The sequence below is a fragment of the Manis javanica genome, chromosome 13 (assembly GCF_040802235.1).
Source record: "Manis javanica isolate MJ-LG chromosome 13, MJ_LKY, whole genome shotgun sequence".
Lineage (NCBI taxonomy): Eukaryota > Metazoa > Chordata > Mammalia > Pholidota > Manidae > Manis > Manis javanica.
In genome coordinates, this window is record NC_133168.1 from 32,885,354 (window position 1) to 33,029,532 (window position 144,179).

At 39.5% G+C, this 144,179-nt stretch overlaps 1 protein-coding gene and 1 long non-coding RNA gene across 3 annotated transcripts; both read right to left on the reverse strand.

Moving 5' to 3' along the window:
* Window positions 1-11,139: 11,139 nt before the first annotated feature.
* On the reverse strand, window positions 11,140-36,746 carry LOC140845364 (uncharacterized). Of its 2 annotated transcripts, XR_012124161.1 has the most exons (4): window positions 36,255-36,746; window positions 24,637-24,698; window positions 23,810-23,882; window positions 11,140-12,502 (listed from the first exon to the last, which is right to left on the reverse strand). It is a non-coding gene; the product is annotated as an uncharacterized lncRNA (long non-coding RNA). The 2 variants fall into 2 exon arrangements; XR_012124160.1 differs by lacking the exon at window positions 23,810-23,882.
* Window positions 36,747-42,790: 6,044 nt separating this feature from the next.
* On the reverse strand, window positions 42,791-76,318 carry HDAC2 (histone deacetylase 2). Its single transcript, XM_017677198.3, has 14 exons — window positions 76,043-76,318; window positions 65,348-65,460; window positions 64,386-64,503; window positions 62,148-62,222; window positions 61,495-61,633; window positions 59,353-59,494; window positions 56,514-56,606; window positions 56,324-56,432; window positions 48,088-48,228; window positions 47,741-47,849; window positions 47,031-47,161; window positions 46,099-46,254; window positions 43,810-43,867; window positions 42,791-43,156 (listed from the first exon to the last, which is right to left on the reverse strand). The coding sequence occupies exons 1-14, from the start codon at window positions 76,092-76,094 to the stop codon at window positions 43,126-43,128; spliced, it is 1,467 nt and encodes a 488-aa protein (XP_017532687.1). The 5' UTR covers window positions 76,095-76,318; the 3' UTR covers window positions 42,791-43,125.
* Between the last annotated feature and the right edge of the window lie 67,861 nt (window positions 76,319-144,179).

Here is a 144,179-nt window from a genome sequence, read left to right on the forward strand (position 1 = left end):
AGCAGGGAGCTAGAGCAAGGTCTCTGTTTCTTGCAGTCACACTTCCAAAAATGGGGCCTGGTTATAGCCCCAGAAAAAATCCAGAAGACTAGTGCCAAGAGTTATTTAGGAATGAGATTAGAAAGCACCCTGGCCAGACCCTTGAAAATAGTTATAAGGACAGATCACCTAAAAAATCTTAATGATTTCCAGAAACTGCTTGGTGATATAAATTGGGTGTGACCCTACCTAAAGCTTACTGATGAAGAGCTCCGACCTCTCTATGCTATACTGAGAGGTGACCCAGATCTAACATCACCCCGCTCACTCACTGATCAAGCAAGAAGGGCATTGGAACTCGTCCAATCCCGTTTAGAACTTGCTCAAGTGGATAGAATAAATTATCAGAAGCCTCTTTCCTTTATTACGCTTCCCAGCAATCATAGCCCCACTGGCGTGCTCTGGCAAGAGGGACCCCTTCTGTGGGTGTATTTAGCTCATTCACCAGGAAAAACGTTGATTTGGTACCCACAGTCTATAGCGGACTTAATCTTCAAGGGAATCAAGGTGGCAGTCAAAACCTTTGGAATAGAGCCCTCTATTATCATAACTCCATACTCAGCGACACAGTTAGAGTGCCTTGCCTCTTGTTGTGACACATGGGCCATTGTACACACCGTCTCTCAAGCCTCCTTTGACAATCATTACCCAAAGCATCCGTGGCTACAATTTTGCTTGTCTAACCCAGTTGTTTTCCTGAGAAACACCAGACATAAACCCATACCTAAAGTAAGAGTACTGTTCACTGATGGTTCTAAAACTGGCATTGGGGCCATAGTCACTGATGATGGCTCGTGGACCTTCAAGTTCACGACTACCTTGGCCCAACAGACAGAACTATTGGCAGTGATGCGAGCATTTGAGCTCTTTCCAAAGGAACCCTTTAACCTTCTATCAGACAGCCAGTATGTAGTGAATGCCGTCTCTGCAATAGAGTGCGCAGGTCACATTAACCCCTCCTCATCTGTCTTAAATATTCTTAGATGCCTACAGCAGATAATTTGGGACCGTTCAGACCCCTTTTTCATTGGACATATAAGAGCTCATACCTCCCTTCCGGGGCCCCTCGCCGAGGGAAACCATCGTGCAGATTCCCTGACTAGGGAATCTACTATGTTTGTGGTAACAGACCCTGTGGAACAGGCCAATCTGTTTCACAAGAAATTTCATGCTAATGCCACCACCCTCCACCTGAAGTTCCAGATCACTAGAGAACAGGCGAGAGCCATAGTGGTCACCTGCAAGTGGTGTGTATCGCTTCTTCCCCCTACCCCCATAGGGGTTAACCCAAAAGGATTGCTTCCCAACCACATTTGGCAAATGGATGTCACTCACATCCCCGAATTTGGCAGGATGAAATATGTTCATGTGTCTGTGGACACCTGCTCAGGTGTTATCTTTGCATCCTGCCACACGGGGGAGAAATCTCGGGATGTCATTTCCCATTGTTTGCAAGCATTTTTGGCCTGGGGAAAGCCCAAGCATCTGAAAATGGACAATGGGCCAGCGTATTCATCCAAACCATTCCTTACCTTTGTCAAAACTCTAGACATCAAACATACTACTGGCATTCCCTACAACCCTCAGGGTCAGGGTTTGGTGGAATGCACCCACCTCACCCTCAAGAATGCCTTATATAAACAAAAAGGGGGAATAGGAGAAGATTTTAGATCCCCCAGAGACAAATTAAACATCATATTATTCATTTTAAACTTTTTAACACTGGACAAAAATGGCCACAGTGCAGCAGAGTGGCACGGCCAACAATCCAATCCAAAACACATGCCTAAAGTTTTGTGGAAGGATGTGTTGGAAGGAACATAGAAAGGCCCAGACCCAGTGATAATCTGGACCCGAGGCTCAGTTTGTGTTTTTCCACAGGACCAGCAGAACCCCTTTTGAGTGCCTGAACATCTGATACGCAGAGTGGAAAACCCCGGAGCGGAGGTACAAGATGATCTCACTGCTTCTGCTCCTGCCGTGGATCCTACAGCAGATGACAGCGGAGCCGAGCTGCAGCTGCAGCCACCACCGCGCTATCACCATTCCTACGGCAGAGACGCTGAATGGTCTGTCCCAGGCCACTGCCTTGGCAATGACAACGCAGAACGTCATCAACGGCCATTTTAAGAATGGGATGGCCTTGGTCAACCAACGCATGAACCTTCTTCAAGAACAATTGGACCTCTTGGGGGAGGTTTTGTCTGTGGGCTGCGTCCATTCTTATACGGGGTTGTATTACTGGTATTCCTTTTCATAATTATTCTAAAGCTGCCAACTTGTCCAGACAGTTAGGCAAGATGTTAACCACAAATTGGTCCAGTGAGCTTGATGAGCTCACCACTCAGCTACTGTTAGAAATTTTGAATGTTAGCTCCAAGAAGGTAGAGATGCTCTCCGTAGCTCAAATAGCTGAAGCTGTGTTAAATGCCACCAAAGCCTGGTCAGGTGTAGGTGTCATAGGAATATTGCTAATTGTGGGCCTCCTCCTGCTTGGGAGGAAAGTAAGGTCCTGTTGCAGGCCATGGCAGCGCTAGAGGAAGGCATCTCCCCTAGAGTATGGCTTAATATGCTGGATCAGTAATCAAGGACGGGTAAGATCGGGAGCTGCGCTTATCAACCTAAGACAGGGTGCAGACCTAAGCTGTCTGTTGCCTGAGGATGAGTAAGAATGCCACAGACTCTGGACGACCTAAGACAGGCATGATCCCGACAGCCCTTTGTTTATAAAACAATAAAGGGGGAGATGTGGGGGCCCAGTCGAGCCCCACTCTAGCTGGACAATGCCCTAAAGATGGCTCCTGCTTCCTAGACACCACCCTTCCTGGCCCTACAGCTCAGCGCATAAGGAAGTCTCCATGATTGGCTTGTCCCCATTTCCGTGCTCGTGCTCATAGCATGCTTTTCACGTGCTTCCAATAAGACTGAACCTGGCACGTGATCAGTCAGCTGATTGGTTGGGATATGCTATATAAGCTGCTGCCCTGGAGGAAGTGGTTGTTGTTGTTTTTGCTTTTGCCTTTCGCTAGATTGATGCTCGGACGCCCATAATAAAGATTCCTAACGAACCAGGCCTTCAGTGATCATTCTCCTGCCATCACCCTAGGTGGCGGGACGCAATATCCCTTTGTTGGATGATTAAATGAATGAATTTTTCCTTATTTGTCCATAAATATTATGTAGGTTTGTGCATGTGTGTGTATTGATATTTACCTTTCTATATGCATTAAAAACTACAACAAAACAAGGAACTGAACATAGTGGTTATGATGATGGTAAGGGTGTACTGGGAGGCCAAAGCAGGAAAGAAAGTTTATATGTTTCTGTTTTTTTTAACCAGGTGAATGTATTATGTGCTATATCAAAGTATTAAGTAAAAAAGAAAAATGAAGTTCCAAATTTAGGACAGATATATATTAGAAATCAATAGGTAAATAATTTGCACATTTTATTCAGGAAGTAATTATTAATGATTCTGAGATAAAGAGAGAGAACCTTTGCACTTCGTTTCTTCAGAGTAGGGGATTTCTCTTGGGGCATTTTAAGACCCACATGTGACCCTGGACATGTACACAGGCCAAGGGCCAGTGGCTGTGGCTTTAGAATCCCCTCCTCATTCAGTGTATTGGTTTGAGTGTATGGTAAGCAGGCCTGTCTACCTGTGCACTCTTGGCCCCAGCAGGTGAAGCACCACTTATTGCTGAGCTTTAGGTTATTAACATAGAATTTATGCTTATATCTGATTGCTGCCCAGATTCACAGGAGGACAAATCACAACAGATTTTGAGAGTCCTCCATAGCCAGTGAGAACCCAAGGTATAACAGGCCTCACTGGCCTTAATGGGAGGACTGAGATGGATTTGGTTACTCATGAAATGACTACCCAAATGCTCTGTTAAATTCACAACTTGTAAATCTAATGGGGATATAGATGAGTGTGGACATAACATCAATAAGACATATCAGAGCTATTCATCACTCTAAAGTTTCAGTTGGCTGTAACAGAAACCACACACTCCCTTGTGACTGGTTATGTATCTTCCTGTGCTCCCAAGAAGACAGCTTCTCCTGATTTGAAAATGCAGGTAAGAGTGGCAATGTTTGGTCCTCTGCTTCTAGCTACCTGGCTGCCTGGAACATTGCATGCACCATCTGTCAGACTGGAGGTGACATGGTTCCCCAGAAAGCTGGATGCACAGGTAGATGATGCCATAGTCCGTACCAGTTACCCCATGAGATGTGCTAGGTAGGGTTGAGCTAAGGAGGAAATGGATCTCTAGGAGTGGGTCAAAGAAAGGTGGGTGTTATTTATTTAGAAGGTATGGATAGTGACATCATTATTAATGATTCTGAGAGAGAGAGAGAGAAGCCCTTGCAGGCACCCCACCCAGTACAACCCAGGGCCTACACTTTAGAGGGGTTACTGTGCATGTGCAATACATTTTGTCAATAGAAAACTAAACGCAAAAGTCCCACAGCAATTTCTTAAAAGTCTATCTCATCATAAGTTTAGAAAGATCTAGACATGGGCATAATAAACCCTACTGGCAGGCCTGGATTTTAGCTCCCTGCAGTGGTGGTCCTCTTCAAATAAGAAGCCTTGAGCAAACTTTTCCCCCTTAAGTATTTATAGTCATTATCTTATTATAAAGGTAATAGCTCACCCAGAGCAGCACAGAGCAGTGAAAGACAAATGCCCAATCGTAGTGCAGCGCAGTGCTTCAGAGCCTAGGATCTGGAAAAATCTCAGGTCTCTCATTTTCTATCCTTAAGTATATGATAAATACACTTTCTATTTGTTTCCTAGAAGCCTGATTCTAAAAACACAGCACTACTAAAAGCATTAAATAAAATAAAGAGCTAATATGTCTGCACTAATCTGTACTTCCTAAATTTACTGATAGAGGAGAAGAAAATAGGTTGGCATGTATTTTGTACAATTGCTGGATCACCCTAAAGTAAATTCAAACAGTGTGTTTAGATAAAAATATTGTCTCTTCCCACAAGGTTCCCAATTTTGCAGAAAAAAAAACCTCTAAGAAGTACATTATTTGACACAGTGCTGCCTTGCATTCTGGCAGAGAAATTATTCAAGAATGGCACCAGTACATTCTCCGAAAATCAAGATTCTCTGGCACTAAGTCACAGTCAAGGCAGGACTCCAAAACCACAGCACGGATGGCGCCAGCAGTGCAGTCAGCCTTTATGGGCTCACCCAGGTGGCTTCCTGCTGTGTCCGGGCCAGTGGAGATGGGGTGGCACAGGCAGGGAAGAAGCAAGACCCACAATTAACAGATGGCTGGCCAAAGCTCAGGTGAGAAAGTGACTACTCAGAAATTTTGCTGGAAATGTTTGCCTTGGAGGCTCTTACTCAGAAAGATGTTGAGGGTTGTTAAATACATTCCAAGTTAGGAAAATGAGAATTTTCTTTTTTCTTATAGAAAAAAAAGAAGAAAAGCAGAGCTTTTAAGAAGTACAGTTTATGAAAGTATAAAATATGTTTCTTTCCAACATTTACACTGAACTTTCTTCATGACCCCATATGCAACCTTGTGGACATAATGTGGTGAGTCCTTGGGATCACCTGTGCACATCCCTGTCTGCTCTCCCTGCTAGGCAGAAAGCCATTTGAAGCCACATCTGTAGTGCATAGGCTTGTATCACACACTTTGGAGGTAACTCAGTATATATTGATTGAATTCGTATTTTAAAACCATCAACTGTGCTGTTATCATTATCCTTATTTCAATTCACTCATTTTTACACCAAGGCCAAATAGATTATCATCTTTTACACTTTGTTAAAGGCTTATATATAAGGTTGGAAGAAATTCAAATATTACAGTGAACTAGAGTTAGTAATAGTCTACACATGTATTTTCATTTATTATTTATTTATTTTTAATTTTTTATTAAGGTATTATTGATATACACACTTATGAAGGTTCCACATGATAAAACAATGTGGTTACTACATTTACCCATATTATCAAGTCCCCGCCCATACCCCAGTTACTACACTAACTGCCTGTTAGTGTAGTAAGATGCCACAGATCCACTATGTGCCTTCTCCGTGCTACCCTGTTCTCTCCGTGATCCCCCACACCATGTGTACTAAGCATAATGCCCCTCAATCCCCTTCTCCCTCCCTTCCCACCCACCCTACCACACCCCTCCCCTTTGGTAACCACTAGTTCATTCTTGGAGTCTTCAAGACTGCTGCTATTTTGTTCCTTCAATTTTGCTTCATTGTTATACTCCACAAATGAGGGAAATCATTTGGCATTTGTCTTTCTCTGCCTGGCTCACTGAGCATGATGTCCTCCACCTCCATCCATGTTGTTGCAAATGGTAGGATTTGTTTCTTTCCTATGGCTGAATAGTATTCCATTGTGTATATGTACCACATATTTATCCATTCATCTACTGATGGACACTTAGGTTGCTTCCATATCCTGGCTATTGTAAAAAGTGCTGCAATAAACATAGGGGTACATATGTCTTTTTGAATCTGAGAAGTTGTATTCTTTGGGTAAATTCCAAGGAGTGGGACTCCCGGGTCAAATGGCATTGCTATTTTTAGTTTTTTGAGGAACCTCCATATTGCTTTCCACAATGGTTGAACTAGCTTACATTCCCATCAGCAGTGTAGGAGGGTTCCCCTTTCCCTGCATCCTGACCACCATTTGCCTTTGCTGTTCTTAGTCTTTTCGACACTGGCCATCATAAGTGGTGTGAGGTGGTATCTCATTGTGGTTTTAATTGGGATTTCCCTGATGATTAGTGATGTGGAGTAACTTTTCATGTGTCTGTTGGCCATCTGAATTTCTTCTTTGGAGAACTGTCTCTTCATATACTCTGTCATTTGTTAATCAGGTATTTGCTTTTTGGGTGTTGGAGCTGTGTAGCCAGTCAGGGAGCTGGAGCACCTGAAGTTCGTGAAAACTCCCAACCAGCAGGACAGAGTGCACCCTGACAATTTTGTCTTCCTGTCCTTTCTCCTGAGCAGTAAGCTCTGTGCAATCCTTGCCCCTTTAGCAGCCCTCTTGCTAAGGGCTTCCTTGTTAGGAAGTCTCTCAAACTGCCTGCCTTTCTTTTGTCCCAGAGCAGCCAGATATGCATCCCTGCTTTCCACAAGCGGCTGGAATCTCAGTCTCCCCAGGAATTCTGACTGTCTTAGCTTTCCAATCCCCTAATAATGAGCATATAATGAAAGCACCATGAAACGTAGGTTTGTGCTCCCAGAGCAGATCTCCGGAGTTAGGGATTCATCAGTCTCGGGCCTCCACTCCCTCCCTGTTCCATTTCCCTTCCTCCCACTGGCGAACTGTGGTGGGGGAAGGGCTTGGGTCCTGCTGGCCATAGGTTTGGTATGTTACCCTGTTCTGTGAGGTCTGCTCTTTTCTCCAGGTGTTTGCAGTCTGGCACAGTCCTCTTTCCTGTTGCTCTTTCAGGATTAGTTGTATTAATTAGATTTTCATATTTTATGTGGTTTTATGGGGGAAGCCTCTGTCTCACCTCTCAAACCACCATCTTTAATCCTCCTCATATTTTTATTTTTTCAACCCCTAAATCTCAGAGCATTTTAGGAAGAAATACTATTGTATCTTTTTATTTAATGGAAAAATAAATAATTTTAAAAGGAATGAACCTAAATAGTAGTCAGTAAGTAGTAAATAAAGTATGGTAATTGGCTAAAGGGTAAACTATGCAGTCATTACATATACGATGTACTTCTGTATTTGTTAACAGAACGCTATCCTTGGAAAGTTTATTTTAAAAAATAGCAGTTTAAAATAAGCATAATGTAATTCATATTTAAATAAAGGTATGTATTGATATGCATGTTTATATGTAGGAAAATAATTGGGAAGTATTTAACACTGGTTTTCAAACATGGATGAGTTGGAGGATGCATTATAACTGATATTTGTTTATATAACTGTATTTCTGTTTTATATAATGTAAAAGTATTATTTTACACTCAGAAAACAAAATAACCAGTTTAAAAGAACATGTAGGAACAATCTTAAAGAAAATATTTTGAAATTACTCAAAAGTTCATCATCAATAATTATTTAAATGTTTTTCATATTATTTGTATTGGTTAGCTAATGTTTTATAACAAAGCATTCCAAAATTTACTGCATTAAAATGTTAATTATTCTAGATGACGAATCTGTTGGACTCCTGAGGATTACCTGATCTAGGCTGATTGTGGATGATGTTATGGACTGAAATGTGTCCCCCTACTGTCAAATTCATAACAAAATCCCTAGTACCTCAGAACATGACTGTAACTGAAGAAAAGTCTCCTTAGAGAAATAATCAGGTTAAGATGAGGCCATTATGGTGGGACCTGATCCAATATGACTGGTGTTCTTACAAGAAAATCTGGACACAGACACACTTAGGGAGAGGAAACCACGTGAACAGGAAGAGGAGGAGGGCCTCAGAAGAACTGCCCCTAGCAAAACTTTGATCCCAGGCTTCTAGCCTCCATGACTGTGAGACAATAAATTCCTGGTGTTTGAGTCCCCCAGTCTGTGGCCGTCTGTTATGGCAGTGCTAGCAGACTAATGCAGCTGTCAAGGACTGGGCCCACTGGCTGCCTGGGAGCTCATTCTAGGCTGGCTTTGGCTTGGTTACGCTAGCTGGAACAACTCACCATCACATACATAAATTCCTTCTCCTGGCACCTAGGATGGCAGGAAAACAAGAGACAGTGGAAAACTGCAAAACCTCTTGAGGCCCAATCTTGGAGGTAGCACTCTATCACTTCTGCCTCATTCTATTAACAAAAGCAATTCACATGACTAAGCCCAAGATAGAGGATGAATGCAACACAGGTAACAGTCAATGAGACTTGTGCCTACTGTGGAGATCGCAAAGGGGCATAACAAATGAGTGTATATGAGAGGGACAGTGGATGGGGGATTGATGTAAATATGTGGTCTATCACAATATCTTAGATGTTCATGCTTCCACATGTTTCTATATCAGAATATATGTTTATATTGCAGCAGTATTAGAACACATCAATGTTTCTCATTTTACTTAACATTTAAACATTTTAACATTTTTGAATACAATTAGTAATTAAAAATTTTATTGGATGTATAATACACAATATTAAACCCACCTTTTTTTTTTAATTGGAACTACAGAGGAACAGAGTCAGTTGTACAGGTTAGTGAGGAACTAGAATAAAGAAAATTAAATTGAAAATTTGCTTTTAAAAATTAGTCAATAAAATACATAAATTAACCAATATAAAAGTTTAATTCAATGAAAGGCTCATAACAGCAGACTATAATTTTTTTTGTACATAGTGAGCACTCAATATTAATTTGTTGGAAAAATTCTGTGTAAATTTATTTTGAATGTGAGAACTATTGCTAAAATAACACACTCAAACTGTGAGAAATCTCATTTAATGAAACAAAACAACAAAAAATACATACAAAATAATGATGGGAGTATTAACTATAAAATGTTATAATTTGGTATCCACTATTAACTTTCCCATTAAAAACGTGGAAGCATTTTTTGGACTGGCTAAAACTTTTTGATTCACTTGGATGGAAGATTGGCTTAAATTTATTGATCCTGACAGCAATTATGTTTTAAATCATGATCTTATTTTTGCACTCCAAAAAACACTTTTATGTTTATGCAAAAGGAATGCCACAAATTATCAAGAGTTTCATTTTCTGAAGTGATAAGCCTCATTTTTCTAACGGGATCAAAAGATAAGAAAATTTTATTGAAGTTTGCTTTCTAAAAGAAAGAAAATCTTAGTTCCAAATTCATATTCCAAATCAGGAAGCAGAATATTTTTTTAGGAAAGCATTGAACTCAAGTAGTAGAAAAAAATGTGTTTCCACTGGTTATTTTTATAATTCGGTTCTAAAAACATTACCACTCTAAATTTTAAAAAAAGATTTTAGTGTCTTATGTAATCAGTAATGCAGTCACCTAAAAAGTATGTGGAAATTGAAGAGCTAAATAGCAGACATATATTTATTACATTTGGTACATGCCCACACTCTAGGCATAGCTAAATTTGTGTATAGCAGTGCTTTGTCTCCTTTAGAAACCACTCTAGAGCTCTGTTATGAATTATATTGTTTAAATATGACCATACTCAGTTTTGAGAGAGTTATTCCCAAGTCAGTTTCAAACTGAACACATGTTTTCTGTTTGTTTTCTGTTGTGAATACTGAATACTTGGCATTTTAATTGGAATATTTTTCTTTGGAATGAAATAATTTCAAACATTCCCTTAATCAAAACATCAGTTTCCATCATGGGTTGTTGGTAGGTTTCCCAGAGCTGGTCTTCTGAGCATCAGAGAGGGTCCCACCTCTCCTTGGTGTGTGGGATGGAACCGGGAGAGAGGAGGCAAGAGCCGACCATTAGCTCATCCCTTCTCTGCATCCTGCTCCTTTCTAGATTACGCCTGACTTGAGGGCTCACATTCTACTATGAAAGTCTGTCTCACCTTCTTCTGATGGTTTATAATCTTTTTTTCATTGAAAATTTTAATGGGAGCAGAAATTTCTTTCCCAAGGGTGAATTTCTGTGAAGGCACTGGACCCTCACAGTTCCCTCCCCAGCCAGAGTCAATCAAAAGTTTTTGGAGACCTCAATCTTTGGGACATATGTGTTTAAGAGAAATCAGCTTGGCAAAGGTGATGTAGGGGTGCAGGGTGGGTTAAAGCAGAAAGAGATTGGAAGGAAGGAAGATAAAACAAGGAGTCTGTTACAACATCCATGGGAAAAATGAGGATGGTCACTGCAGTAGAACTGAAGAAAACAGCATGTACTACTGAGAAAAGCATGCACTTCAAAGTCAGAAAGTATGGGGTGAAAATCAAAGCTCAATCATTTATGAACTCCTTGACCCCAAGCACAGGGTCTAAGCTCTCTCTAAACCTCAGTTTCTCTACTTAGAAAACAGATGTGAAATTAACATACATAATTGTTGTAAAGACTAAATGATAAAGTTTTAAAAACACCTAGTATATAATAGAAGTTCAGTGTTAATGCATGCTTTTAAGTGGAATATTTGAAACATTATGGAGGAGGAAACAAGTGCCCTTGGATTGAATATAGGAACTAAAGGAGAAAGAAAATCAAGCTGTACCACTGATACACATTTCTCTAATTTATTGACCACAGGACACTTCTTTCCCACAAAGCACATGAGAGGATACTAGAACACCATGATACCTCTCTTTAGGAGGTCACCAAGAACATCTGTATATGACGGTTGCTCTTGAAATATATTTGTCAATGTTTAATCTAATACTTCCCCAAACTGTTTGCACATGGAATGTTTTTCTTGTTTTATCAACTGTTAATATACCATGGAACTAGTGTCTGCCGAGCAGACTATGGGAGACACAGGTTTAAATGTTCATCCTGTACTTTGTTATGGATTTTTTGGCTTTTTCTAAATTTATTTTAGATTGCCTAACTTACAGAGCAGTCCCTGAAGACCTCTCTGGAGCCTCTCAAAGGGGCGGGCCAGGAATCTACTGCTCTCTCTGAATCTGTGGTGGTCTCCATCATGTCTGTTCAACAAGGGCCTTCAGCATGCTCCTTGGATTTCTTTAAGATTCTAGATGAAAATAACACACAGGGAATCCCAAAGTCTGTTTCTGAGTGGGAACTTTTTCACCTCCAGCTTTTCCTCCATTACCTGGAAGGTCCATTACCTCCATTACCTCATTGCAGTCAGTGAGTTAAGAAACTATTTTATTAAACTAATATATATTTTCAAGTTAAAAAATAGAAATAAACAGAAGAAATTAAAATTAATCACATCAGACAGAAAGAAATCAGTTAACATTTTGACTTTCATCCTTCCAGACTCTACATATGTGTATTTATTACCTGAACAAAAACATAATTGCATCATATATTTGTTATGTGACCTGCTTTTCTTCACAAATTAATATATATAAATATATTTCCAGGTCAAGAATATATATTTATATTAACATTTTTGTGGAATAATTAGTTTTCCATTGAATTAATAGATTGACCCTCTGGTTGCTATTGTAAACAAAAGTAAAATGAATATCTTAGAACTAATTTTGTATGTGTGCCAGCAATTTTTTAAAGTTAGGCTTAAAAACACTTAAAATGTACATTTCCAGACATTCTTCATATTTACAAACATCATGTTATTTTCTCTCAGAGAGCGTGAAACAAGGAGAATGGTCAGCTTCACACTTATAAACAGGGAAAAGGACATGGGTCTTTTCTGTCTCTTGGGCTCTGTATTTTCCAAGTGTATTTAAGGCACACTGGGGCCAATATCCTTGGGGAGGATGATATAGAACTGCTGAAAAGTCATCAAATCCCTGCAGGTTGCTTTCAAAAGATGTTCATATTCATATTCACTGACTCTGTCTTTTACTCCCATGTAAAGTTCTAGTTGTTTACTCTTGTACCTGTAAAGTGTTTGGAGACAAGTTTATTTTAACCTATGGCAAATTTCCAAATCATGATATATTCAATTTTCTAAAGTATATTCTAGCTACAATTCATCTCTACATTGATACAAAATTCAAAGATTTAGAATCCAGAGATAACAGATTAATTTCAACAGCCAAATTTTATTCTGATCTATAGAAATATTAATAAGTAACATAAAATAATAAGCATTTACAATAGACACTGCATTTTCTTATGTCATTTTCACAATAAACCTATGAAATCAGCACCATTATATCATTATCCCCATTTAACAGATTTGCTAACCAAGGAATAATGAGTTTACATAACTTGCCTTAAATAAGGCATGAATAGTGGCAGAGACAACACATTGTTCAATTCTGCTATTTTGCTCACCCATTTCCCCTCCATTTTTTCTTTCTGAAAAATTTGTTCCAAGGCAGGTAGGTGTGGAAACCTGGAGGAGACTTACAGTGGGTTATCACAGTCAGAGTGGATTGAAGGGGCGCCTTAGCACTTGAGGGAATGGCGTGACATTCAGAGTCCCAGCAGGGTGAAGGGCTGTCCTCAGAGCTAAGCTGGGCAGCTCCTCAGCTCCTCAAGAGGCCCTCTGAAGTCTCGGCTCCCACTGGAACACGGGTCTAGGTTCCACTAACTTGTCTGGTCCCTTGGGTGGAGTGGGGAGGGTGGCAGGAAGGCTGGGATCAGCTGGGACTATCAGCTGGAGTGTCTCCATGCACTGCTCCAGGAGGGTAGTTGCTGGGCAGTCAGAATCCCTACATGGCAGGTGGGTTCCCCTGAAGTGTGTGTCCCAAGAGCAAAAGTGAGAAGCTGGGTGGCCTTCTGATGTGGCCTTAAATCATGCTGTGTCAGGTCTATGTTCTTTTGGTTGAAGCAGCCACAAAGCCACCCAGATCTAAGCGGAGAGAACATACCACCTCTTGATGGGAGGAGTGTCAAGAATTTTTTAAGTGCTGCATCAAAACTGAAGGTACAAAACAGCAGCAGACTCACAGACTCCAAGAAGGGACTAGCGATTACCAAAGGGGAGGGGTGAGGGAGGGCGGGTGGGGAGGGAGGGAGAAAGGGATTGAGGGGTATTATAATTGGCACACATGGTGTGGGGGGGATTAGGGCAAAGAGTGTAACACAGAGAAGGCAAATAGTGACTCTGTGGCATCTTACTACACTGATGGGCAGTGACTGCAATGGGGTATGGGGGGGACACAATAACAGGGGTGAATGTAGCAACCACATTGTTGTTTCATGTGAAACCTTCATAAGAGTGTATATCAATAACACCTTAATGAAAGAAATAAAAAATAAAATAAAAGTACCGCATCACCCTAACCAAACATACTGCTTTCATTCCTGCCTCTCAACAATTTGTTCACCATACAGCAGCCAGAATAAATTTTAAACTATGGTCCATGTCATATTACCCTCCTGCTCCAACCTCCTCAAAGGCTTTCATTGTACCTCTGAAATCATTCAGCCATCCCTCTCTCCAGCTGCATATGAGGCCACTCTCTCGGGCCTTGCTCTGTGGGCTCCGGCGGTGCCACTCCTTCCCTCTTTGAGGTGGATCAAGCTCTTCTCTGCCTCAGAACACTGGGCATGCTGCTCCCTCTGTCTGGAGTATGTGATACCCAGCTCCTCACTAGGCTAGTTTCTACTCATTCATGAAATCCCCACTGTCATTTCCTCAGCTAGACCTTCCTGACACCCTCTCTTCTCCTTTCCCCCCACATCCCAATCTAACTTAATATCCTAACTATTCTTTTCATGCTACTACTTTTTTCTCTTTACATAGCACTCACCACAGTTATAAGTGCACGTTTATCTGCACGTTTGCATGTTTGATGTTTGTCTCTTTTATTAGATTAGAAGGAGATTAGGTTGTACTTTTGGCAAACACGTGACTATCACAATAAATACATCGTTTAGTCTCAACATAAACACAATTTTTTTTTAATTGGGGCAAAATTTAAATGACCATTTTAAAGTGAAAGATTCAGTGACATTTAGTACATTCAGAGTTGTACAACCACCACCACCATCTAGTTTCATGGCCCCAAAAGGAAATTTCATGCCTATTAAGCACTATTCCCCACTATTCTCTTCTGCCCTAGACCCTGGCAACCATCAAGTTGTACTGTTGTGCTAAGAATTTACATATTCTGGGTATAAATGAATCATGCAACATCTGACCTTTTGTGTCTTATTTCACTTAGTGTAATGTTTTCAAGGTTTGTCCACATTGTAGCATTTATCAGGACTTCATTCTATTTTATGGCTGAATAATGTATTTCTTTATATATATGTGAGATACTGGTCTATAGTTTTTTCTTGTGGTGCCTTCATCTGGTGTCAGTATCAGGGAAAGACTGGCCTCATTAGGAAGTATTTCTTCCTCCTCCACATTTTGGAAGAGTCTGGAAAGATTAGTGTTAGTTCTTTAAATATTCTGTAGCATTCACCAGTGAAACCATCTGGTCCTGGCTTTTTCTTTGTCCTTTTTGGGAGGTTTTTCATTACAGATATAATCCTTTTACTTGTTATAGGTCTACCAAGATTTTCTATTTCTTCTTGATTTGGTTTTGATAATTTGTGCATTTTTAGGAATTTCTCCATTTTATCTAGGTTATCAAACTGTTCACATACAATTCTTCATAGTGTTCTCATAATTTTATTTATTTCTGCAAGGTTGGTCATAATGTCTCCACCTCCATTGCTGATTTTTTTCTATTTATGTATTCTTTTCTGTCAGCCTAGGTGAAAGTTTGTCAGTTTTGTTGATGTTTTCAAGTAACTTCCCAAATCTGATGAAATATGAATCTACAAATACAAAAGCTCAACAAACTCCAAGAATCATAAACACAGAGATGATACTGAGGCAGGGCAGAAACTTACAGTTCAACATAAAGGCTTTCATTTTCTGTGTGTCACCACTCTTCTTGTGCCTCTGAACCCAAAGCCAATCTAGTTCAACTTTCAGAGGGAAAACCACTTCCACTGGGGTGGAGGAGAGGGGTGCCTACTAGGATTCTTAAGGTAGGGCAAGTTTTTAGAAATAACTTGTTCATATCTGTTTCTATTAAAAAAATTTTTTTCTCATTTTTTATCATTAATCTACAATTACATGGAGAACATTATGTTTACTAGACTCTCCCCTTCAGCAAGTCCCCCCCACAAAAACCATTACAGTTACTGTCCATCAGCATAGTAAGATGCTGTAGAATCACTACTTGTCTTCTCTGTGTTGCACATCCCTCCCTATGCACCCCCCCAAACATTATACATGCTAATTGTAAGGCCCCCTTTCTTTTCCTATGCCCTCATCCCTCCCTTTCCACCCATCCTCCCCAGTCCCTTTCCCTTTGGTAACTGTTAGTCCATTCTTAGGTTCTTTGATTCAGCTGCTGTTTTCTTCCTTCAGTTTTGCTTTGTTCTTATACTCCACATATGAGTGAAATCATTTGGTACTTGTCTTTCTCCACCTAGCTTATTTCACTGAGCATAATACCCTCTAGCTCCATTCATGTTGTTGCAAATGTAGGATTTGTTTTCTTCTTATGGCTGAATAATATTCCATTGTGTATATGTACCACATCTTCTTTATCCATTCATCTACTGATGGACACTCAGGTTGCTTCCATTTCTTGGCTATTGTAAATAGTGCTGCAATAAACATAGGAGTGCATCTGTCTTTTTCAAACTGGGCTGCTGCATTCTTAGGATAAATACCTAGAAATGAAATTCCTGGGTCAAATGGTATTTCCATTTTGAACTTTTTGAGGAACCTCCATATGGCCTTACACAATGGTTGAACTAATTTACATTCCCACCAGCAGTGTAGGAGGGCTCCCCTTTCTCGACAACCTCACCAACATTTGTTGTTGTTTGTCTTTTGGATGGTGGCAATCCTTACTGGTATGAGGTGATATCTCATTGTGGTTTTAATTTGCATTTCTCTGATGACTAGCGATGTGGAGCGTCTTTTCACGTATCTTTTGGCCATCTGAATTTCTTCTTTAGAGAACTGTCCTTTCAGCTCCTCTGCCCATTTTTTTATTGGATTATTTGCTTTTTGTTTGTTGAGTTGCATGAGCTCTTTATATATTTTGGATGTCAACCCTTTATTGGATCTGTTATTTATGAATCTATTCTTCCCATCTGTAGGGTAATTTTTTGTTCTATAGATGGTGTCCTTTGCTGTACAGAAGCTTTTCAGCTTGATATAGTCCCACTTTATCATTTTTGCTTTTGTTTCCCTTGCCCGGGGAGATATGTTCATGAAGAAGTCGCTCATGTTTATGTCCAAGAGATTTTTGCCTATGTTTTTTTCTAAGAGTTTTATGGTTTCATGACTTACATTAGGTCTTTGATCCATTGCAAATTTACTTTTGTGTATGGGGTTAGACAGTGATCCAGTTTCATTCTCTTACATGTAGCTGTCCAGTTTTGCCAGCCCCATCTGTTGAAGAGACTGTCCATGGTTCCTTTATCATATATTAATTGACCACATATGTTTGGATTAATCTCTGGAGTCTCTCTTCTGTTCCACTGGTCTGTGGCTCTGTTCTTGTGCCAGTACCAAATTGTCTTGATTACTGTGCCTTTGTAGTAGAGCTTGAAGTTGGGAGCGAGATGCCCCCCACTTTATTCTTCCTTCTCAGGATTGCTTTGGCTATTCGGGGTCTTTGGTGGTTCCATATGAATTTTTGAACTATTTGTTCCAGTTCATTGAAGAATGCTGCTGGTAATTTGATAGGGATTACATCGAATCTGTATATTGCTTTGGGCAGGATGGCCATTTTGATGATATTAATTCATCCTAGCCAGGAGCATGCAATGAGTTTCCATTTGTTAGTGTCCTCTTTAATTTCTCTTAAGAGTGTCTTATAGTTTTCAGGTTATAGGTCTTTCACTTCTTTGGTTAGGTTTATTCCTAGGTATTTTATTCTTTTTGATGCAATGGTGAATGGAATTGTTTTCCTGATTTCTCTTTCTATTGGTTCATTGTTAGTGTATAGGAAAGCCACAGATTTCTGTGTGTTAATTTTGTATCCTGCAACTTTGCTGTATTCAGATATCAATTCTAGTAGTTTTGGGGTGGAGTCTTTAGGGTTTTTTATGTACAATATCATGTCATCTGCAAATAGTGACAGCTTAACTTCTTCTTTACCAATCTGGATTCCTTGTATTTCTTTGTTTTGTCTGATTACTGAGGCTAGGACCTCCAGTACTATGTTAAATAACAGTGGGGAGAGTGGGCATTCTTATCTAGTTCCCGATCTCAGAGGAAAAGCTTTCAGCTTCTCGCTGTTCAGTATAATGTTGGCTGTGGGTTTATGATATATGACCTTTATTATGTTGAGGTACTTGCCCTCTATTCCCACTTTGTTGGGAGTTTTTATCATGAATGGATGTTGAATTTTGTCAAATGCATTTTCAGCATCTATGGAGATGACCATGTGGTTTTTGTCTTTCTTTTTGTTGATGTGGTGGATGATGTTGATGGATTTTAGAATGTTGTACCATCCTTGCATCCCTGGGATGAACCCCACTTGGTCATGGTGTATGATCCTTTTGATATGCTTTTGAATTCGGTTTGCTAATATTTTATTAAGTATTTTTGCATCTACATTCATCAGGGATATTGGTCTGTAATTTTCTTTTTTTGGTGGGGTCTTTGTTGGTATTAAGGTGATGTTGGCTTCATAGAATGAGTTTGGGAGTATTCCTTCCTCTTCTATTTTTTGGAACACTTTAAGGAGAATGGGTATTATGTCTTCTCTGTATGTCTGATAAAATTACGAGGTAAATCCATCTGGCCCAGCAGTTTTATTCTTGGGTAGTTTCTTGATTACCGCCTCAATTTCTTTGTTGGTAATTGGTTTATTTAGATTTTGTGTCTCTTCCTTGGTCGTTCTTGGAAGGTTGTATTTTTCTAGGAAGTTGTCCATTTCTAGGTTTTCCCGCTTGTTAGCATATAGGTTTTCATAGTATTCTCTAATAATTCTTTGTATTTCTGTGGGGTCCATTGTGATGTTTCCTTTGTCATTTCTGATTCTGTTGATGTGTGTTGATTCTCTTTTTCTCTTAGTAACTATGGCTAGAGGCTTATCTATTTTGTTCATTTTCTCAGAGAACCAGCTCTTGGTTTCATTGATTTTTTCTATTGTTTATTCTTCTCAGTTTTATTTATTTCTTCTCTGATCTTTATTATGTCCCTCCTTCTGCTTACTTAAGGCCTCACTTGTTCTTCTTTTTACAATTTCGATAATTCTGTCATTAGACTATTCATTTGAGTTTGTTCTTCCTTCTTTAAATAGGCCTGGATTACTATATACTTTCCTCTTAAGGCTGCTTTTGCTGTGTCTCACAGAAGTTGGGGCTTTGTGTTGTTGTCATTTGTTTCCATATATTGCTTGATCTCTATTTTAATTTGGTCTTTGATCCATTGATTAGTTAGGAGCGTGTTGTTAGGCCTTCATGTGTTTGTGGGCCTTTTTGCTTTCTTTGTACAATTTATTTCTAGTTTTATACCTTGTGGTCTGAAAAGTTGTTTGTTTGAATTTCAATCTTTTTGAATTTACTGAAGCTCTTTTTGTGGCCTAGTATGTGGTCTATTCTGGAGAATGGTCCATGTGCACTTGATAAGAATGTGTATCCTGTTGCTTTTGGATGTAGAGTTCTATAGATGTCTATTAGGTCCATCTGTTCTAGTGTGTTGTTCAGTGCCTCTGTGTCCTTACTTATTTTCTGTCTGGTGTATCTGTCCTTTGGAGTTAATGGTGTGTTGAAGTCACCTAAAATGAATGCATTGTGGTCTATTTCCTCCTTTAGTTCTGTTAGTATTTGTTTCACATATGCTGGTGTTCCTGTTTTGGGTGCATATATATTTAGAATGGTTATATCCTCTTGTTGGACTGAGCCCTTTATCATTATGTAATGTCCTTCTTTATTTCTTGTTACTTTCTTTGTTTTGAAGTCTATTTTGTCTGATACTAGTATTGCAACACCTGGTTTTTTCTCCCTGTTGTTTGCATGAAATATCTTTTTCCATCCCTTGACTTTTAGTCTGTGCATGTCTTTGGGTTTGAGGTGAGTCTCTTGTAAGCAGCATATAGATGGGTCTTTTTTTTTTTATCCTCTCAGTGACTCTATGTCTTTTGATTGGTGCATTCAGTCCATTTACATTTAGGGTGATTATCGATAGGTATGCACTTATTGCCGTTTCAGGCTTTAGATTCGTGGTTACCAAAGGTTCCAGGTTACTTTCCTTACTCCCTAAGAGTCTAACTTAACTCACTTAGTATGCTGTTACAAACACAATCTAAAGGTTCTTTTTTATTTCTCCTCCTTTTTCTTCCTCCTTCATTCTTTATATATTAGGTATCAAATTCTGTACTTTTTGTCTATCCTTTGATTGACTTTGGGGATATTTAATTTAATTTTGCATTTGCTTTATAATTAGCTGCTGTACTTTCTTTACTGTGGTTTTATTACCTCTGGTGACAGCTATTCAACCTTAGAAACACTTCCATCTATAACAGTACATCCAAAATAGACTTTAGAGATGGTTTGTGGGAGGTAAATTCTCTCAGCTTTTGCTTATCTGGAAATTGTCTAATCCCTCCTTCAAATTTAAATTATAATCTTGCCGGATAAAGTAATCTTGGTTCCAGTCCGTTCTGCTTCATTGCTTTAAATACATCATGCCATTCCCTTCTGGCCTGTAAGGTTTCTGCTGAGAAGTCTGATGTTAGCCTGATGGGCTTTCCTTTGTATGTGATCTTATTTCTGTCTCTGGCTGCTTGTAACAGTCTGTCCTTATCCTTGAACTTTCCCATTTTAATTACTATGTGTCTTAGTGTTGTCTTCCTTGGGTCCCTTGTGTTGGGGAATCTGTGGATCTCCGTGGCCTGAGAGACTATGTCCTTCCCCAGATTGGGGAAGTTTTCAGCAACTACCTCCTCAAAGACACTTTCCATCCTTTTCTCTCTCTCTCTTCTTCTTCTGGTATCCCTATAATGTGAATATTGTTCTGCTTGGATTTGTCACAGAGTTCTCTCAATATTCTTTCATTCTTAGAGATCCTTTTTTCTCTCTGTGCCTCAGCTTCTTTGTATTCCTCTTCTCTAGTTTCTATTTCGTTTATCATCTCCTCCACCATATCCAACCTGCTTTTAATACCCTCCATCGTGCTCTTCAACGATTGGATCTCTGACCTGAATTCATTCGTGAGTTCTTGGATGTCTTTCCGTACCTCCATTAGCATGTTGATGATTTTTATTTTGAACTCCCTTCAGGAAGAGTCATGAGGTCCATATCATTTAAATCTTTCTCGGGAGTTGTATTAGCAATTTTACTCTGGACAAGGTTCCTTTGGCATTTCATGTTTGTATATGGCACCCTCTAGTGTCCCGAAGCTCTAGTCTGGAGCTGCTCAGCCCATGAAGCAATCTCAGGGGTTGCAGGGGAGCAGTACTGGTGCCTGGGGGGAGGAAAGAGCTGTTCCCTGCCTCCCGGCTGCTGTGCCTGTCTCCACTGCCTGAGCCAGTGGGCCAAGCACACAAGTATAAATGTTTGTCCCAGAGCAGCTAGATATGGATCCCTGCTTTCCACAAGCAGCTGGAATCCCAGTCTCCCCAGGAACTCTGCCTGTATTATCTTTCCAACCCGGTAGTCATGCGAGTCTCATGGAAGCACCATGAAATGTAGGTTTGTGCTCCCAGAGCAGATCTCTGGAGCTAGGTATTCAGCAGTCCCAAGCCTTCTACTCTCTCCCTGCTCAGTTTCTCTTCCTCCCGCTGGTGAGCTGGGGTGGGGGAGGGGCTCAGGTCCCACGGAGCCACAGCTCTGGTACGTTACCCTGTTCAGTGAGTTCTGCTCTTCTGCTCTTTTCTTCAGGTTTATGCAGTCTGACGCTGTCCTCTTTCCTATTGCTCTCTCAGGATTAGTTGCGCCAACTATAGTTTCTAATTGTATCCAGTTTTAGGAGGAAGCCTTTGTCCCTCTTCTCATGCTGCCATATTTCTTGTTCCTATCTATTTTTATCACCAGCCATCTTCCCACTCTCACTGCCAATCAAACTGGGCTCTCATTGGTGCCTCTCAAACTCATTCATTCTGGGTTTCCAGCAAGGAGCTCACTGTTTCCTGGCTTTTGCCCTTGTTGGAGTAGGTTTCAGTCACCACTTTGTAACTTTTCAAAGTGATCGTTTCTCTTTTCTATTGTGGTGTCCTTTTCCATTCTCCTTTGGATTTATTTTTTTGGCCCTTTAAATATATTACAGCTTTGGGAAGGACCAAAACAACCCTGGATCTCATTTAATCTTTGTATCCATCTGATATTGTTATTATCCCTTTTTATAGATAGTTAAACTGAGGCTTGGAGAGGTTAGGAAACTTGTCCAAGGTCACAAAGACAGTAAGTGGTAGAGCCCAGTTGCAGAGGCCTTTATATTAACTTATACAGCTTCACTAAGCATGAGTAGACACACTTTGCTCCAATATCATCTGGTTTCAGAAATTGTTTTAAAACAAGTTTTGTTTTAGAAGTCCCTTATTTCCTAGGGTGTAAAGCAACAAGTTAATCTTCCTACTGCTCATACCCCAAGACTAACCAGGTTCATTACTTTAACCTTCACTTATACTCAGTGGTCCTAGAGACACAGGAATCCGTGTTAGACAATTATTAGCAAAGATTCAAAAGGCAGTAAAGAGGAAACTGGTGATGATATTGGCTGAGGTAGATGTATGTATTGGAGAGCTGTGCTGGGTGGAAGAGTGGATTTGCCTCTAGTGAATGGAGGGCAAAGCAAAAGTGATTCAAGTGAAGCCTACCTGAGCCCACAGAGAGAATAGTTGATGATCTTATTACTCTGTTGTACACACAGTTAATGCCAAAGAGTCTTTTGGAAAGAGGAACAGGCCAGTTATCAGTTTATTGTCTCTAGCTCAAAAGACATCCTTCATTGCCTGCACTGCAATATTAGAATTGGATCTTTTAAATATTTCTATTTTGTCAGCTGGCATAATATACTACTCTGTCGATAGAGTGTGCTACAGAAGGAGAGGGTTTCTTTTCTCTGGTTCTGGTGTGCTCTTCTTAGCAGGTCCTTACAGCATGCATGGCTTCTCTGATACCTGATGCCTGCAGCACATATAGTAGCTTCTTTAGTGCCTGGCTTCTGCATCACCAGTCAGTACTCTGGCACTTGGCCCCTGTCGGGTATGATGTTCAGCAGCACCCAGCAACAAATTGTTCTCCTGTAACCATTCAGGCTGTGTCATGGCACAAGACATCTTTCCATGAGTACCTTTCCCTAGTACCCTAGAAGAAGGATTTCCATCAAGTTCTAACAGTGCAATACACCAGTGACTTGTCTGCTATCCAGTGAGCTATGAATGTTCCCTCTCCAAAGTCTGGATCTGCCTTGGATGGGGGTGGTGGGCTCTTTTTGGGGCTCTCATTCTCAGCCCTAAGGATAGTGGCTGCTCTTTATATGTTATTCCTTTATATGTTATATGTTATATGTAATTTTTTTTTTAGTATTCTCCTTATTTTTACTAGGACACCCCTCATTGCTCCAATCCTGTTACAGTTAATGACCACATTAAATTTTTCATGTACAAATTACAGTGTGGTTTCTCTTCCCAGACTGGACTCCAACACAAGGAACCTCTGGTCTCTGTGACCTTTGTGATAGTTTTCCAATAACAATTCTTGGCCTGATGAACTGACTTAAAATTTTAAAAATGAATCTCTATGGGGAAATGTTTAGATATGAGGAAACAACTGATATTAAAAAAGAACTTCTGATTAAGTGTATTGTTTTCACCAACCAATAAATACATTGCATACCTATTATGCATAAAGACATAAAGGCACAATGTTGATTTTGGACTTTATAAAGATCTTGCAGCACAGGGATGGCATAAGCATTTCATCTTTAATGCCAACTCAGATTAATTGTAGCGGCTATCTGGGTTGAGAAGGATTTTCAGGCCAGAAAGCAATGATCAATTTGTGCTATTTATCACAGGTAAAAGAAGAAGTGGTGAGAAAGCATGGTTATTTGTCAGCTGTTACCTAGCAAGTTTTACAGATTAGTAAGCAAAGGCACAGAAATTTAAATGGCTTGGCCAAAATAAAACTATATAGTATAAAGCTGGGGCTAGCTCCATAGTTACAATTTCCAGTGCATTTCTTTACCTGTTACTACTCTAAGTGATGATGGTGTTCTGAGGTCAGGTAAGAAGTACAAACACATGTAAAATGAGTCCATTTACCTTTTGTAACTGTTAGGGTCCAGGGTACAAATGAAGGAAATCATATTTATTGCCACCAAAGTGAAGAACAGATCTGAAATGAAAAGAACTTACAGAATTTTCTGCCTCACTCCAGAAACAGAACAGTGGAAGCATCTTAGGAAAGCCCAGTGCTTTACCATTTACTTAATTTGACTTTCAGATCTCACAAAGGTACTCATCACCAAAGGCATGGGATATCATGGAAACTATGCTTAAGCCTATTATAGATACATATTAAACTATACAAATTAGGCATCTGAGAACAATAGTTACTTTTTTAATTCACCAAAAAGTTTTATTTGCACTTGGTTGATGGGGAGGATGATAGCTAATAATAGTTTGGACTTTGGACTGTAGAGAAAATCTTTTTCTGGAAAATATTGTATGTCCCATTTGGGTAGATCCTATGGAAATTAGGAATCCAGCCCATTTAAAGGTGTAACTTCTGAAATGCTGATGAGATAAGTCTTTCTCCCATTCTTCCACCTGCAGAGCTGTTACCCACCACCACTGGAGCACACAAGGGTGGCCTTAAATCCCTAGAATCTAGTCAAAGGCGATACAAGTCAGAACTTCCCAGTAGAAAAATGAGATTTTTGAAGTAGTTTTCTCACTTAAGGACATAGCATAGTGTGATTTTAAAAAGCAGGTGAAATTTTTGTCTCTTCAAATCAGACATTCAGTTTATTGGTTGTCAGGACATGATGACCTTTTTGATGGTATTTGTTTAACAGAAGCAATTTTGATGTTTTCTCTTTTAACTTAGGAACTGTTCTCTATACTAGCCTATTATTGAAACCTTTTACCTGTGCATCAGCCTATAAAGTACATGCCAACTGACTGGAGGCCACCCTTGAAATGTTGATTTCTGAAAAAACAAGAAAGGTAACTAGTTAGATGATACAGGAGAGAAACTGGAAGCTTCTGATTTATCAATAAAACTAGAAATTCACAACCCCAAAGAGATTAGTCTTAGATTTCAATCATAACTTTTTTCAACTCACCTCTAAACACACACCACCAGTTACAAGATGGACAAAAAGTTTGACCTATTCAGAATCCTATTAATTTTATTTTTAGAAATAATTTATACATATTTCCTCAACATTTAGAGTAAACATTCTTAAATTATCAATTAAAAAGAGCAACTAACAGAATCTAATCAAGGAATCTGATCTCCCTTAAAATTTATTGTACCAGAAAATAATTTATTAATAAGCCTAATCACAACTCTGTAAAGTATCATAATTTCAAAGATAAAAGAGGCTGGGTGTTTAGTTTAGTAACAGAATTTGTGGAATAAGAATTTAATGCCCCTGCATATTAACTTCTCTGTATTAAGCTACATTTCCTAGAAATAAATTTCAGTTCTCCTTTTCTATTATATATATTAAATAAGTTCATCCCAAGCCAAAATAGAAAACTATTCTGGGTCTCATATGCATTTCTATTTTACTTTTTACTAGAAAAGCCACAAGAACGATTTACTATCAGATATGCTGTTTTATGGATGTAAAGCTCAGGAATTAGTTTTAAAATTGTTCCACGTAAAGAAAAACTCAAATCAGTACACCATATTGCAGTTTAATTCAAATAGTATTGAATCCAATAGTGCACTCAAAAGAACCTGTTAATAAGTGCTACTCTGCTGTAAGTAGACCACCAGAGTACAAATGAAACTAGGAAAAAATTTAAAGAATGGAGTATCTGCCATCTTGTGGTGAGATGAGGAAATGCAGCAATTGTCGAGCAGCTTGTAAATACTGTAGCCCCTCCTAAATATTATTTCTTCACATTAACATTGCTACTCATGTGAAAAACCAATAACAATGCAATGTGCTTGGGTTTTTTTCCCGTGATTCACTTACAACCATTTTTCTTGACAGATTATCCTTTGGTAAATTGTTGGTGCCTTAAGATCCCCCTAAACTTGCCAAGTCTTACGAGTTTCCTAGCTAAAATCAGTTCTCAAATGGCTTGCTTCTCTATTCACCATGACCTAACGGTGTAATGTTAATAGCCATCATGCTGTAACAAAAAGTTCAGTACAACCCATCTGATGTCTAGAGAACATTTGAAGATTTAAGACTTCTCCCCTGAACTATTTTGCCCTACCTCTCTTTGCCTGATACTGTAACAATAGTTAACACTTACTGAGAATGAACTGTGTATAAACTCAATCCTTATGACAGCCCTGCAGCAAGGACTATTTTCATCTTCATTTTGCGGAAACCACTGAAGCTCAGAGAGTTCACTAACTTGCATGAAATTATGGTGAAAAGGGGATCATAAACTACTGAAACGCAACTTATGATAACACAAATCAGTTTTTATTTAAAACCTTGAAAACCCATGTTCCAGACACCAGAGAAGCTTCAGCAGTATTTCTACTGAAGCCATAAAAACCAAAAGATATAGGTAAATTACTTCAATGTAAGAACTTCAAAGAATCTATTAACAGAATGCTAGCGGAAGAGCAAAGATTAGTTATTATGTAACTACTTTATAATGCCAATGCTGATTGGGAGCAAGCATTCATTCATGCCACCAGGAAATGAGAAAAGTGAGAGAGAACAGGCTTTTGTTTTCCTGAGTTAAGGCCTTAAGGTGTCATTTTAAAAAAGTGAAAGGATGAGTTTGATAGCTACTTTACCTCGATCAGGACCACAATTCTTCCAGATGACTTTGTCTCCCCAGATGACTGGGGTTTTTAACCACATGGTGAATCTCCCTTCTCCTAGGAGGTGATGAAGCTATTAAAGTCACTAGTGTCGCAGCAACATTACACTAGTCTTTTAAAGTCCTTCCAAGAGGTGAGCAGAAAAATGGAAGCTGTAAGGTCGGGGAAACTTCATCCCTTTGACAAATTATCTGCTGACATTTTTAAGTGAAATTTTTATATCGTATTCGCATTAAGCAGCACTCAAAAAAGCAGCCATTTCAATGCTACGGTTTCACCATAATCTTAGATATTGTTTAACCAAGTCATTTTGCATGTTTTTTTATACAAAATGTAGTACATCATGTGACTCACAGCTTCATTGCCTTTTTTCAGTTAATGATAATCTTGAAGACATTTCCATATATAGTATGTAATTCTCATTCTTGCTATGGCTGTATAGTCTTATGATACCATTCAACTCATCATCAATCAAATACTTGGGTCATTTTAATCTTCTATTATAATTTTAAACAATGTTGCATAATGAAGATTTCTGAAAGTCATTTTGCACATCAGGTATTTTAATTTTCCAAAATGGATTTTGAATCAGATTTCTAGTTTTTATATAGAGTATCAAATTAAGCTTTAAGTGATGACTTACACACTATACCTCAATGTGTGACAGTTCTCTGTAACTCGTTTTTCTTTTTCAAAATTCTGAAAGCGTATTTTTATTAGCATAATATTCCACTTAAAGTACTCTACCATAGTTCCTTTTTTTCCCTTACTTTTTTTATTGAGGTATTATTGATATACACTCTCATGAAGATTTCACATGAAAAAATAATTCACCCATGTTGTTGTGTCCCACCATAACCCATTGCAGTCAATGCCCAACAAGATGGCAAAGAGTCACTATTTGCCTTCCTGTGCTACTGTCTTCCCCATGATCTCCCACACAACACGTGTGCCAATCATAAAACCACTCACTTACCTTCTCCCTCCCTCCCCACCTAGCCTCCCCACCCTTCCTCTTTGGTAACCACTAGTCCCTTCTTGCAGTCTGTGAGTCTGTTGCTGTTTTGTTCCTTCAGTTTTGCTTTGTTGTGATACTCCACAAATGACAGAAATCATTTGGTATTTGTCTTTCTCTGCCTGGCTTATTTCACTGAGCATAATGTCCTCCAGTTCCATCCATGTTGTTGCAAATGGTAGGATTTGTTTCTTTCTTATGGCTGAATAGTATTTCATTGTATTTATGTACCACCTATTTTTCATCCATTCGTCTACTGATGGACACTTAGGTTGCTTCCATATCTTAGCTATTGCAAATAGTGCTGCAATAAACATAGGGGTGCATATCTCTTTTTGAATCTGATAAATTATATTCTTCGGGTAAATTCCTAGGAGTGGAATTCCCAAGTCAAATGGTATTTCTATTTTCAGTTTTTTGAGGAACGTCTATATTGCTTTCCACAATGGTTGAAGTAGCTTACATTCCCACAAGCAGTGTCGGAGGGTTCCCCTTTCTCCACATCCTCACCAGCATTTGTTGTTCTTAATCTTTTCAATTCTGGCCATCCTAACTGATGTGAGGTGACATCTCATTATGGTTTTTATTTGCACTTCCCTGATAATTAGCAATGTGGATCATCTTATCATGTGCCTGTTGGTCATCTGAATTTCTTCTTTGGAGAATTGTCTGTTTATATCCTCTGCCGATTTTTTAATTGGGTTATTTGCTTTCTCGGTGTTGAGGTCTGTGACTGATTTATATATATTTTGGATGTTAACCCCTTGTCGGATATGTCATTTACAAATATATTATCCCATACTGTAGGATGCCTTTTTGTTCTGTTGATGGTGTCCTTTGCTGTACAGAAGCTATTAAGTTTGATGTAGCCCCATTTGTTCCTTTTTGCTTTTATTTCCCTTGCTCGAGGAGATGCATTCAGAAAACAGTTGCTCATGTTCATATTCAGGAGATTTTTGCCTATGTTGTCTTCTAAGAGTTTTATGGTTTCACGACATACATTCAGGTCTCTGACACATTTTGAGTTTACTTTTGTGTATGGGGTTAGACAATAATCCAGTTTCATTCTCTTGCATGTAGCTGTCCAGTTTTGCCAACACTAGCTGTTGAAGAGGTTGTCATTTCCCCATTATATGTCCATGGATCCTTTATCATGTATTAATTGACCATATATGCTTGGGTTTATATCTGGGCTCTCTAGTCTGTTCCATAGATCTATAGGTCTGTTCTCTGCCAGTACCAAACTGTCTTGATTACTGTGGATTTGTAGTAGGGCTTGAAGATGGGGAGCATAATCCCCCCAGCTTTATTCATCCTTCTCAGGATTGCTTTGGCTATTTGGGGTCTTTTGTGGTTCCATATGAATTTTAGACGATTTGCTCTAGTTCATTGAAGAATGCTGTAATTTGATAGGAATCACATTGAATCTCCAGATGGCTCTAGGCAGGATGGCCATTTTCACAATATTAATTCTTGCTATCCATGAGAATGGGATGTGTTTCCATTTATTGTTATCTTCTTTAATTTCTCTCATGACAGTCTTGTAGTTTTCAGAGTACAGGTCTTTCACTTCCTTGGTTAGGATTATTCCCAGGTATTTAATTCTTTTAGATGTAATTGTAAATGGAATTGTTTTCCTGATTTCTCTCTCTGCTAGTTCATTGTTAGTGTATAGGAATGCATCTGACAAAATTCTGTGTATTAATTTTGTATCCTGCAACTTTGCTGAATTCAGATATTAGATCTAGTAGTTTTGGAGTGGAGTCTTTAGGGTTTTGTATGTACAATTGCGCCATCCAGCAGCACGCAGGTTAGGACAAAAGGCAGGCTATGACTGATAGTTCACTCAAGCTCTTTATTTATTCAGCATTACAGCATAAGCAAGCAAGCAAGCTCTAATCTATCTCTAACTTTTCTCTGCCTCTACTTCTACCCTTCTCCCTCTCGCCTCTTCTCATACCGTTCTTACACCCCCAGTCTCTCCAGGGGTGAGATTCTAGCATCAAAGCCTAAGGAAGCTCTGTTAGGTGGATTCTGGGTACACTCTGACAACACAGGACTTTTCTGGGAACGGAGGAATGGCCTTGAGTGCGGTTGCAGCTTGTGAGAGGTCAGAGATGACTCACTGCTCTGGCTGGTTGGGTACGGCTCCCAACATCTCCCCCTTTTTTGTTTAATAAAACAACTAGTTTGACTCAGACTGGGTCAAGGTATGTGCCTGTCTTAGGTTGTATGGTTGAAGTAAATCCTTACCCGTCATGGGGCTATAGTCCTCTGTCGACTACTCCCTGTCTTAGGTTGGTATTTACAATTCAACCATATCTTACCTGTCATTGGCTATCATACTTGACTTTAGAACTTATGATTTACAAGTTGGGGGGCCGTCTGCAATTTCAAATAATGCAGGTCTCTTAAAGCTTGTTGGATGAGTTTCCACATGCTGCAAAGGACACAAGGCCCTAGTAACAGCAATAGAAGACATAAAATGCTTAGGGTTAAGAGAGGTGTGACAGCGTGCCAGAGACTATTCATATTCAGGAGTTCTTTGAATATGTCTTTTATCTGATTTAATATATCAGATGCAGTTGTGGCTGCAAATAAGATATTATGATTTAAAAGGGTGACCGGGGTGACCGGGGATGTAACTCCCCCTTTTTTGTGTTTTTGATTTTTTGTTTTTTCAATTGAGCTTTAAGGGTGCCATGGGCATGTTCTACAATGCTTTGGCCTTGTAGATTATATGGTATCTCAGTTTTGGGTGAAATTTGCATTACATGGCTGAGATCAAACATGTCGAAAGACAGACATAACTTGAATATATATATATAGGTTTTAACAAACTACTAGTTAAATTGCGTACACAGATTCACAGAATAGGAATACAGATACATAACAAAGGCAGACTTACAATTACTATATCTAATGAATATACCTAATGAAATCAAGAAAACTAGTTAGATAGCTTAGGCATTAGTAAAAACTTATTGACAATATGATGGACATCATCTAATTGATTTTGGGTAGTTTGAGAAAAATTAGACAAATTGAAACAGCACATTCTTGGGAACTGTTCACATCCTACATGGTCTTTTAACAGCATACAGTTCACAGCAGCGTGATTCTGAAGCACCACAGCTCACAATTCTCCCAGTTCTTGGTTGAGTTCAGATAATACAGAAGTAGTCAAATTTGTTGTTTTGCTATACACGCAGGCTAGCTTAGATATCTCTTTTAGGATTCCAACGACAAGTCCAGGAACTGGCAGGAGGAACGCAGCTGCAACTGCGACAGCAGCAGGCTCTGAAAGTTTCAAGTTTTCATGACAATCAGATGGCAGAGCTCGGAGAAGCCTCTTGCGCTTATATCCAGGTGGTCTATTAGAGCAGGAAGAATGCGTCTCACACTACTTAACTTTGATAGTGTGGAGAGAGGGCTTAATATGTTTTGTTATTACACAAAAATACTCAACTATTTGGAAGCCTATATCTAGAAGACCATTTTAAAATGATTGCACAATTGCAGTAAGAGGCTACATGAGTACAATTAATATATACACAATCAGCAATTACTATAATTACTAACAGGTAGATTTAATTGGGCATCTGGAGCAAGCACTTTAGGGGGAAGAATGATGTTTATGCCTGAGATATTAGTAAACACTGTAAGAGAAAGTCTTATGCCTATTAAATTCTTCAACAGTTCACTGATAGAGGAATTTCTTGCTACACAAAAAGATGACTTGTACAACTTTTGGCTCACAAGTTGTTGTAACTACAAGTTAGGTGAGGAAAAATTATCTTCTGGAATGAGTGATATATTTAAACACATATAATTACTCTTATGACAGGAGTTCTTTTTTGAAAATTTTCACAAGTATAACTGCCAATATCTTCTCGGGACAAGACTGCTTTATAAATATCATAATGATCACCATCTCTAACAGACCAATCAGCAATATCATTCCATCTAAGTTTTCCTCTATCATTTGTCTATATATTTCTTCTGTAGTATGTACATATGTAAGTGCCATTATTGGAAATAAAAAAGATACTAGTATTTAGTGGGCTTCAGTTTTCCGTGTCTGACGTACAGACTTTTGTTGAGGTTCTTTGGTGGTCACCTTCTGGAATGATTCTTCTAGAGGATGTTGATGTTGGAAGTTCTCCTTCATATTGTATCTGAATTCATTTTCTGGGTGGCTAGATCAAGCATTGATCCTCTGTAACAACACAAGCAAACCCTTTGCCCCACACCTTGATATGATTTTTATGCCATAGTGAAGAACCTATTGGAGACTACCACACAGGAACTGTTGTTGTTTCAGAAAAGGAAATATCAGAAAAATGTATTTCTACTGCTGATCGTCTATCACCTTTTAGAAGATCAAAATTAAGGATATGTAAAGCATGCATTGATCATCAATTTGCAATTAATTTTATCATATCGGGGAGTAATCCCCCCTCTTTGTATTAATAAATAATGTTTAAGAATAAGGTGACAATATTCAATGAGAGCTTGGCTTGTAGAATTGTATGAAATGCCTGTGTTATGAGTGATATTATATAGCTGAAAAAATGTATGTAACACAGAGGAGAGGTAAACTGGAGCGTTGTCGTCAGCTTAAGAGATAAAAAGCTTAAAACATTTTATCAGCAACACTTGAAACAAGAAGCTACAAAATCATTTTTCTTTAGTTTACTTAATTTTAAGTAACTAGTACTCATTTTGCTGAAATCTAGTTCTTTACTAGTTTAGTAGTAATTAAATAGTGATTATAAACAAGAAAAGATTTACAAATGACAATGGTTAAAGATTTGATGAGAACTTACTGTAAGATAGTTGATATATGGAAGTTTGGATATTTCTGTAACATAAAACACTCAGTAATAAAATCAAGCATTATTCCTTTTGACAGAACTTTTTAGGTAAGTATATATCAGGTAAATAAGCCAAATTAGTCAAACATTTTCTTTGATGAGGAGAAGAAATTCTACTGATATGTTCCAGGGCCCCTCTGAGAGGTAAAAATACCTTTTTAAATTTGGTCTTGGGAAGCTGTCAAAAGTTTTTAAGGCACTTGCCTAAAAAGAATTACAGTTATTAAATAACACTTATTATTTAACCAGAATGATAATAAAAAAGTTTAAAAGCAAATTCAGATGGTTACATAGTTAACAACACTTAGCTTACAGTCTTTTTAATATTAAGATCTCATTTTCTTAAATACTCAGGCAATTCATTGAGACTTTAAGCATAAGAAACTGTTTTGATAAAACAATTAGAAAACTTTTTGCAATCTTTCAATATTAAGAGCAGACTAACGGTTAAAGAAAACTTTGTCTTTTTAACTGAAAACAGAATTCTAATTTTGCTATGTACTTGATATCAAGACTCATTTGCTTTAATTTCACACAGCATGATTTTATCAATCTTTTATAAATTTTTTACAACTTTTATATTCAGTGTTTTCTTTCTTTGAACAAACAGCTGTACTTTTGAATAGTTATCTTCTTTTACCCTCAACAAAACATATTTCCATTCTTTATACTTTCTCTATTAAAACACACATCTTTAACATACTAAAATATTTTCCTTACTATATCAAGTGGTTTTCATTAGAACTTAAAACTATTTGATACTTTAACCTTCAGAGAACACTGAAAAATATACCATTGTAAACTGTTACACCAGCATTCTTCAGATTGATACATTTATGAACGTATTTTATCATTTTTGGAAATGTGCCTTACAGCACAATTTCTCATTAAGCACAAAATATGTCTATATAACTTAGCAAACTTTAAGAATTTTGTTTACCACAAAAATTCTCAGGCTGTTTGCAGATATATACACTGTTATACATTAATACAGTATTATTATTAAAAAGTTTATTTGCTACACTTGTTTACTTATTTTTAGCAACATGCCAGATTACTTATAAAACTTCTACCAAACATCAAAGTCAAGCTTTTCTTAAAGCATCTTCTTGAAAAATTTAACAGGTAACATCAACTTAAATGACTTTAAGTAAACTTTGGCAGTTGTTAACTATAAGGACATGTCCATTTCACGTAAACTTAAATTACCATTAATGCTTAATATTTTTTATTAGATTTTCTGGAAGTTTTAGAATGCCCAATTTTCACAAGCACTTGTTTTCAAATTAATTTTTATTAATACCCTCCGGAGGTAGAAAACATTTTTTTTTACACACTTAGACACACAAACATACAGACTGAGACATAATGACTACAGTTAGCAACACTTTTCATATAAAAACATAAACACAGACAAACTGACATAAAGATTTGAGTTTCTAATATTCAATTGCCTTCTTTCTTCTTAGTTTATTTGATTAAAAGTACTTAAGTTTTCAAGAATACACTCTAAGGGAAAGCAGTTTACATTACTGGGTTAAGGTTTAGACAGCCCCAGTCCAGGGGGCTGGAAATAAAATGCATGTACAATTCTAGCACGAGTTATTTAAAGCCAGGCTGTATTGCAAAAGATAAATTTCTTCTATCTCAGGGACTCGTTTAAAACTTCCCAATTTTCAGAAATGTGGGATTCACATATAAATCAAGTATAAAAATCAAACGAATATTCATATTTGACCTGATTGTTTATAGTTCATAATGAGTGATCAAAACCGAAAGTTTTTGTGATGACTACCCTTGTACTGTTCACCATGTAAGAACTTATTCACTATGTAAGAATTTGTTCACCAGTAAGAACTTGTTCGTTATGCTTCAGAAGATTGGAGACTGATGAGAATTAGGCTGGGGGTGGATTAATGATTGTACATTGAGCATTGACTCCCCTATACAGAATTAAATTGTTGTTAACAACCATTTGATCAATAAATATGAGAGATGCCCTCTCAAAAAAAAAATAAATAAATAAAATAATAAAATCAACAACAAAAAAACCTTCCCAATTTTCAAAGATAACGATGAACTTAGTAAGTAGAATAGATTTTCACTGAAAGAATTTAGAAAACTAGTTCCATATTGTAGTAGTTCACGGGACTTTTGACTATTTTCTTTGTGGCAAATATATTTAGCTGAATAACATTATATTGCATATCTCTCTCAGGGGCTAAGCCTCTCTAATCAGGAAGTTTGTATTGAGGCCAGGTTTGTGTGCAGAACATAAGACACTTCTTTGAGTTTAGGGACTGAATTACTCTCAGTTTTCCTAGTTTTTTCTGCCTGAGCTTTAGTCATTTCTTGAGAGCCCCTTGCCTGTCTGGTAAGTGCAGGGACTGTGTGACTTCTCACTGCTAGAGCCTTGATTCAGGTTACAAACTTGTTTCGCTTCCTTGGGGCTGCAGACAAGGAAATGCCTAGCTCTAGGACGACTGCCTCTAAGGAAAGGAGTTAATAGAATAGAGCTATTTACATGTTGATTTGAGGATGTGGCTTGATTATTTTGCAGGTTCTATTTACACAGTTAGCTGCAGGACTACCTCCTAAGCTGCGAAAAACAGCATCTTTTAAATGGGATACCTTCTTCGGGGAACCAAGGACATACTTGTTCTATAAATTCTAAAAATTTTGTTAGTTGTTGTCCTACTTTTGAGCCGGGTGTCCGCAGCATATACTTAAGTATCTGTGCAAATAGGACTCAGCTGTTTCTGGCTCCCATGTTACTCTACACCCTTTTCTGAGCAGATTAGTGAGTTGCTGGATCTGCTCCTGGGAGGCAATGACTTGAGCTTTTAAGGACTCAATTAAATCCTCTCGCGGATCAAAGGGCGGGCGCGGAGGGGAAAATCTGAGAGGTGTACCTAGGAGGAGGCATATTCTCCACAGGCCTTTCCTTAAATGATCTTTTCATAGGCTCATCACTATTTCTGAGTTTTTCTTGCTCACTTTCACTTTTCCCCGACTAGTTCTCTCAGGCCCTTCTGCATTATCGGAGCTTCCTGTATCTGAGTCTGTGGAGTGACAGGATGCCTTTTTCCTTCTTTTCTTGAACCCATCTCACTTTTTTATCTCCTCCTCCTTTGCTGCGTTCAGCGGGCCCCTTGCTGCCTTTTCTGTCTGTGATGAAGTCTCTACTAAATCGTCTCCAGCCTGTGATTCTTGTTCTTGAATTTCCCCTAATGTCTTAGCACAATCTTGTATGCGCTCTTGAATCACAACTTTGGGGGAGGAGAGGCAATCTTTAACTAAGGCCCAAAGGGAGAGGACATTAGGAGGGACTGAATCCTCTCCATTTTCCCTCATATATTTAGCAACGTCCAATTTGTGCCTCTCCCAGTCTTCTTTGTCAAAACTTCCCACTGTCAGTAACCAAGGACTTATCTCTCCTAAGGCATTAATATACTTCTTTGCTGTTTCATCTTTTATTCCAGTTCCTGCTGCTTTAAGCAGCTGTTTCAAGCTGTTTTTGGCCTGATGTTTAGACAGATCTGATCCCATCTTGTAACTTATGAAAAATAGAAAGCAGCTTAGCAATAATATATGACAAGAACAATTAGCAGAACAATAAGGCAAAGAAAGCCTGCTAGGATGAAAATCCTCTCAGAGCTTGCACAGATATAAATTGTCTGCGCACTGCCTCTTCTGAGGGAGATTTTCCCCAACAGCCCATGAATTTTGTGAGGCCTTTCTCAGAGCTTGAGTTCTACTATTTTTCCTCCCAATTTAATGGGTGACTCCTGCCCAGTTTAGTGGGTAATTCCTTCCCAGTTTAGTGGGTAATTCTCTATTTTCCTCGCTTACCTTTCACTTAGGCCGAAGCTTTTTCTCCCGGGGGTCCTCAGCTGATCCGCTGTTTTTGTCCTCAACGAAGGAGCGTCCTCCCTGTATGGGCCACCACTTGCACCGTCCAGCAGTGCGCGGGTTAGGACAAAAGGCAGGCTGGGACTGATAGTTCACTCAAGCTCTTTATTTATTCAGCATTACAGCATGAGCAAACAAACAAGCTCTAATCTATCTCTAACTTTTCTCTGCCTCTACTTCTACCCTTCTCCCTCTTGCCTCTTCTCATACCGTCCTTATACCCTCCAGTCTCTCCGGGAGCGAGATTCTACATCAAAGCATAAGGAAGCTCTGTTAGGTGGATTTTGGGTACACTCTGACAACACAGGACTTTTCTGGGAACGGAGGAACGGCGTTGAGTGAGGTTGCAGCTTGTGAGAGGTCAGAGATGACTCACTGCTCTGGCTGGTTGGGCACGGCTCCCAACATACAATATTATGTCATCTGCAAACAGTGACAGTTTGGCTTCTTCCTTGCCAATCTGGATGCCTTTTGTTTCTTTGCATTGTCTGATTGCCATGGCTAGGACCTCCAGTACTATGTTGAATAGAAGTGGGGAGAGTGGGCATCCTTGCCTTGTTCCTGATCATAAAGGAAAAGCTTTCAGCTTCTCGCTGTTAAGTATGATGTTGGTTGTGTGTTTTTCATATATGACCTTTATTATGTTGAGGTACTTGCCCTCCATACTCATTTTGTTAAGAGTTTTTATCATGAATGGATGATGAATTTTGTCAAATGCTTTTTCAGCATCTATGGATAATGATCATGTGGTTTTTGTCCTTTTTGTTGATGTGGTGGATGACGTTGATGGATTTTCGAATGTTGTACCATCCTTTACATCCCTGGAATGAATCCTATTTGATCATGATGGATAATCTTTTTGATGTATCTCTGTATTCTGTTTGCTAATATTTTGTTGAGTATTTTTGCATCTATGTTCATCAGGGATATTGGTAATTTTCTTGTTTATGGTGTGTTTGGTTTTGGTATTAGAGTGATGCTGGCCTCATAAAATGAGTTTGGAAGTATTCCCTCCTCTTCTACATTTTGGAAAATTTTAAAGAGAACTGGTATTAGGTCTTCACTAAATGTTTGATAAATTTCAGCGGTGAAGCCATCTGGTCCAGGGGTTTTGTTCTTTGGTAGTTTTTTGATTACCAATTCAATTTCATTGCTAGTAATTGGGCGGTTCAGATTTTCTGTTTTTCTGGGTCAGCCTTGGAAGGTTGTATTTTTCTAGAAAGTTGTCAATTTCTTCTAGGTTATCCAGTTTGTTAGCATTTTTTTGTATAAAAAATTGTAACAATTTTTTATAGTATTCTCTAATAATTATTTGTATTTCTGTGATGTCCGTAGTGAGTTTTCCTTTCTCATTTTTTATTCTGTTTGTGTGTAGACTGTCTTTTCCCTGATAAGTCTGATAAGGTGGTTATCTATTTTGTTTACTTTCTCGAAGAACGAGCTCTTGCTTTCATTGATTCTTTCTACTGTTTCATTCTTCTCGATTTTATTAATGCTCTAATCTTTATTATGTTCCTCCTTCTACTGACTTTGGGCCTCATTTTTCTTTTTTTTTTTTTCTATTTCATTAATTGTGAGTTTAGACTGTTCATATGGGATTATTCTTCTTTCCTGAGGTAAGCCTGTATTGCAATATACTTCCATCTTAGCACAGCCTTCACTGCATCCCAGATTTTGAGGTGTCGAATTATTATTGTTATTTGTCTCTATATATTGCTTGATATCTGTTTTTATGTGGTCATTTATCCATTGGTTATTTAGGAGCATGTTGTTAAGCCTCCATGTGTTGGTGGGCTTTTTCATTTTCTTTGTGTAATTTATTTCTAGTTTCATACCCTTGTGGTCTGAGAAGCTGGGTGGCACAATTTCAATCTTTTTGAATTTACTGAGGCTCTTTTTGTTGACTAGTATATGATCTATTTTTCAAATGTTCCATGTGCACTTGAGAAGAACATGTATGCTGCTGCTTTTGGATGGAGAGTTCTGTAGATGGCAGTTCTATTGTGTTGCTCAATGCCTCTGTCTCATTTTCTCTCTGGTTGAACTGTCCTTTGGAGTGAATGGTGTGTTGAAGTCTCCTAAAATGAATGCTTTGCATTCTGCTTCCCTTTTTAATGGTTAGTATGTTTCATATATGTAGGTGCTCCTGTGTTGAGTGCATAGATATTTATAATGGTTATATCCTCTTGTTGGATTGACACCTTTATCATTATGTAATGTCCTTGTCTCTGGTGACTTTCTTTGTTTTCAAGTCTTTTTGTCTCACTATTAGCTGCATGAAATATCTTTTTCCATCCCTTCACTTTTAGCCTGTGCATGTCTTTGGGTCTACAGTGAGTCTCTTTTAGGCAGCATATAGTTGGGTCTTGTATTTTTATCAATCCAGTGACTCCATGTATTTAGATTGGTGCATTCAGATCATTTACATTTAAGGTGATTATTAATAGGTGTGTACTTATTGCCATTGCAGTCTTTAGATTTTTGGTTACCAAAGGTTCAAGGGTAACTTCCTTACTATCTAAGAGTCTAATTTACCTCACTTAGTATGCTATTACAAACACATTTAAAGGTTCTATTTCTCCCCCTTTTCTTCCTCCTCCATTCTTTACATATTAGGTATTATATTCTGTAGTCTTTGTCTATCCCTTTTTACCTTTGGTGACAGCTATTTAACCTTATGAACACTTGCATCTATAGAAGTCCCTCCAAAATACCCTGTAGAGATGGTTTGTGGGAGGTAAATTGTCTTCAATTTTGCTTATCTGGAAATTGTTTAATCCCTCCTTCAAAATTACATGATAATCTTGACAGATAAAGTATTCTTGCTTTGAGGCCGTTCTGCTTCATTGCATTAAATATATCATGCCACTCCCTTCTGGCCTGTAAGGTTTCTGACAAGATGCCTGATGGGTTTTCCTTTGTATATGATCTTTTTTCTCTCTCTGGATGCTTTTAATAGTTTCTTAAATGGTTGAACTTTGCCATTTTAATTATCATGTCTTGGTGTTGTCTTCCTTGGGTCCCTTGTGTTGGGAGATGTGTGGATCTCCATGGCCTAAGAGACTATCTCCTTCCCCAGATTGGGGAAGTTTTCAGCAATTACTTCCTCAAAGTCACTTCCTATCACTTTTTCTCTCTCTTCTTTTTCTGGTACCCCTATAATGTGAATATTGTTCCATTTGGTCACACAGTTCTCAGTATTCTTTCATTCCTAGAGATCCTTTTTTCTCTCTGTGCCTCAGCTTCTTTTTACTCCTCTTCTCTAATTTCTATTCAATTTGTTTCCTCCACCATATCTAATCTGCTTTTAATACCCTCCATTGTGTTCCTCAATGATTGGATTCCTAAATTCATTCCTGAGTTCTTGAGTATTTTTCTGTACCTCCAGGGGAATGTTTATGATTTCCCTTTTTTGAAATCTCTTTCAGGAAGATTTATTAGTTCAGTCTCACTAGATCATTTTTCTGGTGGTATTTTGCTTTGAATCAGGTTCATTTGACATTTCATATTTGTATGTGGCACCCTCTAGTGCCCAGAAGTTCTACTCTCTGGAGCTGCTCAGCCCCTGGAGCGATGTGGGATGTTGCAGGGAGTGCTGCTGGTGCCTGGGGGGAGGAAAGAGGTGTTCCCTGCTTCCTGGCTGCTATGTCTGTCTCCATTGCCAGTACCAGTGGGCCGAACACACAGGTATAAGCCTCTATGCTTTGCATTTGTAGCTGCTGTAGGCGGGGCTTCCCTCTGGCTGGCCTGATGCCAGGGCAGGGTTTGCTAGTTTCTGAGCCAGGTGCAGGCTGCATATCACGGTGGGGGGCCTTGGAGCTCTGTAGCCAGACAGGGAGATGGGATGCCTGAAGACTATTAAAGTTCCCAACTTGCTGTTCCGCAGAGTGCACCTGGGCAATTTTGTCTAACTGTACTTTCTCCTGAGCAGTAAGCGCTGTGCAATCCTTGCTTGCCCTGTCGCTTTTAGGAAGTCTCTCGGACTGACCACCTAGATCAGCCAGAAATGGATCCGTTTTCCACAAGCTGCTGGAATTTGTCTCTCCAGGTATTCCACCTGTCTTAGCTTTCCAACCCCACTAATCACCAGGGCACCATGTAAATTCATGGTTGCCTAGCAGATCTCCAGGGCTAGGTCTTCAGCACTCCCCGGCCTCCACTTGCTCTTGCTTTCTCTTCTTCATGCAGGTGAGCTGGGGTAAGGGAAGGGCTTGGGTCCCATCAGGTCATGGCTTTGGTAAGTTACCCTGTTCTGTGAGGTCTGTTCTTCCCTCCAGGTGTATGTAGTCTTGACAGTCTTTCATGTTGCTCTTTCAGAATTAGTTGTATTAATTATATTTTCATATTATATGTGGTTTGGGGAGAAGGCCTCTGTCACCTCTCATGCCATCTTTAATCCCTTTTTAAACTTATGATCTAAAAGTTAAAAATTATCTAATTGCTTTTGATCTTCATTTCCTAAGGTTAAAGACCTTCTCATATTTAAGAACTATTTGTACCTTTCCCAGGTAATTGTTGACATCCTTTATGCATTAAAAAAGCCCTTCCTCAATTATCTTTAGATATTGAACTTTTGATCTATGACAAGTTCCAAATCCACACATATCATTTGTCCTTTTTACAACGTTTTTTGCTAGTGTATGGAATTCTTTAGTCAATTATATCAACTGCTTAGGTTTGATGTTAGACTTTCTCTAAGTATTTAAAAGTGTTTCTACTTAACATTTTTCCTTTCCACTTTAAACCTTAATGTTCTGGTGGAAGGCATAATACAACTTTCTTTTTCCATTTGGCTATCCATGATTCCAACACCAGCTAAGGAACAATTTCTTTCCTCAATGACTTGAAATACTTTTACCTAGTATTAACTTCCAAATGTATCAAGACATGTATTTTGACATCCTAGTGTTACACTGATCTCTCATACACTGGACCCATAGCTTCTTTGTATTTTTATTTCTGCATATTTTCACTATTACTATTGTAAATGGGTGTTCATTCTTCCAAGACATCTTCTGGTTGTTGCCTGAATATTAAAGGTACAGGCTTTCCAGTATTCATGTTATGCCAAGTCACCTAGTTGAATTTGGTTTAATTTTCTTGGTTTTAGTTTTATATAAATGCTCCTATTTGTAAGCAGGAAAACAAAATCTCAAGTGTGCCCAGGAGGTTCACTAGAGTACATTAGTTAATAATTTTAAGTATTTTCTTATACTGTAACAAATACATAGCAATTAAAATGGATGACATTTGTTCAACAGGCAAATCATAGTATGTAATGAAAGCAAGTTACATTAAGTGTTCATATGTGATACCCACTTGTGTTTCACAAATACCAAATACATTACTCTAATGAAGGACTAAATTCTTTAATTACTCTCATAAAGTTTTATATGCTGACAGATAATGCAACAAGAGAGTAAAATCATGGGATACCCACAGACTTCATTTTGGTTATTTTTGAAGAGGGAAGGAGGGGAATTAAATGGTAAAGTATATACAGGGTTTCAACTCCGGTATAATTTTAAAATATTTGAAGAAAATATAGCAAAAACAAAACATTTGTTAAACTTGGGTGACCTTGTGGCTTAATTACAGAAGTCTAGGTGCTCTTGTGAATGTTCGGTATTTGTTAGTACTGGGGCTTATTTATAAAACAGATTTTTGACTGATCAATCTTCTAGCACTCTGTAATTTTCATCTCAGAAGAATCAAGCAGGGGCTGGCAATAAGTTCCTAAGATGTTTTCCTCCTTTGCACATCTTAGTAGAAATCATTCCATTTGTCTGCTTTCTACCACTAGAATATAAGCTGTGGGACCAGCCATTCTTCCATTATGCTCAGTTGCATATACCCAAAGCATTAAACCAGGTAGACATACCATAAACCAAAAGATAAACTACTTCTTCATTTCTTTGGTTTAAAAACCTGGGTGTAATAGTGGAACCTGGATGCCATGTAAATGCAGTGAAAGAACCAGGTTTTGTCTAAATAGGTTTATTTTAGAAAGCCTTAATACAAGAAAGTTCTAGTTAAACACAGTAATACAACTCTTTGTTTACGTGGTACTTGGTAGAAGTTGGAAAAAAAATACATACAGCTGAAGATGGGAGCTACATTTACTTCTGGTTGTAGATTTCTTCTTTCAACTCAGAATTCCCATTTCTAATTTTTGGGAATCTTTGGTTCATCTCAAAGATAACCACTATATCTCAACTGCATAGCTTATATTTTAATTTCAGATATAACAAGATGCCAATCTTCACCAATTCTCAGTAGCTACCCTATAGAGGACAAGATGGTGTAATTCCTTCCCACTTCATAAAGAAATGGTCATTACACTACTCCTTCCTAAAGAAACAGTAAATGGATGTCCTTTAAGTTATAATCAGTATCCTTCACGACTCTAATTCTCCAGAGTCACACCATTAGCGTCTGAAAAAAAGATTTCATGTTGTAAAAAACAGACAAGACAATCCAAGTACAATTTTTTAATAAAGATAATTACAAAAGATGGAAAAGCTCAGAAAGGCCAATTACTTCTTCAACAGATCAGCTCTTTGACATAACTCACATCCAATTTTAAATACTATCACATAAAGCATGGTGGAGGAAAACAAATTTTGCTTCATAATTAGAAAACTCATAATAAAACTTGCCAAGAAAAACAAAAACAAAAAGCCATTTTGAAAATAAATACAGTTCATGCCAAAGTGGTATAAAATGAAGCCAGAAGTCTTCAAATAGAAAACACTTCTTCCCATTATTTTCTCACTTGTTTTATGGTTTCTGAAACTGGTGACTCTCAAATTCAAGGGTTGTTAATCTGTTCTGATTTGGCTCTGTTAAAAGAGGCAACATAAAATATTAAAAATGGCACGATCTCAGTTTAAACACATTGATTGACCTACTACTGATCACATCTTGTAGGCTCATACCAAGGAATATGTAAGCTGATGATGCTTGGAGTGCTCTGGCGTACTGATTGCCTTAATCTTTCTAGCGGTTTTGTGATCCAGCCAAGTTTTCCTATAAATGATATGTGTGGCTAAGCATTTATATGCTTTCTCACAACAAAATCTTGATTATGCTTTTACTTAAAATTTGTTATGCTAGTCTAGTGTTTTCTTAAAAGAAAAAAACCCATCTCAACACTATAAAAATCATGTATACAGAAATAAGTGCATCATGAAAGATCAGGAGAGCTTATGTAAAAGTTAATAACAAAAGGTTTCAGATATATTACGTGTAAGAATACAAACTGATTTACATTCAGTTAAGTCAAAAACATGACATATAAACAGATGGGTAAGAAATGGCCAATGCTGTATTATGTACCAATACAAACTAAAATTCAGAGCACCTCATTCCACCTACTGATGTTCTCAAGTTTATTGTAGTACTTCTGCAAAGAATACATACATACACACCCCAAGTAAATGTGTTTATTATTTTTATAGTATTTATAGATTTCTAGATAAGGAATTCAATTTACCCTTTGGTATCTGTTTTTTCACTATTATTATCCTTGGCTTTATCTTCTTCCTTAACATCTAAAAACAAAGATTGGGAAGAGATTAAAACCTATTTTGAAAGATAAGATGTATACATTTTATTTTAAAACATGCTTAAAATATAAAGATTTGTCATACACTATCTTTTTTATTCATTAATTCAGTAACTAAATAAGCTTTTGTGCTAGGTGCTGTGCTAAATGGCAGAGGTTCAGTGTCTGTTAACAAAACAGTCACTGGCCTTTTGCAAGTTTTGCTTCTTTGGGATCACTGACTGCAGCTGGGGTATGTGCTGCGAAGAAGTTCAGCTTGCAGACATAAGCACAGCCCTGCAGAAGATTGGGAAAGGCTACCACAAAGACCTGACACTTGAGAGGCATCCTGAAGAACAAATAGCTTCTATGTGGGGAAAGTGGAAGTATCTTGAAAGGAGGGACCACTTACAAGGACTCTGAGGCAAGAAGCAATCAGCAGGTTACAAGGAAGAATTAATTGAAAGTCAATTTTGGCTGAAATATTGGGAGAATTGGGGAGAATTACTAAGATGAACCCCACAGACATAGCAGATGATAAATCTCATTACTTAACACCATTAGTTTTTAACCTTAAATATGTAAGTATTGAAACTTTTACCATTTTAATAAAAATTAATGAACAGAAATAATAAAAGCTCAAGATCGCTAAATCTTATTAGCCCAAATGTGCTCAATTTTTTGTAATAAAAGCAAACAAACCCAAGTTGTAAGGCAATGATCTAATAATAAAGATACAGTGATTAGATAACACTGTTGTTAAGCATTCTACATGGAAATCTCAGGGCACTGGTCTGACCTATTAATACAAATACATGTGCTGAGAACAGGATATAATGACATTTGTTTTAACTTCTGGCTTAATTATGGATATGCAAACTTAATAACTCATAGTGTCAAAATGGGATCAGGAAAGGGAAGAAATGCAATGGCCTTAACTTTAGGTTTTAACCTATAAATTAAAGCAGGAAGTTTTCTATGGTAATATTTTATCTGTAGGCCAATGGAATTTACAATTGTAGCTGCAAGGCCCCATTAAGAGCCCCATCACCAGATAAAAAAGAAATTTTTTTTAAGTATTAGTATCAGCAACAAAAGTACTGAGGAATTAAATAAATACTAAGACATTAATCCACCACTCTGAATTTTGAGCAATATAGCAATGAAAGACAAGCACCCCTGCACACATACTTTACAACTGGGAAGAAAAAGCAAACAAAAGATAAAGATTTTTTAAATGGGAGGATGTATTAAAAAAAAGACAAGACATACTAACAGTGACAGAAAAGAAAAATACTAGAAAAATCCTACAGCTAAAGCTAAATCCTCCTTACCTCAATTACAGCTGGAATTCTGGATGTCCATCAGTCCACAAGAGCACACTGGAGTGTATCATTTTAATACATTGGGAAGTTAAAATTATAAAATGGCAGATAGCAAGTGGTGGCCTACAGAGTGAATCATGTGTAACAGAACAGGACTGGAAGTGTCAGATATGCTAAGGAGTCCTAACTCTATAGTGAAAAAAAAAGAACAAGTTCACTCATGTAACTTCACTTTGACAGAAACAGGAAAGGATGTTGACCGAATCTCAGAACTGTCTTCTACACGCTAATGGGGTCAACTAAAGCTAGACGTCATCACCACTACGTCATGCAGGTTTATCAGGTGTCCATCAGGAGATAGATACACCAAGTGCTGAGAATACATGTATTTGAGGTTATTGCTCCCAAATCCCTTTCTATTCATTCTTCAGTTTTTGCTTTCATCAAGTAATTTCTGAACAAATCCATTCTCTGAGCTTTTTTAAAATGGTGAAAATGGTCTAAGGATAAAAACTCTTGTTTTTGTGTTTTATTCACAAGTAAACTTTAGGTTGTTAAAAATTCTTAGAATTTTAGCTCTGCTTACAAACTACAAATGGATCTAAAACTACTTTGTTCTTTCTCTTACCCAATCTGTATCATAGTGTAATGTTCGTATTTTAAATCTGTCACAAAAGAAGGTAATCAGGTTCTCTGTATTATAAAAGCAAAAATAACTAATACAATTCAGAAAGCTCTAAATAAGGTATATTTAATAGCTAAGTCCTCTTTACACAAGGAAATAAAAAAGGCTACCTGGATCCCCCAACTGCCCCAACACTTGTGTGACTGACTTCACAACCTTATGAAAACTGCAGTGTAGCTCACTTTTTAAAACTAAACTAAAATACATTTACCAAAAACTGAATCTGACCTGCTTTTTTGTCCTCTGTTTCCTTCTTGTCTTCTTCGATTCTAGCTTTCTTTGCTCCTTTCTTATGATCAGCCACATTTCTACGACCTCCTTCTCCTTCGTCTTCAGAATCTGAGAATTCTTCATCACAAGCTATCCGTTTGTCTGATGCTCGAACTGATACATAAAGATTTCAGTAAAAGTTCTGACAAAAGCAGCCATAGGTTTATAACTGTGCCAGCACACTTTGTACAAATGTATTAATAGCTCACCACATTTAAAAGTATAGGATAACAGATGTTTACTGACTTAAAAATTAGAAGTGAATGTATGGTTTACTAAATACTTACACAGCTTTGAGCTAGGAAAAAAATAATTCAAAGAAACATGAAAAATGCTTGGGGATCTCAATTAAGAAAACTTTGGAGGAAAAAAATGTGTTTTTCTACCAGGAGGTAGAAATAATGTATTTATTTAAAAAGTAATTATTTACTAAGAGGGGATACAGACAAAACTTAAAATACAATGAATACCAAGCATGTTACAGTGACTAAACCATGACAGTATATCATTATGCTGTGTCTCTACCTCTCTTAAGTAGACAGAGAGGTTGTAGAATCAAAAAGAATGCACTTCATGTTACTCAACTAATTCTACTTTGGATAAAAAAGGTTATTTTCCACTTTATTCCCAAGTACACATAAATGGCTTATTTGTGGAAACTTTTGATCATATCTCCAAAGTCATATAAACCAAAATTGCTGACACTCAACTCAGGCTCTAAGACATAAAGAAGTCAAATCCATATAAGATTAAAAATGAGGGGGGCAATAAAGTATTCATGAAAATATGATCCACAGGAAGTTCTTCAGTCACTAAAACCTTCAATTTGTAGTGATGACTTAATAAACCAGAAAAATGTTAACAGAACACACATTAAGGTATTGTCTTACTAGAAATTCTTTTGTCTGGGTCTTCTCCATCTTCATCTCCACTGTCTTCATGAACAGCATCTTCTGGAATAGCTTGCATCTGGACGCCAGGTGCATGAGGTAACATGCGCAAATTTTCAAATAAACGCTGTCTAAATTATATAGGCAAAGTCATTAGACAAAATTCACTTTCAAGTTCCTCTTACATATAAACATGAAATGGTAAGAGTAAGCAATAATTTTTATCTTTTTATCTGGCTTCACTGAACAATTAACATTTACTGAGCTGTGATACTTTACAAAACACTATTAACCCATCCCATCCAATCCTCAAAATTTACAACGTGGGTATGGCAGTGGGAAGCCACAAATCATCAGGCCCATGTACTACAATGTCCTTCTAAACACTGTTCTTGGACATGAAACTTTATTAAAATGCTACAGGAAATAAAATTTTCATGTAAAGAAAGTGTAAAATTTCTGGTGCCATTTGAAATTTAAAAATCCATTTTAACTAACAGAAAATTGAAATATTTTTGTGCTATGAAGCCCATACCTTTCCATCTTAAAAAAATAAACCAAAATTCTTAAGAGTTTCAAATGCTTTGAAAAAGACAAAGGAAATATCTGATTCATATAAAAGTAAAATGATCTACTGCACTTTGCCCTTTAAAGGCTTCCAGAGCTATACCAAAATGAAATTTTATCAAATTAATTCAATGATGTCTTACTTTATCTTTTCCATATATTCTGGAGTGTTCTGGTTTGTCATGTTTGAAGGACTAATATGCAGTTTGAAGTCCGGTCCAAAATACTCAAAGTAATCATTATATGGCAATTCTATTCATAACAAGGAAATAGTTACGTGTTAAAAAGGCCAGTTTTTACACAAACCCATGCACAAATTCCAGATTCATGCTGTGAAATATTTCCATACAAAATGTTTAAACATGAACATAAAGTGAATTCATTTAGTCACTGCTCTCCTATTTACACATCATTTTGTAATCTCTTATACATCTATCAATTTATATATATTAACAGTTCATCCCATAAAAATACCACAATAACAACTTACCATTGGGAATTTCACAATCAAGGGCAACTGCAGTCTCATATGTCCAACATCGAGCAACATTTCGGATTGTGTATCCACCCCCTCCAAGCATCAGTAATGGTAAATTGAACGTTTTTACAACTTCTACACATTTAGCATGACCTAAGACAAAGAAGATTTGGGTAACAACAAATCTGCACACTACAGCAGCTTTAAAAATGAATTTTTAAAAGATAATGAATGCAAACAGAATTTTACTCAACCAAAAAGGCTTTTCTAAATACTTTAAAAACAAGTGTGTAAGAATTTCAAGAAATTTCTAGTCCAAGTTTTTATTAAATAACGTACACACAATGATATATAATATAACAAGGTATAATTTGCTATTTTAGCAGTCATCCCTAGTAAGTCAAATATACAACTATGCAAGATTAAAAATATAACATTTTTGTTGACACAGAAAAATGTTTTATGATATGCAGATGCTACTTTCATATGAGGTTATATGGCGGGGAAAAAGGTTATAATGAAACATGCATAATCTAAATGGATTTTTTTTTTAACAATTCCCCCTATGGACATTTTATAGAAAAACTACAGTTTAATTTTAAGTTTTCTTTAGGTGATGGTATTATGGATAATTTTTAAGATTATAAAATTAATACACACTACTATAAAAAAAAGTTCAACAAATTTCCATGTATAGAATTTGAGTAAACCTAACAAAAATAAAATATTTCCTTTGGGTAAATATAAGAGCTCAATAATCAATTACTAGTTACCAATAACTTGTTGTATATAATCATTAAGGTACACATATCAATCTTTAAAGAAAAAAAAAAGGAATTCATGGTTTTTGAAGAATATTTGGAAAAATCAAAAAAGAACAAAGATCATCCAAAAAATTTTAAATATTCCCTTCTAATTCCCAGTAATTTTATTGAGTTTAACTATATGCTTTCTTCATGTAATTGTATATTGTGAGCTTTTCATTAAGTATCCTTCAATTCTTGCATATGATTCACAACTCAATTTTTATTACTGCTACTAGAGAAACAAGGGTTTCTTAAAACAGATAAAAACTTGGTATTTTTAAAAGGCAAACAAACAAAAATTAACTTATACACTCCAAGTAAAGACAGATGGCTAAACAAAGTCATTTACTTTTCATTACAAAACCTAATAAAAACGCCTACAAAGGAATTTTTTTGAAGGCTAACATCCATAAAAATTAAGAATGGGAGAAAACTCAATGGTAGCAAGATAACTGAAGGTAAAAGGGAGATGGACAAGAAGTACAACTGACTTCAGCAAACCTGGGTAATCTGAATTGAAGCTGGCAGTGGAGAAAGTTTAGAATTTAATAGTTGGGATTGCACACATCTTTATATGTCTTACCCAACTGAAATAATGTCAGTTGAAGAATAATGTAGACTTATATAAGAGTAAAATTCTGCAGCTTATGATTTTGAAAGGGAAGCTATTAATCAGTACAAAAACAGAACTTTCAGACTTAAGACAGGAAAGCTGTTGAAGAGAACATTAGGTGATTCTGAAAAACATTGGTATAGAAAAAAGGCAAGGCAAAAACCTCCTCCCAAAATCACATAGAGCCTGAACACACAGCAAGTACAGCTAAACCTGAAAATGATCTGCAGACATGACTGCCTACACCTGGGGAAGAAGAGAAGACCTCACAGAGAAGGGTAAAGTGGCAAAGCCGTCATTCCGCTGGACCTTCACCCTCCCCCCAAACCCAGCCCACAGGCGGGAGGAAGAGGAACAGAGCTGGGAGGGAGTAGAAGCCCTGGACCACTTAACACCTGGCCCGGAGATCTGCTCCGGGAATGCGAGCCCATAGTACACGGTGTCCTGATGATCGGTGGGGCTGGACAAGAAAGACAGGAGGAACGCTCAGGGAGGCTGAAATCCCAGCAGCTTGTGGAAGACATGCTCTACCGGCCCAATGAGAAAAAAGCAAAGCAGACAGTTTGGTAGACTTCCCAGAAACCAGAGGGGCAAGGATTACACAATGCTCTCTGCTCAGGAGAATGGGCAGGGGGAACTATACCTCCCAGCCCGCCCTCAGCCCAACAGGTGGGGCTCCATCCCCATAGCTGACAACACAGCCCCGAGGCTCCTCCTTGTGGTGTGCAGCCTGCCAGCCAGCAGCGAAACCAGACTTTGCTCCTGGGTAGGAAGAGGGGTGTACCCCCAGCTTTTTCAGCCCTTTTTTGGGCCATCCGGGGAGCTGCAAGTGGGAGCCAGCTCCGGGAGTACCTTCCTCCCTGCACGCGCCCATCCTGCTCACCAGTGGCCCGATGGAGGGCACCTCCCAGGGCAGCTCCAGGGGCACAGCCCTGAGGCTCCTCCCTGGCAAGCACATGGCTCACCTGACCTGGCAGCGCAGGCAGGCGTCTCAACCGGGAAAACAGAGGGAGGCCCTTCTAGCTTCTTGGCCCTAATTTGGCCCAGTCATAGAAGTACTGTGGGAGCCTGTCCTGGGAGCTCTCCCCTCATAGCAGGCGCCAGTTCCACTCGCCTGCAGCCTCTGCCATTGCTGCAGACTGGCTGGGGATGGCTCTGTCCACAGCAACTCCAGACCCAAAGTTTGGAGTATCCTCCCCGTTCGCATGATCAGCCAAGGGCCCACACAGCCCATCTACAAACCAGAAAGAAATGTGCTGTGCCCATTGCACACCAGCAGCTGGGGCTCCTCCTTCATAAAGCTATTAATCCACAGGGAACACTGTAAAAATGAAGAGGAGGCAGAGAGAATTTGGTCCAGAGGGCTGAGTCAAACTGAAATCACCCATCTTCTTGATAATGACTTCAAAGTAAAAGTGATAAACATGCTCACAGATTACAGAAAAATATTCAAGATCTCAGGGAGGACCTCAAGAAAAAGTAACTCAGAATTGAAGAATACAGAACCTGAAATGAAAAACCCAATGGAGTGAAGTAATAGATTTACACAGGTTGAAGAAATTGTAGGTGATCTGGAAATTGGGGAGCAAGAAACAATGAAGCAGAAAAAAAAAAGGAAAAAAGGATCCCTAGGAATGAAAGAATAGTAAGAGATCTGTGTGACCAATCTAAACAGAACAATTACACGGGTATGAAAAGAGAGAGACAAAGGGTTTAGAAAGTCTATTTGAAGAAACAATTTTTGAAAATTTCTGCAATCTAGCAAAGGAAATAGACACTAAGGTCACAGGAGCACAGAGATTTCCTAACAAAAGGAACCCTAGGAAGACAACACCAAGACATACAAGAATTAAAGAAGCAAGATCAAGGACACAGAGAGAATACTGAAAACAGCAAGAGAGAGAATAAAGATCACTTATAAAGGAAACCCTATCAGGCTATCAGCAGACTTCTCAACAGAAACTTTACAGGCCTGAAAGGAATGACATGTATATATAATGTTATGAAACAGAAGGGGCTCCAACCAAAAATACTCTACCTGGCAAGATTATCACTTCAATTTGAAGAAGCAATTAAATAATTTTCAGATAAAAGTTGAAGGAATTCACCACAACTAAGCCGTCTCTACAGGATATATTAAAGGAATTGTTCTAGACGGCGATGTTCCTAAGGCTAAATAAATAGCTGTCGCCAGAGAAAATAAACTCACAGTAAAGGTAGTAGACCAATTTATTACCAAGCAAATACAAAATTAAATAAATCACTCACAGAATCAGCCAAGGGTACACAAAAAGTGCAGAATATGACACCTAATATATAAAGTGTGGAGGAGGAAGAGCAGGAAGAAGAGGGAAAATGGTACCTAAGAATGTGTTTGAAATAGATAATCAGTGATTTAAGAGAGACTGTTAAGATAGTAAGGAAGCTATCCTTGAACCTTTGGTAACCACAAATCTAAAGCCTACAATAGCAATAAGTATATAACTATGGATAATCACCTTAAATGTAAATGGATCAATCAATCAAAAGACACAAGAGTGGCAGAATGGATAAAAAAACAAGACTCATCCATATGCTACCTACAAGAGACTCCTTTCAGATCCAGAGACATAAACACAAACTAGAAGTGAGGGGATGGAAAAGATAATTCATGCAAATAACAGGAAGAAAAAAGCAGGAGCAGCACTACTTAGACAAACCGGGCTGAAAACAAAGTTAACAAGAGAGTAAGAAGGACATTACATAATGATAAAGGGGTTAGTCCAACAAGAGGATATAACCATTATAAATATGCACCCAACAGCGGAACACCTAAATATGTGAAACAAATACTAACACACTTAAAGGGGGATATAGAATGCAATGTATTCATTTAAGGAGACTTCAACACAGCACTCACTCCAAAGGACAGATCAACCAGACAGAAAATAAGAACACAGAGGCACTGAACAACACATTAGGAAAGATGGACCTAACACATCTACAGAACACTCCACCCAAAAACAGCAAGATACACATTCTTCTCAAGTGCACATGGAACATTTTCAAGAATAGATCACATACTAGGCCACAAAGAGTCTCAATGAATTTAAAAAGATTGAAATTGTACCAACCAGCTTCTCAGACCACAATGGGATGAAACTAGAAATAAATTACAAAAAGAAAATGAAAAGTTCCACAAACACACGGAGGCTTTACAACATTCTCCTAAATAACCAATGGAGCAATGACCAAATAAAAAAAGAGATCAAACAATATATGGAGACAAATGACAACAAAAATTCAACACCGCAAAATCTGTGGGATGCAGCCTAGGCTGTGATAAGAGGAAAGTATATTGCAATACAGGCCTAACTCAAGAAAGAAGAACAATCCCATAAAAGCAGTCTAAACTCACAATTAATCAAAGTAGAAAAAGAACAACCAACGACCGCTGAATTTTATCAAACATTTAGTGAAGACCTAATACCCATCCCCTCCTTAAAGTTTTCCAAAGAGTAGAAGAGGGAATACTTCTAAACTCATTTTATGAGGCCAGCATCACTCTAATACCAAACCAGGCAAAGACACCACAAACAAGAAAATTACAGACCAATATCCCTGATGAACATATATGCAAAAATATTCAACAGAATATTAGCAAATGGAATACAGAGATACACCAAAAAGACCATCTATCATGATCAAGTAGAATTCCAGGGATGTAAAAGATGGTACAACATTCGAAAATCCATCAACATCATCCACCACATCAACAAAAAGGACAAAAACCACATGATCATCTCCACAGATGCCGAAAAAGCATTTGACAAAATTCAACATCCACTCATGATGAAAACTCTCAACAAAATGGGTATAGTAGAGGGCAACTACCTCAACAGAATAAAGGCCATATGTGACAAACCCATAGCCAACATGATACTTAACAGCAAGAAGCTGAAATCTTTTAAGATTGGGAACAAGACAAGGATGCCCACTCTCCCCACTTCTATTCAACATAGTACTGGAGGTCCTAGCCATGGCAACCAGACAACACAAAGAAATCAAAGGCATCCAGATTGGCAAGGAAGAAGCCAAACTGTCACTGTTTGCAGATGACATGACATTGTACATAAAAAACTGTAAAGAATCCACTCTCAAACTACTAGATCTAATATCTGAATTCAGCAAAGTTGCAGGATACAAAATTAATACACAGAAATCTGTGGCATTCCTATACACTAACAATGAACTAGCAGAGAGAGAAATCAGGAAAACAATTCCATTCACAATTGCATCAAAAAGAACAAAATACCTAGGAATAAACCTAACTATGGAAGTGAGAGACCTGTACTCTAAAAACTACAAGACTCTCATGAGAGAAATTAAAGATACCAATAAATGGAAACTCATCCCATGCTCACGGATAGGAAGAATTAATATTGTGAAAATGGCCATCCTGCCTAAAGCAATCTAGATTCAATGCAATTGCTATCAAAATACCAAGAGGATTCTTCAACGAACTAGAGAAAATCATTCTAAAATTCATATGGAATGACAAAGACCTCGAATAGCCAAGGAAATTCTGAGAAGAAAGAATAAACCTGGGGGCATTATGCTCCTCAACTTCAAGCTCTACTACAAAGCCACAGTAATCAAGACAATTTGGTACTGGCAGAAGAAAAGAACCATAGACCAATGGAACAGACTAGAGAGCACAAATAGAAACCAAACCATATATGGTCAATTAGAATATGATAAAGGAGCCATGGACATACAATAGGGAAATGACAGCGTCTTCAAAAGCTGGTGTTGGCAAAACTAGACAGCTATATGCAAGAAAATGAAACTGGATTATTGTCTAACCCTATCTATATACAAAAGTAAAGTCGAAATGGATCAGAGACCTGCATGTAAGTCGTGAAACCATAAAACTCTTAGAAGACAACATAGGCAAACATCTCTTGAATATAAGCATTAGCAACTCCTTCCTGAACACATCTCCTCGAGCAAGGGAAACAAAAGCAAAAAGGAACAAATGGGACTACATCAAACTAAGAAGTTTCTGTATGGCAAAGGACACTATTAACAGAACAAAAAGGCATCCTACAGTATGGGAGAATATATTTGTAAACAATATATCTGACAAGGGATTAACACCCAAAATATACAAAGAACTTACATGCCTCAACACCCAAAAAGCAAATAACCCAAATAACAAATGGGCAGAGGATATGAAGAGACAGTTCTCCAAAGAAAAATTTCAGATGGCCAGCAGACACATGAAAAGAAGCTCATCACTAATCATCATGGAAATGCAAAGTAAAACCACAATGAGATATCACCTCACACTAGTAAGGATGGCCAGCATCGAAAAGATTAAGAACAAAAAATGCTGGCAAGGATGCAGAGAAAGGGGAATCCTCCTACACTGCTGGTGGGAATGTAAGCTAGTTCATCCATTGTGAAAAGCAATATGGAGGTTCCTCAAATAACTAGAACTAGAAATACCAGAATCCCACTCCTTGGAATTTACCCAAAGAATACAACTTCTCAGATTCAAAAAGACTTATGTACCCCTATGTTTATTGCAGCACTTTTTACAATAGCCAGGATATGGAAGCAACCTAAGTGTCCATCAGTAGATGAATGGATAAATATGTGGTACATATACACAATGGAATATTATTCAGCCATAGGAAAGAAACAAATCCTACCATTTGCAACAACATGGATGGAGGCGGAGGACATCATGCTCAGTGAGCCAGGCAGAGAAAGACAAATGCCAAATGATTTTCCTTATTTGTGGAGTATAACAATGAAGCAAAATTGAAGGAACAAAATAGCAACAGACTCAAAGACTCCAAGAATGAACTAGTGGTTACCAAAGGGGAGGGGTGTGGTAGGGTGGGTGGGAAGGGAGGGAGAAGGGGATTGAGGGGTATTATGTTTAGTACACATGGTGTGGGGGATCACGGGGAGAACAGTGTAGCACAGAGAAGGCACATAGTGGATCCGTGGCATCTTACTACACTAACAGGCAATGACTGCACTGGGGTATGGGTGGGGACTTGATAATATGGGTAAATGTAGTAATCACATTGGTTTTTCATGTGAAACCTTCATAAGAGTATATCAATCATAGCTTAATTTTTAAAAATAAGAAAAATAAATAAATAATAAATAGATGATGATAGATGATAGAGAGGGCAGGCGGGCAGGCAGGCAGGCTGGCAGGCAGGTAGATGAAGAAAATTGCACAGGAAAAAAGCTATGCGATAAAGAAACACTGGATAAGCTGAAAAGTGCTTTAATGTTGATAATGCTGTGAACACTCACTACCACAACCAAAATTCTGGTATAAGTATGGATTCAAATTGTAGAAAAATGAAGACATTGGAAGTGTGTGTGCCTGTGTTGGAAATAAAGTGGTGAATGAAAGCTAAATCCCTCTTCTTCCACAATGGGAAGTGAGTATGTATACAAGGCTAAAATTAAAAACATAAAAGTAACAAAGTTTGCACGTTATTTGGAGAAAGAAGATTAAAACAATCAACCAAAAATGTTAAAAATGGCTGCCTTGGTTGGTACTGTAACCAGCCTTATCAAATGATCCAGGTATGCATGCATACATAAATTAAATAAAATATGAAGACCTAATAGACTGAGACAAGATTATAGTTATGAAATCAATCCTAAATACATACATATGACAAACACCAATGAAAAACATAACATGGTTCTGTTACAATAGTATAGGTAAAATATTACAGTGACAACATTTATAGGAAATTCTTAGGAAGGAAAAACACCCTATTTTTATGGGAATATCACCTTTTAAGTTGCTCACCTTTGACTGTTAGATTGAAGCAGCCAAGTCTATCACCAGACAGCGAGTCTGCACCACACTGTAACACCACAGCACTAGGCTGGTACATCTCCATCACTTTTGAGATAATCTATGCATAAGATAACAAATGTTATCTCTAAATCTCTTAAACATTTAAAATTACCATTTTGAATCTGAAAATAATACTTACAGGCTTAAATATCTGCCCATATGACTCATCATCTATACCATCTCTCATTGGAAAATTGACAGCATAGTATTTGCCTTTTCCGGCACCAATATCCTAAAATATACAACAGAGAATATTTTGTTAATAAAATTTTGATGTATTTTGTTTATGGATTGCTTATAAAGTTGAGAAGACCAATTATAATTTATCTGTAATAATTGTTTTGGGGCTAAAAGAAGTTCAACAATACATTAAACAACTTTGAGGTAAAACTGTAGAAAATGTACATTCTAAGCCACAAAATTTTACAGCACAATTGTCTCTGAAATGCAAAATCCTTCTTGTGGCTCAAATCTGGTATGAGTTTACTTATAAAAGAAAAGCCCAGGTCTTCTTGAAGTTTTAACAGCTGCAGACTAAAGCAATGAAAGCTATTAAATGAGCGTGAAATACATTTTGTTTTTACTTGTTGAATAAATACCGCTCTAGACATTAATACTGCTCAAAAGAGGCAAAGGAGAGAAATTGAGAGCTAGGATCCAGCTACACACATATACTTAAAATATATATACATATATTTATTTAATGTTATACATGTATTTATGTATATATGTGTGCATATATGGATATACACACTCATATGTACACATTCCTAGACGAGATGGTGTAACAGAGACATTTCTACAAAGAACTACTTTTAACTACAGCACCAAAGGATTGGGGGTAACTGAATCTTATGTGCTTTAAATTATGCACCAAAGGATTGGGGGTAACTGAATCTTATGTGCTTTAAATAATGTCTTAGTATATGAGTCTTTTAGGACTAACAGTTGTACAAGTTCTTCTCTCATCTCTCATGGAATGATCTTAGCTTGAATCCATTTTTAAAAAAGTATAGTTCATTATTATGATCCAACTTTCAATGAAGAAAAAGCCAGTGGAATTAAACCCTACCCCCAATTTTTTCTTAAAGAGATCTACATTTTTATATTTTACTAAATACAAACTATACAAATGTGGATGAACTATTGTGAATCCCTAGACTCCTGCACTAAAAACACAGCTGAAATGCACTGTGACACCAAGATTTCAGAACACAGTGAGTTCGTCATCACTTGTCACTCTATGTTATGTAATGGCTGGCAACTCAGATGTGCTGCCCTTGTTGGATAAAGTTTCCTAGCTTTCATTTCTTATTCCATGTTGTTTCTTAAACACTTTTGTTTTTATGTTTTACCTAAACTGTAAATCTAATAAATACAAGCAGAGTTTAAATAATTATTTAAGCTCAGAGTGGCCTTTTGACTTAGAATAAATAGGTAGAAAAGAAAATGCTTATTTTATTCAATTAACATCTAAATATACAGAAGTTTCATCAAAGTCTAACTTTACACAATGATTATTTTAGTTTCCTTACCAAAATTTTGGAGATGCATTTATAATATCAAAGGAAAACTATTATGACATTTCATATAGTGTGTGTAAAATCTTAAGTGAGGAAAAGATGTTGAAAGTCATTCTAAAATCTTTTTAAAACATGCACTCTTCAATATTTTCCAACTGTAAGTAATCAAAAATACTGCCAGAAATTAAAATAGAGGCTTCCATTTGACATTTCTGAGATTAATTAGGATTATACTGCAAAGACACTAACTTTAAGTTTAAAGCAGGGAAGGCTTTTGATTATTTTCCACCGGGGTGCAATGGTTTTAAGCAAATTAATTCTATTGGTAAAAAACAGTCGTCCTTAAATTTTAGTGTGCAGAACCATCCAGAGTCTGGCGCCTGAGAATATGTGCTTCTAATAGGTTCCTGGGCGATTCTGATTCTACAAAGTTTAGGGCTCATACTGAGAACCACCAGTCAGACAAATTGGGGAAAGACATTTGAAGGAGCTAAATGGCAAGGAACTGAAAATATAAATTTGCCATTTTAAAAGTCACATAATTTAAACTTAAATAAATGTCCTCCTGCCCATTTATAAGTAGTTTCACAATCACAACTGTTACTGAAGAACACCACCTTGTGGTCAAATAGTCACACGTATGAAGAAACACATTAAGGCTACTCTAAACTTTGGTTCCTAAATAAACTAACTACTTATCACAGATATGTAAAATAACATTAATAAAATACTTTACAACTAATGCCAAATGCCACGCCAAGTGAAATTTCTTACATAATTAGGCTGAATTAAAAACAGCTATTTCAATTTCTGAATTAAACTTAACCATACATGTAGTTTGGTTAAAAAAACTTCAAAAAGCTTATAGAAACAGGTTTGATTGATAGTATTTACATTCATAAAATACAGGAGAATCAAATTGAAGAAAATAGCAAAAATATAATAGAAATAAATGCATTTAATGTAATAGGCAGAATATACCATGGTATTTTTTCTTTCCCCAAATGGTATACTACAAATTACAGAAGCCTAAGGAAAAAAAAGATTAAAATTAGACCCATCATTAGACCCCAAATCAAAACCACTCATAAAAGAAGTGTAATACAAGAACTTAAAAAAGTTGATTATTTTCCACCAATTTTATAATTGACAACGATGTAGACTACCATCAAACTGGTTTTGAAGATTCAAACTGAGTATCAAGAAAACTGTTTCATACTCCAGTCAATGTTCAAAAATATTTATTCAAAGAAAATAGCTGTGCAAAAGAAAGTCCTCTTAGTTATCATGTTTTTTGTTTACAGTCAGCAAAAATGAATGCTAGCAGATTCAACAGCATATAGAATGACTCAATTTTGCATACAAGCTTCAATTAGTGACTCAAGATTAGTTCAGATATAGGAATATTAGCTTCTTAGGTTATTTCTTATTTATCCAGACACAATTTAGTCTTACCCTCAAGTCTCCTGTTCCAGGAAAGTATTCCCCATATTTATGGAATGATACAGTCATTACACGATCTGTTGTATAAAAAGCTTCTTCAACACCATCACCGTGATGGATATCAATATCAATATATAAGACTCTCTGATGATACCTGAGAACAAAGCCGGTAAATCTTAGGAGGAACCACCACAGATGCAGAAACCTATTTTTAAGCTCTTACATTCCAGAATGTTTAATCCCCTTTGTACTTTACTTCCAGCCTAAACGACCCATATTCAAACATCTGAGGATCCAGTTTGAGACTGAGACCTTAAAGTCCTCCCTTTAGGCTCAATCTCGGTAAGAAAATGTATTTACTCTGTGAAATCTGTCCTACTCTAAGTGAGTTAAAAACATAGTACATTTCTATACATTAACAACTGAAGATTATATCATACTTAAGATTACTTTAACACATCTCTCTAGTAAATCTCCAGTATTATAAAATGGGTTGGCAATCTAAGGTTCACAGCCCAAATTTGGCTAATACCCTCTTTTTGTACAGCCTTTGAGATAAGACTTGTTCTTACATTTTTAAATGGCTGAAAAATAAAATCAAAACAAGAATGTTTTGTGATATATGACAAATGAAATTCAAATTTCAATGTCCATAAATAAAAGCATTACTGAAACATGGCCATGCTCATTTGTTTACATATTGTCTATGGCTTCTTTTGTGCTTCAACTGCAGAGATGAGTAGTTGTGATAGAAACTACGTATGATACTCTCTCTAATCTCCTCACAGTGCTATTGGAGCACTACACACTGCAGCAACACAGTTGTAACTAGAACACATTTTAAGAGTCACATGTATCACCATATTGTGACATCTTATTACTAGTGCATACCCATGTCAAAACAACAAAGGAAAGTGAACTTCCAATGTTATCCCTTTAAGGCCCAGTGAAGTGAGGATTATTTTGTTACTGAATTAGACAGCAGAGCATTGTATTTATGATACAATGATACCACAGTGGTGTTAAATAAATACGATATAAACTGACGTTACCAGATTAAACACTCAGAATATTCTCATCTCTCAGGATGGCAACATTCAGAAAACTTAGAAAGTAAAAAACAGTATGTCTCATCATAGCAGAACTTCACAGAAATAAAAAATAAAGCTGTGAGCAAAGGAAGTTTCTGAATGGCTCATGAACTGTTATCGTCAATTAAATCATGTTTGATTGCACCAGTTGAAATACATCTACAAAAATTAAACTTGCTTAACACTATTAGCATGTGGGCAAGAGATGCTCCTGAAAGATAAGATTCAGGAACCAACATCAATAGTGAATTAAACAGGAAGGCTAATCATTTCCAGTGGTTTTCCTTGGCCCTTGATGAGTCCAAGAAACACGGCTCAACTGTTTATTAGAGGAGTCAATACCAAATTATAGGTGACTGAAAAATTAGCCTCTATAAATAATAGTATGTATGGAATAATTACAGGCAAGAACATTTTCAAAGTTGAGAAAACACTAATTCACCACATTCTGAAGTGGACTCTGCTAAGATGCAGTTACAAATGATGACAGTAAAAGGAAAAAAATCTAACCTTATAAATCTCCAAATTCACAAAGTAACTATCTACAACAGGTAACTCAAACTGTAGTCAAAGATTAGTTTAAAACTAATGCCTTCAGTAACTAAGAGGCAATTATATCCATTAGTAGAGAACAAAGCCCCATTCTATGTGGAAGCAAGGCAATTAGCTAAACTCATTCAACAGGTAAATAAATTTCCTTTAATACAGGTTTCAACTTTTGCCTTCAAAAGTTAAAACTTACAAAATGTTATGAACTTCTAGGGTGACTATCATTTTTTAAAATTAGTTGAAACTAATTAAGATCTAAATACCAAACTACTTCTAATATTTTTTAAAAGGGTACTTACTGGTAGTTTTAGACATTTATATCCATTTCTCATTCTTGCTAATCCAAGGACTGGGCAAATTTTCTCTACTTTTACAATGGTTTGTGATGAATCTACAGAGACTCATCACTATTTTCAACCCACTATTTACTTATTTTTAAAAAGACTGTATTTTAAAAGGTGTTTTAATCAAAACACTTTTTTCTTGGGAAAACTATAAACATAAATTAACTTACTTTAGTAATTCAAGGATGGCAAGTACAATATCATTAACGTAACAGAATCCTGATGCTTCTGATTTCTTTGCATGATGTAATCCTCCAGCCCAGTTAACAGCCATATCAGTTTGTTGTCGATTCAACTTCACAGCCCCAGCTAAGAAATAAGACAGGGTAGACTTTTTAAATGTTTAAAATCAGAAATTATTACAAATACAAACAGACAGAAGTTTTATAGGAAGGAGTACGCCATGCATAAGCAAAAGTCTCTAAAATCACAGAAGGACCAGACCACTGTGCAGGGCATACAGCAGCTGCTCCTTGGCCTCCCTACAGCCGTGATGTGACTGAAAAAGAGTGTACACAGAAAGTGCTAGAGTGGTGGGGAGCAGGAGAGAAGTCTCTCAGTGAAAAGACAACTGAAGTAATAAACTAAAAAGTGAAAACAAAAACGAAAAAACCGACAACTATCCAAAAAAAAACCACACACAAAATACATTTTGACTCATGATCATAAATCATGGAGGGTTTCAAAGACAACTATATGATGAACAACCTACTTTATGCTATCAATTTCCACCACCATTAAAACTTTTGCTTTATACAAATAACTCAAAAGACACATACCAAATTAGATCAACCTTTAAATCTGACTGAATCAGAATACTTACCAACTGAGCCACCCGTTGAGAGTTGACAAAACTCAAATAGTCCATCAAATACTGGGCAATCCTCTCCAACATTAACTGTGGAAGATAGACTTATTAACTTTAACCCATTCTGTGAGTTAATAAAAGCTTTTTCTTACAAAAATTATTTCTTATGAATACTTTTTGATTCAATCATAAAACACACCATGTGGTAATCTAAAATTTACAATTATAAAAGTATAGTTTATCATTTTATCCAAGGTGATTAGTGTGATATGTGAAATACCACCACCACCAGATCTTAATAGAATTACTTGCAGAACATCTGACTCTATTAACAAGAAATCAATAGATATCAAAATAAAAAATGTATTTGCTTTTAATTAAAACATGACTTAAATTTTATAAGTATTTCTCCTCAAATATATGACAATAAATTAATCAATCCTAAAAAGTTTAAGTGACTTCAATTGCTTTAAGATTTACTTTCTTTAAAACTCCTTAGGTATACAGAACATCTACTACTTTGAGATCTATCTTAGTATTAAAAGCATTTAACAGCTGGTTACCTATGCAATCTTAAAAGATGGAATTAACTAGATTCATGATAGCCAAGCTATAGAAGGAAGGGATACTTAAGGCCAAAGAAACACACATACACAAGACACATCATGACATATTTATTGCTTTAGTACTAAGAGAATGAAAAGGACACATGTATATAACCTATCCTCAGTCTCTCTCCACCCTTCAAATTAGAAACCTCTTCAACTATAAGGGCCACTACTTTACATCGTTTTGAATACACTTAATTTATTAGCACTATAATGAATATATTTGTTTCTTACTAAAATTTTAAGATGTGATTATACATATTAAGATATCATAATCTAATACAGTTTAGTATTATATGTTTTTAATCAACCCTGTTAATTCATTTGACCTTGGGCTACCCATGATTTCTTAGTCTAAGCCTGAATCTCCATTGAAAAAACAAGGGTAAATAATATCTATTCTATATTATGCCATTTATTTAATCAACTAATCTATGGCAGGAATATATATTTATATATTAAGTTCTTTGAATATATGAGATGGTTAGAACTACAGTTAATTTAGTATTACAGAAATTCTTCTCTTTAAAAAATTATCACTAAGTCCATCAATAAAAACACTGGTAAGAATGAACTCCAGTAACAAGCTTTAAAAGACACTGTTACAATCATTTTAGGATGTTCTTTTGCATTCCCTCAATACACCCAATTTCTAATAATGAGATATTTAATTATCTATAAAAGAGAACACTATGAAGAAGAAATAGCTTCATTAACAATGACAGAAAAGGGAATTAACAGTTTATATGTATTACAAACCAGAATAAATAACCAAAGTATAGAAATAGAAGCCAACAGGTATATACAACAGACTAAAGTACAGCTGAGCCTTTGACAGCATGGGTTTAAACTGTGCTTGTCCACTTATATGCAGATTTCTTCAATAAATACACTGGGAAATATTTTTGGAGATTTATGATGATCTGAAACATTTTCTTTTCTTTAGCTTACTGTATCATAAAATAAACATAACATTTAAAATACATGTTAATTAACAGTATAGTATCAGAGTTTTGGTCAACAGTAGGCTACTAAGTAGGGAAGTTTTTGGGGAGTCAAAAGTTATACACAGATTTTCAACTGCACAAGGGTTGGCACTTCTAACTCCTTGCATTGTTCAAGAGTCAATGGTGTATATATATATATATATTTTTTTTTTTTTTCGTGTAATGATCCTTAGTTCTAAAGCTAAGGATGATTAAGTCTATTGAAATAATCTGAAAAAACATAAGGCTGGAAGTCAGAAGACACAGTTCCTGGCACTGGAGGTTTTGAATGAGCTTTGCGTCCTTCAGTGAAGCACTTGAATGTTGTTCAAGGGTCAAGTGTATAATTTTTTTTTTAAATTAAAGCAGGGGAATAAGGTCTCCCTAACAAAATCCATTATCAAAAGTTAACATAGGGCCAAAACAAAGAGCAAAGGATCATCCAAACAGCTTCAGCAATTTGGCAGACCTATAGGCTTCAAGGAAGCTGTCTTTTTAAAGGTAGCTTTAGTACGATTACACTGGTTTGCAAATCAATAATTACAGTAATATTTCACATCAGGAAAACACCTAAATTTGGATAACTCTAACTACAATCTTCTAAAAATACTCATTTGTACTTATCAGTGCTAGTATATACTTTTAACATAGAAACGTACATCTCTGCATCTGCTTACTATACTCAGACATGTTATCTGGTCTTATTGAACGTAGAAATTTGATGTACTCATCACTGTGGTATTTTGTCATTTCTTCAGCAGTGGCTTTATGGGGCCTCTGTGAAGAAAATGAAATGTCAGACTGTTGAATTACAACTGGTTACATCAATGTTATCAAATACAAAGTATACAATTTTCCAAACAGGCCTCTCAAAAGAACTAGGTCTGCCATAACAAAACAAATTCCAAAGCCAATTCATACTCCTTTTAAAAGCACATCAACTATGACTGAGCTTTTCCTTTGCCTATTTTAAGCATCCTTGTTCCAAAAAGGTCAGTTTTATTTGTGACACATTTCTTCCCCAAGGCTTCCTTAGTCTTAATTCAACTCTTCCTCTTCTCTAAATATCTGTATCTGAAAGAAAATAAGTCACGTATACTGCTCAACATTAACTGCTTCAAGTCTTTCTTTTCTCCCCAAATAGGTAAGAACTGTGTCTTGTATTTGTTTATATATACTTCTACCTTTATCTACAAAAACATTTACAGCAGTAGCTGTATCTTACATGTTATCTGTACTCAGCATGCTAACACAGTGTTTTGTATGCCAAAAGATACTTATAGGATTAATTTGCTGCACAATTCTTTTGTAAGAGTTCCAGGTCAACTCTTCAGCAGCAAAGACAGACCAACAATTATTTTAACAAAAACAGTAACTAACCAGATTTGTTTTTCAGAATGTGAAAATCTGGGGAAGGGAAAACTGTTTTCCGAAAAGAAGCTCCAGCTTCCACACACTCTGTTTTCTCTGAAGAATAAAACTAAAAAGGAGTTTTCTATTTTCTTCCAGACCTTTTCATCTGTTAAATGCCCTCCAAAGGGAATAAACGAAGTTTCAAAGCAGTTAATTCAAGAAAAACACAAAACATTAGTGCTCAATATTTACCAAAAGGTATACTCACGTATATTTCCATTTTTCTATATAAGCCATAATTTAGCAGCAAGTTATGAGTCATGCGGATTCTATGCGGTTTCATGGGATGACCCTGTCCATAATAATAATTTCCAATATCACCTAAACAATACAGACAAAAGAATCTTCATGAATGACCTAAGTTTATATATGTTCATTAGAAGGCATTTACTAATCTAATTAAGATTTATTTAAAACCTTAATGATTTTAGATTCTGCAGCTTTCACACTGTATTAGAAAACCATACTTCATACTTCAACATGTTGGCAACTCCATTAAATAAATTATTTGTTTATAGATTAAGACAAGCAAGCTTTTCTGACTTCCAGTTTATCAAAATTTCTTATTTAGGATTAGCCCACGTAAATTATTCTTTACTCGCAGAGGTAGTTTTTGTTCTTTACAGTGATACCTACTTTTAGAATTCACCAGAGAATTCAGATGTTTCAGGTAAATTCTGAGTTTCACTGGTATGATTTAAAAATTTGACAGCAAATATTACTTCTTGGATGATTTACTATCAATCACAGAAATCCTTCATAGGTGGTATTATAATATTCTATATCCACAGCAGTCTATTAAGGGAAATTTTGGTAACTTAAATTTCAATCCTAAATATGCTCTAATAAGACATACCCATGACATTTTTCACGGTAATGAGTATTATATTTTAGTTTCCACAATTAAAAAGTTGTAATCCTTAGCCTCTTTTTGTGACATCTTTATACTCAATGTCTTAAAACTTATTCATAGGACTTATTTGAAAATAAGTAACACCAAGATGAGATTTTCATCTGCCAAATTTCAACAGAATACTTTAAGGTAAAGATTTAGTTTTTCTATAATAAAAAGCGGTATTAAGAAAGTCTCTTAAACATATATATTTTTAATGTAACAGGCGCTTACTGTAACTGCCTTCATCGAACATGAAATTACTGGTAGTACTAATTCTAGTCTTAAGCAATTCCAAAATTTTGTTAGGATAGCCAAGTTGATTTTAATGGCCTGAAGTCAATCATTTCAATATGGGTTTATATAATAAAAGCCAGGGTTTACTAAAAAAAAAAAAAAAAAGTCTTTTAACCCATCTTCAAAATCAAAAGACCTTTCAAGATCCTGCCTAAACACATTATCTTTTTATGTTTAATGGAAACTGAGAACTTAAACTTTTGTTTGTCTCTTTCATATATTTGTTAATAGTCCAGGATGAACACCCACTTGTATAACATACCTGCTTCTAACTACTAGTACTTAATTTTGTTGGTATCATACCTCTAACTAAGGTAACTCTTCTTTTGTAACACAAGCTCTCTTGTGGAAACAATTCATTTATACACGGTCATTTAAAGGGAAAGCCATGTCTCCTAATGCAGATGCCAAAAACAAAGCTGACACAGACAAGGAGAAAAGCATGGGGATAGGAGACATTCCTCTGCATTTATCACAATGCAAGAGGCTATGAACACAGGAACAAACCGCCCTTGAAAGGAAGATCTGCTATAAGGCTCTGCCCTAAATGGTGGCAGTACATACAGTTCCTTGAAAGCAGCCTGGTATCAATGAATTCTTAGATATGGAAAGCCCACTAGTTACAAAAAACATCATGGCTCAAGGTAATGCAAGGAAAGTATTTCTAAGTTATCACTATTACCAAAGGAAATTGTGAGAATGAGAATAATCAAGATGAAATGTCTCTAGCATCTACTACATCTTAAGATCAAACACTCTAATTAGGGACCTGCTGAGAATCCAGAGGAAAGCCACCAATAGTCTAGTAACAGGAAAGACCTGAATAATCTACACAAGGGAGAGTGCAGTTCCAATTTTTCAGCTAGCATGTTTGAAATGATAATAGCGATAATTAACATTTATTGAATGCTCACTAAGAGGCACTATTCGAAGCACTTCACATGTATGACCTGTTAACCTCAACAACCCTATGATGTAGGTGCTATTATTATTGGTCCTATTTTATTATAGTGAGGAATGGTGAGATACAGACAAGTCAGGTAACATTGCCGAAGTAACATACATAGCTTGGAAGTAGAGGAGCTAGATTTAAACACAAGCAGGGCAAATCAGCCAATAACTGGCTTACTTCAGTAGTAACTACTAAGGTAGCACTTAGTCACTAGAAATAAATCGTAGAAGGAAGCTTGACAAGAAAAGGGCATAATATGGAATATAAATATTTTAATAAAGGCTTAGGGTCTTTGTTAGAGAAAATGAACATAAAGAACTACCTAACTAATCTATCAAAGTAACTTTTTTTTTCAAAAACAGGGTCCTCAAATTTTTATGAACATACACAGCTTTTTAACAAGTTTCTCCGCCACAACTTAGGGAGGGATCTCAGATCCACCAACAATACACACACTACACCTAAATGATACATGTCCACAAAGGCAGCCAAGCTATAGACAACTACTATTTGGTTTAGGTTTATCAAGAATTCTTCCATAATGTAAGAAGGTTATTAAAAAAAACATCTCCTACAGCATCTTACTACGCTGATGGACAGTGACTGTGAAGGGGTATGTGGGGGGGTCTTGGTGAAGGGGGTAGCCTAGTAAACAATGTCCTTCATGTTAATGTAGATTAATGATACAAAAAAAAAAACAAAAAAAAAACCATCTCCAACTTTTCCTGCTTAATCCATAATCTCAAAATTCTCTATAAGGCTGCTTTGTAGCCATCCACTTCTTAATAAACATAAAATGGTCTTTTCTTAGTGTTAAGAACCTGTGGATTTCATCTCATTTAAATTGGCGGTAATAAAATATGGGTATTTTTAATGTTATTCTTATTCTCATCAAAATAATAAAAATGCATTACCAATGAAGAAACACCTAGAAAAATTAGCTAAAGGTGGTTCCTTGAACACAACAAACTTTAACTGTCAATGTGAAAAAATTATCACAATATCTACAAAATTTCAGAAACTGCTCACTCTTTAAAAAGGTACCAAAATGAAGTGGCTACTCAGGCCTAACAATCTCTGGTCCAAAGTCCTTGGAACTCGATGTATTTCAGAATTTTTTCAGGTTTTGTAAATGTAGTATGATACATCTACCATATATTATGTGATATCCTGAAGTCTGGGCATCATTATATAACCAAACAGTATTTCTGCAACAAAAATATGTGAATATTCATTGTGAGTGGAATAAAGATCACAAATACTAATTCAAATTAAGCTTTTGATTCCAAGTGAGTAGTTAGAAAAAGTTTTTCAATTTCAGGACTGTGAAATGTACATTCAACCCTGGAGAAAAACTGACTATAAAAATGATTCAGGAAAACACAAAAGCAGCAATAAAAGCCACTGGATTATTTGTCTTCTACAAATTACCTAGTCCACTAGTAAGTGGCTTTAACATACTTCTTCCTTGAAACACTGGGGTCTTGGCTTCTGTAATATCACTTCCTGGATTTTACTCCTACCCCAAAGCCATTCCTCCACCAACCTTTAAATATTAGGAGTTTCTCAAGGTCATTCATTAATGTAATACATTAAAAGCCTGTCATATGCCAGGCACAGTTCAAGGTGCTTGGGTTAGTCTGTGAGGAAGACTGCTGCCCTACATCTCTCAGGAATGAGCCACCTGACTGCTCACAATTTAGAAACTAAGGAGTCATCCTTTATTCTGTACCACCATCACCCAACCCAATACCCAATCCAACAAATTGTTGGTTTTACTCCCCAAACCTCTTAAATGTGTCCATTTTTAAAATATTTTTTGTTGAACTATAGTTGACATGTAATACTGGTTTCAAGAATAAAAGTGATTTCACAGTTATGTTCATAATTAAATGCTTACCCCAACTAGTGCAGTTACTATCTGTCAATACAGACATTACTATTGACTATATTCTCAATGCTGTGCTTCCATTCCCATGACTAATTTATATTGTGATTGATATTTTGTGTTTCTTTATCCCCTTCACCTTATTTTACCCCCACATCCCAGTGGTAACTACCAGTCACTTCTCAATGTCTGAGTCTACTGCTGTTGTTTGTTTTGGTTTTAGATTTCACAAGTGATATAATATAGTTTGTCTTTGCCCGGCTTATGTCAGGCCTAATAGCATAAGAACCTCTAGGTCCATCCATGGCAGGATTTCTTTCTTTTTTATGGATGAATAACAATTTATTGTATATATGTACCACATCTTCATCCATTCATCTACTGATGGACACTGTGGTTGCTTCCTTATCTAGGCTATTGTAAATAATGAAGCTATAAATATAGGGGGGCACATCTTTCAAATAAGAGACTTTTATTTTCCTTGGGTGAATTCCTAGAACTGGAGTTACTGGGTCCTATGATACTGTATTTTTAGTTTTTTTGGGGAACTGCCATACCACTTTCCATAAATGGATGCACCAATTGACACTCCCACCAACAGTGTAGAGGGGTTCCCTTTTCTCCACATCCTCACCACACATTTCTTGTCCTATCGATAGTGGCCGTTCTGACTGGTATGAAGTGGTATCTCATTGTGGTTTTGACTTTCACTTCGCTGATGATCAGTGGTGTGGAACAATTTTTCATGTGCCTATTGGCCATCTGTATGTCTTCTCTGGAAAAATGTCTACTTGAGTCCTCTTCCCATTTTTTAATTGGCTTGTTTTTTTTGTTGTTGGGTCATTGAGTTTTGTATATATTTTGGATGTTAGCTCCTTATTGGGCGTATCATTTATGAATATATTTTCCCATACTGTAGGCTACTTTTTTGTTTTGTTGACAGTTTCCTTTGCTGTTAAGAAGCCTTCTAGTTTGATATAGTACCACTTGTTTTTGCTTTTGTTTCCCTTGCTTGGGGAAACCTATTTAGAAAAAAATTTACTAGTGCCAATGTCCAAGTGTTTACTGCCCATGCTTGCTTTCAGGAATTTTATGGTTTTAGGTCTTAAGTTTAGGTCTTTAATACATTTCAAGTTTACTTTGGGGTATGGTATAACACAATTATCCAGTTTCATTCTCTTGTACATTGTCCAGTTTTCCCAACACCATTTACTGAAGAGACTGTCTTTTCCCTACTGTATATTCTTGCCTCCTTTGTCATATTAACTAACCATACGTACATGGATTTATTTCTGGGCTCTCTATTCTGTTCCATTGTTCTATGTGTCTGTTCTTATGCCAGTAACATACTGCTTTGATTACTGTAGTTTTGTAGTACACCTTGAAGTCAGGGAGTATAATACCCACAGATCTGTTGTTCTTCCTCATAACTGCTTTGGCTATTTGGGGTATTCTGTGGTTCCATAGCAGTTTTAGGATTATTTGCTGTAGTTCATTGAACAACTGCTATTGGTATTTTAATAGGGACTGTACTGAATCTGTAAATTGCTTTAGTCAGGATGGCCATTTTGACAACATTAATTCCTCCTATCTATGAGCAGGGGATAGATTTCCATTTATTTGTTTCTTCTTCAATTTCTTTCATCAGCATCTTATAGTTTTCTATGTACAGGTCTTTAACCTCCTTGGTTAGGTTTATTTCTAGCTATTTTATTCTTTTTGATGCAACTATAAATGGATTTTTTTTCCCAATACCTCTTTCTGCTAGTTTGTTTAGTATACAGGAATGCAACACATTTCTGTTTACTAATTTTATATCCTGCAACTTTTGCTAAATCCAATTATTAGTTCTCATAGATTTTTGGTGGAGTCTTTAGGGTTTTCTACATACAGTATGTCATCTCCAAATAGTGTTTTACTTCTTCCTTATCAATTTGGATACCTCTTATTTCTTTATCTTGTCTGATTGTCATGGCTAGGACCTCCAGGACTATGCTGAATAAAAGTGGGGAGAGTGGGCATCCTTGTCTTGTTCCTCATCTGAGAGGAAGGGCTTTCAGCTTTTCACCACCGAGTATGATGTTAGCTGTGGGTCTGCGTTATATGGCCTTTATCATTTTGAGGTATGTTCCCTCTATGCACTTTATTATGAATGGATGTTGAATTTTGTGAAATGCTTTTTCAGCATCTATTGAGATAATTAGTTTTTATCTTTCCGTTTGATACTGTACATACATAAATCACACTGATTTATGAATATCATATTATCCTTGCAACCCTGTAATAAATTCCATTTGGTGGTGATCCTTTTTATGTATTTTTGAATAAATGTGTCCATTTCTATCAGCCACAACCATTACATTATATGTGGACCAATATGCATTTGATTTTTACTTCTAGTCTTATATTCTACCACTCTTTATCATCATTTTCCTGCTCAGAGAATTCTGTCTACTTAAAAGACTATGGTGGTTTTCCACTCCCTGAATAAAATCTGAATCTCTCACTACAAAGTCTTCTGTGGTCTGGCCCTTTACTGCCTAGACCGGCTTCCATCCCACAGTTCCCCCATGTCTTCCTCTTGGCTTCCTTTCTGCTCAGTGCTCCAATTTCTTTCTAACTACTGGACCTGAGCAGTTTGCAGTGTCTTATATATGAAAGCTCTCATAAGTCCAGCTCACTTTCTTTCCTCAGGCCTTTCTGATCACCCTACAAAGTCCCCCTCTCTTACCACCTAAGACACAGTCTTTTAATTCCTTCTTAGGACTCAATCTTCTGTCTACTTGGTACATAGTAGGGATTTTAGGCCCATTTGATATTTCTGAACCCAAAGTTGATTTCATAAATAAGTAAAAGTTAACTGCTATTAAAATAGGAACAAAAGTTATTAACCCTTACAAACATTTTTATACTTAATCTCATTTCATCCATGTTTGAATGCTGTAAACAATTCCTTAGAAATCTGCACCCCGTTCCCAACTCCAACTATTTTCTTGAAGGATTTGCCAACAGAAGCATTTAAAACTATTAAGGGAAAGACGTAACTACTTATACTTTTTGTAGCAGAGAAAACATTTTTTTTTAGCAGTATAAACACTCGTGTAACCTCTCTGTGGACAATATAACTAGAGTCAATATGGAAAAGGCTAACTGGTGGAGTCAAACAGGGATATGAATATTTTCATGTAAAGTAGACAAAATGCCACTCATTCTACCTGTTTGTAACTCAGTGATTATAATAGAATGTTATATGAAAGTGCTCTGTAAAAGTAAGGTATTATTCATTCATCAATATTTAAAGAACCCTTAAATTTTTTAATTTAGATGGTGGAGGTATAGACATAAGCAAAAGATGCTGTAATCATGAAGCTTACATTGTAGTGGGGATAAAGACAATAGTTAGTTGGTACAAGTAGTAGGGAGAAAAAAAGTAATGAGGACTAGGTAATAGGGGAAAGCCTCTCTGATAAAGTGAAATCTGAAGTGAGTGAGTGGCAGAGTGTATCTGGGGGAAGAGGATCCAAGTATAGGAAAACACTAGTCTTATTTAAAAATAATTACGTTCTACTAGGTTTAAATAATGATATGCAATTAAAAACATTGGTACTTACAAACTGCTGCTCTAATTCATTCAGATGTGCCCCCAAAGAATGATTATGCTTACCTATTTTACAGATAATAAAGATTTATACTACAGCTAAGAAACCATGTAGTTATATTAAAGATTATCTAGTCAGAGTTTGGCACCATTTTTATAAATCAAAGTCTAAGAAAATCTGTCAATAGTTGGCTGCCAAGCAGAATTCTTATAATCTACAAAACTAGGAGTATACTGGGAGACATGATCATGACAACTTTTATATACTATGTTTGTACAGTGCTGAGTGCTTTTCTCTGAAACACTTGTGTCCAAGCGTTTTGATGCACTCTATCAAACAAGGGAAAAAAACAGAACACAGAATGCGTATAATTACACACATACACAGACACACATGTATATATAAACTCTATTACATCCTATACACTGTAAAACAGGCACTTCATGGGATCTGCCTAAAGCTTAATTTAAAACAAGGTAGAGTTAACGTTTCTAGATAAAAGTACTAAAAATGTGAGTATGTAATCAGGGCCTAACACAGCTTGGTTTGCTAAATACATGTTAAGTACAGAAATCACATCATTTTAAAGCCAGAATGGATCTCAGTGGCTAACTGATGTATCATTTTTACAGATGATGATAATCCTGTATATATAAAATGACCAAGATGTGTAAGTTTTTGGAAACTTTAGGGGTATGAGTCAATAGCTACAGCAAGAGAAGAAAGAACATCTCTTACTATTCCTAAAAGGATTAAGGATACCTCCTCTATCAATGCTTGAGGGTTCACTTGGAACCAGCATTCCACTGATCTAAAGGATGTAATACTGAAGACTATGTAAAATACACAGAGAAAAATACAGGTCTGCTTAATGATCCCATTAAGTCTAAAGGTAGGATTACTATGGTTGAAGGATTTGCTACTTCACTCTTTCCTTTCTTCTCCAACTTCCTTTACCAACAAGTTAAAGCTAGCTAACTTAGGCCAAGATATTATACAGCCCCTATACTACTACTGGTACTACCCACTCCAAATCCAATCCATGTTGCACACTTGAGTCATGATTCTTTAGAACAGATGCTGCATTACTTGCATCCTCTTCCTTCACAATTAAAAAAAGAAAAAAACTACTGCTATTTTATAAGTGGACAAAACAGGGATTTTGGGAGGGAATAAAAAATATAAGCATTTGTAATTAATTATGCAAAGCTTAGTATACTATCACATACTAATAATTAGTGTAATGATGCCTACACAATTTATTAATCTCTGCAAATTTTATTAGCCTTCTCCCTGCAAACCTGAAGAATATTCCAAATATAAGCAAAAATTCCATTCTAAAAAGGAATCAAGTAAAAGCCATACACAAAAGAGGAATAACCTAACCAGAGATTTCCAAAGTTATACACCTATTGTTGGTCATCAGGTAAAGGAGCTGAAAGGTCTACAATACAGTATTGATTAAGCCACAATCACAAGAATTAAACATACGCATTCTTCCACTCTATCTATCAAGGCTACATCCTGCCCTTGGTATCAGTGCCTGCTCCCATTCCCTCGACAAAGGCTGGGTCATAAATGAGCCCTGGTACAAGCAGTTGTTCATAATTTGCTATCTGGTTCTACAGTTCAAGCCTGGAGACAATAAGTTACAAGAAGCTTCTACATCAGAGCCTATCACTGTCAACAACTAACAGCTCCAGGCAAATTTTAGAACCAGTTTCCCCAACCTTTTTAAGGCCCTTCTTTTTCATCCCAAGCCCTGATGAGAACTCTAAACCTTAGGAACAATATAGTTATAAAAACTAACTTCTACACATCCTTATTTACTTTCCAATTTAATCAGGGAATACCAGGGCAAGGGTTTTGCCAGTGAACCAAAATATCCATTAATTCTTAAAGAATAAATTTTAAGAAATGTAATGAATGTTTAAGTTAAGAATGTACTCCCATCTCCACTCCTCCAAGATGTCATAATTTCAAGTAAATTTGTATTACACATATATATGGTTTTCTCAAAAAATACTTTAAAAATATGGCTGTTACTATTCAGTACTAGCCAGCAACAATTTAGGTATCTTCTGTAAGATCTTAGGTTTTTCCACAAAAGACACAGGTGGTTATTTTAGATGAACAGGCATTAATGTAAGATTCATCCTTGCTAACCCAAGTGATATGGTTTAGCCTTGTTCAAATTAAAATTAGATTTATTCTAACGTAGTCCGCCAAGGTCTTTCCACCTCTCTTAAGATTTTGTGATGTTTAATATAAAGAATGTAAGAAACAGATTACAAAATGTGTGTTGCTTCAGTTAAGTCAGGGAGGACTTTCAGGCCATTGAGCCTACCTTCTTTGTTAAGTTTTCGAATTCCTTCTCTAGAGAGCAACCTGCTAAAAACTATTCATCCAGCTAAAGTCTTTGTGAAATCTGCATGCAAAATAGGTTACTACTCTAATATAATTTAGAATGGCACAAGAGAAGATTCAACAGATTTAATGTTACTGCTCAATCTCCAAATTAGAAAACCTCTAAAATTAAACTACCTACTTTTATAATTTATTGTAACTTGAGCTTCTCAAGCTTACCTGATTTAGTACTACTGCACTGCTCCTCAAAGTTTTCCTACACCAGGACTCCCACCACCTAGAAACAGCTTTCACAAGCAAAATGCCAATCAATGCTCTCCCCTAAACCTCCGAAGAGGGTCTATTTCCTGATGGAACAAAGAGCAACAAAGAGCTATGTGGTAACCACCTCTCGTAGACGCCGGCGGGGACCCATCGAGTCTGACCTACAACACAGACAGTAACAGCTCCAAGTCTCCCTAACGCCGTCACATTTCCCGAGAAGACGGACTACCTCATTCTCGAAAACGTTCATTTTTTTTTTTTGAGAGGTGAGGCCCTTCCATTTGAATCCTGAGAAAGTGGTACTCCAAGACCCCGGCAAACAAAGGAGAGGACGAAGCCCACGCGAAGGGCGCGCCAGTGCGCCGCAGACAGGCACAGGGCATGCCCTGGAGCTCCTCTCCAGCACGCACCGCGGCCCAGGGGTGCGCGGAGGCCGGGAGCCGCGGGCAGCGGCGCGAGAGAGAAGGAACTGGAGAGGCGGTACTCCCGCGGCCCGTAGGAGACGCGACCGCCCAAGGACGGGGCCGCACGGCGAGACCTGCGCCGAGGCAGGCCAGGGGACCGTCCGTGAGGCGCCGAACGCAGGGCGCGGGGTGGCGGCGGGTCGGCCCCCTCCCCTTCCTGCGCCCCGCGCGGCCTCTCACCGTCGTAGTAGTAGCACACTTTCTTCTTGCCGCTTCCCTGACTGTACGCCATGGGTCCCCGGCCGCGGGCTTCGGCTCGTCCTCCGGCTGCGGCCGCCTCGGTCGACGGAGGGAGAAGAGGACTGGGGCGCCGACGACGGTGGCGGCCCCGCGGGAAAAGGCGGGCTGCAGGGAGGGGGTTGGGGGGGCGCCGGCCGCGCTAGGTGCCGCAGGGCCGCGAGCGCGGAGAGGAGAGGTGGCGGCGCCGACTCGCGGCACTGCGGAGGGGGAGGGGAGCCAAGCCAAGACACCCCCGCTGGCCGCGGGGCCTGGGCGCGCCCACTGGGGCCTCCACGGGGGAGGTAAGGCCACGGCTAAAGAAAGAGGACTCTTCGGTCTTCGAATAGGAAGCCTTCCAGTAATGAACAACTTGCGGAGGAAGGCGCTAAATGCAGTCGTAAAAGGACAAAGGAGGGCGGACTTTCACTCCGCAATTAAATAAAGGACAGCGGAAGCCGGCGATCACTTCCCCCTGTGGATATCCGCACAGTGGTTGCGCCCACCCCGAGTCTGCGCGGTCGGCGCCGTCCCAACCGTGGCTGGGCCGCCGGACACCTCTGCGCCGTCCCTGCTCCACCCCTTACCCCCTACCCCCTCCCCCACCGCCGCGGGGCTCCCGCCGAAGGAGACCACGTGCCCCCGAGCCCAGCGGGGACGCACGCCCTCGCGTTCTTTCTGGTTTCCTGGAACTCGCCAGGGTGCCGCCCACGATCCCTGTGCTGAGTCGGGTTTTCTTGTTTGTTCATACTTTCTGCTTATAATTGCTGTGAGCTTTTGACCTGTAAAGGGACTTAGAGGCTGAAAAGTACAGTATTCTGCCTGAGTTTGAATGGGCGTTTATGGAATGCATTTATGTGTAAGCCACGGTTTTAAGCATTTGCATTTATAGTATGTTTCATTGATGCCTATTTATAATAGATACCTGTTAACTCATTTGAGACTCTTGAGAACTCTGGGATGTTACAGTATTTTGTCCCTTTTTAAATGGGAGCAGATTCAGGAACTTGGTCCTCCCAGTGAGATAGGTAGGAAAAAAAGGAGAGACCAGGAAAAAAAGGAGAGACCAGTCCAATGCCACATATCTAAGTCTTGACAAAATACCTGGTGACTGAAAGGAAAGGAGCGACACATAGCAACAATTCACCAGAGAGTTCCGCTTTATTAGGGAAAGGTGCTGGGTTATATAGGAAGGGGCATGAATTGATTGAGGTGTCACTTCTACGGGGCTGGTGGCTGTTGGCTAGGTGCTGGGATTGGGAGGGGGGCGAGAGGTGATTGGGCTTCAGGTGGCGCTGGCGGGAACTGAGGACCCCGAAGAGAAGCCGGAAGTTTGCCATCTTACTGGTGGGGACCCTTCATTCCCCCCTTTCTCCTCTATGGGTTTGTGGACGTTGCTTTCGCTCTGGCTGCTTCCTGCTGAACAGGGGCGGAGAAGGGAGTGAGGGCTTGAGGATTGGGAGGAAAGGGTTGATAGGACTCCCCGCAGTAAGGACGAGTAGATGTGGACTTTTTCACGTTTGGAAATCAATGAAGGTTCCCTGTAACTATACGTTGAGGACCTGTTGATTCCAATGGTGCCAAGAGGATATGGGTGTCAGGAGCCAGGCGTCTGCGGCCATTGTTTCCAGGAACAGTTTCCAGTGGAGAGAGGAGTCCATCTCAGCGTGTGGTGAGGAGATCACGTGAGGGTGAGGGATCTTCTGTGGCCAGAAGCTGGTAGTTCCTGAGTAAAAGCTGGTTGAAAGCTTGATTAGAGATTTTTCCGACTTGGGATTTGATAAACTTTATTATACAGGGTAAGAAGAGACAGGCGAGAAGAATGATTATTATGGGGCCTGCAATGGGCCAGAGCTAGGTGAGGGGGTTTGTTAGTATTGACGAGAATGGGTTGGAATTGGAAGCAGAGTGGAGGCTAGAGGCAAGGTCGGTGAGTTTGGTAATGTTAGTTTCTACAATGTCTGATTTGTTGATGTAATAGCAGCACTATTCCCAGAGGAAGACACAGGTGCCGCCCTTCTCAGCTGTAAGCAGATCTAGGGCCCACCGGTTTTGAAGGGTGACCTTAGCTAGCGAAGTGACCTGTCTTTGGAGAGAGGCTAGGGAATCGGCAGTGGATGTCAGGGCTCCCTCAAGTTTGGCGTTGAGATCTCTAACTGCCTATAGAGAGTGACCCAAGGCTTCTCCCGAAAACCCTGCCCCAATGCCTGAGGTGATCAAAGAGATACTGACCATGATGGGAAGGAAAGCAGCCCTTTTTGTGTGCGAGGGCAAGGGAGGTTGGAGCTCAAGGAATTCTGCCATGGTGTCAAGTGTAAGCTGTGGGATTAGGGTGACGAGAATGCAGGGTGTATCGGAGTTGAGAGGCACTGAGTTGAAAAGACTGTCATTACACTAAAAGAAGTGTCCCGGTTCGTAAAAGTCTTACAGCCGGAGGTACGGGTGTAGATAGAGAGGCAGTGAAGTGCGCTGGAGGGGGGTGGAGTTGGGCCTACACAGTGGTGGATGGTGAGATTATCTGGTATTCTGGTTCTCATAGGAGTATGTCTGCCAGGGGGCAGAGGGGTTGTTTTTCTGCATGGAAGGAGTAGTTGGAAATATTAAGGGGCATGGCGGCCAGCAGTGGGCGCTGTAGTGATGTGCACAAGAAACAATTGGCTGTGTTAAGGGTGTGGTTGAGAAAGATGGTGGTGTCCTGAATGAGCTGTAATGAAGAGTAGGAGAAATGGGAAGAGGGGCGGGGATAAGAAGATGAGGAGGCGCCGTCAAGAGTTTGGATAATGACTTTTTCGGAATGTTTGATATCTGATGCAACTTGAGAGATCTGGGAATGAGAGGGAACATACTTTTGAGAGATATGAAGGGTACCGTGGGGGTCGAGGACTCCCCCATAGTAAACTGAGGCTGTGACTCTGGCAGCTCATCGAGAGTCCCAGGGATCTGGGATTGATAAGGAGAATGAGCCGTTAGGATATTTTATGAAACGGTTGGAGGAGTAATACTGTGGGTACCGGGAGTTACTCATGTAGTGAATGGCACAAGACCAGTAAATAGGGACATCTCCTGTAGGTGTCTGGCTATCACCTGCAATAGGCTTGTTTTTGGTCATAGAGGAAGCAGAGGTAGGGAGAATAAGGGTAGCTGCTAGTGAACACTTCGGTGGAGGGAGGAAAGTGGAGGTATAAAGGCTCAGAGCAGCTTTTCAGAGGGCAGTCTGGTGTGGCAATGAGGGCAGTAACTTTTGTTTGATGCTGTGTGTAAGTCTCTCTGACTTTGAATCGCTATACAAAGGAGGCTGGGGTGGTGGGGAAGACGATAGGAATGAGGAAAAAAAGCAAGAGAGCAGTAAAGGATGAAAGTTATGATTTGGGTATGGATGGCAAAGGGGGTGAACGGGATTTTGGAGGAAAGAGGACAGTAAGGTCAGGAGTCTGGAGGGAGGGAGAATCTGTAAACTTTTGTAGGTTAAGAGATTTTTTAGGTGATGTGGGGACAGAATGGTAAGGGGCGCCCTGAATGTCAGTTTATGAGCTTCTTTCTGCAAGAGCTGTCTAGCAGCTAATGCTCGTAGGCAGGGGGCTCATCTCCAAACTGTGGGGTCTAATTGCTTGGAGAGATAAGCTACTGGGGCAAAGGATGGGCCATAATATTGGCTTAGGACTCTTAGAGCTTGACTGGACGTCTCATGAATGTATAATGAGAAGGGCTTCGACAAATCAGGAAGATGGAGAGCTGGGGCTTCTACAAGGGCTTGACGGAGCTTAATGAAGGAGTGTCGGGGTGAGGAGGATAATGGTTTTTTAGGGGGGCATTTGCTGAGGTCGTATAGGGGTCTTGCCAACAGGGAGCAGGGAGAAGTTAGGGATCTATGCTCTAAAATATCTGGCTAGGCTTAGAAAGGAAAGGATTTCTGTCTTGGCTTTGGGAATGGGCAGGTCAGAGAGGAGCTATTTTCTGTCTAAGGTAATGGACTTTCTTTGTTGAGATAGAAGGAATCTGAGGTAAGTGACAAAAGGGGAAGAGATTTGAGCTTTGACGGGGGATACTCGGTAACTTCTGGAAGCTAGAAGGTTAAGTAGGGAGGCAGTGTCAAGTTGAGACTGTTCTCACGAGAGACTGCAGAGTAGAAGATTGTCTATGTATTATAAGGTGGACTTGGAGTGATCATGATGAAACTGTTTGAGGTCCTGAGCTAGGACCTGTCTAAAAATATGGGGACTATCTCGGAAGCTTTGTGGCAAAACTGTCCAAGTGAGTTGTTCAGAATGTCTTGTGTATGGGTCCGTCTAGGTGCAGATGAAAAAATCTTGGGAGCAGGGGTCTAGAGGGATAGAAAAATGGGTCTTTGAGATCTAGGACTGAGAAGTGGGATGCTGAGGCTGTATGGATTTGGAACTAAGGGATGGATAGGGACAATGGCTATGTTGATGAGGCGAAGGTCTTGGACAAGGCGGAAAGATCCGTTGGTTTTTTAACAGCTAATATGGGGGTATTAAATGGGGAGTGAGTGGGTCTGAGGTAATTTTTGTTTAAGAGATCTTGAATGATGGGTTGGAGGCGTATGAGGGCTGAAGTGGTTAGGGGGTATTGGGCCTGACAGATATACTGAGAGGGGTCACGTAACTTGATAGAGGCAGGGGGACATAGGGCCACGGAGGGGCTTGTAATGTCCTAAACTTGGGGATTTACAGGGTGTATGAGGGCAGAACCGGAGCTTTCATTTGGTAGAGGGGGGTTGTTGGCTATGAGGGCCATCAGAAAGGGAGTACTGGGGGCTGTGGGAGTAGATATAGTTATGGAAACGTGGAGGAGGGAAAGGATGTCCCATTTTAGTAAAGGGATGGGACACTGGGGCATAACCAGGAAGGAGTGGGAGAAAGGTATGGGATTGTCTTGGATTGTGCAAAAAGGGGGGGAGGGGGTTTAATGGGAAAATCTGTTTACCTCTTACCCTGACTATAGGAGTAATGGCAGGCAGGGTAGGGCCCCGGTATTCTCGCAAGACTGAGAAGGTGGCTCCTGTGTCTAGGAGGAAGGAGATGGGGCGACCGTCTACTGTTAAAGTAACCCTGGGCTCCTGTTTGGTGATGGAAATGGTCGGGCGAGAAGCCCCCGGGCCCCATCAATTTTCTTCTGCCAGCCCCACTACGGCGGGCTTAGGATGGGGGTTGTTCATCCAGCCTCCTCTTCGGGTGGTTGGGCAATCAGACCCCCAGTGGCCCTTTTTGTGGCATCTGGGGCATGGGGTGGTAGGAGATCTGGGGGAGGGGCACGCCCTTGACCAATGTCCCTCTTTTCCACACTTGAAACAAGCTCCTGGGGGAGGGGGCCTTGTTTGTAGATGGGCGCCCAGGTTGTGGTTTTATCAGCTGGGCCAGCATTTGGAAATTGGCCTGATCAGCCTTTTGTTTACAGCGTTCTTTCTCCTCTTCCCACTCATGGAAGACTTTAAAGGCCACTGTTAGGATCTCAGTCTGTGGGGTAGCGGGGCCCTGTTCTAACTTTTTGAGTTTAGCTTTAATGTCGGGGTAGCCTTGAGCTAGGAAGTATGTCATAAGGACATGTCTTCCTTCAGGTGTTTCTGGGTCCAGGCTGGTATACTGTAATAGGGCTTGAGTGAGTCTGTCTAAGAACTTGGAGGGGGTTTCATCTCTCTTTTGAATTATGTCTTGGAGCTTTTGAAAATTGACTACTTTACAAGCTGCCTTTTTCAGACCTGCTATTAAGCAGGAGGCAAAAATATCTTGAGAGCTGAGACTCATGGCGGTGTTATAATCTCAGTGTGGGTCTTGTTTCGGGACAGCAGTGGGGCCAGGGGGATAGGTGGGGTCAGTCCTGTGGGTTTCGGTAGCGTGCGTTTGGGCGAAGTCCCAAACTCGTCTATGCTCTTCAGGGAGGAGGGTATTGGCTAGGAGCATGAAAATGTCATGATGTGTGAGGCTGTAAGACTGGAGGGTCCATTGAAACTCCCTGATGTATGTCGTGGGATCAGTGGAAAAGGAACTTAGGCATTTCTCTAGTTGTGCTAAATCTCTTAAGGAGAAAGGGATGTGAACGCGCACGATGCCTTCGGATCTTGCTACTTCTCAGAGGGGGGCGATAATTTTGGGAGGCCTTCGGGACTGAGTCTGAGGGGGACTGAAGGGTTCTGGCTCAGTCTGTGGGGGAGTGGCGCGGTCTAGCCGTGCCTAGTCGAGCAGGTCCTGAAGTGCAGAAGGGGGGCAAAGAAAATAAAGAAAGATAGAATCAGACCCACATGTTGCCAGCCTGCAGCCCAGCTGCTTGCCTCTGCTGTTCTAGTTGGGCTTGAACTCATGACTCTGAGGTTAAGAGTCCCATGCTCTACTAACTGAGCTACAGCAGGGCTCCGGTTAATTGCTTATGGAATACGTAAACAGAATGTTCTTTGTTCTCTATTCCTGCTACATCGGCAAGTGGGGGAAGGGCATACTTAGAAGCAGGGGCGGTGTTTCTACACATCTTCAAGGTCTCCCTATTTTCAGAGTGAGGAGTCTTGGCAAGATATGTTTGGGCAGATAACTTCTAAGGACTGCACCAGTTGTTCTCTAGCTTGTGCTTTCCCATGCTGCGTTCAGACATGGGGGAAGGTGCTTTAAAGGGGGGCTGAAAGGCTCAGGCTTAATCTGTGGGGGATGAAGGCGGAGGAGGTGAGATGGGGGAGGAGATGGTGGGGGAGGAAGGGAGAAGGGCTGTTGTAGGAGAAGAAGGGGAAGGTAGTGAAGGGGAGGCTTCTGCGGGGGCGGCGGCTTGCAGGCTAGGAGAACTTGGGAGGGGGCTGGGGGAGGAGGAGGCGGAAAGCTTCGATATAGGGAATCTCCTTCCATTTTTTCAGGTGCTGGCAGTAGTTAAAGAGATCGTGAGTGATGTTAGGATCAAGAGTTCCCCCTGTGGGCTATTGGTTGTTATTGTCTAGGGGGTATGTCGGCCAATCTTGGGAGCAGTATTTACGGAGAAGTTTTGGTTTTATATCAGGTGTCAGGGAGAGGGTAGCCAGATGCTTAAGCAGGCATTCAAGAGGTGAACCTTCAGGGAGGGATGAGGAGGCTCCCATGGCTAAAGGACAGAGAAGGAGACAAACAGGGGAAGACAAACAGAAATCCTCGGACTGGAGGCAGACAGCAAGGAGACAAAGGGCGTCCCCGATGATCCTTGGTGGTCTGCGGAAACTCCTATACAAGTCGGAATTTCTTGGAAAGTGTGGGTCGTCACGCAGACTTCCCTAAGAAGGCAGAGTGCCGGAGTCACGAGTTACCTAGCGCTAGGCGTTTTCGGCGGACAGAGCAGAAGGAGGAGGGGGGGAAAAGGGAGCGTTCTCATCCACAAAGGAGTCACCTCGTTTATGGCTGTTGGAGGGGGATGCCTGAGAGTCAGCTGCAGCCGTGAAGGCCTGAGGCGGGGATTTATGGCTGTTGGAGGACGGGCCTGAGGGTCTGCCGCAGCCGTGAAGGCCTGAGGCGGGGAGAGTTCCCTCCTCATCCCCAAGCGTCAGGGCCTTGCCGGACGATCACGGTCAATGGCACTGCGATAGCTCGGGGAAGAGTGGCCCACTCCGGGGAAATTTTGCTTAAAAACTTTCAGCACTGATGGAAGGGATGGTGAATGCGTTTATGACTGTTGGAGGAGTGGCCTGAGCATCCGCCGCAGCCGTAAAGGCTTGAGGCGGGGATTTATGGCTGTCGAGGAGGGGCCTGAGGGTCCGCCGCAGCCGTGGGGGCCTGAGGGTCCGCCGCAGCCGTGAAGGCCTGAGGCGGGGAGATTTCCCTCCTCATCCCCGAGCATCAGGGCCTTGCCGGATGATCACGGTCAATGGCACTGCGATAGCTCGGGGAAGAGTGGCCCACTCCGGGGGGAAAACTTACCTAAAGGTCAGAGAGGAGTGGTGAGTGTGAGGAGCTAGTGCTGGAAAAAGAGGACGAGGGCAAGCTGCTGCTGGTGTCGGGGGGAAGATGGTGCCCATTTGGGGTGTCCCGTCTCCCGGGTTTTGGCACCAATGAAAGGAAAGGAGCGACACATAGCAGCAATTCACCAGAGAGTTCCGCTTTATTAGGGAAAGGTGCTGGGTTTGAAGGGGCATGAATTGATTGAGGTGTCACTTCTATGGGGCTGTTGGCTGTTGGCTAGGTGCTGGGATTGGGAGGGGGGCGAGAGGTGATTGGGCTTCAGGTGGCGCCGGCAGGAACTGAGGACCCCGAAGAGAAGCCGGAAGTTTGCCATCTTACTGGTGGGGACCCTTCAGTGACTCACACCACTGGCTCTGTAAGGCTCCAATGTCTTGTTTTTCATGTCAACCTGTTGTTTTTAACAAGTTTTATAGCCACCATGTCCTAGGTATAGAGACCCCTTTGTCAGATAATCAAGGGACCAAAACACAAAACTTGTGTCTTGCACATAAGGTAAATTTGGCTTCCCAATAGTTGCCTTTTCCTCATTATAATACTAAATTTCCCACCCCTGGGTAGAGATTTTTATATGCTAATGCTACATGTGATGATGCTGCAGCATACCTGTATGTATGTAATCCAATTGCTCATGTGCTAATTCAAACTCTCCCTATTAATGCTAGGAGACCTATTAACTACTGAACAAATATTTTTGCCCCCTATAACAGGAGCTACCCTGATTCTTCTCAGTGCTCACTTGGTCTATCAAGGTGTTGCTGTTTACTCACCAAGTACACTACTTGCTTTCATAGTCTGAAGTCTTGGTGTTAAATTCTTTTAATACTCGAGCACAAGGATGGAGGACCCTGTTTTAGTGCCTGTGGGTAACACTAGCTGTTGATTGATCTGGAGTTTGAATTTAGTCTTCTCCAAGCTACTCTATTATGCTGCTGCTGGCTGGACACTGGAAGATGGTAGCAGAAAGTTAGAAAAAGGACTTTCAAAACTCACTGATGTTATGAGACAGGGACCATGGGCTTAGACAGAATAGGGTGAGGGCCTCTGGAAAAAGCAAAGCAGAATATTTGCAGTCAGAGCCATGTAACTACGTGCAAGGAAACCCCCTACCAAAACTCTGTGTTAAACATTAACCTCTAGGGTCATTCTTCAGTGAGATGAGTTAATATTCCCCAGATAAAGAAGAGTAGCACACGTTTTTATTATGCTAATCATTTGTATTCATGTGTAAGGTTACTTTAGCATGCTAAAAGGCCTAGGCCTCTGTGCTGTCTTTCCTCCTTCAGATCTGATGAGGTAATTTTGCAAACTGGGCAACTAATTTAGCATGCAGACCCAGATGTAAACAATATAGTAAAAGGCAGGAAGGATTCCACCTTAAAGATAAGATTGCATTTTAACACCCAGGAAGTTTAAGAAATAGGATTCTTGACTTACTCTTTAGCAAACAGACAATACCTCAGCCCACCTTGGGGCCTGGGCAGGCTGCCTTTTGATATGCTCCTAGACCAAGACACCAGTATCCGAGGGAGAAATCAGAGCAGTAAATTTCTTGTGTTAAGTTAATTTTTAATACTTAGGGACCACTTAACAAGTCCACATCCCTAAGCCTTTTAACTGGTTTCCCCAAATCCTCAACTGCCTGTAAAACCCCTTGACAACACACCACTACAGGCTCTCTTGTCCCCTCCTGGCATGAGCCAGGAACTCTGTCCTCTCACTCTCTCTCAATAAAAGTCTCCCTGGCAGGAACAACCTAAGACAGGCACAGTCGCAGGGGGGCCATCAGGTGAGAAATTGGGGATCAACAGAGGGGAGGCTTAGAACCTCACCCCCCCCCTCTTTTGAGATAAATCTTCTGCATTCGTGGATGTTTTGTTGCCCTTGTCTAGCTTGGATTAATGCTTAGTCTATAGGCACACACCTGATCATCTACATTTGCCCTCTTACAGCACTAAATTATGTTTTCTACCTTTATCTACCTACCACTTCAGCATTTTATTAATAATAATAATAATAATAATAAGGTGTTAGGGTCCTGGACTCCGAGGCCTCTCCAGAGAACAAACCACATGGGCACGGAGATGTAAATCCAAGCAAAGTCTTTATTCAGCCAGCTAGCTGGGGTTGACAGCACCTCCCCTGACACGCAGGCCGAGTCCGAGCTGCCGACCCCCAAGCAACTTTAGGTATAGTTTATATGGGATTTCTACAGTCATTGCACCGGAGCCTGCACATTACCCCAACCAATGAATTTGAAACACATTCTATACTTTGGCCAATAAAATTGAAACAGGGACACACCAGGTGCCTGACCTTTGCACAAGCATTCCTATGTGACTTATCACGCGTTTCGACCCCAGGGGGGTTGTTTACTTCTAGTTATCTAACTTAGGGTAGGGTCCAGGAATGTTAGCCTCAGGCAGTTTCTACGTAAACTGGGTGGTTTTGCTCTAGGGTGCAGTTAAACTTTATTCTGATATTTGATGTTCCCTGCATTCCTTTACAAAGGGAGAAATGTGGGATTCACATTTAAATCAAGTATAAAAATCAAACGAATAACCATATTTGACCTGATTGTTTATAGTTCATGATGCGTGATCAAAACCGAAAGTTTCTGTGATATGACTGCCCTTGCACTGTTCACCATGTAAGAATTTATTCACTATCTAAGAACTTGTTCACCATGTAAGAACTTGTTCGTTATGCTTCAGAAGATTGGAGACTGTTGAGAATTAGGCTTGGGATTGAGTAATGATTGTGCATTAAGTCCCCTATACAGAATTTTATTGTTGTTAACAACCATTTGATCAAATAATATGAGGGATGTCCTCTCAAAAAAAAGTCTCTCTGGCTCTCCTACCTTGGGTGTTTGCTAAGTTCATTCTTCAACTCCACAAACAAGAACCCCAGCATCAGTTATAAATACCTACGTCCAACAAGTCAACAAAGATTTATCAAGCACCTACCTCTCTCTATACCAGCCATCTTGCAGGTGTGAGGGTGGGGAACAGACAGTCTGCTATGTAGCATTCTTATCCCAACGATATCATTTATAATTTTCCCCAAATACACTCCCATTAAAAAAAACCTTATTGAAACAGGAACCATTTAGAGCCACTAACAAAACTATCTGCTTTGTTTTGTTATTTGATTTCAAAATTTCCAAAGTGTTCATACTTAAAGCAGCAATTTTCCTGGACCTCACCTCCAAGAAATTTAGGAAAAGTGAATCCAGGGTAACTCCCCTTTCCCCAAGACTATTTTTAACAAGCACTCCATATAATTATTGCAATTGGTATAGGAACCACAATGTGAGAAACAATGGCTCCAAAGTTAATTACATGGTATTGACTTTCAAAGTTTTACTTCTATCAAGGCAAAATCAACTTGGTAGATTCAGAGACTAGAATAAGTTAATTTAATAAAAACTAATGTTCTCAGAGCCAATATAGTGAAATCTGAAATGAAACTTCATTTATTTCAAGAAGACTTCCCTAACTCTACCCAATCCTTGCCACCTCCAAGTCTGTTTTCTGTGCCTCACGTGGTGGTTGTGACCTGTACCCCCTAGCTAAACACTTACCATATTATAGTTGCCTACAGTTTATCTGAACTTATTAAAATAGTTTCATGACAGACAGGACAGGCTGTCTTACACATATTTGTATCTCTATACCTGTGACTTGGGGAAGTTGCTTAAACTTTTTTTGGTCTGAATTGCCTTATCTGTAAGCTGAGACAATATTACTGGGAGAGTAATTACTTATATGAATATTTAGTATAAAATAAAATTAATCTGAAATCACTTTTAAATAATAAAAAATTATGTGATTAGAAGAGATTATTACAATTACTGTTATAATGTTACAGCAGGCACTAGAACAGGGTCCTCACTTGACCACAATTTAACATTATGCAAACAAGCAGGGAACTTTACTAGGTAAGTGAGAAAACAGAAACACTGTTTCAAGGTGGGCTGCTTCAGAGAGCCCTGAAAGAAATCTGGGTAGCTCCTGTTAGGAGGAGTGAAATGCTTATACGTTAGTTATTAGGTCTAGCGTGAACAGGGAGGTTTCAGTTAGCACATGAGCAATTGGATTACATACATGCATCAGCATCACATGTACCATTAGCATATAAAATCTACCCAGGGGTGGGAAATTAAGCATTACAATGAGGAAAAGGCAACTATTGTACACCAACTTTTCTTATGTGCCTGACACAAGTTGTTTTGTGTCTTGGTCCCTTGATTATCGACCGAGGGGTCTCTACACGGAGGACGTGGTGGTTATAAAACTTGTTAAAACAATAGGTTGACATGAAAAACAAGACATTGGAGCCTTATAGAGTCAGTGGTCTGAGTCACAAGACATTTTGTCAAGACTTAGATATGTGGGGTTGGACGGGTCTCTCCACTTTTTTCCTACCTATCTCATAAAATCCCCCCTGAAAGTCATGCATCCTATATATATATATATATATATATATATATATATTTGTGGATAATTATTTTTTATTGAAGGATAGTTGACACACATTATTACATTAGTTTCAGGTGTACAACACAGTGATTCAACATTTATATACATGATAATACTAGGTACCAGGTATCACCATACCAAGTTGTTACAATATTTTGACTATATTCCTTATGCTATATATAACATCCCGGTTACTTATTTATTTTACAATTGGAAGTGTGTACTTTTTTTTTTTTTTTTTTTTTTGTGAGGGCATCTCTCCTATTTATTGATCAAATGGTTGTTAACAACAATAAAATTCTGTATAGGGGAGTCAATGCTCAATGCACAAGCATTAATCCACCCCAAGCCCAATTTTCATCAGTCTCCAATCTTCTGAAGCATAACGAACAAGTTCTTACATGGAGAACAAATTCTTACATAGTGAATAAGTTACATGGTGAACAGTACAAGGGTAGTCATCACAGAAACTTTTGGTTTTGATCATGCATTATGAACAATAAACAATCAGTCCAAATATGAATATTCGTTTGATTTTTATACTTGATTTATATGTGGATACCACATTTCACTCTTTATTATTATTATTTTTAATGAAATGCTGAAGTGGTAGGTAGATGCAAGGTAAAGGTAGAAAACATAGTTTAGTGTTGTAAGAGAGCAAATGTAGATGATCAGGTGTGTGCCTGTAGACTATGTGTTAATCCAAGCTAGACAAGGGCAATAAAACATCCACGGATGCAGCAGATTTCTCTCAGAACAGGGGGGGAGAGGTTATAAGCCTCACCTCTGTTGATCCCCAATTTCTCACCTGATGGCCCCCGTGTGACTGTGCCTGTCTTAGGTTGTTACTCCTTTGAGGAATCTTACCCATCTCTGGCTAACCAGTCATCTTCCGGGGCCATACAGGAAAATGTAAAGTTGGTAAGTGAGACAGAAGCCTTATTGTTTGAAAAGGTTAGTTTTTTGCTTCTTTGCATATTTATGCCCTGTGGCTTCTATGCCCAGCATTTGTCTTGAGGTATCTTTACCACATGGAAGAATTATGATACACGGTAAATTCGGTATGAGGCACGAGTTCTATTTTAAGGGTTGTAATTAGGAAGGAAGAAGAAAAGCTATAGAAGTAGCAGGCGGAAGAAAACATGGGAAGATTGATTATTTCTTTGACATATCTTCTTGTAGAGTAACATAAGCATGTATAGGTTTTAAACTACTAATTAAATTGCACACACACATTAACATAATAGGAGTACAGTTACATAACCAAATCATACCTATAATTACCAGCCATCTCCAGTGAAACCAAGAAAACCACTTAGGCACCTTAGGCATTTGTGAAAACTTATCTATGATATGGTAGATATTATCCAACTGAACTTGAACAGTCTGAGAGAAATCAGACAAATTAAAACAGCCCATTCCTAGGGACTGTTCACATCCCATATGTTCTTTTAACAGTAGATAGTCTGTAGTTGTAAGATTTTGGAGTGCTACAATTTGCACTTCTCCTAATTCTTGGTTGAGTTCCAACAGTATAGATCCAGTCAAATTTGTTGTTTTACTGTATGCACAGGCCAGCTTAGATATCTCCTTCTTCATTCCCATGGCAAGTCCAGGAACCGGGAGGATGAGTGCATCTACACCTGTAGCAGTGCGTGGATCTTTGTTGGGGTTTTTGATAATCATCTTCTGGCATGAGTCTTCCAGAGAGTGCTGATGTTGGAAGTTCTTTTTCATATCGTATCTGAGTTCATTTTCAGGGTAGCCAACTTAGGCTTTGATCCTCTGTATAACCAGGTCCCCCCTATAAACCCCTTTACATTCACTGTCCATAAGCATAGCAAAATGTTGTAGAATCACTACTTGTCTTCTCTGTGTTGTACAGCCCTCCCTTTTCTCCCACCCCCCATGCATGCTAACCTTAATACCCCCCTTCTTATCCCCCCCCCTTATCCCTCCCTACCCATCCATCCTCCCCAGTCCCTTTCCCTTTGGTACCTGTTAGTCCATTCTTGAGTTCTGTGATTCTGCTACTGTTTTGTTCCTTCAGTTTTTCCTTTGTTCTTATACTCCACAGATGACTGAAATCATTTGGTATTTCTCTTTCTCCGCTTGGCTTATTTCACTGAGCATAATACCCTACAGCTCCATCCATGTTGCTGCAAATGGTAGGATTTGCCCTTTTCTTATGGCTGAGTAGTATTCCATTGTGTATATGTACCACATCTTCTTTATCCATTCATCTATTGATGGACATTTAGGTTGCTTCCAATTCTTGGCTATTGTAAATAGTGCTGCGATAAACATAGGGGTGCATCTGTCTTTCTCAAACTTGATTGCTGCGTTCTTAGGGTAAATTCCTAGGAGTGGAATTCCTGGGTCAAATGGTAAGTCTGTTTTGAGCATTTTGATGTACCTCCATACTGCTTTCCAAAATGGTTGGACTAATTTACATTCCCACCTGCAGTGTAGGAGGGTTACCCTTTCTCCACAGCCTTGCCACATTTGTTGTTGTTTGGCTTTTGGATGGCAGCCATCCTTACTGGTGTGAGGTGATACCTCATTGTAGTTTTAATTTGCATTTCTCTGATAATTAGCGACATGGAGCATCTTTTCATGTGTCTGTTGGCCATCTGTATTTCTCTTTTAGAGAACTGTCTGTTCAGTTCCTCTGCCCATTTTTTAATTGGGTTATTTGTGTTTTGTTTCTTGAGGCGTGTGAGCTCTTTATATATTCTGGATGTCAAGCCTTTATTGGATGTGTCATTTTCAAATATATTCTCTCATACTGTAGGGTTCCTTTTTGTTCTATTGATGGTGTCTTTTGCTGTACAGAAGCTTTTCAGCTTAATATAGTCCCACTTGTTCATTTTTGCTGTTGTTTTCCTTGCCCGGGGAGATATGTTCAAGAAGAGGTCACTCGTGTTTATGTCTAAGAGGTTTTTGCCTATGTTTTTTCCCAAGAGTTTAATGGTTTCATGACTTACATTCAGGTCTTTGATCCATTTTGAGTTTACCTTTGTATATGGGGTTAGACAATGGTCCAGTTTCATTCTCCTACATGTAGCTGTCCAGTTTTGCCAGCACCATCTGTTGAAGAGACTGTCATTTTGCCATTGTATGTCCATGGCTCCTTTATGAAATATTAATTGACCATATATGTCTGGGTTAATGTCTGGATTCTCTAGTCTGTTCCATTGGTCTGTGGCTCTGTTCTTGTGCCAGTACCAAATTGTCTTGATTACTATGGCTTTGTAGTAGAGCTTCAAGTTGGGGAGTGAGATCCCCCCTACTTTATTCTTCTTTCTCAGGATTGCTTTGGCTATTCGGGGTCATTGGTGTTTCCATACGAATTTTTCAATTATTTCTTCCAGTTCATTGAAGAATGTTGCTGGTAGTTTCATAGGGATTGCATCAAATCTGTGTATTGCTTTGGGCAGGATGGCCATTTTGACGATATTAATTCTTCCTAGCCACGAGCATGGAATGAGTTTCCATCTGTTAGCGTCCCCTTTAATTTCTCTTAAGAGTGACTTGTAGTTTTCAGAGTATAAGTCTTTCACTTCTTTGGTTAGGTTTATTCCTAGGTATTCTTTTTTTTTTTTTGATGCAATTGTGAATGGAGTTGTTTTCCTGATTTCTCTTTCTGTTGGTTCATTGTTAGTGTATAGGAAAGCCACAGATTTCTGTGTGTTGACTTTGTATCCTGCAACTTTGCTCTATTCCAATATCGGTTCTAGTAGTTTTGGAGTGGAGTCTTTAGGGTTTTTTATGTATAGTATCATGTCATCTGCAAATAGTGACAGTTTAACTTCTTCTTTACCAATCTGGATTCCTTGTATTTCTTTGTTTTTTCTGTTTGCCGTAGCTACGACCTCCAGTACTATGTTAAATAACAGTGGGGAGAGTGGGCATCCCTGTCTAGTTCCTGATCTCAGAGGAAAAGCTTTCAGCTTCTCGCTGTTCAATATAATGTTGGCTGTGGGTTTTTCATAGTTGGCCTTTATTATGTTGAGGTACTTGCCCTCTATTCCCATTTTGCTGAGAGTTTTTATCATGAATGGATGTTGAATTTTGTCAAATGCTATTTCAGCATCTATGGAGATGATCATGTGGTTTTTGTCTTTCTTTTTGTTGATGTGGTGGATGATGTTGATGGACTTTTGAATGTTGTACCATCGTTGTATCCCTGGGATGAATCCCACTTGGTCATGGTGTATGATCCTTTCGATGTATTTTTGACTTAGGTTTGCTAATATTTTGTATAGTATTTTTTTAAATCTACATTCATCAGGGATATTGGTCTGTAGTTTTATTTTTTGGTGGGGTCTTTGCCTGCTTTTGGTATTAGGGTGATGTTGGCTTCATAGAATGAGTTTGGGAGTATCCCCTCCTCTTCTATTTTTTGGAAAACTTTAAGGAAAATGGGTATTATGTCTTCCCTGTATGTCTGATAAAATTCCGAGGTGAATCCATCTGGCCCGCAGGTTTTGTTCTTTGGTAGTTTTTGATTACCGCTTCAGTTTCATTGCTGGTAATTGGTCTGTTTAGATTTTTTATTTCTTTCTGGGTCAGTCTTGGAAGGTTGTATTTTTCTAGGGAGTTGTCCATTTCTCCTAGGTTTCCCAGCTTGTTAGCATATAGGTTTTCATAGTACTCACTAATAATTCTTTGTATTTCTGTGGGGTCTGTTGAGATTTTTCCTTTCTCGTTTCTGATACTGTTGATTTGTGTTGACTTTCTTTTCCTCTTAATAAGTCTGGGTAGAGGCTTATCTATTTTGTTTATTTTCTCAAAGAACCAGCTCTTGGTTTCATTGATTTTTGATATTGTTTTGTTCTTCTCAATTTTATTTATTTCTTCTCTGATCTTTATTATGTCCCTCCTTCTGCTGACCTTAGGCCTCATTTGTTCTTCTTTTTCCAGTTTCGATAATTGTGACATTAGACCATTTATTTGCGATTGTTCTTCCTTTTTTAAATATGCCTGGATTGCTATATACTTTCCTCTTAAGACTGCTTTTGCTGTGTCCCACAGTAGTTGGGGCTTAGTGTTGTTGTTGTCGTTTGTTTCCATATATTGCTGGATCTCCATTTTGATTTGGTCATTGATCCATTGATTATTTAGGAGCGTGTTGCTAAGTCTCCATGTGTTTGTGAGCCTTTTTGCTTTCTTTGTACAGTTTATTTCTAGTTTTATGCCTTTGTGGTCTGAAAAGTTGATTGGTAGGATTTCAATCTTTTGGAATTTACTGAGGCTCTTTTTGTGGCCTAGTATGTGGTCTATTCTGGGGAATGTTCCATGTGCACTTGAGAAGAATGTGTATCCTGTTGCTTTTGGATGTAGAGTTCTATAGATGTCTATTAGGTCCATCTGTTCTAGTGTGTTGTTCAGTGCCTCTGTGTCCTTACTCATTTTCTGTCTGGTGGATCTGTCCTTTGGAGTGAGTGGTGTGTTGAAGTCTCTTAGAATGAATGCATTGCATTCTATTTCCTCCTTTAGTTCTGTTAGTATTTGTTTCAGGTATGTTGGTGCTCCTGTATTGGGTGCATATATATTTATAATGGTTATATCCTCTTGTTGGACTGAGCCCTTTATCATTATGTAATGTCCTTCTTTGTCTTTTGTTACTTTCTTTATTTTGAAGTCTGTTTTGTCTGATACCAGAATTGCAAAACCTGCTTTCTTCTCTCTGTTGTTTGCATGAAGTATCTTTTTCCATCCCTTGACTTTAAGTCTGTGCATGTCTTTGGGTTTGAGGTGTGTCTCCTGTAAGCAGCATATGGATGGATCTTGCTCTTTTATCCATTCTATTACTCTGTGTCTTTTGATTGGTGCATTCAGTCCATTTACATTTAGGGTGATTATTGAGACTTATGAACTTACTACCATTGCATATTTTAAGTTTGCGGTTACCAAAGGTTCAGGGTTCGCTTCTTTACTATCTTACTGTCTAACCTAACTGGCTTGTTGAGCTACTATAAGCGTGGTCTGATGATTCTTTATTTCTCTCCCTTCTTATTCCCCCTCCTCCCTTCTTCATATGTTGGGTGTTTTGTTCTGTGCTCTTTCTAGGAGTGCTCCCATCTAGAGCAGTCCCTGTAGGATGCCCTGTAGAGGTGGTTTGTGGGAGGCAAATTCCCTCAACTTTTGCTTGTCTGGGAATTGTTTAATCCCTCCTTCATATTTAAATGATATTCGTGCTTGATACAGTAGTCTTGGTTCGAGGCCCTTCTGTTTCATTGCATGAAGTGTATCATACCATTCTCTTCTGGCCTGTAGGGTTTCTGTTGAGAAGTCTGATGATAGCCTCATGGGTTTTCCTTTGTAGGTAACCATTTTTTTCTCCCTGGCTGCCTTTAATACTTTGTCCTTGTCTTTGATCTTTGCCATTTTAATTATTATGTGTCTTGGTGTTGCCCTCCTTGGATCCCTTGTCATGGGAGTTCTGTGTACCTCTGTGGTCTGAGAGGCCATTTCTTCCCCTAGTTTGGGGACGTTTTTGGCAATTATTTATTCAAAGACACTTTCTATCCCTTTTTCTCTCTTTTCTTCTTCTGGTATCCCTATTATGCGGATATTGTTCCGTTTCGTTGGTCACTCAGCTCTCTTAGCATTCTTTCATTCCTGGAGATACTTTTATCTCTCTCTGCATCAGCTTCTCTGCATTCCTGTTCTTTGTTTTCTAGTCCATTAATGGTCTCTTGCATCTCGTCCGTTCTGTTTTGAAGTCCTTTCAGAGCTTGTTTTATTTCTGTATTCTCCTTTCTTAGTTCTTGCATATTTCTCTGCAAGTCCATCAGCATGGTTATGAGTTTTGTTTTGAGTTCTTTTTCAGGAAGACTGGTTAAATCTATCTCCCCAGGTTCCTTCTCAGGGGAAGATGTAGCAGATGCCAAAGCTGTCTGGGTTAGTCTTGTCTGGATCATATTTTTTTGCCTTTTCATGTTGACAGGTGCTATTGACTGTCTGCTGGGAGTGCCAAACTTTTCACTTGCTACCGGCCTTTCTTTACTGGGACAACTGTGACTCCTAGTGGCTTGTGTTGGGTAACTGCGTGTAGACTGGGTCTTTGTGTCTTGCCCCGCCGATATGGAGGAATTTCCCTTTCTGTGTGTGTGGTCTGCCTTAGGCTGTTTCTCTGCTTTTGCAGTGCCCACAGGTGTAATGGACGCAGGGTGGGGGGGGGGCGCTGTTTGGCTGTTTACCTCCATGATGGGTCTCAGAGCTGTTGCCCAGGGGGTTAGTGCGCCCGGTTTTCCCTGTAATTTCCAGCCACTGGGCTGCTGTGACCTGTGTTGTATCTCTCCAGCTGTTATGTCCCTCTCCCTTTAAGACTTTCAAAAAGCACTCACTTTTCTTTGTCACAGGGGCATCAGCTTCGGAACCCACTCAGAGGTCTTGCTGCCCTATTACCCTAGTTTCCAGCCCTCCATGCATGCACTGTGTGCGCTCTAGTGCGGGTGGCTGGGGCTGGGTGTTTAGCAGTCCTGGGCTCCCTCTCCCTCCCGCTGGGAGCTGGGGGGAGGTGTGCTCGTGTCCCACCGGGCCAGGGGTTGTATCTTACCCCTTTCGCCAGGCACTGGGCTCTCGCACGTGTGGATGTAGTCTGGCTATTGTCCTGTGTCTTCTCGTCTCTCTTTTAGGATTAGTTTTATTTGTTGTATTTTCAAAAATATATATGTTTTTGGGAGGAGATTCCCACTGTCCTACTCATGCCACCATGTTGGCTCCACCCCTTTAAATCTTTATAAGGTTGATGAAGGACAACGTTCTGGCTTCTGAAGGTACTTCCTGCTGTTAGGGGTACACTGACACTACCTATTGGGTTCATGAAACCTTCAGCCTTTCTGATCTAAAGGTGAGAGACCTGTGAGTCTCACACCCTATTGATGGGACTGGAGAGAGTTTCCATAAGGCTATTATTTCCTTTAAAAATATCCCACACAGGTTCTTGTTCAGTATTTGTATTCCAGGGCCACAACAGCAATATAACAGCAAATCAGGGTCCCTATTAAATAATTAATACAAGAATGATTAACAGTTTTCTCCACTGAGAACTAATAGATGAAAACCAAGCAGGAAACCATTGATCAAGTGAGAGGTTTGGATCAAATAATCATTTCACCTGTTGTTTCATGTCTTCTAAGGCTAAGGAAACATTACCAGAATTGACAGATATATACACACAGCATTCATCCTTGATTATAGCACATGTTCTCTCTTGAGCAGCAGTTAGTACATCCAGGGACATCCTATTTTGAAGGACTGCCTTATGCATTGAAGTCATTTCAGTGTTTAGTAAAGATAATCCTCTAAATATATCACTTAGCGCCTTTTGGGTATAATTGGTTAAGGCTTCAACATGCCAGATCCTATCTTCTGTTCTTATTTTTGGGACAAAAATGGTTGCTAAATGATCATACCAGTGGAATACAGAACTTATCCAGTGCCCCTCAAATGAGGGAGATTTAAGGGATTGTCAGTGTTTTTTTTAATTCTTCTCCCTGGTGCCCATGTTAGGCCCAAGGTGCATTTGCCTACCTATCCCGGGAGTAACCATAGCCATAGGTTACTGCCACATAAGCATTGTGTTCCATTTGGGGAATACCAGTTAATTCCTGGTCTCCTTGTACAATATTTAACAAACCAATCCATACCTTTTAAAATCATGACATGCTCACATTGCTTAGAAAGGATCCAAACCATATGGCAAGTGTGGGTTCCCATGTATTGTAAATATGATTTTGTTGCTCCCAGCATAAGGGAGCCCTTTACTCAGATGTCCTCATGTTGTGGTAAGCCAGATAAACCCATCTCATGTTTGATAAAACCCTGATTCATATCTCTGGTTCTTAGGCCTAATTACAGGGATCCCAGTCATTGTTTCATTTAGCAGTGGCTCAGCAATGCAGTACACATTCTGGAGTAGAACTTAAAGAGAAAGGGTGTCAGTGTCTTTTTAATGAGATAATGTTATTAGTTGGTCATTTATTGGCTCTAACTTGGGTTATATCTCATAGCATATAACTTCACCTTTGGAAATCATTAATAATGATCTGTAGTAAAGTCCAGTCATGTCCCTGTAAGGGGGAAACCAACCAGGCCGACTAGAGGCACTTGAGAAGGGGAGCAACCTGCAAAACCCCACAAGAATCCTACTGAAGAGTGTCAGCATAGTCTTAGGCCCAATGCAAGAAAGGATTAGTGTCTACCAGTTGGAAATTTCATATCATTAGAATTAACATATGGGTTATTATAATGGATAAATAAAATGATTTATCTTTGTTCCTCTTGCTTTTGGAAAGCAGCTTAATATTTTCAATAGGCTCACAGGAATATGTCTCAGTCTGGGAGTCTTCTTTTTGTTCAGTTTCCTATAAAAACTCAGAAGGTACCCATTTTTTTTATTAAGGTATCACTGATATACACTCTTATGAAGGTTTCACAAGAAAAACAGTGTGGTTACTACATTCACCCTTATTATTGATTCCCCCCCATACCCCATTGCAGTCACTGTCCATCAGTGTAGTAAGATGCCACAGAGCCACTTACTTGCCTTCTCTGTGTTATACTGTCTTCCCTGTGACCCCACACACACCATGTGCACTACCCCACAATCCCCTTCTCCCTCCCTACCCACATGCCCCCCCCCACAAGCCTCCCCTTTGGTAAATCTCTAGTGCCTTCTTGGAGTCTGTGAGTTCTGCTGCTGTTTTGTTCCTTCCATTTTGCTTTGCTATACTCCACAAATGAGGGAAATCATTTGGCACTTGTCTTTCCCGTCATGGCTTATTTCACTGAGCATAGTACCCTCTAGCTCCATCCATGTTGTTTCAAATAGTAGGATTTGTTTCTTTCTTATGGCTGAATAATATTCCATTGTGTATATGTACCACCCCTTCTTTATCCATTCTTCTACTTATGGACACTTAAGTTGCTTCCATATCTTAGCTTTTGTAAATAGTGCTGCAATAAGCATAGGGGTGTATATGTCTTTTTGAATCTGAGATCTTGTTTCCTTTCAGTAAATTCCTAAGAGTGGAATTCCTGGGTCAAATGATATTTCTACTTTTAGTTTTTTGAGGATCCTCCATATTGCCTTCCACAATGGTTGAACTAATTTACATTCCCACCAGCAGTGTAGGAGGGTTCTCCTTTCTCTGCATCCTTGACAGCATTTGTTGTTCCTAGTCTTTTCAATGTTGGCCTAGCTGGTGTGAGGTGATATCTCATTTTGGTTTTAGTTTGCATTTCCCTGATAATCAGCAATGAGGAGGATCTTTTCATGTGTCTGTTGGCCATCTGAATTTCTTCTTTGGAGAATTGTGTTAAGATCCTCAGTCCATTTTTTAATCAAGTTATTTGCTTTTTGAGTGTTGAGGTATGTGAATTCTCTATATATTTTCAATGTTAACCCCTTGTCAGTTATGTAGTTTATGAATATATTCTCCCATACTGTAGGGTACCTCTTGGTTCTGTTGATGGTGTTCTTTGCTGTACCAAAGCTTTTTAGTTTGATATAGTCCCATTTGTTCCTTTTGCTTTTGTTTCCCTTCCTTGAGCAGATGTGTTCATAAAAAAAGTCACTCATGTTTATATTCAAGAGATTTTTGTTTGTGTTTTCTTCTAAGAGTTTTATGGTTTCGTGACTTAGATTCAGGTCTTTGATCCATTTTGAGCTTACTTTTGTGTATGGAGTTAGACAATAATCCAGTTTCATTGTGTTACATGTAGTTGTCCAGTTTTGTCAATACAAGTTGTTGAAGAGGCTATCATTTCCCCATTGTACATCCATGGGTCCTTTATCATATATTAATTGATCATGTATACTTGGGTTTATATCTGGGCTCTCCATTCTGTTCCATTTATCTATAGGTCTGTTCTTGTGTCAGTACCAAATTGTCTTAGTAACTGTGGCTTTGTAGTAGAGCTTGAAGTTGGGGAACATAATCCCCCTAGCTTTATTCTTCCTTCTCAGGATTGCTTTGACTTTTCACAGTCTTTTATAGTTCCATATGAATTTTAGAATTATTTTCTCTAGTTCATTGAACAATGCTGTTGGTATTTTGATTGCAATTGCATTGAATCTGTAGATAGCTTTAGGCAGGATATCTATTCTGATAATATTAATTCTTCCTCTCCATGATCATGGGATGTATTTCAACTTACTGGTATCTTCTTTAATTTCTCTCATGAATGTCTTGTAGTTTTCAGGGTATAGGTCTTTCACCTCCTTGGTTAGGTTTATTCCTAGGTAATTTATTCTTTTTTGATGCAATTGTGAATGTAATTCTTTTCATGATTTCTCTTTCTGCTGGTTCAATCTTAGTATATAGGAATGCAACAGATTTCTGTGTATTCATTTTGTATACTGCAACTTTGCTGAATTCAGATATTAGATTTAGTAGTTTTGGAGTGGATTCTTTAGGGTTTTTTTATATACAATATCATGTCATCTGCAAACAATGACAGTTTAACTTCTTCCTTACCTATCTGGATGACTTTTATTTATTTGTGTTGTCTGATTGCCATGGCTAGGACTTCCAATTCTATGTTGAATAAATGTGGGAAGAGTGGGCATCCTTGTCTTGTTCCCAATCTTAAAGGAAAAGTTTTCAGCTTCCCACTGTTAAGTGTGATGTTTCTGTGGGTTTGTCTATATGGCCTTTATTATGTTGAGGTACTTGCCCTCTATACCCATTTTGTTGAGAGTTTTTATCATGAATGGTTGTTGAATTTTGCTGAATGCTTTTTCAGCATCTATGGAGATGATCATGTGGTTTTTGTCCTTATTTTTGTTGATGTGGTGGATGATGTTGATGGATTTCAAATATTGTACCATCCTTGCATCCCTGGAATAAATCCTACTTGATCATGATAGATGATCTTTTTAGATGTATTTTTGAATTTGGTTTGCTAATATTTTGTTGAGTATTTTTGCATCTATGTTCATCAAGGATATTGGTCTATAATTTTCTTTTCTTGTGGTGTTTTTGCCTGGTTTTGGTATTAGAGTGATGCTGGCCTCACAGAATGAGTTTGGAAGTATTCCCTCCTCTTCTACTTTTTGGAAAACTTTAAGGAGGATGGGTATTTTGTCTTCACTAAAGGTTTGATAAAATTCAGCAGTGAAGCCATCTGGTACAGGGGTTTTGTTCTTAGGTAGTTTTTTGATTACCAATTCAATTTTGTTTAATTGGTCTGTTCAGATTTTCTTTTTCTTCTTGGGTCAGTCTTGGGAGGTTCTAGAAAGTTATCCATTTCTTATAGGTCATCCAATTTGTTAACATGTAATTTTTCATAGTATTCTCTAATAATTCTTTGTATTTCAGTGGTGTCCATAGTGATTTTTTCCTTTCTCATTTCTGATTCTGTTTATGTGTGTAGACTCTCTTTTTTTCTTGATAAAACTGGCCAGGGGTTTATCTATTTTGTTAATTTTCTTGAAGAACCAGCTCCTGATTTCATTGATTCTTTCTTTTGTTTTATCCATCTCAATTTTATTTATTTCTGCTCTGACCTTTATTATGTCTCTTATTCTACTGACTTTGAGCCTTACTTATTCTTCTTTATCTAGTTTAATTAATTGTGAGTTTAGACTGTTGATTTTGGATTTTTCTCTCCTGAGGTAGACCTGTATTGCATTATACTTCCCTCTTAGCACAGCTTTCGCAGAATGTACAAATTTTATTTGAGAGAAATATACCCAGGTGGAGAGTACATGTAACTTCACAGCAGTAGGAGTGCTTAGTAGCACTTGATATGGTCCCTTTAATTTGAGATGTAGTTGTTTTTCCTGGATTTTGGTTTTCCAGGTTTTTGCAGATACCAATCTCCAGGGAAGACCTGAGGCTTTATCACATCAGTCTGAGAAGGGAAGATTTTATTTCCATATTTCTGAAGAGGCTTCTTAATTTGTCCTAAATTTATAATATATTCAATGAAGGCTGTGGTTGGATTTAAATTTGTGGTTGCTTGAAGGGCAGTTCTAAGTCAGAGAAAAGCTATAAGTAGCAAGTATAACCAAGGCTCAGAGGTGTGTTGGCATAATTTGGCCAGCACCTGTTTTAAAGTCTGATTAGTTTTTCTACTTTCTCTGAGGGCTGAAGTCTCCAAGAGGAGTAGAGATGACAGTTAATTCTCATGGCCTGAGCAACCTGCTGGGTGATTTTAGATACACAAGATGGCCTGTTGGCACTCTGAAGACTTTGGGCAGTCCAAATATGGGAATAATTTCTTTTAACAACCTTAGCTACTTCTTGTGTCTTTTCTGTTCTAGTGGGGAACACTTCAACCCATCCCGTGAAAGTGTCTACAAAGCCAAGTGTGAATATTTGAATCCTCAACAAAAGGACAAACTGTGTGAAATCTAGTTTCCAATCTCTGAACAGGCTCGAGAAGGGAAGGAGAATTCTTTTCATGCCTGTGGTTATTTTGAGCATGGAAGTCACATGCTCTAACAACTTGTTTGATCATAGTAGGTAGACACTTTCCAATGAAAAATTTTTCTACAAGGGTAATCATAGCATCTCTTCCTAGGTGCCGGGAATTGTGCATCCCCCATATTATTTTCCATTAGTCAGCCTGTGAAAGAAGTAATTTCTTATCCATTGTCAATGATCCATCCCGTGCCCACATTCATAAAATAGGTGGTGGGTGTTATCAGGAATTGTTGGAATCCGGGCTGGTTCCATCCCCATTACAGGCTTTAAAGCTCCTTGTTTAGCCTCTCTGTCAGCTCAGCATTTCCCTGTGCAGTACACCCTAGTAGGGCCTTTTGATGTCCCTTTTAGTGGCTAACAGCCACTTGTTTAGGCAGCTTAATGGCCTCTAACAGTTGCAAAATTTCTTCACTGTACTTCAAGGGAAAATTTTTCATATTAAGTAATCTCTCCTTCCAAATGGCTGCATGAGCATGAAGTACAAGAAAAGCATGTTTAGTATTTTTGATATTAAGGATTTATATTGCCTAAAATCAAGGCCTGAGTCAGAGCAATTATTTTGGCTTTTTGGGCAGGTGTATTAGGAGGCAATGGACAGTTTTCTATTATCTGATGTAAACTATTGTGTAATCCACTTTTAGAACTCCTTCCTGCATAAAGCTGCATCAGTAAACCATTCCTTATCAGGGTTTTCTAAAAGCTCATCTTTCAAATCCAATCAGCTGGAAAAGACATGGTATATAGTTTCTGTATAAGGGTGGGTTACCTTCGTAGAAGTTCTGCTAGCATCAGGGTAGCCAGGTTAAGAGTATGGCATAAAGTCAATGTTATTTCAGGAGTATCTGAAAGTAGTGCCTGACATTTTGTGAGCCTGCTTCCCCTGAGCCAATGATGCCCTTTTATTTCTACGACTCCCTGAACTTGATGGGGGGATTGGACTTCTAAGACATGTCCAAGAGTCAGTTTGTTAGCTTCTAATGCCAATAGTGCAGTAGCTGCCACTGTACAAAGGCAACTAGGCCACCAGAGAACCACTGAGTGTAGCTGATTAGATAAGTATCCTAGTGGCTGGGTAATATATCCTAATTTCTGAGTTAGAACTCCCAAAGCCACTCCTGATCTTTCAGCTACATACAAAGTAAATAGCTTCTTCAGATCTGGGATTCCTAGGGCTGGAGCTCTTATAAGAGCTCATTTAATATTTGTAAATGCATTAGCCTATTCTTCAGTCCATAGAAAGAAGCTCAGTGTCTGGGCCTTTGGTAGCGTCATATAAGGGCTTAGCTATTATTCCAATTACAGTGTTCCAAATACTACAAAATCCAGCCACACTCAAAAAAACTATGAAGTTGTTTCTTAGTGGTGGGTTTAGAGATATTCATAATGTGCTTTTTTCTGTCCTTGGATAGTTGTCAATTTCCAGAGGTTAAGATACACAACCCAGATAGGTAACTCATTGCTATGTAATTTGAGCTTTCTTTTGAGACCTTATACCCATGGAAGCCCAGGAAGGTTAAGAGTTAAAATAATATTTAAGTTTGAAGATTTTTCTGTGGGGCTGCAGATGTTGGTGGAGAGCTCCTTGTGTTAATGTTAGGTCTTAGAAGTCTTTTTTCAGGACTTGTACAAATAAGTAAGGGCTATCCCTAAATCCTTGGGGCAAAACAGTCCAGGTCTATTGTTGATTAACTAGTGTTTGAATTTGTCCATTCAAAGGCAGAAAGATACTGAGAATCTTTATGGACAGGAATACAGAAGAATGCATCTTTTAAATCTAGGACAGTGAACCTTTTGGCATCCCCAGGAGCTTGAACCAATATATTATAAGGATTGACCACTAATGGATGAGGGGGGATTGTACCCACATTGATAATTCTTAAATCTTGAATCATTCTGTATTCTCCATTTGGTTTTATTATTGACAATATTGGAGTGTTGCAAGGAGATTGACAGGGCACTGAAAGGGCGTGCTGGGTGAATTAATCAATAATAGGCTGTAGGCCCTTCTTTGCCTTTGGCCTTAAAGAATATTACTTTTTGTTGGGATATTTAGTCTCATCTTTTAATTTAACAATGATTGTCTGGGCCATAATTGCTCTTCTGGGAATTCCATTATTCCATACCTGTGAGTCTACCTGTTGTAAAACATAGGCAGAGATAGTGGGTAGTTTTTCTTCTCTAATTATAGCCATTAAATTAGAACTCTTCCAAATTAAAGTGGCCCCCAAAACAGTAAGTAAACCTCTACTCAATAACAGGACTGGGCACTCTGGAATCAAAAGGAAGGAATAAGAGAAAAATTGTTCATCAAATTGACAAGGAAGAAGCCATGTAGATAGACATAATCAAGGCTTTCCATGTATTCCTATAATCTTCTTGCCCTTTAAATCAAAGGTCCAGTGTGGGAGTTTAAGGAAGAATAAGTGACCCCTGTATCAAATAAAAATTTAATTCTCTTACCTGCCACATCAACGATCACCCAGAGTTCCTCAGTAGAGATAGAGACACATTTATCCTCAGGGGCCAATGAGTTCCCTGGGCTTTCTCAATACAACATGGCTATCTCTGGGAGGAGAATCCCTTATTCCCTTATAGAGAGTGGGGACAGTTCCACTTCAAATGGTCCTCTTTGCAGAGTGGACAAGGGCCCAGGGTTAAGCAAGGACATTCTTGAGCCCAGTGGCCACCTGCTTACACTTTAAGCAGGTTCCTTTTTCCTTAGATGCAGGACAAGTTTCCTTTTGTGGTAGACCCTGAGATTGCAGAGTATTAGTAACTCTAACAGCTGTTAATTGGGCCTGGGCCTTAGTGCGTCTTTTGTCCTGTTGGAGTCTTTCCTGTTCTAGAGATTGATCTCTGCTGTTGAGGACCTAAAAGCCTACAGCTAACAATTGTGTCATTGGAGTTTGGGGCCCTACCTGCAATTTTTGCAATTTTATCCTTCTATCAGGGGCTGGTTGACTGGTAAAGTGTTACCGTAGAAGAGCTTGACGCTCTCTAGTGGCTGGGTCTAAGTTAGTATATTTTCTAAAGGCCTCCATTAACCTGCCTTGAAATAAAGCTGTATTTTCATCTTTCTCCTGTGTGTCTCTCTACCCTTTTCATAATTCATAGGGTTTCCTTTATACATTTTTTCATGCCAGCCAGGAGACAAAGGATGAGTCGGTGCCTGTTGTGCATTCCCGTTAGTATTATAATCCCATCCTGGCTCCTGTTTGGAATGTAGCCCACTGATCTGAGTGGGCTTGACTGGTGGTCCAAATCCTGGCGTTTTCCTCAGGTAGGCAACAAGTAGACAAAATCATTTGAACATCTCTCCAGGTTAAATCGAAAGCCACACTAAAAGCCTAAAATCCTACTGTAAATCTATCTGAATCCTCAGAAAAGTTCTCTAGTTTCTGTTTGCACTGTGTCAAGTCAGTTAAGGAAAAAGGGACCTGCATTTTCCATTGGTGACCTCCTGGAGGGGTAAAATACTTGTGAAAAAATGTTCTACTCTGGGTAGTCCCCATTGGGCTGGCAAAAGAACCTTTTCCTGGCAACAGGGGTACAATGGATTATAAGGCAGGGGAGAGTTTGTCTCCTTTAATTTTTGTTCTGATTCCCCTGTCTAGGAAGATAAATCAGGTATCAGGAGAGACAGAGCATGCATGCTCAGATTCAGGAGATCTGGAAATGTTTTCCCCTGAGAGTGGGTGGGAGAAGCCAGAGGGCATCATCCAAAATGTTTGGAATGTCCTCTGATTTATCTTTATATCCTAAACAGAGAGCTGGGTTTTGGTAAAGAACCATGAAGGCCTAGACAAATGGTATTTTTCAAGCCTTTAGCAGAATAAAACCAATTGGAAAATGGTATTATAATTCAAAGATCCTTCCTCAAGCCATTGCTTTCCATTTCTGAATTTATATTGTGATCAAGCATTGTTACAAAGGAACATCTAATTTAACCCATCTAATTTGAAGTAATTCCAGTTTTTAAAAATACATTCTAAGGGTGTCTCACTGAAGGATGAAGTAACGGTATCCACACTACAAGTCACCTAGAAGAAGACAAAAAGATTACCAAGAGATGTGTAGACATCCCCCAGATCATTATTCCTAAGTATTGCTGTGAGAATAAGTGAGGCATCTCAAGCCTTCTCATTGGATGTCTTTGACCTTGACTTTGTTGGTTCCCCTGGCCAGTGGGAATCCCTGAACTTGGTATAGCATATGTCCAATTATTAATTTTCCTGGGCTAGGGTATATGCCCTGGGACTTGGCATGTATATAATTAATATTAGACCCCTTGTCTATAAAAAAATGTTTTAATAATATCATTATTGCCAAAGAACTGCAACTGGGGTATGACAGAGGAAGGCTGAGATCTTAGCAATCCATTTGGTATCTCCAAGTTTGTAATTTAGAGTCAAAATCCCAAGCATCAGTGTTTTGCTTTAACCCTGGACATCCTCTTGAAGTGGATTCCATTATGACCAATTCACATAACTGATGAAAATTAGCACAACTTTTCCCTAATACATGATTGCAGAGATGGGAGAGGAACCCCAAAGCTGTATGATGCTTTCATACAGTCATGGTCCATGCAAGCAAGAGACAGCAAGGAACAACAGTAGTATCTGCCCAACTGACAAACACAAAGGAAAAGCTCAGCCAAGACATTCCTCAGGAAACCATAGAAAGAAGTGCATTCCCAGAGGAAGGGGCATCCTTACTAATTATGAGTCATACCACCAGAAAGATGTTACCAAGAGGCACTAGAATGTGATCCTCAGTTCTTGGAATTGAACACCAAGACTTAAGAATGTACAAGAAAGCAGTACACTTTATAAGAGAAGTGAGAAAGCATAAACACTTTGATAGGCCAAAGTGGATTGTTCCAGAGAGAGAGTCAGCCCTGAGAGCCATCAGGGAGCCTCCTGATATGGGGGAGTGAAAATGGTTCTTCATTCATTATTAGGTCACCAAGCATGAATAGGCAGGGTTTCAATTAGCACATGTACAGTTGGATTACATACACACAGGAGCATTAGCACATAAAAATCTCCACCCAGGGGTGGAAAATTTAGTATTATAATGAGGAAAAGGCAATTATTGGACACTAAATTTACCTTATGTGCATAAGTTGTCTCTTGGTCCCTTGATTATCTGACATGGTTCTTTACACCTAGGACATGGTGGCTATAAAACTTGTTAGAACAGTAGGTTGACATGAAAAACAAGACATACTGGACCTTACAGTGCCAGCAGTCCAAATCACAAGACATTTTGTCAAGACTTAGGTATGTACAGTTGGATTTGTCTCTCCATTCTTTTTCTTCCTATCTCAATAATACTAGCAGTTATTATTGTTTGCATATACTGAACCTAGCCTTGAACACATGAGAAGATCCTGGACATATATTTTGATTATTTGAGGAGCTTCTTCTATTATTTATTATTTAGTAATTTGAACATACAAGCAAATTATTTTACTTGTAGAAACTGGCATCAGAGAAATTTTATCCAGTGATAAAAGCTGGCTATGAGAACTGTGTACCTAAATGTCCATAATTAACTTTAGGTCATCAGAGATAAACCTAATATCAGTTACTGAAACCTACTGATAAGCTTCAAACTTCAGTTACAATATTCAAACTCATTTCCATCAAAGCTGTTTACCATTAGAAAAAAAGGACAACATACAGTAAAAGCAAACAAGTTGACAGCACTGTTAATTCATAGAATGAATAATTGAGAGTTGTCTTTCTTCTTAAACTATTTTTCTTTAGTTTTGGCCATTTGTATGGACTTATTTTTTCAATCTTGATGATGTTTAGTGCTTTGAGATTATTCAATGAAATCTGTTAAATATAAATGGAGATCACGGGAAGATGGTGGCATGAGTAGTTCAGTGTAAATCTCCTCCCAAAAACATATATATTTATGAAAATACAATAAATACAACTATTCCTAAAAGAGACACCAGTGGGCACAGTACAACAGCCAGGATACATCTACATCTGTGAGAACTCAGCATCACACAAAGGGGGTAAGATACAAGCCACGGCCAGGCGGGACCCTAATGCCCCCCCACCCCAGAATCCGGTGGGAAGAAAGGAATCGGAACAGGGAGGGAGTGAAAGCCCCAGACTGCTAAACAACCAGCTCTAGAAATCTGCACCCGGAGCACAGACACAAGGCGCATGGGGTGCTGGATATTAGAGAAATGGAAAAGAAAAACCTGCAGGCAGGTCCCCACAACCAGTGCCCCTGAGACAAAAGAAAAGCAAGTGCTTTTTGCAAGTATTAAAGAGACAGTGCCCCCACAGCTGGATGAAGTCGTTCTGGCACACTTAGCGAGCAGCTGGGCACCCTAAAACCCTGGGCGGCAGTGCAGCTCTGAAGCCCCTCATGGCACTAAGCAGCCTGCCAGTCATTCCCCCAACTGGCACAGACCCCGACACACCAGCCCAGTAGTGGGAGAGTAGCAGTGCCCGCTGGGGGCAGTGGCGCCAGAGGGGACCGGGAGTGGCCCGAGTGCACTGGTGGTGCCAGAGGGGACCAGGAGCAGCTCATGCGAGCCCACCGCGGCATTGACCGAACAGCCCTTGAGCAGCCACATGCACCAGAGGCAGTGACACCAGAGGAGCCCGGGAGAGGTCCATGTGGGAGAGGCTGGCGCACACCTACTGAGGTGCCAGAGGGAGCAGCCACACTCCCAGCAGCCGATCGGAATCCTAGCCCAACGCACAGCTGCCTGGGCCAGACCCAAAGGCCGCTGCTGGCACACAGCTGCCTGGCAGGGGCACCGCTATTGTGGAGGAGCGCACCTGGCATGCCTGTCACTCCCTGCAGGGCCCCCGCACTGCTCTGACGGAGACCTTGCCCACATCAGCTTAGGGGATTAACCCAGTTGGCTGCTCCAGGAGTGTGGGTAACCGACACAGGCAGCAGTTTAACGCTGAAAAGTGGTTCACCATGAAAAGGCAAAAAAATTTTGTCCAGTCCAAAATAGTTCAGACAACCCCTGAGAGAGCATCTGCAGAGACAGACCTAACCGGTCTCCCTGAAAAAGAATACAAAATAAGAATCATAAACATGCTGACAGAGCTGCCTAGAAATATACAAGAGCTAAGGGATGCATCCAGAGGGAGATTACAGAAATGAAACAATCTCTGGGAAGATTTATAAGCAGAATGGATAAGATGCAAGAGGCCATTGATGGAATAGAAACCAGAGAACAGGAATGCATAGAAGCTGATGCAGAGAGAGATAAAAGGAATTTCAGGAATGAAACAATATTAAGAGAACTATGTGACCAATCCAAAAGAAACAATATCCACATTATAGGGGTAGCAGAAGAAGAGAGAGAAAAAGAGATAGAAACTTGTTGGGACCTTTTGCCTATTTTAGGCCTGTGATGGCCGTAGACTGGAGGTTTCCATCCGCCCTTGTTACTTCCGTGGTGTTCGTGGCCTAACTAGCTTCCCGTGCCCGTGATCTTGGCCCTAACTTCGCCTCCCCACCTAACCCGAAACCTGCCTAAAGACCCTAGTGACAGATGAGATAATCAATTCCCATTGGTTTCTGATTGAATAAAGCTGAGTTTTGCTGCGCCTTTGAGGCTGACACATCTCCTGGCTTGGTGTGGTTTTGTTTTTCCCCAGATCTCAGAGGAGGGTGTCCAAGCCACCGACACTGCCCTCTCGCTCAGCCCCAGGGATAACAGGCTGGTCCTGCTTGTCCCCCTGCCTTCCTGTTGCTGAAGAGCAACAACTGGTGCCCCGTGTGAGGAACGAGGAACTTCGCTGATGAGCTAATCGGACTATGGGTAAGTGTAATCCCATATAATATGGGACATTCTTCTTCCAAGCCTGATCCCTCTCTTGAATCCCTTAGGGTCCTCCTCCTAAGTAGAGGCATAGAGCTCTCTGACAGCCAAGCTCTCAAAACCTGGAGACCTTAGTTAAGGTCACCCCGTGGCTGCCTGTAAGTAATTTGTTTGACTGGGAAACTTGGGACAGGGTGGAGCAACTTGTACACAAAGCCCAAGTTAATTGGGGGTGATATCCCCCCTCTGGGGACCTTCCCCACTTTAGCAGCCCTTAAGAGTTGCTTCCCTACTCAGCCATCGAAGCCAGCTGCCAAGAACTTAATAGACAGGGAAACCACCGGCTTGGGAGCCTCTTCCTGGGGAGATTCTGATACCCTTCCTCAGGCTGAGTCCATGCCGGCAGGACAAGAAAGCCATTAAGAGCTGGATGACAATCACTGCAATGGTGGCCTCCACCCTTTTGATGCCGCCCCCTGGCCTCCCAAATCCACAGCTCCCTTGTACCTACCACTTCCTGGTGCTAGTTCCACTTCTAACCCTTTCAAATCACCATCAGCTCCCCCTCCCCCATACCAATAGGCAGGGGTTTCAGCTCCTTTCCCATATAAGGACTCATGCTTTCCCATTGGCTGCCAACCCCAAGAGGATCCATTGTTCCACCCACAACCTAACCCAGGGCCATGTCAGCTATTTCCTGTCAATGTTAATCCTGGAGGTAACTGCCCTGCCCCCTGGTACCATTGGGAGCCAGGTGATCTCAAGGAGTTAAAGAAGGCCATTCTTGAGGATGGCCCCAATGCTCCTTGGACTGAGACCATCCTCCAGGGACTTGCTCACCATCCATGCACCGCCACAGATTGGAGGGCTCTTGCCCGGGCAGTTCTCCCTGGCCCCCTTTATATTAAGTGGTGTGCTTTGTATAAAGAGGAATGCCAGCAACAAGCTGAGAGGAATCTGACATACTCTTTTACATATATATGGATGATATTATCTTGGGGGCCACTTGCTCCCACAAATTAGCCTCTTTAAAAGGTGCCTTTCCCTGCTCAAAAACTACAACTTTCAAATTGCCCCAGATAAAGTTCAACAGATAGCCCCTTTTAAAATTTTGGAGACTACTTTAACATTAGATGTTGATGTCTGTCCTGTTAAGCCCCAGTTATGTATTCAAGACACATATACGCTACCACCGCTCCAGAAACTGCTGGGGGAAATCAATTGGATGAGGCCCTGGATTCCTATAACCACAGCTGATCTTATCCCTCTTTTTGACCTATTAAAAGACCTTAACCTAGCTTCAACAGTGACTTTAACCCCTATACATAGAGAGACATTAAGAAAAGTTCAACATGCTGCCTTAAAAAATGATCCAAACTTGCTGCTGGTCCTCTATATTATGGCAGGAGAGACCCTCCTCACTGCCCTTTTGGCTCAAGACAGAGATCCTGTACATTGGATACATCTATCTGTGGGAGGGGTACCCCAAGTGTACTCTATAGTGGATCAAATGGCTGACTGCATTGTCAAAGGATGAGATCTTTCTGTCCGTCTTTTTGGGTGTGAACCTTACTCTTTGATCATCCCTTTTCAGGTCAATGATTTCTCATGGCTACAGAGAAATAATTCCAGATTGGCAATGGCCTTGGAAAGCTTTCCGGGGATAGTGGACTGTCCTTATGGTCCCTATAAGTGGATGAGTTCTTTTAGCCAGTTGGCGTGGCAGCCGCCAAAAATGTTCTTCACTGAGGCAGACCCCTCTTTCCTCTGTTTTTACTGATGGGGGTAAACGGGGAGCCTCTATGGTAATGTTCCCCCCAGGCACAAGTGAGTGCCCTCTAGCCGTAACCCTCTTTCATGAGGTACAGGGTTCTGCCCAGTTTAAAGAGCTTTATGCTGTTGTTTTAGCTCTATCTGAGATCCAAGGCCCTCTTAATCTGTTTTCAGATAGCCTTTACATTGTCAATCTACTGCCCAACCTTGTGGGCGCTCACATCAGACTTGACGATAATCCCATCACTCCTTTGATGATTCAAGCTCACAACTTGTTAAAACAGAGACTAGTTCCCCTTTTTGTACAACATTTAAGGGGACATCAAGACTTGCCAAGCTTTTTGTCAAGAGGCAATGCTGTTGCCGACTGACTAGCTTCAGCCTACACAGTACAGGAAGCCACCTCTTTTCATCAACTTACACATGCTAATTGGAGGGGACTACACCATCAGTTCCCTCAAGTCCCCGTCAAAGACTTAAAAAAGATCATTAGGACATGTAAGTCATGCCAGCCTTTTCTACAAGTTCCTCCACTTCAAAAGGGCGGAGTGAACCCTCGAAGCCTGACGCCCAATAACCTTTGGCAGACTGATGTCACACATTTTGCCCCTTTTGGGAAGCTTAAATACACATTTCTAACAGTTGATACCTTCTCCCATGCTTGTTGGGCTACAGCCCATATGGGAGAAAAATCTAAACATGCCATAAGCCATTTTCTCCAGTGCTTTGCCATTCTTGGCCTGCCAGATCAAATCAAAACCGATAATCGTCCCTGCTTTATTAGTAAATCATTCACTGAATTCTTGAGTAAATGGCAAATTTCCCATACCACTGGAATTCCTCATAACCCTAAAGGACAAGCAATTGTGGAAAAACACAATCGTACCCTCAAATGTCAAATAATAAAACAAAAAGGGGGAACACTCCCCCCCCATGATCAACTAAAGATGGCATTATTTACTCTAAATATTTTAAATTTTGCCAAAGGCGAATACTTCTCACCCTTCCAAAAGCACTGGACAACAACTGTTACTTATTGGATGATTAGAGCCCAATGGAAGGACCCCCTTACTGGAGAATGGAGGAGCCCAGACCCCCTCATTAGAGCTGGAAGGGGATTTGGCTGTGTCTTTCCGAACAATGAAAAAAGGCCAATCTGGGTCCCCGCAAGGGATCTTAAGTATTACCCCCCTAAGGAGGGGGAGTTCACTGATGTCAATGATGACCCAGAAGGCCCCCTGCCTCCTGAGGAATCTCTCTTCTTTCTCTCTTTCAGGGTCTGCAATGAACCCAATGGTGCTGGCAATAAATCTCCCATTAGCTAGGACAGGATTTGGAGATTCTGGTCAAGCAAGAGCCATACTACGAAAAACCATCGGAGACCCCTACACAGCCTGCCCTCACTCCAAGGCCCCTCCCCCCACACACTGTTATACTTCTACCAAAACCTGCCTTAATGGGCAACAGGCAGCTTCCCCTCCTAAAGGGAGAGAAAATGGATGCCCTGGAAGGGTTCTCGATCACAAATGTTGGCAAGGCCCCAAAGTATCCTCACCCACCCCAGGGAAACCCCCCTCTAATTGTCCTTGCACCACTTTTTAAGCCTCCATTCATGCTACATGCTATCAGGAGGTTAGCCCCTGCATTCACCATAACAAAACATACTGGTATGTGATTCTGACAAAAGGCAAGGCTGAATATGCTGACTGTCAAAAGAATAGGGGACAGCAAGTCTGTTGGAATACATATGCCCCTATAGGCATCTCTGATGGGGGCAGAGTCCAAGATCAGGCTCAACAGTACCAAAATTAAAAAACTGGTAGACAGGCTGATTGAAGACCAAAATCCCCTGATTTACCACCCTCTTAGCCTCCTGGAGATCAGGGGAGAATTGCTTCTTGATCCTGAGACACAGTCAATCATACAGGCTGCTTTTACCTTACTCAATAGAACCTATCCCGATTTAGCGAAGGATTGCTGGCTGTGCCTGAAGCCGGGACATTACGGGCCAATGCTCTTCTTGTTAACCTGTCACAGGCTGAGCCCCAGTGCCAGCTGTTACCCCCAAGTTCTAGAGTCTATGTAGACCCTCTTTCCCCTAAAGGCCGATGCTTCAAAGCTGACCCCCATCTGATAATACTAGTAGGATAGATGTAGGTTGAATCCACTATTCTTTTTGCCAACAAAATATTACTGTGAACAATACCTTTCTCTGTCCCCCTAATGGAACAGTCTTCATTTGTGGGGAAGACGCATTTGGCTTTCTCCTGACAGACTGGACGGGGCTTTGTGCTCCAGCTGTAATTTTCCCTGACACTGGAGTGGTCCCTAATAATCAGAGCCTCCCTATTCCTGCTTTAGACCACGTTGGAGGTAGATCAAAAAGGGCCATCCAAGTTATCCCCCTGCTTATAAGCCTTGAGGTGGCCACCGGAGCTGCCACTGGGGCAGCAGGATTGGGGACCTCTCTGCATTATAATAAAGCTCTTTCTCAACAGATGATCGATGATATACAAGCTGTAGCCAGCACAATTCTTGACCTCCAAGCACAATTGGATTCCCTCGCGACAGTAATCCTACAGAACCGTAGGGGGCTTGATCTCCTCACAGCTGAAAAGGGAGGCTTATGTCTCTTTACAGGAAGAGTGCTGTTTTTATGCGAACTGCTCCTGCATAGTCAAAAATAAGGTCAAGGAACTTCGAGAAGACCTCGAGAGATGCCAAAAAGAATTACAAGCCAATTTTCTTTGGACTGAGTTACATAGGTGGTCACCCTATCTTCTGCCTTTCCTTGGTCCTATCCTTCTTTTGCTCCTATTTTTCACTTTTGGGCCCTGCATTGTTAACAATATTATCCAGTTTGTCCAAAAAAGAATTGAATCAATTCAGTTGATGTGCATGCAGGTACATTACCAGAGAGTTGCCACAGAAGCCAGTGACCCCTACGATTGCTGTGAACCTTATGATGAGGCGGTGTCCATTAATTCCCCCTAACTATCTCACCGCGCACCCATGATGGGTAAGATCTCCTAGGTGGAGACAACCTAAGACAGGCCACGGAGGATGAGTAAGCTTGGTGTCCCAACCTGCAGGACTATCAACGGGGGTCGATGACCTGGGGGAGAGAATTGAAAAAAAAAAAAGAATGGGGCAAGGGACACAAAGAATGACCAGCAAGACAGGATGTCTGATCAAGCTGGCACAGTTTATTCTTTGCAGGCTCAATTTATACAGGTTAGCAAGTAAGGGGTGGGTCAGGAGATAATTTGACCTTAGGTGGTGCTGGCGGGGAGGTGTAGAGGGGTGATTGGGTCTTGGTTGGCGCCGGCGGGAATGGAGGACCCGGAAGAGAAGCGGGGAGTTTGCCATTTTGGGGGTGGGGGCCCTTGGGAGGGAGGTTTTAAGGGAGGAGCTTTCCCCTGGGGCAGAGGGTGTTTCTTGATTAACAAAGGACAGAAAAAACACATGTTGTGAGGTAACCTAGCCACTAGCTCTAACCTAGGAGTTCACTAAATGCGTTTCTTAGTAATAAGGGAAAACTTGTTTCTAACGCGTGGATGGATTCATTGTTGCTGACTTTACAGGAAAGACTTTACTCAAACGTTGCTGTTGTCTTAAGGCTTTTGTGACCGAGTCTGCATAAAGGCCCACAGGTTTGCTCCCAGCACTTGGGACAACCAAAGAGCTGCAAGGTACCCAGTGACGGGTAAGATCCCCAGAACGGGACAACCTAAGACAGGGGCCTTGCCTGCCGGGACATTGCAGAGCATTTATAAAACAAAAAGGGGGAATTGTTGGGACCTTTTGCCTCTTTTAGGCCTGTGATGGCCGCAGACTGGAGGTTTCCATCCTCCCTTGTTACTTCCGTGTTCGTGGCCTAACTAGCTTCCTGTGCACGCAATCTTGGCCCTAACTCTGCCTCCCTAACTAACCTGAAACCTGCCTAAAGACCCTAGTGACAGATGAGATCATCAATTCCCATTGGTTTCTGATTGAATAAAGCTGAGTTTTGCTGCACCTTTGAGGCTGACACATCTCCCGGCTTGGTGTGGTTTTGTTTTTCCCCGGATCTCAGGGGAGGGTGTCCAAGCCGCCGACACTTGCCCTCTCGCTCAGCCCCAGGGATAACAGGCTGGTTCTGCTTGACCCCCACCTTCCTGTTGCTGAAGAGCAACAGAAACTGTCTTTGAAGAAATAATTGGTGAGAACTTCCCCAAACTGGGGGAGGAAATAGTTGCTCAGACTACGGAAACACACAGAACTCCCAACAGAAGGGACACAAAGAGGACAACACCAAGACATAGTAATTAAAATGGCAAAGATCAAGGACAAGGACAGACTATTAAAGGCAGCCAGAGAGAGAAAAAAGGTCACCTACAAAGGAAAACCCATCAGGCTATCAGACTTCTCAACAGAAACCTTACAGGCCAGAAGAGAATGGCATGACATATTTAATGCAATGAAACAGAAGGGCCATGAACCAAGGATACTGTATCCAGCACGATTAACATTTAAATATGAAGGAGTGATTAAACAATTCACAGACAAGCAAAAGTTGAGGGAATTTGCCTCCCACAAACCACCTCTACAGGGTATTTTACAGGGACTGCTCTAGATGGGAGCACTCTTAAAAAGAGCACAGAACAAAACACCCAACATATGAAGAATGGAGGAGGAGGAATAATAAGGGAGAGAAAAATCATCAGACTGTGTTTATAATAGCTCAATAAGTGAGTTAAGTTAGACAGTAAGGTAGTAAAGAAGCTAAACTTGAACCTTTGGTAACCATGAATCTAAAGCCTGCAATGCCAATAAGTACATATCTTTCAATAATCACCCTAGATGTAAATGGACTGAATGCACCAATCAAAAGACACAGCGTAATAGAATGGATAAAAAAGCAAGACCCATCTATATGCTGCTTACAAGAAACTCACCTTAAACCAAAGACAAGCATAGACTAAAAGCCAAGGGATGGAAAAAGACAGGGAGTAAAAAGCAGGTGTGGCAATACTAGTATCAGACAAAATAGACTTCAAAACAAAGAAAGTAACAAGAGATAAAGAAGGAGATCACATAATGATAAAGGGCTCAGTCCAAAAAGAGGATATAACCATTATAAACATATATGCACCCAATACAGGAGCACCAGTATATGGGAAACAAACACTAACAGAATTAAAGGAGAAAACAGAATGCAATGCATTCATTTTGGGAGACTTTAACACACCACTCGCTCCAAAGGACAGATCCACCAAACAGAAAATAAGTAAGGACACAGAAGCACTGAACAACACACTAGAACAGATGGACCTAATAGACATCTATAGAAGTCTACACCCAAAAGCAGCAGGATACACGTTCTTCTCAAGTGTACATGGAACATTCTCCAGAATAGACCACATACTAGGCCACAAAAAGAGCCTCAGTAAATTCCAAAAGATTGAAATCCTACCAACCAACCAACTTTTCAGAACACAAAGGTATAAAACTAGAAATAAATTGTACAAAGAAAGCAAAAGGCTCACAAACACATGGAGGCTTAACAACATGCTTCTAAATAATCAATGGATCAATGACCAAATTAAAATGGAGATCAAGCCATATATGGAAACAAATGACAACAACAACACAAAGCCCCAACTTCTGTGGGAAGCAGTGAAAGCAGTCTTAAGAGGAAAGTATATAGCAATCCAGGCATATTTAAAGAAGGAAGAACAATCCCAAATGAATAGTCTAATGTCACAAATATTGAAATTGGGAAAAGAATAACAAATGAGGCCTAAGGTCAGCAGACAAAGGGACATAATAAAGATCAGAGAAGAAATAAAATTGAGAAGAATAAAACAATAGAAAAAATTAATGAAACCAAAAGCTGGTTCTTCGAGAAAAAAAATAAAATAGATACGCTTCTAACCAGACTTATTAAGAGAAAAAGAAAGTCAACACACACCAACAGAATCAGAAACGAGAAAGGAAAAATCACAACGGACCCTACAGAAATGCAAAGAATTATTAGAAACTACTATGAAAACCTATATGCTAACAAGCTGGAACACCTAGGAGAAATGGAGAACTTCCTAAGAAAATACAACCTTCGAAGACTAACCGAGGAAGAGATACAAAGTCTAAACAAACCAATTACCAACAAAGAAATTGAAGCAGTAATCAAAAAGTTACCCAAGAACAAAACCCCAGGCCAGATGGATTTTCCTCAGAATTTTATCAGACATACAGAGAAAATATAACACCCATTCTCCTTAAAGTTTTCCAAAAAATAGAAGAGGAAGGAATACTCCCAAACTCATTCTATGAAGCCAACATCACCCTAATACCAAAACCAGGCAAAGACCCCACCAAAGAAAGAAAATTACAGACCAATATTCCTGATGAATGTAGATGCAATAATAGTCAACAAAATATCAGCAAACTGAATTCAAAAATACATCAAGAGGATCATACACCATTACCAAGTGTGATTCATCCCAGGGATGCAAGGATAGTACAACATTCTAAAATCCATCAACATCATCCAACACATAAACAAAAAGAAGGACAAAAACCACATGATCATCTCCATATATGCTGAAAAAGCATTCGACAAAATTCAACATCCATTCATGATAAAACTCTCAACAAAATGGGCATAGAGGGCAAGTACCTCAACATAATAAAGGCTATATATGAGAAACCCACAGCTAACATCATACTGAACAGCAAGAGGCTGAAAGCTTTTCCTCTGAGATCGGGAACAAGACAGGGATGCCCACTCTCCCCACTGTTATTCAACATAGTAAATGGAGGTCCTAGCCATGGCAATTAGACAAAACAAAGAAATACAAGGAATCCAGATTGGTAAAGAAGAAGTGAAACTGTCACTATTTGCAGATGACATGATATTGTACATAAAAAACCCTAAAGACTCCACTCCAAAACTATTAGAACTAATATCAGAATTCAGCAAAGTTGGAGGATACAAAATTAACACACACAATAGATGAATGGATAAAGAAGATCTGGTAAATATACACAATGGAATATTACTCAGCCACAAGAAAAAAACAGATTCTACCATTTGCAACAACATGGATGGAGCAAGAGGGTATTATGCTCAGTGAAATAAGCCAGGCAGAGAAAGAAAAGTACCAAATGATTTCACTAATATGTGGAGTGTAAGAACAAAAAAAACTGAAGGAACAAAACAGCAGCAGAATCACAGAACCCAAGAATGGACTAATGGTTAGCAAAGGGAAAGGGACTGGAAAGGAGGTGTGGGAAGGGAGGGATAAGGGCAAGGAAAAAGAAAGGGGGCCTTACGATTACCATGTATAATGTGTGTGGGGGCACGGGGAGGGATGTGCAACACAGAAAATAAGTAGAGTGTCTATAGCACCTTACTATGATGATGGACAATGACTATAATGGGGTTTGTGGGGGGGGGGTTCTTTGTGGGGGGGTTCTTGGTGATGGGGGGAGTCTAGTAACCATAATGTTCTTCATGCAATTGTAGATTAATGATAATAAAATGAATATAAAAAAACAAAAACAAAATTAACAAACAGAAATCTGTAGCTTTCCTATACACTAACAATGAACTAATAGAAAGGGGAATCTGGAAAACAATTCCATTCACAATAGCATCAAAAAGAATAAAATACCTAGGAATAAACCTAACCAAGGAAGTGAAAGACCTATACCCTGAAAACTACAAGACATGCTTAAGAGAAATTAAAGAGGACACTAACAGATGGAAACTCATCCCATGCTCCTGGCTAGGAAGAACTAATATCATCAAAATGGCCAACCTGCCCAAAGCAGTATACAGATTCGATGCAATCCCTATCAAATTACCAACATCATTCTTCAATGAACTGGAACAAATAGTTAAAAAATTTATATGGAACCAGCAAAGACCCTGAATAGCCAAAGAATCCTGAGAAGGAAAAATAAAGTGGGTGGGATCTCACTCCCCAGCTTCAAGCTCTACTACCAAGCCACAGTAATCAAGACAATTTGGTACTGGCATAAGATCAGAACCACAGACCAGTGGAACAGAATAGAGACTCCAGACATTAACCCAAACATATATGGCCAATTAATATGCAATAAAGGAGCCATGGACATACAATGGGGAAATGACAGTCTCTTCCACAGATGGTGCTGGCAAAACTGGACAGCTACATGTAAGAGAATGAAACTGGACCATTGTCTAACCCTATACACAAAAGTAAATTCAAAATGGATCAAAGACGTGAATGTAAGTCATGAAACCATAAAACTCTCAGAAAAAAACATAGGCAAAAATCTCATGGACATGTACATGAGTGACTTCTTCATGAACATATCTCCCCAGGCAAGGAAACAAATGCAAAAATGAACAAGTGGGACTATATCAAGCTAAAAAGCTTCTGTACAGCAAAGGACACCATCAATAGAACAAAAAGGTATCCTACAGTATGGGAGAATAGATTCATAAGTAGCAGATCTGATAAAGGATTGATATCCAAAATACATAAAGAGCCCACACACCTCAACAAAAAAAAGCAAATAATCCAATTAAAAAATGGGCAGAGGAGCTGAAGATACAGTTCTCTACAGAAGAAATTCAGATGGCCAACAGACACATGAAAAGATGCTCCACATCACTTGTCATCAGAGAAATGCAAATTAAAACCACAATGAGGTATCACCTCACACCAGTAAGGATCACCATCATCAAAAAGATAAAACAACAACAAATGTTGGTGAGGTGGTGGAGAAAGGGGAACCCTCCTACACTGCTGGTGGGAATGTAAATTAGTTCAACCATTGTGGAAAGCAGTATGGAGGTTCCTCAAAATGCTCAAAATAGAAATACCATTTGACTCAGGAATTCCACTTCTAGGAATTTACCCTAAGAATGCAGCAGCCCAGTTTGAAAAAGACAGATGCACCCCTATGTTTATCGCTGTACTATTTACAATAGCCAAGATATGGAAGCAACCTAAATGTCCATCAGTAGATGAATTGATAAAGAAGAAGTGGTACATATACACAATGGAATATTACTCAGCCATAAGAAAAAGACAGATCCTACTATTTGCAACAACATGGATGGAGCTAGGGGGTATTATGCGTAGTGAAATAAGCCAGGCAGTGAAAGACAAGTACCAAATGATTTCACTCATATGTGGAGTATAAGAGCAAAGCAAAACTGAAGGGACAAAACAGCAGCAGAGTCACCAAACCCAAGAATGGACTAACAGTTACCAATAGGAAAGGGACTGGGGAGGATGATTGGGAAGGGAGGGATAAGGGCCGGGAAAAAGAAAAGGGACATTACAATTAGCATGTATAGTGCATGGGGGGCACAGGGAGGGCTGTGCAACACAGAGAAGACAAGTAGTGATTTTACAGCATCTTACTACACTGATGGACAGTGACTGTGAAGGGGTATGTGGGGGTGGCTTGGTGAAGGGGAGAGCCTAGTAAACATAATATTCTTCATGTAATTGTAGATTAATGACACCAAAAAAAACCATAAATGGATTATTTAGTTACAAGACTATTTGGAAACTGATTGCCTCAGCTTATGCTAAACTTTAATCCTTCTACCAACTGAAGCAGATTGTTTAATTTTTAGTTACTATAAAATATTATTTATATAGGCTTGTTTCTCCTTGAAGGAAATTTAGATTTCTTGATGTTAAATTCTATGTAGCAATTCCATAAGGTAATACAGAAAGTAGAGAAGTGTAGTGACTAATACTAGGGTGTTGTCACAAATTAAGTGTCAAGCTGAATTCTAATCTCCTCTGGAGCACTATACCTATTTTTACATAGTAGTATATAAGCTGTAACTCATAAATCTAAATAGTAGCACCTAAGTTTATAATGCTATTTGAACTGTGCATGTATGTAATAAAATTTTAAATTGCCTTTCATTTAAAATATTTTTAAGTCATACTTACTAAATTATTCATTTACATTAAACCTTTCAAGTCACCCCTCTTAGCTTGCTAATTGATTAGTGCTTTGCCCATCACCCTCAAAATATGGTATTACTTTGATCCAGTTTATCTCCTTACACAAATTTTCTAGTAAAATTGTATACCCAAATTTCCATTGTCTGGGAAAATTTGCTTGCTAGTTTCTCCTAATCACTTTACATATGTATCTCAATTTTTAATCTTTCCTGTCGCAGTTTTTTTAACTTCCTTTCAAATCTAATAATCAATCCTCTCCATCAAGCACCAGAGCTGTACAAATGGAGGGAACATGCATGTTGGGGCCGTCATTTGGCAAGCCAAATGAGGAGGATGGTGAACCAGGAGGATCTTAAAGATTTCATTTGTATCTATGCCAGACCTGGACCCTTCATGGTTCTGGTTACATGTGGGAAAAAACCTAGCCAGCATTTGGTTAAACCACTGTAGTCAGGAAGTTATTATATGCACTGAATACAGTACTAGCTCATGCAAAATATGAATTAGAAGTTAGTAGCTCCTGGTAATTTATACTAAGAAACTGTGGATTTCTGTTGGTAGACAGCTCTCCACGGATTTCTGAATCTCTTGAGAGCAGAGGTACTAAATGCCCTTTGTTGCAAACAATCTATTCAAAGATATTTGTATAGTAAGCTTTGGAAGATAGAGAAAATGATAATGTAGCAAAGAGTGGGCCTGCTTGTTACCCATTGTAAAAGATTCAGGTTCCCTAAATTCAGGGTTCCTCTCTCATAATGCAGTCCACTGCAGGTACAGGTATCACCTGGTTCTCTTCCTTAGTGCCTATAGGGATTGGACCGCAGGGCAACAGTACAAAAAATAATATTGATAATCTGATCACTGTTACTGCCATGAATAATAAACTATACTTTGTTGTTAATACAGGAGTCATGTGTTATACTAGCATCTGTGAAACGTTGATTGACTATCTTGTTAGCTTGGAAATTGGGTAAAATCTCAGACCCCACACATTTCTTGACAGTTTTTGGAAAGGAGGCTAAGATGCTGAGAGAGACATAGCTTTCTGAAAAAGGAAAGATGAGGGCCTTATCAGTCAAATAACAGAATTTGAGAGAAGTCCATGGGAGTTGGTAGCAAACATCGATCAGACTATGTAGTCAACTGGGAATTAAATGGTCTCAACTGTATTGCCTGTTACTGAGGAGGAGGTGAGGAAGGGTACTGCAGGCCAAATACCAGGAAGTAGGTTTAAAGACAGACACCTAAACAGGGTTCTGGTTGGACCTTCCAGGTGGTAGGACTTCTTCATTATGTTGGAGGCACTGTCAACCTGTGCTCTCAGATTTACATTGGCCTCACTGGGGAGCCCCAACAATTATAGTCAACACTTAAAAGGGACACCATGGAACTTCCCAGGAACTTTTTGTGTGAAGCGGCATTAATTTTTCTGTTTCTAAGATCAATGCTTTCCTTGGAGGGACACCCTGTTCACTTCTAGGACTATACTTTTTATGTGGAAACCAGGCATTCATTTTTCCATTTCTAAGATCACAGTAACTTGCAGCCTAATTGTGGTGATAAGAGACTTTCAGGTGTTTAAGGAATCACCAATAAATCAAACAGCCCTCAAATGATTGTGGATATCTCTCTGAAATGGGGCCATCCTTAGTTGCTTGGAGAAACTCCCAGAGGGATAACTGACTCATTTATGTGTGCTCTGTGGTTAGTTATCTTGATGATGTGAATCAGTCAATTAGAAAAGGTGGTTAGAAAATTGTCCTTGAATTTAGCTAAGTGATCAGTGATGCCTCCTTAGGCTTAGAAGGCAGTCATGTTGGTCTCAACCCCACTGGCCAGAGTTGTTATAGATGACAGAATTGCCCTAGATGGCAGATTCGGAACTATCCCTAATATAACCAGCTGTTTCTGGATTAATGCCTCGGATCAAGTAGAAAGGTCAATTGGAGGCCTTAAGGAGAAAGCCACTGGCTTTCTAAGGTAGACTCTGATGGTTTATGGTATACCAGGAACCTGGGGGCACAATTGAGATCAATACTGCAGATTGGCATCATCCTGCTGCTTGGTTATTGGTGACAGTCCCTTAAATGCCATGTAAGACAAATTGAATGAAGCCTCTGTCAGATTAATCAGAGTGGCTAATGATGCTATATATCCAGTTGAAAATTCGCGTTCTGCTAAGAACATGTAGGGTGGGTTGTTAGAAGAGGCAGATCTGTCATGGCTCTGAGAGTCTATGCAAATTCTTGCTCTGAATGCCAGATGTTGCAGCTTCTCTGTCTCTTGAGACTGGGCAATTTCTGTAGTTAGTTAGTCAAATAGGCAACTAAGTAGGTCAAGGTGACCATTATTATGACTATTGTATAACTGCTCACTCTCAGAGTAAGAGAGACTGGCTTGTTTGGTGCTTCCTCAAGAAGGCTGGGCCTTGGTCCTGGGTTTCTCTTTTGCACTGCAACCCATTCTGTATGCAGGTGTCATCTGAGTCCATTATGTATTCTCTGTGGGACTTGGGGACAAGAGCTGATACACATATGTTGATGCTTATGCTGCTTACTGTGCTGTGAGCAATATAGTACTTTGTCTCTGACTCAGGAGTCTTCTGACTTCAGCCAGAGCCCATGAAACTAATAGGTTAACTTACTAGCATGTGAGAAGGAATAAAAATCTCATATAACTCACAGTTCATGATTATATAATGCCAAAACATTGTTAGCAATGAGAAATCTTTCCTTATACAGATATTTTATGTCCAGGTCAGGATGAATCCTAGATTTTTCTTTCTGACTGTGGGGGAATAGTGTGAAATTCCTAGGAAACTGCAAATTAGTTCTGGATGGGTTTAACTGGAAAAGTCCATCAGATTGATAGCAGAGAAAAATTGATATGCTCTTATTTCATTTGTGCTAACAAAAAAGTTAAGATACTAATCAAAACACTTGACTAGTATCAGAAATTATTGAAGATTCACTATCTTTGTCATATGAACATCGGCAGGGAGTGCTGATAATCCAGAACAGATAATAGCAATACTAGAGGTTAGATTATGCCAATCAACCTTTTCTACACCTTCCCTTTCTCTTTTTTAACTGAACATGTTTTCTTTTTTCCCTAGTTTTATTGAGATATAATTGACCGATGTCTTTTTCTTTTCATCCAAAGTTTCCATTGTTGTTTCTCAATATAACAACTTCCACTTGAGTGTGCACATAGAGACTGCATTCTTTGGTGCTGCTAATTTTTTCCTACAATAAAGCTTTCTCATATTTCTTTATTACTATACAATCTTATGAAGGTTTCACATAAGCAACATTGTGGCTACTACATTCACCTATATTATCAAGCACCCCCCAACACACCCCATTGAAGTCACTGTCCATCAGCATAGTAAGATGCTATAGTCACTACTTGTCTTCTCTGTGCTACACTGTCTTCCCCATGTGCCCCTACATTATGTGTGCTGATCATAATGCCCCTTGGTCCCCTTCTCCCTCCCACCCCACCTGCCCTACCCATCCCCTTCTGTTTTGTAACTGCTAGTACCTTCTTGGAGTCTGTGAGTATGCTGCTGTTTTGTTCCTTCAGTTTTGCTTTGTTTTCATACTCCACAAATGAATTAAATCATTTGGTACTTGTCTTTCTCTGCCTGTCTCACTTCACTGAGCATAATACCCTTTAGCTCCATCCATGTTGTTGTAAATAGTAGGATTTGTTTTCTTCTTATGGCTGAATAATATTCCATCATTTTAAAATTAATCCACAATTTGTAACATATTAAAATAGCCCCACTTATGCTATAACTATTTTATAAAATTGTCTTGCCTGAGAGTTGCAACCCTGGCTAAGTTCACTCTCGATTTGGTGAGACCAAAAAATGACAACAGAGCATTGTGGATAAAAGGGTTTTTACCCAGCTTTATTCTCATTGTGGCTAGAATCCTGTCCTCCTCAGGTAAAGTCTGCATTCAGCGAGCCAGTCTCTGCCTCTGGGCCTCTCTGCCACTTTATAGTCCCAGAGTACTAGTCAGGGCTCTTTATAGAGAGTCAATATAGTCCATTGCCAACACATGTCTAAGCATGCACCTGTGAGCATTGCCATGCACAGTGGGCAAGTAGACCAGGGTCAGGTGAGAATCCTGGCCATGGAACTTCCATTTTCTGTACACTCCACCCCTCCAGAATTCTTCCCTCATAATCTGCATGCCCTCCATCTTCTGTAATGGTCCCTGTGAGAGAAAGCTGGAACCTTGTAACCAAATTCCACAGTAACAACAGAGGCTACAAAAATATACAAATAAAAACAAAAGATATGACACAGTTAACAACAGAATTTATGATAATCTTCAAGTCTGAGGAGATTGAATGCCACCAAGTGGTCATTCCAGCTTATTCAAACCAGTTATCAGATGAGTTCATGACTTACACTCTCCGAGCCCACCCAGCAGGCAGCAGTTTTTGCTAGGGTGCATGGCCAATCCACACAGACATTAGAGGAGATTAACCTTAAGGGGGATAAGACACATGTTAAGTAACACCAGCATTGGCAAATCTTGTCCATCAGATAAGATATGTGCAAAAGAGATGCATGCTACTGGAGGCACATGCACTTGCCATAAAGATAAAAATAAAACTCCCTGGTAAGAGCTCTTACCTTCCATTACCCTAAATGGGGTCACTCTGCTGTTAGTTTAGGAATGCAGAAGGCTAGCCTCCAGGCCTTGTCCACAAGGTGCCAGGATGGCCAGCCATTGCTGGTCCATGTGTTGAAATGTCCAAAGCCATGTCCACTGAATGGAGTCTCCTGGGTTTATTACAGTCGGTGCTGGTAACAAGATATTATTCTGGTGGCCAAACCCTGACTTCAATGATTTTTCCTTAGTTTGTATTTGCAGTTGTTTAGGAGAGGCAACAATGTTTAGTAGCGTGTCTGCAGGGCTTAATGCCTCTTTCTGGGGCTTTTCATTCAAACATTCAAGCACTGTCCGTAAATGGACTGACCATCCTTGTAGATTATTCGTGTCTGACTTCAGGCCAGTTTTTAACAAACCATTGTATCCTCTATCATACCTGCCCTGATAGGGTTATATGGTACATGAAACTTCCACTTTATCCCTAATCGTTGTACCAATTCTTATAGTGCATGCCCAGTAAAATGGGTGCCTTTATCACTCTCATCTGTGGTCAGCCATCAGCTGCAAAGAGATGCTCCAGGCATCTTTTGGTCATTTGCTTGTCTGCACAACATGCAGGAAAAGCAACCAGAAGTCCAGTAGCTGGGTCCACACAAGTCGTGGTATATTGGTACCCTTCTGACACAGGCAGAGGCCCAGAATAGTCTATCTGCCATTTGACAAGGGGCATTGCCACTTAGCTACTGTCCCATGTTGTGGGACTCAGGGTAAGTCCCTTTTCAAGCATAAAATGCTCTCTTTCCATGCTCTGCTGACTTCTTCAAAGGTCAAAGGCAGGCCCCAGTGACAGGCTATAGCCCATATTGTCTTCTGCCCTGCATGCAGCAAACGTTGATGTAACCATTGGGCAACATCAGAGGCAGGCTTTCCTTATAGCCAGCACACCTGTGCCAGTTCATCTGCTTCCTCATCTCCTGGGGATGCCAAAGGCAAATGACCTGTCACATGACACTGTAACTGTTTTAGTCTGATCAGAGGCCCATAAGTCTTGCCACAACTCTTTCACCCAAAGGGGTCAAGTGACAAACAACCAGTTGTCATGGTACCGTGTCTGTGGCCACAGAGTCAAGCCTCAATAGATAGCCCAGCTGTCAGTGCAGACAACTAGTGAGGAAGGCTCCTGGGTGATCACAAGCCATACTTCCCACAACGCTGCCATTGATTGCCCTTCCCCTCTCCATCCTCCATTCATATTGTTTCAGTCTTAGAATGGAAAACTACAGCCCTCCATTTCAGGGGCTGCCCATGGCTGGAGCCATCTGTGTACCATGCATCTTTGGATATCAGGGTTCTTCCCTCCTGATAAGGGTTCTCTGCTACTGATGGTTCTAAAGTAAATTCTTCCTGCCTTTCACTGGTATATGTTACTGGCCCCAGTAAGTGTTGGAGTTCTTCACTCAAGGGGCTAGTAGACAAGGTACTATGCTGCTATATGCCTCATTTGGCCAAATGCCATTTTCTAGCTTTTGGGTCCAATCTTGTATGCACATTGTGATGGGATAGGTGGTTATTTCCTTTACCGAGCTGTTTCAGTGATGGCCTCTGTAGTCAGCACAGCCTGGTACACAGCAGCCAATTGCTTCTTTATTAAAGAGTACCAACCCTGCTCCTTTCCAGAGCCAGAATTCAGTGTTGGTGAGTTCATTCAAGCCACTGCCAGAGACCCCAGCCATAACCATCTTCAGTCACATGAACATCCAGCTCTCAGGGCCTTGATGGGTCTATCATGCTCAAGGCCTGCACAGCCTTGGCTGCTCATTTTGCAGCAGTAAAAGCAGATGCACATGTCTCATCCCAGTCCCACCTGATGCCCTTTTGTAACAAACTGTGTAAGGCTTTCAGAATTTGTGCCAAGTGTGGGATAAACACTCTCCAGTAACCTAAAAGACCCTAAAACTTTTGCAATACTGTGATGGTCATGGGGGTAGGAAAAGCCTGAACTTTATCACTGCTTCTGGGATAACTTTCGTCTTACCTGACCCAACAATCCCCAAGAAATATGACTGACAACCCAAGTCCCTGAATCTTGGTGCTGTTCACAGCCCATCCTTTCTCCTATAGATGTTGCAGCAATCTAGGTGCTGCACCTTCTAGATATGTAAGAGAATCAGATGTGAGCATGATATCATCAATATAATGATACAACAACACCATTGGTGTTTTCTCCCATGCTTTCAAGTTCTAAGCTATAAGTCTGTGGCAGATGGTGGAGCTGTGGAAGTATCCCTGTGAATGGACAGTGAAACTTCATTGCTGTCCTCCCCATGTGAAAACAAACTGTTCCTGACTTTCCTGTTCTTTGTCAATGGGAAAGAAGGCATTAGCAAGATCTACCACATAACATAATAATATGTCCCTGGTTCATGACTGAGGGTGTCCATAAGGCCTATAGTAGAGGGGACAGCAGCAGGCAGAGGGGATATGATTTTATTCACTTCTCTGTGGTCCACATCATATGCCAGGAGCCTTATGGCAGCACTGGGGAATTTAAAAGGTCTATGGGTAGCCTTTAAAATACCTACCTTCTCTGGTTCCTGGAGGGTTTCTCCAATTTCTTTATGCCCTCCAGGTAATTTGTATTGCTTGGCATTAATCATCCACTGAGGCACAGGTAAAGCTACAGGTGGGTGCTTAGCATGTCCCCTCAGAACTGTCTTCACCACATGTGTCCTCAGTCTGAACTCACCTGCAGTTGTCTACAACCATAGGTCCTGAAGGATATCTATCCCAAAATATATTTGGGGATAGGAGAGATATACACAGTATACTCCTTTGGGGGTAAATACCCTATTCCCAGTGGAATTTGGGCTTGTTTTACTCTAATAGCCTTGCCTCTGTACCCATCTGTAATAGTGAGGGAAACTGCTGAGGCTTGGCATAAATCAGTGAGCATTCAGCCTCCCTGTTCACCAGAGCCAGGACATATTGTATATTTACTGGAAACCAGTGAATTGATACTTCAACATGTGGCCTCTGGTCCCCACCTGGTCCTCCAAGGCAGATGCCTTGACTCTCCCCTCAGTCAAACTGTATCACCCAGTTGTCTTCCTGTGAGGGTCCAGGTGGGGTTGGCTCACTCTCCAGCAGAAAGTTCTGCAGGCACACAGGCCAGGATTGTGACTTTGTCTCCGGCTTCCATTTCTTGGTCCTTGCTTTAGCCAACTGCTGAAACCATTGCTCTGGTTTCAATTGTTGCCACATATCCAGTGAGATTTTCTTTGACTTTCCATCCAATTTCTCTCTGTCTGCTCTTGCCTATATCAAATCAACTCACATCTGGGTCCTCGTGACCATTACTGGGCCCTTTAAACTCTTCCTCTGAGTAGTGGGCCATATTTCCTCCCAGGCTTTCATTGTTTCAGCCTCTTTCAAGTCTGCTGCTATATGGGTAACCTTATTTCTGTGCTGCCCTAAGTGAGGGGCAAGAATGGCCACTACAGGCCCATAGAGGGATGGTGAAGTCATTTGAAGCACCATATTTCTTATCCCTGCAGTAAAAAGCTCCTCATCTGGGCCATAATTCCCTAGGCTACAAATGGCATTCTTTATGCCTAATTTCTGTAACACTTGTTGGAGCTTGGCATATGTCTTCTATCTAGCAGGGGAAGATGGCAAACCACCCTGATTGGGTCATACATCACAAAGTGTGGCCATAAGCCAATCAAGGAGGGAGTGATTTTCTGGGGTCTAATGTGCATTTTGTAGTCACTGCTACAGGCAGGGTGAACTGTCAGGGAAGCCAGCTTTCCTGTCTCTGCTCCATACAGAATGATACTCTCCACCCCTGTATCCCAAAAATGGATAAAAGGGTTTACACCCAGCTTTATTCTCATGGTGGTGGGTCAAGTGCTAGAATCTTATCCACCTTAGGGCAAGTCTGCATGAAGCAACCTGCTCTCTGCTTCTGGGCCTCTCTGCCACCTTGCAGCCCCAGAGCACTGCGTGGAGCTCTTTATATAGTCAATAATAGCCCATTGCCAACGTGTGTAAGCATGTGCCTGCAAGCATTGTATATGCGCAGTGGGCAAGCAGAACAAGGGTCGGGTGAGAATCCTGGCCATGGGAGTTCCATTTGCTCTATAAAAATATACCAAAATGACTTCCCTTGAAATTTCCTAGATAAAAGTATTACATTAGTCAGGGTTTTTGGCTGCCAATATCAGTTACCATATACATAAAAGGAATATGTTTGAAGGGTTTTAGGTAGCTCACAAAGTTGATGGGAAAGCCAGATTAAGGGCTTGGAAAATTCACAGACTAATATAAAATAGCACAGCTAAATACCTTCAAGTGAGGGATCCAGTTTTAATGTTGCTTCCTCAATGGGCACAGAAAGCTGTCATTGCCGACTGACCACCCCGAGTTCCAGATCCCGGAGTCAGCTGCCACTCTCACACCAAAGTTATGCACTGTCCTCCCCCTCACTGTATGTTCACTTTTGGATCCAAGTGCCAGGCTGGATCATCCAATAAATGGTTCTTAAGTCACCTACTCCAGCCAGGAGTCAATGGGAGCAAGTGTTCAGTGATTTTGGTGGGAGATAAGAGCTTGACTCCCATCAAAGTGCAGTGGTGGTAGATTGCCTAAACATAAAAAGAGAATAAAAATGCTGGTCAGCCAAAAAAATGTCCACCTCAGATATTAGCCACTTGATACAAATGACATATAGTTAATTATGATGGTGTCCTTTATCTTATTAATCTGAAAGGCTCATCTTTCTTTTCACAAAATAACTTGAAAACGTTAAATATTATAGAATATTTCAACTAGACAATGAGCCATTTCTGTAAAATCTAAAGAAACATTACTGTTTATCTCACAGACATCAGATCCACCTTTGATAGTTAACTGTGTGATTCAACTTGGCAGGGTTGCAGTACTCAGTTACTTGGTAAAACTTTATTGTGGATGTTTCCTTGTGATAGTTAACTTTATGTGTTAATTTAATTGGACCACAGTGTGCCCAGATACTTGGTTAAATATTATTCTGGGTGTTTCTGTAAGGGTGTTTTTAGATGGGACCAATATTTGAATCAGAAGATTTAGTGAATCAGATTGCACTTCATAATGTGTGTGGGCCTTATTGATTAAGTTGAAGGCCTAAATAAAACAGATGACTGGCCTTTTGAGCAAGAAGGCCTTTTGAGCAAATGGCCTTCTGACTTGGGCTACAGTATTGACTCTTCCTAAGTCTCCAGCCTGATGGCCTTTGGACTTGAAGTACAGCATTAGCTATGGGGCTCCAGCCTGCTGACCCACCCTGCAGACTTTGGGTGTGCCAGCTTCCATAATTGCAGGAGCTAATTTCTTTGGAGAGCCCTCTCTAATAGAGTCGCATTAATAGAATGAGTACTATGTCACTAAAGAATAAGCTGTGTCATCTTACTATGCAGATGGACAGTGACTGTGAAGGGGTATGGGGGGGGCACTTGGTGAAGGGGGGAGCCTAGTAAACATAATGTTCTTCATGTAATTGTAGATTAATAATACAAAAAAAAAAAAGAATAAGCTGTGTGCTGCATAACTGAAATCCGGTTACTACAATTCTCCTATGTTAAAGCTTTCTTTAAACTATTATGACACCATAGAAACTAAGGAAGAAAATAACTGAATGGATAATTGAATTTATATGTTTTGCTGAGTATCCCTTTGCACTATATTTCCAAGTACTTTAGAAGTACTTTTGGCAGGCAATAAGGACTTTTGCTACTCCCAATGGAAAATTATTCAGTATCTTTATAATAAAGATTTACCAGAATTTAGCTATGCACATTTTATTCTATTAAACAAGACTTTTCCACTAGATTTACCAGAATTTAGCAATGCTCATTTTATTCTATTAAACAAGACTTTTCCACCAAAGTATTTCTTTTATTACTGATTACTTTCCATTAGAGTAATTGTGACCTCTCATTGGCTTGATAGTGTTGAAGCAGAGTTATTAACCTTAATTTTTATTTATTTCATTTGTTATTCTAAAATTTTAGAAAAGGAAATATTTAAAATTGTAGATACCTCAAAAGTTAATTTGTAATTGAACTTTAGCATATTAAAATTATATTTTAAGTCATTTATAAAATAATATTAATGGGAGGCGGAGCCAAGATGGCGGCGTGAGTAGAGCAGTGGAAATCTCCTCCCAAAAACACATAGAGCTATGAAAATATAACAAACAAAACTTCCTAAAATAGAGACCAGAGGACACAGGACAACATCCAGACCACATCCACACATGCAAGAACCCAGCACCTTGCAAAGGGGGTAAGATACAAGCCCCAGCCTGACGGGACCCGAACGCCCCTCCCCCCGGCTCCCGGCAGGTGGAAAGAAACCGGAGTGGTTTTTTTTTTTTTTTTTTGGCGAGTGCTTTTTGGAAGCCTTAAAGGGACAGGGACCCTGTTGCTAGGGAGGCAGGGCGGCAGGACCGGTGAGCGGTGCCTGGGACCGGCGCCTGAGGACAAAGATCATGCATTTTTCCCTACGAGACCGGTGGGCGGGTGCCTGAGACTGTCGCTTGAGGATGGAGGAAATCACGCGCTTTTCCCCCTTTTTTTTTTCTCTTTTTGGCGAGTGCTTTTTGGAAGCCTTAAAGGGACAGGGACCCCGGTGCTAGGGAGGCAGGGCAGCAGGACTGGTGAGCGGGTGCCTTGGACTGGCGCCTGAGGACAAAGACTATCCCGTGTTTTTCCCTGCAGGACCGGAGGGCGGGTGCATGAGACCAGTGTCTGAGGAAGGAGGAAATCACATGTTTTCCCCTTTTTTTTCTCTTTTTGGCGAGTGCTTTTTGGAAGCCTTAAAGGGACAGGGACACTGGTGCTAGGGAGGCAGAGCAGCAGGACCGGTGAGCGAGTGCCTGGGACCGGCACCTGAGGACAAAGAATATCGTGCATTTTTCCCTGCTGGACCGGTAAGCGGGTGCCTGAGACCGGTGCCTGAGGAGGGAGGAAATTGTGTGTTTTTCCCCTTTTTTTTTCTTCTCCTTCTGGTGAGTGCTTTTTGGAAGCCTTAATGGGACAGGGACCACGGTGCTAGGGAGGCAGAGCAGCAGGACCGGTGAGAGGGTGGCTAGGACCAGCACCTGAAGACAAAGAATATCGCACATTTTTCCCTGCGGGACCGGTGGGCAGGTGCTTTTTGGAAGCCTTGAAGGGACAGGGACCCCGGTGCTAAGGAGGCAGGGCAGCAGGACCAGTGAGCAGGTGCCTGGGAACGGCGCCTGAGGAAAAAAAAAAATCGGGTGTTTGTTCCTTTTTTTTTTTTTTTTCTGTTCCCTCTCTCATTGTTGCTGTTGTTGTTTTGGTTTGGAGAGTGCTTTTTGGAAGTCTTAAAGGGGCAGGACAGGACACTTAGACCAGAGGCAGGGAATCTGGAGATCTCTGGGCACTCTAACCACCTGGGCAACAGGGAGCACAGAGGCCCCTTATGGAGAAAAATAGCCTCCCGGCCGCTCCCCCTCCAACAGGGCTCCACCACATTGGAGGAGCAGCCCCAGCCAGGCCATGCCCACAGCAACAGCGGAGATAAACTCCATACCAAATGGGCAGGTAGCAGAAGACCGGTCTGCGCACAGCTGACAAGCATAAGCCACTAGAGGTCGCTATTCTCCCAGGAGAGGAAGGCCACAAACCAACAAGAAGGGAAGCTCTTCCAGCCAGCGGTCACTTGTACCAGGTCTGCAAACTATCTCTATCACCATGAAAAGGCAAAACTACAGGCAGACAAAGATCACAGAGACAACACCTGAGAAGGAGACAGACCTAACCAGTCTTCCTGAAAAAGATTTCAAAATAAATATCATGAACATGCTGACAGAGATGCAGAGAAAAATGCAAGAGCAATGGGATGAGATGCAGAGAAAAATGCAAGAGCAATGGGATGAAGTCCGGAGGGAGATCACAGATGTCAGGAAGGAGATCACAGAAGTGAAACAAACCCTGGAAGGATTTATAAGCAGAATGGATAACATGCAAGAGGCCATTGAAGGAATAGAAGCCAGAGAACAGGAACGTATAGAAGCTGACATAGAGAGAGATAAAAAGATCTCCAGGAGCGAAACAACACTAAGAGAATTATGTCACCAATCCAAAAGGAATAATATTCATATTATAGAGGTACCAGAAGAAGAAGAAAGAGGAAAAGGGATAGAAAGCCTCTGAAGAAATAATTGCTGAAAACTTCCCCAAACTGGGGGAGGAAATAATCGAACAGACCATGGAATTACACAGAACCCCCAACAGAAAGGATCCAAGGAGGACAACACCAAGACACATAATAACTAAAATGGCAAGGATCAAGGACAAGGAAAGAGTTTTAAAGGCAGCTAGAAAGAAAAAGGTCACCTATAAAGGAAAACCCATCAGGCTAACATCAGACTTCTCAACAGAAACCCTACAGGCCAGAAGAGAATGGCATGATATACTTAATGCAATGAAACAGAAGGGCCTTGAACCAAGGATACTGTATCCAGCACGACTATCATTTAAATATGATGGCGGGATTAAACAATTCCCAGACAAGCAAAAGCTGAGGGATTTTGCTTCCCACAAACCACCTCTCCAGGGCATCCTACAGGGACTGCTCTAGATGGGAGCACTCCTAAAAAGAGCACAGAACAAAACACACAACATATGAAGAATGGAGGAGGAGGAATAAGAAGGGAGAGAAGAAAAGACTCTCCAGACAGTGTATATAACAGCTCAATAAGCGAGCTAAGTTAGGTAGTAAGATACTAAAGAAGATAACCTTGAACCTTTGGAAACCACGAATCTAAAGCCTGCAATGGCAACAAGTACATATCTCTCAATAGTCACCCTAAATGTAAATGGACTTAATGCACCAATCAAAAGACACAGAGTAATAGAATGGATAAAAAAGCAAGACCTATCTATATGCTGCTTACAAGAAACTCACCTTAAACCCAAAGACAAGCATAGACTAAAAGCCAAGGGATGGAAAAACATATTTCAGGCCAACAACAGTGAGAAGAAAGCAGGGGTTGCAGTACTAATATCAGACAAAATAGACTTCAAAACAAAGAAAGTAACAAGAGATAAAGAAGGATACTACATAATGATAAAGGGCTCAGTCCAACAAGAGGATATAACCATTCTAAATATATGTGGACCCAATAGAGGAGCACCAGCATATGTGAAGCAAATACTAACAGAACTAAAGGGGGAAATAGACTGCAATGCATTCATTCTAGGAGACTTCAACACACCACTCACCCCAAAGGATAGATCCACTGGGCAGAAAATAAGTAAGGACACACAGGCACTGAACAACACAGTAGAGCAGATGGACCTAATAGACATCTATAGAACTCTACATCCAAAAGCAACAGGATATACATTCTTCTCAAGTGCACATGGAACATTCTCCAGAATAGACCACATAATAGCTCACAAAAAGAGCCTCAGTAAATTCCAAAATATTGAAATTCTACCAACATATTTTTCAGACCACAAAGGTATAAAACTAGAAATAAATTCTACAAAGAAAACAAAAAGGCTCACAAACACATGGAGACTTAACAACATGCTTGTAAATAATCAATGGATCAATGAACAAATCAAAATAGAGATCAAGGAATATATAGAAACAAATTACAACAACACTAAGCCCCAACTTCTGTGGGATGCAGCAAAAGCAGTCTTAAGAGGAAAGTATATAGCAATCCAGGCACACTTGAAGAAAGAAGAACAATCCGAAATGAATAGTCTAGCATCACAATTATCGAAACTGGAAAAAGAAGAACAAATGAGGCCTAAAGTCAGCAGAAGGAGGGACATAATAAAGATCAGAGAAGAAATAAACAAAATTGAGAAGAATAAAACAATAGCAAAAATCAACGAAACCAAGAGCTGGTTCTTTGAGAGAATAAACAAAATAGATAAGCCTCTAGCCCAACTTATTAAGAGAAAAAGAGAATCAACACAAATCAACATAATCAGAAATGAGAATGGAAAAATCACGACAGACTCCACAGAAATACAAAGAATTATTAAAGACTACTATGAAAACCTATATGCCAACAAGCTGGAAAACCTAGAAGAAATGGACAACTTCCTAGAAAAATACAACCTCCCAAGACTGACCAAGGAAGAAACACAAAAGTTAAACAAACCAATTATGAGCAAAGAAATTGAAACGTTAATCAAAAAACTACCCAAGAACAAAACCCCGGGGCCGGAAGAATTTACCTCGAAATATTATCAGACACACAGAGAAGACATAATACCCATTCTCCTTAAAGTGTTCCAAAAAATAGAAGAGGAGGGAATACTCCCAAACTCATTCTATGAAGCCAACATCACCCTAATACCAAAACCAGGTAAAGACCCCACCAAAAAAGAAAATTACATACCAATATCTCTGATGAATATAGATGCAAAAATACTCAATAAAATATTAGCAAACAGAATTCAACAGTATATCAAAAGGATCATACACCATGACCAAGTGGGATTCATCCCAGGGATGCAAGGATGGTACAACATTCGAAAATCCATCACCATCATCCACCACATCAACAAAAAGAAAGACAAAAACCACATGATCATCTCCATAGATGCTGAAAAAGCATTTGACAAAATTCAACATCCATTCATGATAAAAACTCTCAGCAAAATGGGAATAGAGGGCAAGTACCTCAACATAATAAAGGCCATATATGATAAATCCACAGCCAGCATTATACTGAACAATGAGAAGCTGAAAGCATTTCCTCTGAGATCGGGAACAAGACAGGGATGCCCTCTCTCCCCACTGTTATTTAACATAGTACTCGAGTTCCTAGCCACGACAGTCAGACAATACAAAGAAATACAAGGAATCCAGATTGGTAAAGAAGAAGTTAAACTGTCACTATTTGCAGATGATATGATACTGTATATAAAAAACTCTAAAGACTCCGCTCCAAAACTGCTAGAACTGATATTGGAATACAGCAAAGTTGCAGGATACAAAATTAACACACAGAAATCTGTAGCTTTCCTATACACTAACAATGAATCAATATAAAGAGAAATCAGGAAAACAATTCCATTCACCATTGCATCAAAAAGAATAAAATACCTAGGAATAAACCTAACCAAAGAAGTGAAAGATTTATACTCTGAAAACTACAAGTCACTCTTAAGAGAAATTAAAGGGGACGCTAACAGATGGAAACTCATCCCATGCTCGTGGCTAGGAAGAATTAATATCGTCAAAATGGCCATCCTGCCCAAAGCAATATACAGATTTGATGCAATCCCTCTGAAACTACCAGCAACATTCTTCAATGAATTGGAACAAACAATTCAAAAATTCATATGGAAACACCAAAGACCCCGAATAGCCAAAGCAATCCTGAAAAAGAAGAATAAAGTAGGGGGCATCTCACTCCCCAACTTGAAGCTCTACTACAAAGCCATAGTAATCAAGACAATTTGGTACTGGCACAAGAACAGACCCACAGACCAGTGGAACAGAATAGAGACTCCAGACATTAACCCAAACAAATATGGTCAATTAATATTTGATAAAGGAGCCAAGGACATACAATGGCAAAATGACAGTCTCTTCAACAGATGGTGCTGGCAAAACTGGACAGCTACATGTAGGAGAATGAAACTGGACCATTGTCTAACCCCATATACAAAGGTAAACTCAAAATGGATCAAAGACCTGAATGTAAGTCATGAAACCATTAAACTCTTGGGAAAAAACATAGGCAAAAACCTCTTAGACATAAACATGAGTGACCTCTTCTTGAACATATCTCCCCGGGCAAGGAAAACAACAGCAAAAATGAACAAGTGGGACTATATTAAGCTGAAAAGCTTCTGTACAGCAAAAGACACCATCAATAGAACAAAAAGGAACCCTACAGTATGAGAGAATATATTTGAAAATGACAGATCCGATAAAGGCTTGACATCCAGAATATATAAAGAGCTCACATGCCTCAACAAACAAAAAACAAATAACCCAATTAAAAAATGGGCAGAGGAACTGAACATACAGTTCTCTAAAAAAGAAATACAGATGGCCAACAGACACATGAAAAGATGCTCCACATCGCTAATTATCAGAGAAATGCAAATTAAAACTACAATGAGGTATCACCTCACACCAGTAAGGATAGCTGCCATCCAAAAGACAAACAGCAACAAATGTTGGCGAGGCTGTGGAGAAAGGGGAACCCTCCTACACTGCTGGTGGGAATGTAAATTAGTTCAACCATTGTGGAAAGCAGTTTGGAGGTTCATCAAAATGCTCAAAACAGACCTACCATTTGACCCAGGAATTCCACTCCTAGGAATTTACCCTAAGAACGCAGCAATCAAGTTTGAGAAAGACAGATGCACCCCTATGTTTATCGCAGCACTATTTACAATAGCCAAGAATTGGAAGCAACCTTAATGTCCATCGGTAGACGAATGGATAAAGAAGATGTGGTATATATACACAATGGAATACTACTCAGCCATAAGAAGTGGAAAAATCCAACCATTTGCAGCAACATGGATGGAGCTGGAGAGTATTATGCTCAGTGAAATAAGCCAAGCAGAGAAAGAGAAATACCAAATGATTTCACTCATCTGAGGAGTATAAGAACAAAGGAAAAACTGAAGGAACAAAACAGCAGCGGAATCACAGAACCCAAGAATGGACTAACAGGTACCAAAGGGAAAGGAACTGGGGAGGATGGGTGGGCAGGGAGGGATAAGGGGGGGGAAAGAAGAAGGGGGGTATTAAGATTAGCATGCATGGGGGGGGAGGGAGAAAGGGGAGGGTGGGCTGCACAACAGAGAGAGGAGAAGTAGGGATTGTAGAACATTTTGCGAAGGTGATGGACCGTAAGCGTAATGTGGTTGTTAGGGGGGACCTGATATAGGGGAGAGCATAGTAAACATAGTACTCTTCATGTAAGTGTAGAATAAAGATTAAAAAAAGAAAGAAAAGAAAGAAAAAGAAAGAAAGAAGAAAGAAAGAAAGAAAGAAAGAAAGAAAGAAAGAAAGAAAGAAAGAAAGAAAGAAAGAAAGAAAGAAAGAAAGAAAGAAAGAAAGAAAGAAAGAAGAAAGAAAGAAAGAAAGAAAGAAGAAAGAAAGAAGAAAGAGAAAGAAAGAAAGAAAAGAAAGAAAGAAAGAAGAAAGAGAAAGAAAAGAAAGAAAGAAAGAAAGAAAGAAGAAAGAAAGAAGAAAGAAAGAAAGAAAGAAAGAAAGAAAAAAGAAAGAAGAAAGAAAGAAAGAAAGAAAGAAAGAAAGAAAGAAAGAAAGAAAGAAAGAAAGAAAGAAAGAAAGAAAGAAAGAAAGAAAGAAAGAAAGAAAAAAAGAAAAGGGGGATTACTCCTTGATAGGATAAAGCTATTGGTAAAAATCAAAGATCAACGCATGCTTTAAATATCCTTAATGTTAATCACTTAAAGTGTGTCAGATGATCAGCTATGGAGGTACCCTTTTCTGATAATATTCCTTTCTCTTAAAAAAAAAAAAAAAGCATTCCCTGTGTGCTGACCTCCAATGAGTTCTGCACAGTGATATAGAGGGCATGTCAAAGTGTGGGCAAAGGGTCTGTTTGTTTCTATGCAGAAGATCAAGGCCTAGCTTGGATACCCAGAAAATGAACTAAGATACGATATGAGGAGGAGCTTACGGCATCAGCACTCTCTGGAGGACTCGTGCCGGGGGATGATCATCAAAAAGCCTCCACAGGGATCCGGGCGATGCTGCAGTCGTGGCTGCGTCCACCTCACTGTTTCCTGGACTTGCCATAGGAATGAGGAGGGAGATGTCTAGGCTGGCATGTGCATACAGTGAGACAACGAATTTGACCACATCTGTACTGTTGGAACTCAACCAGGAGTTGGGAGGGGTGCAAGGTGTAGCACTCCAAAATCTTATGACTATAGACTATCTATGGTTAAAAAGACATATGGGAGGTGAACAGATCCCAGAAATGGGTTGCTTTAATTTGTCTGATTTCTCTCAGACTGTTCAAGTACAGTTGGACAATATCCATCATATCATAGACAAATTTTCACAAATGCCTAGGGTGCCTAAATGGTTTTCTTGGCTTCACTGGAGATGGATGGTAATTATAGATTTGCTTTGTTTATGTCACCGTATTCCTATTATGTTAATATGTGTGTACAAATTAGTTAGTAGTTTAAAACCTATACATACTTAAGGTACTCTACAAGAAGATATGTCAAAGAAATAATCAATCCTCATGTTTTCTTCCATATGCTACCTCTATAGCTTTTCTTCTTCCTTCCTAATTACAACCCTTAAATAGAATTCGTGCCTCATATCGAAGTTACCGAGTATCATAATTCCTCCAGGTGGTAAAGATACCTCGAGACAAGTGCTGGGCATAGAAGCCACAGGGCATAAATATGCAAAGAAGTAAAAAGCTAACCTTTTCAAACAATATGGCTTCTCTCTCACTTACCAACTTTACATTTCCCTGTATGGCCCCGGAAGATGACTGGTTAGCCAGAGACGGGTAAGATTCCTCAAGGGAGGAACAACCTAAGACAGGCACAGTCGCAGGGGGGCCAGCAGGTGAGAAATTGGGGATCAACAGAGGTGAGGCTCAGAACCTCATCCCCCCTGCTTTGAGAGAAATCTTCTGCATCCGTGGATGTTTTATTGCCCTTGTCTAGCTCGGATTAGCACATAGTCTACAGGCACACACCTGATCATCTACAATTGCTCTCCTACAACACCAAACTATGTTTTCTTCCTTTATCTTGCATCTACCTACCACTTCAGCATTTTATTAAAAATAAAAATAATAATAATAAAGGGAGAAATGTGGGATCCACATATAAATCAAGTATAAAAATCAAATGAATATTCATATTTGACCTGATTGTTTATAGTTCATAATGCGTGATCCAAACCAAAAGTTTCTTTGATGACTGCCCTTGTACTGTTCACCATGTAAGAATTTATTCACTGTGCAAGAATTTGTTCACCGTGTAAGAACTTGTTTGTTATGCTTCAGAAGATTGGAGACTGACGAGAATTAGGCTTGAGATGGATTAATGATTGTACATTGAGCATTGACCCCCCTATACTGAATTTTATTGTTGTTAACAACCATTTGATCAATAAATATGAGATGCCCTCTCAAAAAATAATAATAATAATAATCTTAATGGAATTTCCTGATTATAAAAGTGCTAACCCTGATACTCACTTAGTGCCTAGCAAAATTCTAATGAATTTTCTTTCCTTCCTTTTGCCTTCCTCCTTCTTTTCCTTTTCTATTTCAGAACTATACTTTCAAGACTATTTAGATAACAACATAGATATGATCTTAGAATGATTTCCATAATGTGAATATTTGTGGATTATGTCAATTTTGATCCCTAAACATTTGGAATGTATTCTACTGGGAAAAAAATGTCGAGCCCTATATGTAATGAAATTATTCTATTTCTCAAATCAAATAATGTTTAATGACAGCTTTATAATTTCCTAATAAATGTTCATAGTTGAAATTTTAAACAAAAGAACTGTGCTGTTAATAACAATAACCTAAAGGCACTGGGATGTAAAGCGACCCTCTCTTGGCAACACAATCATTTCCCTCTCGTACTGTTCCGATCTTATGATCACTGAAACTCATGTGCTTATGCCTCAGTATAAATAAAGCCCCCTGTGGAACTTATTCAAAATGCCAGTTCTTCTAAATTTCTGAATTAGAAAATCTGGAATAAGATCCAGAGAATCTGAATTTTAGCAGACTCCTCCAGTGATTCTGATATAGGTGACCCAGGAGCCATGCACATTAGGAAACGTTACTAACACTTGGTATCCAGGTTTCCACAGGTCAGTGAAACCCACTGAGATTTTTGGCCAAAGTCGTCTCATTGGTTGAATCATTCAGCCCACATTATGCAGGAAAGCTGGTGGGACACCGTACCTGCCTCTTGCCACCATGGTGAGAATGAACTGCAGCCAGGCTCCATGCTAGATTAAAATGGATTCGTACTTCCAACTTAAGTTGAATGTATAAAACTTTGAGTTTCATAGAATTTGAGTTTTATTTTATATATAGTTTGATAGAAAATATAGTTTTATATTAGAAAAATATAAAATAGGCCAAATTTTCAAAAATCATCTATCACCCATCTCTTTTCAGCCTGAAATTACCTTTGGTAACATTTTGTTGCATATACTTTCCTACTTTTTTCTATATAAATAAATGCAAAACCATTTCATGAATAAAGTAAGGTTTAACCAAACCTGTATTAGATTTTTAAAGAATCTTTGGCTCTTATAAAACTTTCCTTTAAAGCTATTGTAATAGATCTTTAAGCATTAGTCCAATATTTACGTTAAAGAGCTTTTGATACATAGTTAACTAAGTTTATGTCTATTATAATTATATTATTAAGCTATGCCTTTATTAGGCATAGAGAAAAATTGTAACTATAGTTTTTGTCTGTACCACATTTTTCCCTTCTCTCTCTGGTTCCCTAGGTAAACTGCACCTTGTAACATCCTACTCTGTCCCCCACCATGGGTTATCATCCTGGAAAAGTTGTAAATCACATGGCCTCTCTCCCAGGCATGTGCTTGCAATCCAAACTGGACCAGAGTATTCCCCCAGACATTGCTGACAGAGCAAACTGAGAGACTTACTCTATCGGCTCTTGGCTGTCTTCCCCGGCCCTACGGAGAAGTCTGTTTGTACAAAGAACAACTGAGAAATAAAGAAGAAAGTAGAAAAATGATGATATATAAATAGAAAGAAAGAAAATATTTGAGACTCTGTGTCTAGCCATTCTTGAGATTTAGAAATGCCTCTGGACTCCCCAGTAATATGAGCCAATAAATTCACATCTTTTTGCTTAATTGATTTGAATCTCTGTCACTTATAGCCAACCAGCCTTGATAATACATGAAGCATTAAAAAAAATGAAACTAATAAAAATTTATCAGTTTTAGCAATGTTTATTTTAACAAGTATTCACACATTTATTTCCTATCATATGTTTAACTATACTAAAACATAGAATTTCTCCACAAAAGCTTACTTGCTTATCACTGGCCTCTCCCTATCTATAAACATCTAACTTTTCAGGAATACTGCATTTTAAGGAAACATTTTTTCAGAGACTGAAAATTTAGATTAAAAAAACAAAAAGTTTATGTTTTCACATTTCAAAATGTTATTCTGTAATATTTTTTTAAATGCTTCTCATGGTACAATGAAAATCTGTTTTCAATTTTTAAAACTCAATTTACTCATAAATTCTCAAGAACATACATTATGCAGAGACTGGTGCATAACTTCTGCAGTTGTACTTCTCCCAGTCATGAGAGCTCACCCAATTGTATTTTCATCATCTCATAGCACTTGCATAGTGTTTGATGCAATTGTACGGGAGCAAATAAAGCTAAGAGAGTGTGATTGGCATTGCCTCATAAATTCAAGACACAAATACTGTTCCATCTTTTATTTTCCACTTTCTAGTTGAAAAATCACATACCATATTTAATAGGAAGCATATTGCCTCTGTAAGATATTTCCTCCCAGATTGCCCAGGATCTCTGGGAGATGACAGAATTCAAGGTTAATCCTGATAAGAGATGGCACTTAAGTCTGCAATAGCTCTTTATTGCCTCAAGGTGTCACAGAAGGAAGAGTTTGCATGGACCAATCAATCACTGCTACAGGGAGACCTTATCCAGAATCCCTGACATCCTCTGCAGTTTATTTCCATTCCCATTGCTTCCTAAAGCACAACCAGCCTACAAATGTTGCTAGATTCAGGAAAGCTTCTAGCAGCAAGTATAGTCTGTGCGCAAACCAACTCCTATCCCTGGAACACTTAGGTCCTTTTTTTTTTTTTAGGAAGTTGGGAAGTTTTTTATTTTGATATAGTTTTAAGCTTTTGGAATAGTTGCAAGGATATAATGAGAAACTTCTGTATACCACTTTCCCAGATTTGCCAGTTACCACACACACATTATTTTTCTAAACCATTTAAAAGTAGGTTGGA

What these genes read in the sequence shown, in the direction of transcription:
- HDAC2 (XM_017677198.3), bottom strand. Translation starts at nt 76,094, where the DNA reads ATGGCGTACAGTCAGGGAAGCGGCAAGAAGAAAGTGTGCTACTACTAC. An exon ending in CTGGAACAGGAGACTTGAGG is followed by an intron (nt 56,607 to 59,352) that starts GTAAGACTAAAT and finishes TGTATATTTTAG; the next exon opens with GATATTGGTGCCGGAAAAGG. An exon ending in ATGGGCAGATATTTAAGCCT is followed by an intron (nt 56,433 to 56,513) that starts GTAAGTATTATT and finishes TCTTATGCATAG; the next exon opens with ATTATCTCAAAAGTGATGGA.